Source organism: Anastrepha obliqua, chromosome 4 (genome assembly GCF_027943255.1).
Source record: "Anastrepha obliqua isolate idAnaObli1 chromosome 4, idAnaObli1_1.0, whole genome shotgun sequence".
Classification (NCBI taxonomy): Eukaryota; Metazoa; Arthropoda; class Insecta; order Diptera; family Tephritidae; genus Anastrepha; species Anastrepha obliqua.
In genome coordinates, this window is record NC_072895.1 from 100,635,583 (window position 1) to 100,765,329 (window position 129,747).

The 129,747-nt window shown below is 35.7% G+C and overlaps 5 protein-coding genes and 7 non-coding genes across 18 annotated transcripts; 5 read left to right on the forward strand and 7 right to left on the reverse strand.

The window, feature by feature from the left end:
- The first annotated feature begins 4,397 nt into the window (after nt 1-4,397).
- Nucleotides 4,398-7,085, forward strand: LOC129244827 (uncharacterized). The gene is made up of 2 exons (XM_054882703.1): nt 4,398-5,680; nt 5,752-7,085. Exons 1-2 carry the CDS (start codon nt 5,663-5,665, stop codon nt 7,000-7,002), a joined length of 1,269 nt encoding a protein of 422 aa, XP_054738678.1. The 5' UTR covers nt 4,398-5,662; the 3' UTR covers nt 7,003-7,085.
- Nucleotides 7,079-11,704, reverse strand: LOC129244828 (grpE protein homolog, mitochondrial). The gene is made up of 4 exons (XM_054882704.1): nt 11,445-11,704; nt 10,911-11,250; nt 10,416-10,571; nt 7,079-7,953 (listed from the first exon to the last, which is right to left on the reverse strand). Exons 1-4 carry the CDS (start codon nt 11,525-11,527, stop codon nt 7,846-7,848), a joined length of 687 nt encoding a protein of 228 aa, XP_054738679.1. The 5' UTR covers nt 11,528-11,704; the 3' UTR covers nt 7,079-7,845.
- Nucleotides 11,705-33,563: 21,859 nt separating this feature from the next.
- Nucleotides 33,564-114,970, forward strand: LOC129243748 (NAD kinase). Of its 7 annotated transcripts, none has more exons than XM_054881015.1 (7): nt 33,564-33,667; nt 34,089-34,421; nt 108,790-108,873; nt 112,544-112,777; nt 112,857-113,262; nt 113,346-113,603; nt 113,670-114,970. In XM_054881015.1, the coding sequence occupies exons 2-7, from the start codon at nt 34,219-34,221 to the stop codon at nt 113,961-113,963; spliced, it is 1,479 nt and encodes a 492-aa protein (XP_054736990.1). In that variant the 5' UTR covers nt 33,564-33,667; nt 34,089-34,218; the 3' UTR covers nt 113,964-114,970. The 7 variants fall into 7 exon arrangements, with proteins under 7 accessions (XP_054736990.1, XP_054736991.1, XP_054736987.1 ...); XM_054881012.1 differs by lacking the exons at nt 33,564-33,667; nt 34,089-34,421 and adding exons at nt 59,793-60,342; nt 79,534-80,352; XM_054881013.1 differs by lacking the exons at nt 33,564-33,667; nt 34,089-34,421 and adding exons at nt 59,793-59,965; nt 79,534-80,352.
- Trnay-gua (transfer RNA tyrosine (anticodon GUA)) lies at nt 42,024-42,127 on the reverse strand. Its single transcript has 2 exons — nt 42,091-42,127; nt 42,024-42,059 (listed from the first exon to the last, which is right to left on the reverse strand). It is a non-coding gene; the product is annotated as a tRNA-Tyr (tRNA).
- Nucleotides 85,661-85,732, reverse strand: Trnad-guc (transfer RNA aspartic acid (anticodon GUC)). Its single transcript has one exon. It is a non-coding gene; the product is annotated as a tRNA-Asp (tRNA).
- Trnad-guc (transfer RNA aspartic acid (anticodon GUC)) lies at nt 94,389-94,460 on the reverse strand. The gene has a single exon. It is a non-coding gene; the product is annotated as a tRNA-Asp (tRNA).
- On the reverse strand, nt 98,987-99,058 carry Trnad-guc (transfer RNA aspartic acid (anticodon GUC)). Its single transcript has one exon. It is a non-coding gene; the product is annotated as a tRNA-Asp (tRNA).
- Trnad-guc (transfer RNA aspartic acid (anticodon GUC)) lies at nt 102,353-102,424 on the reverse strand. The gene has a single exon. It is a non-coding gene; the product is annotated as a tRNA-Asp (tRNA).
- Nucleotides 103,482-103,554, forward strand: Trnak-cuu (transfer RNA lysine (anticodon CUU)). The gene has a single exon. It is a non-coding gene; the product is annotated as a tRNA-Lys (tRNA).
- Nucleotides 103,916-103,988, forward strand: Trnak-cuu (transfer RNA lysine (anticodon CUU)). Its single transcript has one exon. It is a non-coding gene; the product is annotated as a tRNA-Lys (tRNA).
- Nucleotides 114,971-117,672: 2,702 nt separating the features above from the next.
- Nucleotides 117,673-118,700, forward strand: LOC129244305 (putative nuclease HARBI1). Its single transcript, XM_054881921.1, has 3 exons — nt 117,673-117,871; nt 118,016-118,110; nt 118,164-118,700. Exons 1-3 carry the CDS (start codon nt 117,673-117,675, stop codon nt 118,698-118,700), a joined length of 831 nt encoding a protein of 276 aa, XP_054737896.1.
- Nucleotides 118,701-118,780: 80 nt separating this feature from the next.
- LOC129245534 (uncharacterized) lies at nt 118,781-119,617 on the reverse strand. Its single transcript, XM_054883740.1, has 2 exons — nt 119,485-119,617; nt 118,781-119,418 (listed from the first exon to the last, which is right to left on the reverse strand). The coding sequence occupies exons 1-2, from the start codon at nt 119,607-119,609 to the stop codon at nt 118,833-118,835; spliced, it is 711 nt and encodes a 236-aa protein (XP_054739715.1). The 5' UTR covers nt 119,610-119,617; the 3' UTR covers nt 118,781-118,832.
- Nucleotides 119,618-129,747: the final 10,130 nt, after the last annotated feature.

The following is a 129,747-nucleotide window of genomic DNA, read 5'->3' on the forward strand; positions in this document are numbered from 1 at the left end:
ATTACGTCATACTTTAACTGAAAAATTCGACTTTTTTGGTTTCAGATGATTCTACGACGAATGCCGATTGGCACCGCAGAGCACCTTTCGAAAAACATATCTCCAAAAAAAACTCTGTCATGGGCTTATTTGTCAATATTTTATTATTAATATTTTTTAAAAACTTATTGAAAAGATGTACAATAACATGCAACTGATTTTATTAAAGTATCTTAAGCCATATTTCTGTAAAAAATTCAAAAAAAAAGTGTTTTTTTTTTAGCGCTAAACCCTACCACCCCCTTAAGCGTTGTCAGGATCTCATCGACTCAATGCCATGAAGGTGCGAAGCAGTGTTAAGAAATCGAGGATATAGCACGAAGTATTAATGTCTTTAAATGCTTTTGAAGAGCTTTAAGACCATTTAGTGTTAAAAGTTTAGAGAAACTAAGTATTATACAAATCACTCCTATTTTTATGTGGAAGCAAATTTTTAATATATCTTTACCTGAATTAAATTTTAAGTTTATGTATACGTTTAATTGAAATGTTTTAACTACGAATAGATGTATGTATATAGTTCATGTGATTAATGTTACGCTAAAAGTTTTGAAATAAAACCATTTTATTCTAAAAAAAATGAACTTTGAACATTTTTCATGTCGGCACTCCTATTATTTTGTGGACAGAGTAAGTATCCTAAATAAAATCAAAAACACCAGGCTCAAGTTTCAGCCCACATTGACCCAACCCTCTGTTTCACAAAAGGATACACAGTTACCTTTCCTGAGAGGATCGAGTGGAAAACAAACCCAAAATGGATGAATGATGATTCACAAAAATGGTACACTGATGGATCAAAAACACCGTATGGTGTAGGAGCAGGAGTAGTGGGGCCCAGAATCCACAAATAATTCACTCTCACCAGGGACACCACCATCTTCCAAGCGGAATTATACGCAATAATGGAAGCAGCAAATATCATGCAACGCAGAAACCACAAGAGATTAAAGATTAGAATACTCTCGGACAGCCAATCGGTTCGAAAAGCTTTAGATAGCTATACCTACAACTCAAAAACTCTCTTAGAATGCCACAAGGCACTCAATAACCTGGCATCCAAAAACAATGTCTCATTAGTTTTGGTACCAGGGATATGACGGCACCGAAAAGGCAGACTTTCAAGCCAAAAAAGGGGCAGATGTAAATTTCATCGGACCTAGTCCCATGTTTGGATTTAACAAAAACAGCCTAAAAGAAAAAGTAAAATACTACGCCAAAACTCTAATAAATCAGCATTAGAACAACGTAGAGGGTCTTAGACACTCCAAAAAGTTCCTAAGTTTCAATGCTAAAAGAGCTTACATAGCCCTCTTCTTCTTCTTCTTAATTGGCGCTATAACCGCTTACGCGATTTTGCCCGAGTTTAACAAAGCGCGCCAGTCGTTTCTTTCTCGTGCTAACCGGCGCCAGTTGGACACACCAAGTGAAGCCAAGTCCTTCTCCACCTGATCTTTCCAACGCAGAGGAGGCCGCCCTCTTCCTCTGCTCCCACCAGCTGGTACCGCATCGAATACTTTCAAAGCCGGAGCGTTTGTATCCATTCGAACGACATGACCCAGCCAACGTAGCCGCTGGATCTTTATTCGCTGCGCTATGTCTATGTCGTCGTAAAGCTCATACAGCTTATCGTTCCATCGTTTGCGATATTCGCCGTTGCCAACGTGCAAAGGTCCAAAAATCTTACGCAGAATCTTTCTCCCGAACACTCCAAGCATCGCTTCATCGGATGTTGTCATCGTCCAAGCTTCTGCGCCATACGTTAGGACGGGCATGATGAGAGTCTTGTAGAGTGTTCGTTTTGTTCGTCACGTTAAACAAAAAGAGCCTTCGCACTCTCACAGGCGCCCTCACGGGTCACTTCACCTGCAACAAACACTTACATAAATTAGGCATAACTAACACCAGCACCTGCAGATTTTGCTGCGAAGATGAGGAGTCTATAGAACATCTCATCATCGAATGTCCGGGGCTGACGCATAGAAGGAAAACGTTTTTAAACAAGTTCATGCTTATAGATGAAGACCTTCAATCACTCCCTCAGAAGGAGCTGGTACAATTCATAAGCATACTTAACAGTCAATAGACAGCATAGGGTGCACAATAGATCAATATGGTCGCAGTGCTAAAGGCCCATACCTTAATCCTTACTACCGTTAACCATTAACCATCTATCGTTACAGCCCGGAAGTCGCTGTCAATCCTAGATATTTTCATAACCGCTTGATCAGAATTGCAGAGGACAGCGGGTAATGGGTTGGCGAGTACTCGCTGTCAAAATTTGAACCCATTTAATACCATGAAATTGCACAAAATTGCGGCGTGAACGGATTTCTAGCCGTCGGTTATTCTTGTGGCGGCAAAATAATTACATTCGTTTCTATTTTCTTTGACGGCTTGAAGACTCAGGGTTGCTTTTCTGATAACTTGATGTCAATTTATTAGTTTACAAGCAATGACAGACCAATAAGAAGAAAATAATAATAGGCGAATTGCACAAGAAATCCTGCAAATTATCAATAATTTAGAAAAAAGTTTGTTTTTTTGTAACAAATGAAAATATTTGTTCAGTGTGAAATGTCCCCTTGAAAACGAGCATAAACTTTAAATTGTTTGATCGATACTTTACGAGATATCGATCACTACAGCCATCTACCGCGAAAAATAATGGATTTATTTATCCCCAAATAAATATTTAAAAATAAATAATTTCCTTCAACTGACATTCAAGCATGCTAATTCCATCGCTTTCCGAACACTTCCCAGTAGCATATGCCGGATGTGCTGCTGCAGCGCCATCAACGTTTTGACATTCGAACTTCACTTTCCTGTTGCACGTTGTTGCTAAAGAGTTCATTATTTCATTGGCATTTGGTGCAGATAGTTTGGCTATAATTTGTGGTTTTTAACTTGAACATAATTGTGTAAAATTTTGCTGTCCAATGCACGCTCATTTGTCGACGTTTGCCAGGACATTTGGGTGCTATTTTCGGACAAAGATAAAAATTTCACATATTTACATGTAGGGTTGCTGGTCGTGCAATGGCGATGTAACCAAATGCAAATTGTTAAGACAATTTCAATGAAGAAGTACTTCGACTGATTTTGTACAAGAAATAATTTTACTGTCCAATGCACGCTCATTTGCCGACATTTATTTGGGTATTTGAGTGCTATTTGCGGACAAAGAGAAACATTTAACATATTTACCATTGGACAGCTGGCTGTTTAATTGCGCTTTCCAACTGAAAATTGTTAAAACAAATAAAATGTAGCAATGATTAGTGCTTTAATGCAACTAATTGGATATGCATTAGCGGCGCTAAAGTAGTCTGTTCTGGATTTATATCCGGAAAAAATGAATTTCAGAACAGCCGTATTCCTCGTACATGTACATACATATGTGGAAAGTTTATGCCGCTGCACCAACAACACCAAGCTGCAAATGGTAGTTACTGATAACCGCAATGTACCAACAGCAAATTTTCCACCACGTGATTGACCATAACCTTTTATGTAATGATTAGATTTAGACGAATTATAAAAATGTATTCGGCCCTTTTCATTCATTTAAAATATTAAGCTACATGCGCGCAGAAATAGCACATTGGTATGGCCAGAATATAATTTTTCCGAAAGTATTAAAATTGTAGCAAAAGCAGAATATGCAGTATACATATATATGTATGTATGTATGTATGTGCGTACATCTACATAAGTTCTTACCACATTTTTGTGAAACTAAAATTCTAATTTATACATGAAATAAAAATGTAAATTAAGTTAAATATTCAGCACACATATTCTCGCACTGAACTATCGCGTGCATACAAATGTAGAATCATTGTCGAGTAGGTACTTCAAGCTTATTGTACACTAGGGCGAGTCGATTTAAAAATCGCTCAGTGCTCTGTGAAAATCGTATTCTAGGGATCAAAATAAGAAACTTTCCCGAAGGAACCATACCTCTAAAACGAATTCTGATGTCCCCCAATTTGGGTCGAACGAAAAATCCCACTTTGACCCATTTAGAGTGCTCCAATCGAGTCCAAATGTATGACCGACCACCACTAACTTTGGACGGCATATCCACCCATGCCAGTGGCACACCCCCTGGAACTCCCCTGGGGGGTTCCTCATACAATCATTTCAAAATATCACCATTTTTGGCCTTTACATGAGAAAAGAAACTAAAAAGTTCGACCCAAATTGGGGGACATCAGAATTCGTTTTAGAGGTATGGTTCCTTTGGCAAAGTTTCTTATTTTGATCCCTAGAATATGATTTTCACAGAGCAATGGGCGATTTTTTTGCCTCCCCACAAAAGACACTAAAAGTTCGACCCAAATTGGGGGACATCAGAATTCGTTTTAGAGGTATGGTTCCTTTGGAAAAGTTTCTTATTTTGATCCCTAGAATATGTTTTTCACAGAGCAATGGGCGATTTTTTTGCCTCCCCACAAATCGATTGTACACCCACATTTGCTTATATATATTTTCTAACAAAAATCCACATATTCAGGCATACATACGTAGCTCACGTGCGAAAACATGCGTCTTGTGTGTTCATATGCACATATACCAATGCACGTGCATATGCATCTCTGATCCCTTGTCCTAACACAATCCAGGCACATTTTCTTATGATGTATCAAACATCGTTTGGCTCAAGTTGAAACAAAATAAGACCATTGCTTATCGACCATTTTTATCAGTTTTCATGACAGTCGCGTGTACACTACCAGAACATTGATTTAAATCCGGACTCACTACAATAACATCCCTCAAAGTAGTTGAAGAGTATTTTATGCTGTTATAACAACAACCATTCTTGACGCGATACATGTATGTACATATGTACATATGTATGTGAGCCCTACTGGCTCGCGACTGTATGTAGTATTGTTTCGCAAAATGTTAATATGAGAGGATCAAAGCAAGTTTCGAACTAAATAATGATGAAAGAAATTTAAAAAATACTCGGTTCTTTTACCTGATGAGATGATCAAATTAAATTTCGAACTAAATAATGAAGAAAGAAATTAAAAAAATGAAGCATATTTTACCATGAATTGTACACTTCCTTTTGACGCTCACTGTATGGACATATACATATACTCGCTTTGCAGTCATCAACACTTTTGTTAACACAATGAAATATGCCATTCAAAAGGGAGCTGTAAAATGCTCTTCGTAGAATATTGATTGTTCGTTAGAGTGGAATCATAAAACCAACCATTAACTGACCCACGCAGTGCAACGGTCGTAGGTAGATTTGCCATTAGACGAAGCATCTCACCCATATTTACAATGCGATCACGCACAAGGCAATCAGTTACAAGCAAATAAAAAAAAGGCAGGTAGATAAGATGTCAAACATTTTCAAATGCTTGCTACATATTTGTTTTGAGCACATACACCAGCTCAAAATTCGGTAGAATCCATGTTTTGTGCATTTGTGCAACGTGTTGCAAGTAGAATTTCTTCGTTTTGAAATGATTCAGTTTATTATGTTCGCTAGCAGCAAGCAGGCAAGCGGATTGGAGAGGGCATGCGACTGGGAAATTGTTAAAAAAAAAAATATATATATATTTTTAATGCTTGCTTAGTTTCAACAGAATCTATGAACATGGATTATAGAGTAAGTACATACATATTCACAGTTATAAAAATTAACATTTACATCTTCCTAATCCTAATTTTTATGCGCAGACCATTTGCTGGTTGATTATCATGAAGTTTGCCTTCGCACATCAGGATTTATCACCATCGGCGAAACGTCAACAAGCGCTTTATATCCATTCATTGCTATACTATCCAGCGCATCAGCACTTAAGGGCACAGAAAGCGGCATCGAGCAAGCCGAATAGCAGCATCACGGAATTGCCAACGAGTGTAACGTCTACAAATACCACGACCGCACCACCGATAAGCAGTTTCCACGTAGTTTCCAACAGCAAACATAACTCCAGCACGGCCTATGATTCCAACAAGCAAGCCAGCGAAAACATCACATCTAATTTAACGGTACATACGCTTGAAGTTTCTACGGACAACACAATTTACACACCTGTTGAGTTTCCACATGAGTTGCTAGAGATTGCGCGCTCAAAGCTCGGCCTCAAGACACTCGATGAAGTGCCTAGCATAAGTGAGTTGGCTGAATTTCTCGGGACTGTTAATACAGAGGAAACCCTCAAATATATACGCCGATTGACGAGCACAGAGGAAGGTGTCACGCTGATAAAAAAATACCTCGAGTCGGCAGACTTCACCAATCGCACCGAGGAAACACGTCGACGCCATCAACAACAGGAAACGAACGTAAAATCGGCGCTTGTAGAGTCCAAAAAAGCGAAAAGCAATCTGCTGCAGCGTGTGGCTGCATATTTTCACATTTACAACCTATGGCCCCAGAAAGATGGAGAAACTGATGAAGCTGACATACGCAAGCAGGTGCAACAACAGCTAACTAAGTATATTAAACCACAATTGGAGTATAGAAAACGTATGCAAGTGACAGCCGCTCATAAAGCAGGTAGTTACGCTGCAGCTACACCGCATCAAATACCGTTACTAGTGCGCAATCCGTTGCCCTATCACTATCCTATACCTTTGCGTCCCCTTCTGAGCGCGCGTCTGCCACAAAATAACAATGTCACAGACAATACACTGTCACAGTCAGCCGCCTTCTCACCAGTCCATTTGAACACGCCGAGATTCTATCTGCCGTCGCATATACAACTAGCGCGCGCTACCAATATACCACCACAACAATTGCAAACGCTGCTGCAAAGCAAACCCAAGCTTGCTGAATTGGCCGCCAAGGTGAGCCATTTGCCGCTGACCAACGATCGCTCGGCACTCATTGATGCACAGCTGCTGGCGGCGGTGAAACGTGCTGTGGAGCAGGATGATGACTTGCGCAAACTGCTACAGACAACCGCAGAAACACTTAAGTAGTAGGAGTAAGATGAGAGTTAATTTTTATATTTTAGTATTAATGAAAACTGCCTTGAAATAAATAAGAAAATAAAAATTTTAAATTTAGTAAGGAGTTTTATTTTCTACAAACATACATATATTTTTAATTTTATTTGTAATTAACATAGAATCCTAATACAATAGCAAGCATGTTTTACATACTTCGGTAACGCTGTGCATTTAGTCTTTAAGGAAAACAAGTTAAACTTTTAAAGCACTCACACAAACGCTCGCACTGCACACAATGAAAATCGCATTATTCTGCTACAAAGAAAGGCAAGAAGCATTTACATAGATTTATGGTATTTTATGCATATGCGTGCCTATCTACATTCCACCGGCTAACTCAACAATTTAAAAAATAAGTTTTTTGTTAATTTCGCTGCTCAGTCACTAAGGAGTCAATTCACAAATTAAGTTAAATTTCATTTCATTTTTCTTTTAGAAAATACACAAAATTCAGTTACGGAAAGAGAACATAGTAGACCAAGGAACGTAAATATTGCAATCGCGGAAATGTATAAATGCTATAGCCACGGCATTCTTGGTAACAGCTGGTTAAAATGTCACCTTTTGTTTGCTTTGCTATTTAACGTTTATACACCCTTTATAATTCGTTATGAAAATTCTTGTTTTAGCGCAAGAACAATTTTATAATCACACATACAAAAATAAACGGGGATAGATTTGTTCTTGCGCCACACAAGTTATACTAAAAAATGTTTTTGTTTTCTCCATATTAAGCTCAGGAACTGAGAAGATTACCGAAAATCTGCTTTCTTATATAGTATTTAAATTTGTAATGTCAGCATAGCAAATAACTCATGACTTCGAAACACCAACAAGCGCAGGCCGTATACAACGTTCATGCAATTTGTAACCCAATTTGGTGACCACAACGACGGTACTGGGTTCGACATCAGGTTCATCCTGCAAAACAGAATTTAAAACATTATTTTAACGCTACGCAATTATATGTATAATATCGAATTGAAATTAGGTATGTTCATGAAGCAAATAGTTTGTAACAATAATTACAAATTATAACGTTTCGGTGTGCATGTATCCAAAAAATTTGTAAAGTAGGGGAAAGTGAGAGAGTAAATGATATTTCATTTTGAGGGGAAGTTGCACGTTTTTACTGGAAACATTTTTGCCCTGATTGGCTTGAAATTTCGGCACGTAATTGCAGAAGCGTCAAACTTTCTAAATATGCAAAAATCATGAAAATCGGTTGTAAAACAACAAAACTGTCAAATCTCCTCGGATTTTGCTGTGATTGGCCCTAAACTTTGACATATAACCCTTCAGTAAAAATGCTATAACTTTGTACATTTGCAAAGTAAAAATAAACACAAATTAAAATTTCCAAATTGCAAATGCTAATGTTCTTCATCTGACAGCGATGAAGAAATGGAACAAATTATTGTCAACGAAATGAAATCATGTGATTTCGAAGCTCATTGATTTACATGTTATTTGCTTTATTATTTTTTTTTTTTATTTTTAATTTCTGTGATTTTTCCTGCCAACACATTTATCAGCTATTCGTAAAACTTGCAAATTGTTACTGGTTTTGCGTTCATTTACTTTTCTTTAATATACAGGGTCCGCCATATAACTTTACGGAATTAAAAATGCTATAAAAAAGAAGCTACTCAATATTTTTCCAAACTGTTTTTTTTATTTTGAAGTACAATCCTTCCGGTTAATGATGGAACACAACTTCATTCATATGGCTGCCTCGGCTAGCCATGCACCATCCCATACGATCGGTCCAATTTTTTAACACATTTTCGATTGTATGCAGCTGTATTTCAGCTATGTTGTTGTGAACGACGGTGAACTGATCTTCCTGGTGATTCACCAACACTCTCGGCCACAGCAGCAATATTTTCGGGTGTACGCACGGTTTTTGGTCGGTCACGCGTTGATTTGTTAATAAGCAACCCAGTTTCTCTTACTTTTTTTGCAAAGTAACGCACATACGCTTCATTCGGTGCTTTTCTTCTTCCCATTGCCGTACGTAATTCTGCAACATTACCATGATTTTCAAAGTAATGTCGCAATATTTTCCAGCGTTCTTTGAGCGTATACACAACCATTTTCGTTCAGCGGAAGAATAAAACAAGTTTTCTGTCAAATCAGATGACAGCTAAGTGTTACCATTCTTCAAATAATACCTAGTTCAAATCCGTAACGATAGATGGCGGACCCTTTATTTCTCTTTGCGAGAGAATTCTCAGAAATTAAGTTACTGGATAATTTTTACATGAGCAGACCTACTATATTAACATCCATGTACATTTTTTGTTCTAAAATTAAATATTGAATGTTTTTTGGAGGCATTACTTCCTTTTCTAAAGTCACTCCAGTCTCATTGAATTCAAATTAATAAATATATTATGTACTCGCGATGCTTTAAGTAGTTTATTAACGGGTTAGGGGTAGTCAGAATTTTCAAAAAATTTGATTTTTTTTTGCATTTTCTTAAAGTAAAATATGTTAAAAATATTGTGTGAAAATTTGATGTGAATCCGATAAATACTTTTCCAGTTATTCAACAATTAACAAAGGGCGCACCGGTCGGTTGGAGAGCAAGTAGCTGTAGCAGCACTGCTACAACAACAAAAACAACAACAACAGCGGAGCAAGTAGCTCGGTAGAATGCTACGTAGACAACAGCAAATCGATATATTGGAAGCTGCTATGACGGCTGAAGAAATATTATATGGCCCAGGAATAGATGACACAGCGTAAGTAATTAAATAATTCGTATAACTCTACTTAAATCGATAGCAAAACTTTAAATGCGTTTTTCTCAAAACTAGGTTTTTTGAACTGGTGATCACTGTAACTTAAAAACCGCTTGGTAGATTTTAATAAAATGTCTTGTACTTTTGAAAAACATAAAAAACTCGTGCCTGATCGAAGGCATTTTTTTCAAAAATTTGAAAACAAAAATTTCAATTTTTTTAACAATTAATTGTCGTTTTTTTTCTCGAAAATCCGAAAAATATTTCCTAAGGCCGGCGTTAATTTTGACAAAAAAATCGATCATGCACAAGATTATCTATTAATAAAACTAATTTCTTTTGTCCGATTGATTTTAGGGGGACTTGATTTTCCAAGGACTTGTGATGATCACCGCAAGGGACTTCTGGAGAAACGGGCTACACACAAATAGCGATAACTTTTACAATTATTAATTTTTTTTCTGAAATTTTGCTCAAGTTTAGTCGAAACATGATGTATTAATGCTATGTTTTTATTTTGTAAAAAAAGCAATTGACTAGCAAAAAAATTATTGAAAATCATAATTTTTTCGGGCCTCTGATTACCCCTAACCCCTTAAGCTACCTGCGAATCATTTCGAGAAAACACACACTCACCTTTTCAAATAAGGCCTCATGCATATTTGGATTAAATTTCTCGTTGATTGGATTGATTGGCTCCAGACCATGACGCTTGAAAACCTGCAGCAGTGAGGCTTTGGTCATCACCAGACCTTCGTACAGACTTTTCAAATGTGGATTACTACTGTTGATCTATAAAAGAAAGCGTAGTGAATATTTTATAAGAAAAATTACACGCATTATATAATTGTTAATATAATTTTATGTGCCAAAAGGCGATAGATATTGTTGAAATTAGAAAAGCAACAATAGTTCGAAGCCCAATAAGTTAGTTCTATTTCCCATATCATGTCATTTCCACATCAGACTTTATTTTTTCCAGAACTTAGTGTACATAAGTCACACAGGCACTAGTCCGCTTTATAAGTTAATGCGCTGCATGACTAACTATTTTGTTTAATTAATTGTTTTAAATTATTAGGCCATTATTATATAATATATTAACAATTTGTGTCTCAAATAAAAATGTACCTGATCTTTCGGCACTGCTTCGGTGGCATGTCCCAATGTGTCGGCCACCTCAAGCAGATCTTTGCAAAAGCTCTGTATGCCGAAAACTTTTGCATCAGCTATCTGTTTGGTGAGACGTGTGCGTAGATTTTCGCTGTCTGCCAATGAACGTTTGTACTTGTCTACTAATTCTTCATTTTTTTCCTTCAATTCATTCACCTCCTTTGAAAGCGCCTCAATTTCCTGTGTAAGCTTCTTTGTCGCCTCGGCGGCAGCATTTTCCAACTGCCCACTGGAGCCGTCTGAATCCGATTGTTGCGGTTTTTGTGCCGAGTTTTCCGAATAGTAGCGCAAGGCTGGACTGTTGAAAGAAAAGGCGTAATCAATTTTGAAATTCAAGTAGCATCAAAAGCTGTGCGCAAGAAACACAAATTATTGCTTAATTACGTCACAACATTCTTATCATGTTAACTTCGCACCGCTATTGCTGCTTCTAGCACAGCCACCTACCCAACAACAATGCTGTTGCTGGACCGGCGATAGTGTGCTGCTTACCTTGTCGCCAACACGTTTCGGTTCTTCCATGCAGTCACATAACGATTTGTGCGCGCCAGCAGCGAAATTGTTCTCGTTGACATTTTGTTACCCTTTTCTAAAAGTTCTATTGATATTCACTTGATTTATTCGCCTTTGCGTTTTTAAACACCACAAAATTTTTCCAATTTTCACAGAATATTTCTTGTGCAATCCGAACCTGGTATTAAACGGTAACCTTCGACTGCTACAGCTGTTACTGTCACATTTTCTGATTACTGTGTCTTGCGACACCTATTGACTGTGAGCGGTAATAATTCATAGCAGTGGCACTCAAACTGTTAAAGTTGTAATGAGAAAGGGGAAGCTACGATGATAAATAAAATATTTGAAAATATTAATATGATAAGACAGAATTAAATAACACTAAATTAAAACAAAATTATGATTACATTAAAAAGTAAAATTAAACAAACGAAAATATAATAAAATATCACCATCATCATCGTTTCCTTTATCTAGAACAGAATGAAGTGAAATAAAATGAAATGAAATAAAATTAAATTAATGAAACGAAATGCAATGAAATGAAATGAAATAAAATAAAATAAAATAAAATAAAATAAAATAAAATAAAATAAAATAAAATAAAATAAAATAAAATAAAATAAAGTAAAATAAATTAAAATAAAATGAAATGAAATAAAAGAAAAGGAAAGAAAAGAAAAGAAAAGAAAAGAAAAGAAAAGAAAAGAAAAGAAAAGAAAAGAAAAGAAAAGAAAAGAAAAGAAAAGAAAAGAAAAGAAAAGAAAAGTAAAGAAAAGAAAAGAAAAGAAAATAAAATGAAATGAAATGAAATAAAATAAAATAAAATAAAATAAATGTCCGCAAGGGCATCTCTCATTAGAGAGTTGACGGGAATGACAACCCCGCGGCCCCTAGTCACGACCCCGCACGGACATCCCTCACCGAGGGGTGCTGGAAGTAACGACTCCACGGCTCCGAAGTTTCAGCGAAGATGAAAACATACCGCTAAAATGCCTAACATGCCGGCTGCGTGAATGCATGTCTGAAGGACACAGTTAACCCAGAAGGAAATCTGTAAACCACCTGGCAGAAGGTTTAAAATGCAATTACCCGTTACGAAAAACGGAGAGCCGCTTTATAGAGGAATCTAATGATTGCAGCCGAGCGAGGATATTCGCTCAAGTGTCGGCAGAAGCCACGGCTGCCGGCGAGGGCTCTGCTCATCGACATCAGATAGCAGAGTCGCCAGTGGCACAACAACAACAACACGAAAACCCCAACACTGCGACAAGTGTTTCTCAAGTTAATCTTGGGACCACAAGAGCAGGCCGTGTTAGACAGCGTATTCAATGGACAACGGAAATGAATGAATATGTCCTGCGCTGCTACTGCATTTCCACAAATTGTGAAGAACCGGAGCACATGACGGCCTATCGTGAGAGAATGCTAGACCTGTTTCTAAGAAGATATAGGCATCTGAATGGGAAGCTAACCGAAAATAGCCTTGCTACAAGGAAAAAAATACCAGTCTAGCGGTTAGACGCGATAGAAGTGAAACCTTGCGTAAAACAAACTGAGAGAGAATGAGACGAAAGCAGCATTAGGGGCGGGATAATTATAGGTTCATTATAATATTGCTATAAAGTTCATATTTTATTTTCTTCATTTTATTATTATTCATCCTCAATGTTTTCAATTTCAACAAATGATACGAGTGGCTTATGATAGCTAAAATATGATACAAATGCTTTGGTTTCGATGTTGTCAACATATCTGTAAAATACCGCGACAATTGTTGTTTTTGATCATGTTGTCGTTACACATTTTTAAATTGAATGTTGTATTGGGAAAGTCAATTAAAGGAACCGCTGTGTCCAATGTAAAATTTACGTTAAAATCGCCACTTAAAATCATTGGAACTTTATCGTAATCTTTTCTAAGTATCCGCGATACTTCTGGTGTATACTTTATTAAATTTTCGTGAATGCATTCCGTGATGCTATTTATTGATTGATTCGGTGAAATATAAATTGCCACAATTAAAACTGTTTTTCCATTGCTCAATCTGGTTTCGCATGCACATATTTCTCCCACTTTAGAGAGCTGAACAGACAGTGATTCTAGTTGCTGTGCATTCAGATCTATCTGTGGAGTTACAATACGAGGACCGTCATTTTGATTGTGGTATATTGCAACACCGCCTGCAATTGCGGTAAATATTTAAAAATGAAAATATTTACGAATATAAAAATACGGACGCAATACAGCACACGCGGTTGCTATTGTGAGCGTCGTAACGCGTATATTACACAGACGTATTAACACACACAAACATTCGTAGGACGCTTGGTTTAAGCAAGTATTACAACAAGTATACATAATGCCTTCTCGCTCCCCGTGGCTCCGTAATACGCAGGCGTGCACACATACGTACTAGCATACATACAAACATACATACGTATGACGCTTGAACTAAACACCAAAGCAAGTAATAGGCAGTGTAGTATACATACTACAATACTCACTATACTAGCGTGGCTCAGCAGTACGCAGCCACACACATATACGTATATCAACATATAACGCTTCGCAGCCAAGAGTGTCGCTTTTTCGTTTCATTGAGTCTCAAATCACTCCCAACGATTCTAAAGAAGTTTTCACTTCAAAAAGCAATCTTCCAACACGAATATGTAAGAAAAGAAAAGCAAGAGGAAATTAAAAGTGCAATACGCAACGAGCTACGAGGAGTGGAAGGAAGCGAAGAGGAAATAACACCAGAGATAACCGAGGCACGCAACCCACAGCCTGAAAATTTAGCGGAATTTACCAACGTACAACCTGAAATTAACTTGATTTATGAAAGTACTGAAAGCGATAGTCCAGAAACTAATGAAGAACGGGAGGTGAAAGATATTTTCCATAATTATCTGGCGAATTATGAAGGTATGGATCCTTTGCTAAGACCAAGGATACCCCGATTAGGCGAATCGGAAAAATTAAACGAAGTGGTAAAAACACTTAACTCGAAAATTCTGCCAGCATATGTCGCCAATAGCACCAACTTGGAATATGTTAACACTCTCTTTTATGTTTCTGCTCTTACTACTATACGATTACTGGGGAAGCACCCAAAGGTACAGGCATTTAAAAATACAACAACGCAAAAAACGCCAGTAGTCCCCAAGTGGCAACGGAGACTCGAAACACGAGTTGTCGGTCTAAGAGAATCTATAGGGAGGCTTACTTAATTTAAAAATGGGGCGAATTCTAAAAGGTTGTTAAGGCATGTATCTAGAATCATCGCGCCGCTTAAACCTCAGACTGTAGGTCTTGACCAATTATCAGAGATAATTGATAGGAAAGTACAGCAACTCGCCGCTTACTCAAAACGATTAAGAAGATACCTCAAAAGTAATCAGAGACGGAAGGAAAACCAGCTCTTCCACAAAAATCAAAAAAGCTTTTATAGAAATCTGCAACAAAACAGCAATGCAGAATCTCAGACATTATATCCACAACAACAAGATTTAGAGCAGTTTTGGGAGAAAATATGGGCACAAGCAAAACACTTCAATGCTGATGCGAATTGGTTAGCCAAAGAAAAAGAAAAAGCGGATAACGTTGAACCAATGCCCTTCTACGACATAACAGCAGAAGAAATAAAGAATAATATATGTACTTCAGCTAACTGGAAATCCCCTGGCCTAGACCAGCTACATAACATCTGGCTTAAAAAGCTCTCAGTAATGCACGGAGCACTCGCAAGATGCTACAACGAGCTACTGAAAAATATAGCTGCTATCCCAGATTTTCTCACTGCCGGAGTAACTTATCTTCTTCCAAAGGACGCACCATCTGCTGATCCAGCAAAATACCGCCCAATTACTTGCTTGAGCACGACATACAAACTCTTGACGAAAATTATCGCTAACCGAATATATGAACACTGTGAAAGTAACAGCATTTTATGTGAAGAACAGAAAGGTTGCAGGAAGCGCACAATGGGCTGTAAAGATCAGCTTACTATAGACACTGTTATCACAGGAGTAGCTCTGAGAAGAAGGCGGAATTTAAGCGTCGCGTTTATTGACTACAAAAAAGCTTTTGATTCAATGCCGCATGATTACCTATTAGAGATATTAAGAATATACAAAATCGATGCTGCCACTGTTGCCCTCTTGGGCCGCATAATGAGCAAGTGGAATACAAAACTGGTTCTAAATGGAACTGTTTCGAAACAGATTCCAATCAAACGTGGTATATTCCAAGGGGATGCCTTAAGCCCCTTATGGTTCTGCATTGGTCTCAATCCACTTAGCAGGCTTCTCACACTTAAACAAAATGGCTTTGTACTGAAAACAGAAATAAGACAGCACACGTTCAACCATCTTCTATTTGTTGATGACTTGAAACTTTACGCAAACAAAAAGCATAAGCTATATGAGCTGATAGATGCCACTAAAGCTTTTAGCGATGACATGGGAATGGAATTTGGACCAGATAAGTGCAAAATAATACATTTGATTAGAGGTCAGCTTGATGAAACCGAAGAAAACTACGCAGTAGATCAAAATATTATTATAGACAACTTGCATAGCAGCGAATCTTATAAATATTTAGGATTCCTGCAACTTAAAGGAATCAACCACACGCTAGTAAAGCAAAACCTAATTTGAGGCACGACTGAAAGCTATATTAAAAACTAGTCTGAACAGTGGAAATAAATGCAAGGCAATCAATACCTGGGCCATACCCCTTTTGACATACTCGTTTGGAGTAATAAAATGGTCTCAGACAGACATCCTTCGGATTGAAACGCTGATACGCACCACTTTTACAAAGTACCAAAGCCATTACCCTCAAAGCGCTGTGGAAAGAATATCGCTTCCTCGAAACGTTGGTGGGAGAGGAATCATTAATATAGCGCGTCTACACTTTTCGCAAACTTTGAAGTTACGTACATATTTTCTAAGCAGCGAGTCCCATCTATTTAAAGCTATCGCTATGGCAGATAATGGCTTTACCCCGCTAAGTCTGATGGAGCAGGATTTCCCAGTACCTGAGGGGGTTAAATCCCCAGCAGAAATGATCGCAGCATGGAAGGCAAAACCAATACACGGTGCCCATCCCCATGATCTCGAAATGGAATGGATAGACGCACAATCATCCAATTTATGGTTGAAAAGAGGAAAGCTATTTTCTGAAACAGAAGGTTTCGCAATCGCTATCCAAGACCGAGTTATCCCAACAAGGAATTTCCGAAGGTCGATACATGGCGAGGCAATAGAAGATAGATGCCGAAGGTGCGGAATTTACGGTGAAACAATCGACCATATAACTGCTGGATGTAGTGTACTTGCCCCCCGTGAATATGTCATGAGACATAACAATATAGCAAAGATCCTCCACCAACAACTTGCGATAAAACACGGTCTCTTACAATAGCCGAGATGGATTAAGCTCAAATAAAATAAAATAAAAGAAAAGAAAAGAAAATAAAATAAAATAAAATAAAATAACAACTTCAATCCAAGCAAAATACCGTACTTCAGATACACCCCAGAACCTGTTCAAGAAGACTCCAACTACCTTCTATATTACGACCGAACAATTTTAACAAATGCCACAAGAGACCACAATAGACCAGATATTTTCCTTATTGATAAATCTCAAGCGACTGGTTATATAGTTGATATTGCTGTTCCTCTAAACAGAAACATGCAAAAAACATATGCAGAAAAAATATCCAAATATTCTGACTTAGGCATTGATGTCAAACGCCAGTGGAAGCTAAGGAAGGTGCACATATTACCAATTATCATCTCAGCCCACGGACTAGTGCATAAAAACTTAGCAGACAACGTGAAAACTCTCCAACTCCCAGAATATTTAATTTTCGACATGCAGAAAGCAGCTTTACTCAATTCTTGCCATACAGTCCGAAACTTTTTACAGTAAACGTTTTTCTTGTTAGTAAATTTGTAACTATTTTGTATAATATTTATATATATATTTAGTTGTAATATTTTGTACCTGTTATTGTATAAATTATTGGCTTGCAGCAAAGCTGTCGCCAATTAATGTAAAACACTCCTTCTTTGGGATGCAATAAAAAAAAAAATAAAATAAAATAAAATAAAATAAAATAAAATAAAATAAAATAAAATAAAATAGAATAAAATAAAATAAAATAAAATAAAATAAAATAAAATAAAATAAAATAAAATAAAATAAAATAAAATAAAATAAAATAAAATAAAATGAAATGAAATGACATGAAATAAAATAAAATAAAACAAAATATAATAAAATAAATTGAAATCAAATAGAATAAAAAAATAAATTAAATAAATTAAAATAAAATAAAATAAAATAAAACAAAGTAAAATAAAATTAAACAAGCCCAACAAGATAGAAAGAAAATAATAATAACTTAAATTAGTAGAAAATCATGCAAAATCAACATTGAATGATTAATTTTGCGCCATCCTGTATATATAATTGGCGCTTACACCCTTTTTGGGTGTTTGGCCGAGCTCCTCCTTCTATTAGTGCCGTGCGTCTTGAAGTTTTCCACCAATGGTGGCACCTCCAGACCGCCTCCGAACGGCAGATAGTTTTTTATTCGAAGTTTCTTCATGGCAGAAATACCCTCGGGCAGGTTTGCTATTGCCTGCCGAATTCTCTGCTGGCCAGGAGCGGCCACTATTAGAAAAGACCTTTTCTATTATTTAGCACCCGAGCACTACCGAATATAATACTATATAAAGAATCAATATTTCTTCTAAATATATTATGAATTCTTTTCGACTGTACTAAAAAATTGCAAAATGCATACGTAAAGTATGTACCATAAAATCTATAAAAAATTATAAAAAACATATCTTACGAGTATAAACCAATAGATGTTGATCACCTTGTTGTTGCTGTTCTCGCAATTGTTGCACACTGAAATGATTCATACGTACTCGTACATAGACCACACCAATAGTTTTTAGTCATTACAAACATTATTATGTACATAATATAAGCACAGTTAATCCTACTGAAATTTGTTGTTGTAGCTGCATAATACAGTCACCAATAATTTCTGGGTATGTTTTAGTGTGACAATCCATTAAAACGCCATTGTTATCGTTCAGGGGATGCGCAAGAGAAGATTTACAGAGCGTGAATTGTTTTAGCAAAGAGGAAACACATTTGTAAATGAATTGTAAATGAACACTGGTAAGTTACATTACTGAGCACACATACAGGTACTTACATATATATATGCAAGCATGCACATGCATATAAATACTTATTGTATCATTTTTACTGTGTAGATTCAAGTTTTTCGAAACAATTGCACTATTTAAATGGCATATTCAATAAAAATAATTCCTATATTAAAAACAAATAAACAAAAGCTTGTGTACAGCGACTTTGCTTAGCAAAGCGGAACTACTGCTCATTTGAATAAATTTAATAAGTATGCAAACACGACTAAGAATAATTATGCAGGCATACTTACATTAAATATTCATACATACATACATACGTACGTACACATGCTCCTTAGATGCTATGCTACATAAATATGCATTAAATACTTGAGTATAAATTTTACTTTCATTGCGAATATAATTGCTAAGCTGTGTACTATTCAACTTGCCGCAGGTCGTTGCCAGTTGCCTTGAATTCATATTGCACGAAATATACGAGTTAATCCACGCCCAATCTATGTATTATATACCTACTTACATACATACATGCATATGAATAGGTATATTGACACTTTCAAGTGAATGGTTTAAATTTGAGAAATATTTTTCTAAGACTTCAGTGTGTAATAACAACGTTTTCAAGTGTAAAGTACTTTTGAAACAGTCTGGCATTGTCCGCCAACCGATACGTGACGCCCACTTTAGACTTACCAGTGGTGAGCAATAGTAAACGTTTTGCATCAAACACAATTTCTATCTATTAATTGCGTATATACAGTTAGTCATAGCGAAAATTATGCAGTTCAATATTTTTGGCATTTTAATTTATCTATTTTTTGATATTCCTTTTATTAATTAATAGAGCTAGCAGACCCATCTATACTAATATTATAAAGAGGAAAACTTTGTTTGTTTGTTTGTTACGAATAGGCTCAAAAACTACTGGACCGATTTTAAAAATTCTTTCACCATTCGAAAGCTACATCATCCACGAGTAACATGGATCATATTTTATTTTGGAAATAGGGCTCGAGATATAGGTCAAAACGTGGACCCGGGTAACCTTCGGATGTGTATGTACAATATGGGTATCAAATGGAAGCTGTTGGTGAATGCTTTAGTCCAGAGTATCTTTCATGCCGCTCCGTGACTAGGGTCTCGAGATAGAGACCAAATCGTGGACCCTAGAATGTGTTTGTACAATATGGATATCAAATTGAAGCTGTTGGTGAATGCTTTAGTACAGAGTATTTTTCATGCCGCTCCGTGACTGGGGTCTCGAGATATAGGTCAAAACGTGGACCCGGGTAACCTTTGGTTGTGTATGTACAATATGGGTATCAAATGAAAGCTGTTGATAAGTGCTTTAATACGGGGTAATTTTCATACCTATTGATGACTAGGGCCTGGAAATATATGCCAAAACGTGGACCCGCCGTGTCTTTGAACCGAATTAAACCAAACTTACACACATTGTTAAGGAGGTATTGAAGATGGTTTCCGTATAGTATGGATACCTATTGGTAGATAGGGTCTCGCGATATAGGTCAAAACGTGGACCCGGGTAACCTTCGGATGTGTATGTACAATATGGGTATCAAATGGAAGCTGTTGGTGAATGCTTTAGTTCAGAGTATTTCCATCCGCGCCGTGACTAGGGTCTCGAGATAGAGACCAAAACGTGGACCCTAGAATGTGTTTGTACAATATGGATATCAAATGAAAGCTGTTGATAAGTGCTTTAATACGGGATAATTTTCATACCTATTGATGACTAGGGTCTCGAAATATATGCCAAAACGTGGACCCGCCGTGACTTTGCACCGAATTAAACCAAACTTACACACATTGTTAAGTAGGTATTGAAGATGGTTTCCGTATAGTATGGATACCTATTGGTAGATAGGGTCTCGAGATATAGGTCAAAACGTGGACCCGGGTAACCTTCGGATGTGTATGTACAATATGGGTATCAAATGAAAGCTGTTGATAAGTGCTTTAATACGGGGTAATTTTCATACCTATTGATGACTAGGGTCTGGAAATATATGCCAAAACGTGGACCCGCCGTGTCTTTGCACCGAATTAAACCAAACTTACACACATTGTTAAGGAGGTATTGAAGATGGTTTCCGTATAGTATGGATACCTATTGGTAGATAGGGTCTCGAGATATAGGTCAAAACGTGGACCCGGGTAACCTTCGGATGTGTATGTACAATATGGGTATCAAATGGAAGCTGTTGGTGAATGCTTTAGTTCAGAGTATTTCCATCCGCTCCGTGACTAGGGTCTCGAGATAGAGACCAAAACGTGGACCCTAGAATGTGGTTGTACAATATGGATATCAAATGAAAGCTGTTGATAAGTGCTTTAATACGGGGTAATTTTCATACCTATTGATGACTAGGGTCTCGAAATATATGCCAAAACGTGGACCCGCCGTGTCTTTGCACCGAATTAAACCAAACTTACGCACATTGTTAAGTAAGTATTGAAAATGGGTTTCGTAAAGTTTGGTTGTAATTCGGAGCACTGGCAACGGGTACAGCGTTCTTTTGAGCCAGCCATAATGTCGCTTACTTTTTTAACGCTTGGGGCGGAACTGAACTGTCAAATTGACAGTGTGAGTTACAATGTGTCAATATTTCTTTCTGATTTGGATGCCATAAGGAAAAAGCGTAAGTGCAACATGTAAAAATTGTTTGTGAGTTTTTTTGGAGTGGATTTTGGAACAGTGAATAATTTCTTACGAAATTTGAGAATTTAATGTGAAATCCGAATGAAATTATGTGTTCGTGGAAAAAACAATTTTTTTCGTTTTTTTTTTTTTTTGAAAAATATAAATGGATAATGGTTAAAAAAGCTCCAATGCTTAATAAAACATATAAATTGAAACGAAAAATTCATGGATGATCAGGAAAAAGACGGTTGTTTCTTAGTTATTCATTTGCGTTGATTTGAAATTTAAAAACAATCTTCTTTTTTCCTGATTTTCAATTTGTATTTTATATTTACACAAAAACAAATAGAAAAACAAAAAATATTGTTTATGCCAAAGCGATTGAATAAAGAATAAAGAAATAAATAATATGAAAACCATATATTTTCTGTTCTAAACCATATCTATTCTATTTTAGTGTGCCCAGCGAAGGGGGCGGGGTTTGCTAGTCTATACTAATATTATAAAGAGGAAAACTTTGTTTGTTTGTTTGTTACGAATAGGCTCAAAAACTACTGGACCGATTTTAAAAATTCTTTCACCATTCGAAAGCTACATCATCCACGAGTAACATGGATCATATTTTATTTTGGAAATAGGGCTCGAGATATAGGTCAAAACGTGGACCCGGGTAACCTTCGGATGTGTATGTACAATATGGGTATCAAATGGAAGCTGTTGGTGAATGCTTTAGTCCAGAGTATCTTTCATGCCGCTCCGTGACTAGGGTCTCGAGATAGAGACCAAATCGTGGACCCTAGAATGTGTTTGTACAATATGGACATCAAATTGAAGCTGTTGGTGAATGCTTTAGTACAGAGTATTTTTCATGCCGCTCCGTGACTGGGGTCTCGAGATATAGGTCAAAACGTGGACCCGGGTAACCTTTGGTTGTGTATGTACAATATGGGTATCAAATGAAAGCTGTTGATAAGTGCTTTAATACGGGGTAATTTTCATACCTATTGATGACTAGGGCCTGGAAATATATGCCAAAACGTGGACCCGCCGTGTCTTTGAACCGAATTAAACCAAACTTACACACATTGTTAAGGAGGTATTGAAGATGGTTTCCGTATAGTATGGATACCTATTGGTAGATAGGGTCTCGCGATATAGGTCAAAACGTGGACCCGGGTAACCTTCGGATGTGTATGTACAATATGGGTATCAAATGGAAGCTGTTGGTGAATGCTTTAGTTCAGAGTATTTCCATCCGCGCCGTGACTAGGGTCTCGAGATAGAGACCAAAACGTGGACCCTAGAATGTGTTTGTACAATATGGATATCAAATGAAAGCTGTTGATAAGTGCTTTAATACGGGATAATTTTCATACCTATTGATGACTAGGGTCTCGAAATATATGCCAAAACGTGGACCCGCCGTGACTTTGCACCGAATTAAACCAAACTTACACACATTGTTAAGTAGGTATTGAAGATGGTTTCCGTATAGTATGGATACCTATTGGTAGATAGGGTCTCGAGATATAGGTCAAAACGTGGACCCGGGTAACCTTCGGATGTGTATGTACAATATGGGTATCAAATGAAAGCTGTTGATAAGTGCTTTAATACGGGGTAATTTTCATACCTATTGATGACTAGGGTCTGGAAATATATGCCAAAACGTGGACCCGCCGTGTCTTTGCACCGAATTAAACCAAACTTACACACATTGTTAAGGAGGTATTGAAGATGGTTTCCGTATAGTATGGATACTTATTGGTAGATAGGGTCTCGAGATATAGGTCAAAACGTGGACCCGGGTAACCTTCGGATGTGTATGTACAATATGGGTATCAAATGGAAGCTGTTGGTGAATGCTTTAGTTCAGAGTATTTCCATCCGCTCCGTGACTAGGGTCTCGAGATAGAGACCAAAACGTGGACCCTAGAATGTGTTTGTACAATATGGATATCAAATGAAAGCTGTTGATAAGTGCTTTAATACGGGGTAATTTTCATACCTATTGATGACTAGGGTCTCGAAATATATGCCAAAACGTGGACCCGCCGTGTCTTTGCACCGAATTAAACCAAACTTACGCACATTGTTAAGTAAGTATTGAAAATGGGTTTCGTAAAGTTTGGTTGTAATTCGGAGCACTGGCAACGGGTACAGCGTTCTTTTGAGCCAGCCATAATGTCGCTTACTTTTTTAACGCTTGGGGCGGAACTGAACTGTCAAATTGACAGTGTGAGTTACAATGTGTCAATATTTCTTTCTGATTTGGATGCCATAAGGAAAAAGCGTAAGTGCAACATGTAAAAATTGTTTGTGAGTTTTTTTGGAGTGGATTTTGGAACAGTGAATAATTTCTTACGAAATTTGAGAATTTAATGTGAAATCCGAATGAAATTATGTGTTCGTGGAAAAAACAATTTTTTTCGTTTTTTTTTTTTTTTGAAAAATATAAATGGATAATGGTTAAAAAAGCTCCAATGCTTAATAAAACATATAAATTGAAACGAAAAATTCATGGATGATCAGGAAAAAGACGGTTGTTTCTTAGTTATTCATTTGCGTTGATTTGAAATTTAAAAACAATCTTCTTTTTTCCTGATTTTCAATTTGTATTTTATATTTACTCAAAAACAAATAGAAAAACAAAAAATATTGTTTATGCCAAAGCGATTGAATAAAGAATAAAGAAATAAATAATATGAAAACCATATATTTTCTGTTCTAAACCATATCTGTTCTATTTTAGTGTGCCCAGCGAAGGGGGCGGGGTTTGCTAGTATGAAATAAACGTAAACAGTAATAAACTCCAATTGGTATAAAAAAATATACATATATGTACATGCATACATACGAGTATATTGGAACACATATCTGCTCATAGAAATTAACAGTGAAAGCCATACACTCTTCCTAAATTTTAAATACTAAACCTTGAGTATGTACCGTTAGCACTTCATTCAATTTGACAGTTCGTGCGTTGTCATTTAGTTGTGTGAATTTCGTGAGGGGAAATAACTTCTAAGGAGCAAACCGCTATCGAAGAATATTTCTTTCTCGTTTCAACGACAGTTGGTTGGGACGAACCGTATATATATCCGGCCAAAGACTGTCACCCCAGTAGCATTCCCCGCACATGTATGTATGTATCTGGAATGTTTATCCTGCTACAACAACAACAATAATATTCATTTCTTTAATTCATAAAGCAGACTACAAAATATATCAAAAGCGAATCAAGAAAGGGGCTTAAGAGTCACTGAAGAGCTTTGGATTCTCTGAAAAGTAAAGGGTGACCCCAAGTGCACAAAAATTGGTTTCTGCAGCTGAATTGTAAAAATAGGAAAGAAAATAAATATACTCGTATGCCCCGCTCTCTGAAAAAATGGGTGGCCCGCCCGTAAAAAGCTTATCTGTAAAAAGAAAAAAATATACTGCATAGAAAAAAATTTGCTAAAGATTTTGACTTTTGGAAAGGTGCAAAAATGGCCAAAAACTCAATTAAAAATGGTGAAAAGATTTTTAGAGGTGTACTACCTAGCAGACCGTTATTCGGCTCTGAGCGAATTTGACAGATATGCCGACGTCATTAGTTTTGTGTTTCACTAAGCTAAAGCTAAATTTTGTGAAACACAAAACAAATGACGTATAATCCAAAGTTCCTATCACATTTTTTTCACCATACTTAACGAGCAAACCTGGTATTTATCATCCTCGTGCAGGTACCTCATGGTTTGGTGATACTTGACGTCAGGACTGGGAAATTTGCATTCCATGGAGAAAAACACAAATGTAAATAAATGGATGTATGCACATTTACTAAGTAGTTAACCTATTTCCTCTTCCAGCTTCCATTCCGATTTGAGTCCGTTTTGTGAAGAGCGTGCTTCTCCTATCACAAACGTGTTCTTGTATGTGTGCAAACCTCAGACCAACTGACTTGAAATACACCTTTTAGACTAAGCTTGGTTGAACCTGAGGAGCTTCTCAAACATTCTCGTGAATGCATGCTGGGCCGGGACTTAGAATTGATGATCTTTCCAATTGACAGTGCGATGTTGACAGCGAAGCCTTGAAGCTGACATGACAGCAAATAAATGTGCGAAATATGTACTTCAATAATTTATTTATTAAAAATCACGCATATTTGAAAAAATTATAATTAAATGTAAATAGAGAACATATCATACCTTGGCCGTTATCATTTTATTCCTATTATTGTAAGGTTTGTTTGAAGGTATTTGAATATGTGTGTACAGTGTTGTGAAAAATAATAGCCCCACTCACCGAAATTTTTCGGTTTAAATATATAAACGACACGCACAACTATTCGATGAAAAACATGAATAGCAGTTAACTGTCGTTTTTTTTAAAGGCTGTGAAAACGCGGAATTCATACGACGTTAAATGGAGAGTTCCGGACAGAGGTGGGCAAAACAGTTTATCTTTCCATTTGGAAGAGCGTTAAATAGACTCCTAAGCCTGGATGGAGCGGAGTTCCGAAATCTCTCTGAATAGTATACGGGAAATTCTTGCCTTCGCTATCATTTCACGAAATTAGAACTTTTAGAAAAAAGCTTCTCTCGTTTTAGTGAGCTGAGACTCATCAGCTGTGAATGTACGGCTTTCGTAAGGCGAAGAATGGCTAGGTGCTGCGACGCTAAGTCGACTGGTGGTGTGGAACAAAAACTTCAGAAAGTGTTGAATTCATTAGAAGCCTCATAGACTCGCAAGTAAGCATTAGATGTCGCAGTGCACTATGGTTCAATAATAATACCTGTTGTTTCCTTGAAAATAAGTTCATCTTACTTGGAGCTAAATTTTATTTTAAGTGGGAAAGAGTGAAATTTCTTTCCAGCTGTTGGCGGCGGTGTTCAACAATATTTTTGCAAATTGAGAGGTACTCGTAGGTTAAGTAAAGTTGTAGATACGCACGGGCTCATGGTCCAATGAGATGCCAGTTAGGCAATTTGCTCCGATTTCTTCTAAAACCAATGGGAATTGATCAAAAACTTTGGAAAATCTCTGGTTTCTATATTGCTGAGATATTGCAACTCATTGAAGAATTGTCTACCTAAACTGGCTAATATTCGTCTGGAAAGAACAAAAAAGTGCCGCAGAAAGTGCAAAATCCTCTTTTCTTCATCTTGACAGCTGCTGCAGAATTCTAGTTTCTGCACGTTTAGCCTCTGCGTGGGTCTACCTATTAGACAGTGCTACATTATCACAGAAATTAGTGTGCTAAGATATACATTATCTTAGCTCAACAGGTACTCTGTGCACTTAGCATGAAGAGTCAACTGCAATTGGCGGGAAATTATCCCTCAGGTAGGCCCCTCGCGCCACCTTTCGTGCTCCATTCACACAAATTTCTCAAAAATAGGTAGCTTACAGGTCATTAAGAAGTCTGGTGCCGAGTCTCGCTAGTTAAGTTGCCCTTCAATTTCCCTCAATGAAGCGATGATCTGGAATTCATGTAAAATTGGGGCGAAATTACACAGCCATCTTGTGAAGAGGTTTGTGATATTTCATGACTTCCAAGAGGTTTTCGTCTACTTTGTGAAAGATTTTATGACCGCCTGGCCGTCGGCGAAAATGTGGATATCATCTCCAGGTAACGCATTACACTGTGCCAATAGTCACTACAATAGTCGGGGAGTCATAATCTGTATGAGATTCTTCATTTCTGGTTCATACAAAATTTTCGCTTAAGCAAAGATGAGTATGGGCGGCCGCCGTAGCCGAATGGGTTGGTGCGTGACTACCATTCGGAATTCACAGAGAGAACGTCGGTTCGAATCTCGGTGAAACACCAAAATTAAGAAAAACATTTTTCTAAAAGCGGTCGCCCCTCGGCAGGCAATGGCAAACCTCCACGTGTATTTCTGCTATGAAAAGGCTCCTCATAAAAATATTTGCCGTTCGGAGTCGGCTTGAAACTGTAGGTCCCTCCATTTGTTGAACAACATCAAGGCGCACACCACAAATAGGAGGAGGAGCTCGGCCAAACACCCAAAAAGGGTGTACGCGCCAATTATATATATATATATGTATGTATATATAAAGATGGGTATACGTATTTATGTATGTATGTATCTACTGAAGAAGGCAGCCAGCACTTTTCCCGGTCATTGTCGATGTACTCAATACAATCTACTGGCTTCAGTGCTGCGATCCTTTTTGCATATTCTGCCATTTTTAATGATGATTTTCAAAACGTGAATTTCTCCTAAATGGTTAAAAATGGATATGACGGCAGATGAAATATCAGTGACCGGTGTAGTTTTGTGTATGAACATTATGCCTTTTTTCAGTTGTAATTCGCCTAGCGAAGTTCTAGTAATCTTACATACTTTTGGAGGACTGTAAGAGCTTTAGACTTGTTTAAATGGGTTCGATGTACGAATTTCAAATCCACGGCTGCGATTATCACAATTCAATGGTACCATTTTCTTGGTTTTTACGAAAAATATATTATAATTAATTCAGTAATGGGGATGACTATGTTTTAATCAGATGGAATATGTATGGCGACCAAGAAACACAGGCCCTGTTTCACAAAAAAAGTCAACTAAGTACTACGCTGGCTCAATCATGATTTGAGATAACTTCAAGGAGAAGATCCAATATTTTGTATAAAAAGAGGTTGTCTGTAAAGTGGGTTTACTGAGGATAGTTTAACGTGACAACGTCATAAGAAAATACTGATGTAATGGTTGCAATTTTCAAAACAAAATTTTAATTTTATTTGTTTGATAGATATTTTGTATGGATATAGAGAAGGAGGTAAATGGAATCGCAATGGAATAGGTCAAGTTACATTTACACAAACGTGAAAAATGACGAAACATTTATCAAATTCATGAAAGATATGTTCAATTTCAATTGTGTATCAGACGTTAATAAGTCAACAACACTAAGAGGGAACATCATGGATTTGCCTTTTTCAAGACACTTTACACTCGAAACACTCCCTTTCATTTCCTACTTTTTCTACCATCTACCTATTCTCAACAGAGAAATGGTTCATTACCATGCACACAGAAAGAAGGCATATGCAAATACAAATATGTGAATTTATATACATATGCGCATATACATACATATATATGCTCACTCAAGCAGGAGAGAACCAGATGTCGAACGTAGCCGAACGCGGGGACCGATTGTGCCTCTTTGTCGTTCGTTCCGCGCTCTCGCTTGCACTTCAAGCAAGGTAACGACGCATGAGCAAGATAACGACGAATGAGCAACATCATGACAGATTTTTTCGTGCGTGCAGCCGGCTAAATCGAATTATAAGATGTTATTACGTCAAAAATAAAATGTGCGCGGTTGACTACTTTCAATATATTGGAAACTATATTGTTTGTTTCCAAATGCAAAAAAGGATAAAGGAGTTTATGGAGGATAATTAAATGCTTAAGGGGGGACCCTCATTTATCGGGTCAAAAAAATCGATTTTTTGGAAATAATTTTAATCTATTCTACAACTATTTAAGAATATGCTTTCAAAATTTCAAGTCGATATCTGTATTTTTGAAGGAGTGACAAAATTTTTAACAGGACGCGACGGGTGGCCTGATCGCCTGTATCCAAAACTTTAAACGCGTTTTTCTCGAAACATCATTTTTCGATTTTGTGTACACAATTGAGAACGCTGTATTGAACCAATCAGGCTTTACAATAGCTCATTTTAAAGATAATTAAATTGTTTTCAATGTGACATTAAGTGTTTTTAAAAAAAAAAAGATTTTCATATTTTTTTGTAATTTTAAAGTCAATTTTTATGCATGAAAAATCACTTTTAACATAAAACTGGGTAAAAAATATCAATTTCGACATTTTTTTTTAAATCAAAATGTCACATCGAAGGTATTATCCTAAAGTTTTAAAAAAAATTTGGTTTTTTTATTTCAGAAAAAAATTCAGAGCGCTAGAATGTACACAGATAGAATGAGGTGCCATGGACGAGGTGTATATTTCCATACTTAAAATGTTTTTTTTCTTCTCCGAAAATTTTTGTAGACAGTCAAGACATTTATTAAAGTACTTTATGAATTACAAAACGTTTGAAGTTATTTTACCTGAGAAAAAAATTCCCAAAAATGATGCATTTTTCGACCGTCTAAATGAGGGTCCCCCCTTAACAAACTATAAAGGAAAGGACTGATATAAGAGTTGGAAAAAATCGATGTGGTACCAATCGCGCCATCCAGAGCTCTGGTAAAGTTTTTGTGCTAACTTGATTGTTTCGATTTCAATTGAAATTGTTTAATGTTTAAAAAAAAAATGTATAAAACAAATACAAAATTTGTGCCACAAGTTCAACTACTAATTTCTTCGCCTTATTTTTTCCTAATCAAATTTGAAATATATAATGGTACAGAGTTTCAATATTTCCTATGAAAATTATACACCAGTTTTACTCTTGGTCAAAATTAGATAAAATACGTGAAAATCATAATATAGGGTGTATTTTTTTTTTAGCTGCATGAGAACTATAGATATCGACAACTAGAATGACAAACTGTGTTGACATTTCTGTTCAATAAGGTTTGACAAGTCATCATGAACCGTTTAATGCCAGAACAACGATTCCAAATTGTGGAAATTTACTTTGAAACAAAAATAAATCTGTTCGCGAAGTTCATAGAGCGAAGTGTGCAGAAGGCATCGAAATGTCGATTCGTAGTCGTTGCAAGTTATTGGCCTTTGTTCTTTGGCTACGTGGAAAATTTTACGTAAGGATCTTGATCACGTGCCTATAAAATCCAGATCTTGCAAGAATTGAAGCCAAATGACCATCGCTTGCGTCGCATTTTTACTGATTGGGCTCATTTAGATTTATTATTCAGATTTATTGGAAAAGTAGACAAAAATTGGACTGATCAAATGGACCATGCAACTCGTAGCCGCGGGGTGGAAATATGTCATATTCAAAAAATAAATGCCATAGAATTATGTAGCAGATTATAATAAAAAAAACTCTTTCCAATAATATTTCTATTTTGTATTATCATTTTAAAGCTCTCAAGCTCTTAAAATGTTCGACACAAATAGGAGGAGGAGAAGTTGTACGCGCCTATTATTTTTTTATTTTTTTACTTTTATTATCATATTAAGTTCTCAAGCTCTTAAACAGCTCTTAACAGCTGATAAAAGAAAAAAAAATGAATGAAATAGTAGAAATTGTAAGTACATAAATTAAATGGAATGGAAATTTTATAAAAATATTATATAATATATACAGGGTCCGGCACTCGAAGTGTAACCAATTAAAAAGGCCATAAATTTAGTTCGGAAAAATACTTTTATTCAATTCAAAGTAAAAAATATGTGAAAATAATACAAAATTAAGAATCAATTTGCTTTTACTCGATATGACCACCTTTTACCTTGACTATGGCCTTAAGACGGTCCAGAAACGAATCGCAAGCTGCCTGAATGTAACTTGCAGGTATGTTGGCCCACTCGCGGGCAATAGCCATTTTTGGTGCCTCGAGAATAGTGAATCTTTTAGTTCGAACTTTGCTCTCCAAAATGGATCAAAATAATACATCAGATTCGTGTCTGGTGAATTTGGAAGCCATTGTGTGGACGTTATAAAGTTGGGAGCGTTGTTTTTTACCCATTCTTGGTTCACTCGAGCTTTGTGAGACAGTACCGAGTCCTGTTGAAACGTCTATGATCTGCCACTGAAGTGTTTGTCTGCCCACGGCTTCAAAGCAACCTCCAGAATACTTTCCCGATAATATTTCGCATTTACCTTGACGCCAGGCTCGATGAAAACGATTGGAGAGCGCTCATCTGAGGTTACAGTGGCCCAAACCATTACCTGTGGCGGGTGCTGCTTCCTGGTGGCCAAGCAAAGGCTCAAATTCTCGAATGAACGGTCGATGAAATAAACCCTATCGTTTTGGGAGTTTGCGAATTGCTCAATTTTCAAAAATGTCTCGTCAGAAAACACAAGGTTCGGAGATTGACCGCTTTCGGCCAAGCGAAGGAACTCTCTCAAGTCTGACTTGTTGCTGTTTTGGTGTGAAATCAAGCGGCTTTTGATTCTTGTAAGGCTTGACTTTGAGATCGTTTTTCAGTATGCGGCGGATGCTACGGTCAGATATTTTCAGTTCTTTCGCCATTTGATTGGAACTTCGTCGGGGATCTCGCTCAAATCGCTTCTTCACTTTTTGAACCATTTCACGTGACGTTGCAGTCTTTTGATGACCACCTCCATGACTTTTCGCGATATTACTAGTATCATTGAAACGAGTAATGGTGCGAAAAACAAAAACTTTATTTACTTTAAGGTGCTCGAGCTCACAAACAATAACTGGTTGTGATTTTCCATCCAAGCATAGTGCAAAAATGCTTTCGCGCGCGTAAACAATACTCTGGACTATCATTTAGCCAACTAACAGACAGCTGATGCCCGTGTGTCAGTTGCGCGAGTGGTTGAAGTTGGTTACACTTCGAGTGCCGGACCCTTATATAGGGTGGGCCAAATAAGAGCTACTAAGGTTAAACACAAATAACTTTTGCAATAATCATTTTGTTTGGTTAATTGTTTTTATACATGGAATATATATTTTATGGAAATTATGTATGAAATATTACATCAGACAAATGCCCACCATGTATATGGTAATTGGCGCGTACACCCTTTTTGAGTGTTTGGCCGAACTCCTCCTACTATTTTTGGTTTGCGTCTTGATGTTGTTCCACAAATGGAGGGACCTACAGTTTCAAGCCGACTCCGAACAGCAGATATTTTTTATGAGAAGCTTTTTCATGGCAGAAATACACTCGAAGTTTTGCAATTGACTGCCGAGGGGCGACCGCTATTAGAAAAAACTTTTTTTCTCCATTTTGTTCTTTCACCGAGATTCGAGCCTACATTCTCTCCGAATTCCGAATGGTAGTCACGCACCAACACCTTCGGCTACGGCGGCCAAAAATATTATATTACACTTCACTTATTTTTCCCAACACTGTATACATATGTATATGTATGCACATATTCCATCCATGCGTATTATAAGTAAGGCAAAACGAATTAATTGAGTACTGGCTTTATAAAATAAAATGTCGATTCTGACGAATTCGGCTAAGTAGTGTGGAGCAGAAGCAACCCAACTAGCAGCAACGTTTACCGGCAGCGTCGTCCACCACCTTCAACAAAACAACAAAACATTGTAAATGCCTAAAGTTGGATATATTTATATGTATGTATGTATGTATATATTATGCATTCGAGTACATACAAGGAGTTATGTATGATATGTGCGCTTGTGCATTGGAGCCACCTGGCGTTGCTGCTATTTTATACATATTTATATATGTATATGTATGTATATATTATATACATATATGCACTATTATTATATGCCTTACATGAGTTCGTACATAGGCAACTAACAGAACTCAGCAACAACGAACGCTCAGTCGATCGGAAGGAGGCTTGTTACTTCGCACAAATTCAAGATCAATGGTGGGTCACACACAAAACTCATTTAGGCAAAACTCAAATGGTAGGTGATAGCAGCGGCGACGGTGGAGATGACAGCGGCGCCACTAGAAATGCTGCTGGCATTGCTATGCTGCTACTATTGCTATTCTTGTTGTTACTATAGATGTTATTGTTGTTGTTATTGTACCGTATCTGTTGCTGGCGATCATTGTTATTGTGTACGTTGCTGATGTGAATATTGTTATTCATAGTGTTGTTGTTGTTGTTTGCAGTGTTGTTTCTGCAACTACTGCCGTGGCCATTGCTGTTGCCATTGCCGCCAATCGTTACGTCCAAAAAGCGTGAATAAGATCACTTCTCACGTAGAAAGAAAAAATACTTCGTAGCAAAGAAAAGAGGAAAAAAAACAAAAACAAGAAATAAATCGAGAAAATGTAAATATTGTTTGTACTGAATTCAGAATTTCCACAAACACAAACACAAGCAAATATATATGTATATTACATTATATATATGTATGTATGTGTGTATGTGTATATACAAAATTTATTTATTCAGCGAACTCAACACAGTATTGTTGGTGGCGCATTGATCACAGCATTGTTGTACCTGCTACTGCTACTGCTGCTGCTGCTGCTGCTGCTACTGCCGCTTTTGCTGTTGTTCTCGCTGTTGCCTACAAAATTCTACAATTTTGGTGTTAAACTGAACGGATTTATGCAGCGAACGCATCAGTACAAAATCGACTTTAACAACGTTCAGTTGCGAAATCTCGAGCGTGTAATTTTTCGCATCCACAATTCGTTATAGAGATTCGCAGAAAAGCGGTTCACTTTAAGCAAAAATTCGTTCATTGGTATAATACTTTAGTCTTGACAAACTTCCTCTTCGACTGTTTTGCGCTTGCAAAAAAGAAAAACAAAAACAAAAAAACCAAAATTCTCTATTGAAAGCAAAAGTATTAGAGAATTCGTAAAAACACTGAAAAAAAATTAAATATATGTATAAAAAACTCAAACGGCGAATTAAAACAGGGTCAATTGTATCTGCGCATGGCTGAGTACAAGTGCACTTAAACAGAGTGTTAGCGCATATGCAAAGAAGTTTCGACGTGAAGTTTGTAGACAGTGAAATAATTTCATAGAATAAAGCCCTAGTATTTTGGCAGCAAATTTAAATAATTTCAGCAAATTAAAAAAAAAATTTATAAAAAATTCATTTAATAAAATATTTTTGCCTTAATTTTTTAATTAAGAATTTTTTAAAATTTCCCAGAGCTAAGTGTGCAAATTGTTTCAAGTGCCCAATCGTACCCACTTAATTTTTCAATCAATAAATATTCAAACGCTCCCACTTAGGCTATTGAAAATCAATCAAAGCTAAATATCAACAAATAATTCAACGAAAATGAGGGAGGAGGATCTCATTATGGCGCGCGCCTTGGTGGCCGAGCAAGCAGCAGCGGCGGCCGCAGCCGCAGCCGAATCATCGGCCACATTAACTATGCTGGGTCCACCCACACTCAGTCAGCAGCCATCGCCTGGCGCATCACCAGCACCTTTGCGTCGCACACGTGTTGCCGATTTGATCGAGAAACGCAATCAATTCAGGTGAGTCGTTGAGTGGGCGGTGCGAGAGTACTGTTTGGAAGGATATTAGCGCAAGGCATTTAATGCACAGGGGTAGTTTATTGATATGTGCATGTGTCTATATATTCTATATATGTATACTTGTGGCAGATGATAATGTGACTCTGATAATTTGATTTACAGCACAATTATTTTTAACCCTTAACGGTGCGGATGCTTTTTTTGTATGATACGAAGTGGAAATTTGTACTAAGCTTACTATGCAACCTTAGTTCCGGTGTGAACAACAAGAGTGTTAAAAATAATAATAACATAAAAAGTGTTTTCCGCCGCATATGCGACTGCTTTAAAATGGTTAAAATGAAGGCGTATCTATTAAAGGGTTAGGGGCAGTCAGAGGCCCGAAAAAATGATGATTTTCATAAATTTTTTTTTTGCTAGTCAATTGATTTATTTTATAAAAATAAAAGCATAGTATTAATAAATACATCATATTTCTACTTGGCTTTAGTAAAATTTCAAACAAAAAAATTAATAATTGTAAAAATTATCGCTGTTTGTGTGGCGCCCGTTTCTCCAGAAGTCCCTTGCGGTGATCATCACAAGTCCTTGGAGATTCATCTAAACTCAATCGGAACAGAGAACTTAGTTTTATTAATAGATAATCTTGTGCCTGATCGAAGATTTTTTTCAAAATTAACAATGTGGTGGCCTCAGGAAATATTTTTCAGATTTTCGAGAAAAAACTGACAATTAATTGTTAAAAAAAATCGAAATTTTTGAAAAAAAAAATCCTTCGATCAGACACGAGTTTTTTATATTTTTCAAAAGCAGTATAAAATCTATTGAAATTTACCAAGCGGTTTTTAAGTTACAGTGTTCACCAGTTCAAAAAACCTAGTTTTGAGAAAAACGCATTTAATGATTTGCCATTGATTTAAGTAGAGTTATACGAATTATTTAATTACTTACACTGTATCATCTATTCCTGGGCCATATAATAGTTCTTCTGCCGTCGTAGCAGCTTCTTAACAGCAGCAGCTCAACAACAACGCTCCGGAGCCGCCGAGCGCCCTTTGTTAATTGTTGAATAACTCGAAAAGTATTTGTCGGATTCACTTCAAATTTTCATACAATATTTTTAAGATATTATGCTTTAAAAAAGCAAAATGCAAAAACAAATTCAATTTTTTGAAAATTCTGACTACCCCTAAACCCTTATGACGACATTTGTCCGTCAAGGGTTAATACCAAGGCGTATCTATTAAAGATGATTTTTTTTTTCTTTCGCCGTGTCCATGTGGCTGTCAGCTCAGATCGAAACAAGGCGAATTTTTGTTTTTTGTATTTTGCCAATACTTTGCTTTGACAATCAAATATACAAAACATTGTTGTTGGTCTAGTGCCACCACCATCACTGAATACGCATTGGTTAATAAAGGGTTTTCCAATAACAGGTGTTAATTTGAATAGCCCGCTATTTCGGGAGATGTCATTATTTGATATTGGAAAAGTAGAAACTACGCCATTAATAAAAATGGAACGATTCACGTTTAAAAAACGCATTGAAATTATTAAAATTCACTATAAAAATGGTGAAAATTTGGCAGAGACGGTTCGTAAAGCTCGAACATGTTTGGGTCATCGTGAAGCACCTTGTCGGACCGCAATACAGAAAATGGTGAAAAAATTCGAGCTGTTGGGACAAGTTAGTGATGTGATGAATAAAACTCGTGCACGTCGCTCAAGAACAGCCGAAAAAATTGCTGTTGTAGCCGAAAGTGTTGAAGAAAGGTTTGTCCACTCCTCGTTGTTCTTTGGAATTAGGCATTCCACAAACGTCATTACACCGTATTTTACATAAAGATTTGGGACTTAAGGTCTATAAAGCCGGCCGATCATCAACAACGTCGTGTCTTTGCTTATGGGGTCGCATGAAAATGAATTCCATCGAAAAATCATCTTGAGTGATGCGTCCCATATCCACCTCGATGGCTTCGTCAACAAGCAAAATTGTCGGATCTGGGGCTCAGAAAATCCAAGAGTTATTGTTGAAAAGCCTCTCTTTCCTCAACGTGCGACTGTTTGGTGCGGTTTATGATCCTTACACTCGGACTCATTGGACCTTACTTTTTCGAAAATGAAGCTGGAGTAACAGTTACGGTGAATGGATTGACTATCGAGAGTTGATTAACGATTTTTTATGGCCGGAATTGGATGGTATTGATATGGACAACGTATTTTCAACAAGACGGCGCTACGTGACACACAAGCAATGAAACCATTGATCTTTTACGGGAATAACACCTCTTATTGGAAAACCCTTTATTATGTCTTTAAAACGATTTTTCATATTATGTAGCTTCTGTTCTACCACACATTTTTTTATAACATGCTCTTTAGAGAATTTTTCTTCCATAAAATATGGAAGTAAATAAATTTTTTGTACAAGGTGGCGCTGTTTTCCCCCTCACTTATCATAAGGTGACGCAAAATTAGTCGTCCAATTTTGTTTTTGAATAACTTTTTTACTAAAAAATAAAAATGATTTTGGCTAATGGAAATCTTTATTTGAACCGTCCATTGTTTGTCTCTTTATATATTGTAGCTGTCAAATTTGCAAGTGTCAAATATGATTGACGTACAACGCCATTTGCTCAAATTGTACATCTTACGATAGGGTGATTAATTTTGCGCCACCTTGTAGATGGCAAGGCATCGACTGATGTCTTTAATTAACAACTGTGTAAACTGTAATAAAAAAAACTGTTGCTAGTTTTATTTTTTTTTGTATTCGAAAGTGTACGTTCAGTTTGATTCTGGCAAACTTATAACTTGATTCAAGTAACCACCTCGGCTGGCCCGGCAGTAGCTGATCGCGTTATTACAATTTCAAAAAATCTTGTTAATCCTTTCTGGTTCTTTTCCACAAATGACTTTAGAGTATATCTCCGCTATACGCATAATATTGGCCTTTTGTCCTCCGTAGGGTCAGACTTTTCAGGCCAGACTTTGAACATGAATTTAACATATTTCTATTATAGCTAAAGACTCGAGCTTCCTAAAATTTAATTTTCTATCGACTTATGTACTATATATAAAAAAGGTTACTCGATCAGGACGAAAAAAGGCCAGACTCGGGTGCCTAACCGAACGTTTTAAAACAGGTGTTCAACGAAGAGTTAACGGTAAGTTACACAAAAAAAAAAGAGCAAACGAGTCTAATATCCACTCTGAGGCAAGCAATTGACATCTCCAACCGTCACGATTTTCGCACTTATGACACAAAAGATCGATTGGTTGTTAGCTTAGGCAACGTGGAGGGTCATCCTGCTGAAGCCAAATATCACCCAAATTCATTTCGTCAATTTCAACAGCCCAGTCGCCCACGCGTGCTATTTTTGATTTGGTTGTGGTGAACTCCAATGAAGGAAGGATATCACTATTATCCCTTTGGGGATGGAGCCGTTCGACAGGCGAGCGTCGCTGAGGACGAAATGTTTTGGAGTGCGCAGTAAAGAAAATAAATACGTTGAACGTTATAAAAAAACTAAGGCTTTATTTAACACAAGAAAAAATTTTCATAAAATCAAAAAATTGTTATAAACAAACAAATTGAAAAAAAAGCAACAAAAAAAGTTTGGAGGTATTAATGTAAACGTTTTATGTTCCGGCACTGTGTGGTTTCTTTAAAATTGACGAAATAATGCCGTCATCTTCCGCCTTACTAGATTTAAAGTAGTAGATATATAAAATAGAACTGTCACTATCTAACGTATTATCTCTAGATCGCTTAGCCTTCGTGCGTAGGATAAAATATAAAATATATAAAAAGCCTGCTGGTTCCTCTGGCAGTGACACTGACAAACTGAATCGAAGAACTGAAATTCGTTCTGACTCTACCGTCGTCTCACATCGTAAGTTTACATTATAAGGAAGATAAGACTTCATCGCTAATGGCCCCCAATGTCTTTGAATGAAAACGTGACTTTTATTATACCTATGCGTATCTTGTCGCTCAGAACGACAGACGATGCGAGCCTTGCAGCTACAAACTAATTTGGGCGGCTATATGCCGACACGCGTCTGAAACGACAAAACGGCTTGGGTGGCTATATGCCGACACTCCTCCTCCTCAAAGGGTTAACGACTTACTTCCAACAGATTTTAGATCTTTTAAAACGTTAATAAATTTTAAAATGAGTTTATTTCTAATTTATCGCTTTAATTGAATTCTTCCGAAAACCTTTTGAAATCTTTGTCACACTGTAAATAGCTGTAGCTTAAGTTTGCGAGCAGCGATTTCCCGAATTTCATTAATAATTTCTTAACTCAAAGCATTACATTCACAAAAATAAACATTAAATATCCAATAATATATTCGCACTGCTTGCACCCTGCCAGCTTTGCCATCTGGAACCACTCCTTCCATTCCATTATTGCGCGCATATGTATGGAAATATTTTAACTCTGCACTCTTTTCCATTGTTTGCTTCCCGAACGAAATTATTCACGTGCCTCAGCCAAGAAAATTTTGCATAAACAAATCTATTTCCACACATCTTAGTGCTATATTTAAAAATTTTGTAATATGCAAAAAGATGTTTATTTGTATGTAATGTACACTTCATTCACGACATCCGGTATATTTTTGGAGAATCTTAAAATCTTCAACAAAAAAAAAATTTACCAAAATAACATAATTTATTGAAAATCTGACGCCAATTGAGAATAGAGGCCATGTGGTTTTCTACGAAATATTTCTCAGTCAGAGAAAGTTACCCGTTTTACTGCTATCTACTTTCATGGCTGTCATGTCAAAGCCAGCGTAGTCGTAAGTTCTTAGTGAAACACCTTTATCGGCAGGGATCTTATGTAACTTCTCGTTTTATAAACTCCACAAGCCACCATTTTTCTCACGATGTAACAGCCGACTCTTTGTCTTGTACTCCAGCATCATCAAGCCCGCTCATTTTGTTTCTTCATTTCATTTTTAAAACTAAAGTGAGGGCCAAAATCTCGAGTTCGTGGTATTTTTTTTCTTGTTTTTTTTTTTTGGTGGTGAGGTTGGGTTAAAAATGCCTTCGCACTTACAGCGACCGTCGTCTACTCGTGTGGTGTAGCCACTAAAGTGATTTCTCCCCTCCTTCTGGGGAGACACCCTTCCCGGAACTGCTTTCTATATTACTTCGGGAGGGCCCAGAACGGCATTCATAAAGCACCAATTCTATTCACCCACGTCTGGGTCCGCCATATTTGTAGCCAGCTTTCATGCTATAGGCTCGTCTTCTTGTGTCTCTATCTGTGCGGCTTCGATTTGTTGCACTTTGTCGAGGTCAATCTGTTTTTTTCGTAGTAACGTTCTCGATGTATTTCCTTACCGCGTTCCAGCTGTCCTCGCTTTCGAGAATTTTGCTGATTATATTGCTTGGCGCGATGTGGCCAATCTGCTCCCTCGGAGCATTTCTTTCCGCGAGCCATCTGTTACAACTAAAAAACGTGAGTTCACCGTTATCGCTCAGCGCTTCGCAGTATATGCACTTGGAAACGGTTACTTTGTCCATGCGGTATAAGTATTTCCGGAAGTATCTGTGGCTTGAGAGGAACTGAGTTAAGAAGTAGTTCACTTCCGCGAACGCATATGTCAATTGATGGAATAAGAGTCGCCGTACATCTGCCACTCGGTTCAGTGTCCCATCGGCTTAGCCACCGCAGCATGGTTTGGCATCTCCGTTCTGGGAAGCTAGTGATGACGTGTTTCTTCTTGGAGTCCCGCGCATCCATTCGTTGCCGGACCATGAGATCGACGGGTATCTGTCTGCTGATCACGAAAATTGCTGCGTCCTTGACAGTGCAGTAGGCTGAGGCAACTCTGAGTGGTATACTCTCTATGGTACTTGTGAAAATCAATGCGTCACGTCGAACTATCTTCTCCTTCTGCGATCTATCGTCGCTCTACGTGAAATCTCATTTAGTTTCAACAACTTTCAGATAGTCTTCCCATTAAAGAGCGAGCAGGTAACGGCGGGAATTTTTGTTTCAGCTTAATTTCTTCATATGTAAGATTAACTTTCTTATGATTATTTAGGGCAGTGATAAGTTTCAGTCATCTAGCGAGTATATGTCCAGCGCCGCTCATGTTTTATGATATCTAAATCTGGAACTCATATAAAGAGATATCACCAATTCTGTTTTATCTTGGGTTCTCCAAGGTGCGAGTGTTTCTATGACCCCGGAATGACATTTAAACTTGTCCGCATAGCAAACATTTCTCATAGGGTCTTGATAACTTGATTCTCTGCTCGTATCTATTGTATAAAATCATATGAAGCGAAGGCTGTAGTGGAAGCCCATGTGACTAAGTGAATAAAAAAAAACGACAACAAACCGACTAAAAAAAGGCGTATACTGAAACGACCCGGATTTATATCCGTATGTAAGTATGGGGAGTGTTTACACTGCTACAACAGCAACAACGCGTATTAGTGTCGAGCATGACAGCGTCCACTCCATTGAAAAGTACAACATTCGTCTGCCAATTAAAATCGTTTGGGGAATGTCATTATGTTATGTTAGATACTCAATTTAGGCTTTACTCATGAAGCAAGTCTAAACTTTAAGGGGTATATACACTTACAAGGCCGAAAAAAGCGAATTTTCTAGAATTTTTTCTGAGAAAACTTTTGAATTTATTGAAAAATTTGTACACATATTATTATTAAAAATTTGTACACATATTATGTTATCTTTTAACTGTATTTTAAGACTTAGTATTAGTAAAAATATTTATTTGGATAGGAGCTACAGCTGATCTCTGGCAGCTTCTCTCAAAAAAGACGTTTTGCGGTGATACTATATCTTTGAACTGGATCCTCTGAAATTAAAAAACCAAATAGATTTCGTTAAAAAAATTGATTTTTGACCAAAATTTCGGCCTTAAATTGTCTATAAAAAAAGAAAAAAATATTTGTTGGTGAGAAAAAATCTTCGATTAATTACTAAAAAATATATTTCAGAAGCTCGTGTTAAAATTTGAGACTAATCGACTTAGCCGTTTTCGATTAATGTTGGTCATCGACTTGGAAAACACCATTTTGAGAAAAACGCGTTTAAAGTTTGCCGTGTACTTTCAAGCACTCTGAAAGGCCTTTTCGAATTTGCGTGTAACTTCGAAAACACTCACCGGAATGATATTAAACTTTCTGTGTGTATTCTTAAATATATGTACATTAAGAAAATAAAATAAAAAAATGTTTCTTTTTTTTTAAATTCTAACTGCATATAACCCCTTAAAAGCGGTAGTTAATATCAAAGCAGATATTTCATATTCTAAGGCCTAGTGGGTGTAAACTATGCGTACAACCAGATTTTTTCGTAAAAACACTTTCACATAAAAACCGCAAGAAGTGCTAAAAAAATGTTCCTCTACCAATCCCTACCTAACTGACACCATATACGCTTAGCTCGGTATCATCTAATAGAGAAGACGACTACAGTAATTGCCTTAGCGATCTTTGCGCAAGCACTCAATTTCGATAGGCATACTAGTTGTTGCTACATAATTACGAGAAATTAGATCATGGAGTTGTATAAATAAAAATGTACAAAAAAATGCCACCTAGATCCTTCGAGCCGGATTTGAACCAGCGACCTATGGATTTCTGCTTCGTATTGCACGAATTTATTACCTCTACAGTCCACCGCTCTACCAACTGAGCTATCGAAGGTGTGTATAATTTATTGAACAATCCCTCATTTCAATACCAACACATTACCGTTCCCAATTCTCAACAGTGCTACCATACAAATTTTCGCTAATTATAGCCACAGTGTTGTCTACATTTTCCACTTGAATTGGGCATAATTTTGAACTGCTGTGCTTTAATGATTTAGAACTACAAAATTGTTGGCATGTACGAATATAATTCTCGTAAATTGCGTGAAACATCGGATGAATTGCAATTTTGCAATTTAGTGTAGAGCAAAAAAAATTGTATTCTACATTTTTACTTCTGATTCACTAACATTTGTAGTCAACTAATACCCGTTAGATGTCACTATACGGCAACTTTTCTGTACTTTTTCGAACAGCTGACTGAGCTGACAGTTATTCCTACATTTTGCTTTACCGACTGCTTCGCAAGCTGATCTAATTGTCACTATTGTGTTGTAGTTGTTTGCTTTTATTTTATATTCGTGTTGTGTGACAAACGGCGTTTAATAAAAGAAACTTTCAACTGTTCGACGATTTCCTCCATTGTGTGCGAAAATTAATTTATTTAGGAAATAATGTTGTGCAAGATAAAGTGAAGACAAATCAAAGTTTCAATCAAATAGGCAGTACATTGCGAAAGCAACTTAGAGCCTACCCAATAGGAGTTCCGCCTCCGTAATCTGCACCTGTACAGGCAAAGAAAAAAGAGAAAACACAATTTGGGAGACTCGCTAAAATCAAAGGCGTACATATGAAGAAAATTGCATGACTAAAGGTGGCCACAAAGCTATGAAGAGTGCATAAAGTCTCTAATAGTAATCCGGTGTTTCGTTCGATATTATTCGACCCTATTTCTCATGCAGAAGTGCTAGGATAGACCTTTCGTTATCAATAAAAGCCACCAACCAACCCCACTCCAGTAGTCGTACTGCTACTGCTACGTAGTACAATATTTCAAGCATTTCCGTCTTTGCCAAACATCAATTTGCATTGTGTTTAAAGCGTAAAGAAATCAAAATAAGACACTTGAATCAAACAGCAAAAGACAAAAAACAAAAAAAAAAAAAAACATTTTTTATAACAAATAAAAACAGACACTAAAATAATAAAAAAAAGAGAAACAAAATGTCGAAGACAACAGCTCCTAGTGTGAATGGCCTGCATAGTAGTTCAGCCGCCTTAGAATGCATACCGTCCGCCACGAATGCCGCCGCTGCGGCCTTCAAAGAGCATCAACAACAGCAACAGTTTCTGGGTAGCAATGCCGGTGATGGCAGCAATGCCTCGTCCGCACCCAACGTCGAGGCGATGCGTGAATGGTGGTAAGTTAATGTGTTGAATGTTCAATTAACCATGTGAAGGGGCGGAAAAGGAATTTTATGTTTGGGATTTTGCGCTATTGTCTATAGTTTAAGTACCTGTGACTCGTTGCTATTGTTATCTCATTTGTTTACATTTAGTGAACTGTTGAAAACACTTTGTGTTAAATAGCAAAGTCATCGTGGATTTTATTATAACCAATACCAACAAGAATAGGTGTCAATTGATCATGAATATTTGTTGATCAATTGAAATTAGAAAAATGTTGCTAATGCAATGGTCATATACATATGTATGTATGTATGTATATTTTATGAATCCGTTTGTTTTTGTTTCTGTACAAATATTCCAAAATGCATTAAATCTGACTGATCTTAAAATCTTAAGTTGCATGCAAGGAGTCAATAGTAAAATTAATGACGCATGCTAAAACCAATTTATTTTTTTATTACCTACTGGCCTGGAACAGGAAGTCTTCTTTATGCAGGTTACTCTGACCTTAACTATTTTAAAATATGTGAAGCTCTTGGCAGTTGATAAGATTCAGCTATTTCGCTTTTATAAATTTTTAAGGGGTTAGGGATAGTCAGAGGCTCCAAAAAAATGATGATTTTCAATAATTTTTTTTTGCTAGTCAGTTGCTTTATTTTACAAAAATAAAAACATAATATTAATACATCATGTTTCGTCTTGACTTAGCAAAAAAAAAAATCAATAATGTAAAAGTTATCGCTGTTTGTGTGGAGCCCGTTTCTCCAGAAGTCCCTTGCGGTGATCATCACAAGTCCTTGGACATTCATCTAAATTCATTCGGACAAGAGTTTTATTAATAGAAAATCTTGTGCCTGATCGACCTTTTTTCCAAAATTAGCAATGTGGCGGCCTCAGGAAATATTTTTTATATTTTCGAGAAAAAAAAACCGGCAATTAATTAAAAAAAATCGAAATTTTTGAAAAAAAAAATCCTAGTTTTTTATATTTTTCAAAAGCAGTATACATTTTATTGAAATCTACTAAGCGGTATTTAAGTTATAGTGATTACCAGTTCAAAAAACATTGTTTTGGGAAAAACGCATTTAAAGTTTTTACTACTACTCCGGAGCGCCCGAGCGCCCTTTGTTAATTGTTGTAGTTGACGAAAAGTATTTGACGGATTCACTTCAAATTTTCACGCAAAAAACTTCAAATTTTTCAAAATTCTGACTACCCCTAACCCCATAATGAACAAAAAATTAAATAAAAATAAAAATTAAAAATTATTTATTATTTTGTCTGTTGTTTTTTTTCATTACTAGTATCTATTTTTTTAAATAATATCGTTTGAACACACAAAATTATTATAAAAATTAGAACAAAAAAATTGCAGCTCGTTTTCTTCAATTTTGCATAGTCATTTGCCTCTTAACTCATTCGTTGAGTTAGAAAGCGATACACATGAATGCTTGAATGAGTAATGATAGTACAAAATTGCAAGTAAGTAATGATAAGCAAAATTACAAATTAGTAGTGATACGTAAAATTAATCAGCCATTTTATTTTAATAACATTTTAAATAAAAGAAAAATTATTTTGAGTGAAGGAAAACTTGCTTGCATATATGCCTGCTGCATCTGTCTAGTTTACAAGTGTCAAATATGATTGTCGTACGCTGCCATTTGCGAAAATTGTAAGTCTTCCGAGAGTGTAATTAATTTTGCGCCACCTTGTACATACACACAACTTCTTTTTCTTCTTAACATCACAGTCCTTGGTGAACCATTGCTTCAGTCACAACCTTTCGCCACTTGTCTCTATCTAAGACTACTTCCTTCCACCGCCATACGTTCAGCTTTGCAAGGTCATCTTCAACGTCTTCGAGTCATCTCTTTCTGGGGCGTCCTCTTCTTCGGCCTCGAACAGGGCACAATTCAACTGCCTTTCGTGTTGTTCTCTCCTTGGGCATTCTAAACATGTGTTCAAGATATCTTATCCTCTGAGATTTTATAAATCTTAACACAGTTTCGTTTTCTGCTAAAAGTTCCAGCTCATGATTATTTCTTATTCGATAAGTACAGTCCTGCAGTCTTATTGGTCCATACATTTTTCGCAAAATGTTTCTTTCGAAGACCATTAATTGATTAATGTCAGTAACTCTTAGCGTCCATAGTTCGCAACCATAGGTAAGCACAGGGCGGTTCAAAGTTTTCTATATCTTTAACTTTTTTTCGCGATTTAATAATTCAGTCTTAGGCAGTTTCACATTAGAGTAATACGACTTATTTTCTGCTAAAACTCGGCCACTTATTGCCAGTAACATATCCTTATTGGCTGATATTTTGATACCAAAAACAGGTAAATTCTTGCACACTCTCGAATGCATAGTCTCCGATGAGGAGAAGCGAACGATTGGAGAGCGCCCATCTACGGTTGGAGCGGCCCCATCCATTACCTGTGGCGGGTGCTCCCTCATGGTGGCCAATCGATGACTCAAATTCTCGTATGAACGGTCGATCAAATAAACCCTAACGTTTTCGGAAGTTTACGAATTGAAAAATTTTCTCGTAAGAAAACACAATGTTCGGAAATTGACCGCTTTCGGCTAAGCGAAGTAACTCCTTTGCTCTCTCAAGGCTGACTTGCTGCTGCTTTGATGTGAGATCAAACACCTTTTTTGATCTTGTAAGGCTTGACTTTGAGATCATTTTTCAGTATGCGCTGAATGCTACGGTCAGATATTTTCAGTTCATTCGCCATTTTATTGGCACTTCGTCGGGGATCTCGCCCAAGTCGCTTCTTCATTTTTTGAACCATTTCACGTGACGTTGCAGTCTTTTAATGTCCACCTCCATGACGTTCGCGATGCTACCGGTATCATTGTAACGAGATGGTGCGATAAACAAAAACTTTATTTACTTTAAGGTGCTCAAGCTCAAGAAGTATCGCTGGTTGTGATTTTCCAGCCAAATATAATGTAATCACACAATCACGTTTGAAATCCATTACAGATTTTATTTTTTCGCATTTACTCTCGGCAAAATGCTTCTGTGCGCTCGTAAACAATACTCTGGCCTGTCATTTTGCCAACCAACAGACAGCTAATGCCTGTGCATCAGCTGCGCGAGCAGTCTGAAGTTGGTTACACTTTGAATGCCGGACCCTGTAGAAAGCTCATACACATAAGTACAAACAGCTACGGTCAACTAATTCACAACGACATGCAAGTAGTTCATTCTGTTAGCGCATGTTAAGTTTTACAAATAAATCATATTTCACATAAATACCAAAATTTTCGTATCAATGGCCGCTAATTCGGAAAATTTGTTAAAAATAGTGCGAGAATCAGTCGGTCTTGTAATTAGCCGCGCGCATATAATTTACCAATTTAATGGTGTACACAAATTACTATAACGAGCATTTTCGCACAAATTTTCTATTTTATACCGTTTCGTAACCTGATATACCAAAGCGTTAGAAAACATCACTAGGCTTGTCATAAAATGTTGCTACTCGCACAAGGGTTGGATGCAAGCGGATACAGAAGAGATGGGTAGCGTCGTGCAGTCCCCCGACACAAGTCGGAGCCTAGTCCAGCGACGTTTTCAACCTGTTACACTATGAAGTCTTTAGTTGTTGTTGTAGTTCAATCAGTGCCCTTCGTTTAGCAGTACTACCTCCTCCATGTCAAATGTTTAGAATGAATATCATTAGTATGAGCATGACCATTTTTTCAATTATTTTATTTTAAGTTTAGTCCAACAACATATTTTCATGTAATCCCCATGCAAAGCTGAAAGCACACGACAGAATAATCGCTTCGACCACCCTATTGTTTACCGTAACCTTATCTAATACAGAACATGTGCTGAACAGACTCAAATTAAATGATACAACTGCCGTGCGTTGTCTTTCAACTGATAACGTTCGAATAACAATCACAAAAATAAACATTCTGAACAAGAGTCTCTACGTTTCATCTCATATTAATTTACATAGTTGTCATTCTTGTTATCAGAAGTTATTAATTAAAACCTATAATACACTTGTGTTGACAATAATAGCAGCGCGGCATATCGTAGAGTTTGGATATTTGTTTATTTATTTATTTTTTTTTAATATTAATAATTAATAACATAATCAATATTAGTGAAGATATGATGTGCTTATTATTTTGACCATGAGTGTATCTACATACTACGTTGATCAAATAGTTCCCGGAACAATCGCCAGGTGACGCTCTAAATCAACTGATTTGAGTTCTGTTTTTTTCTTTTTTTTTTTTGTTAGGTTGCCACATCTGTGATTAATATTCCCACCAAAATTGTATGGCTATACTTGGCCATTCCTTAGCATTTCTGAAAGTTGCGCCGTCTTGCGTAAATTTACCCCTGCATCTGTTTTCGATTTGTTACAGTTTTAAAAATGAATTTGAATTTGCAACATCGAATTGTTATTGAATTTTGCGTTAAAAACGGATTCAATGATGGAAAACCTTAGAAATGTTGAGTAACTGTTTTAGCACTGATACTCTAAAGAAAACAGCCGTTTATGAGTGGCATGCACACTTCAGAAGAGATCGTGAGCCCATCGAAAATGACGAAACTAGTGGCTGGCCGTCGAAATCGAAAACTGATGAAAACATCAATAAAGTGAAAGAAAAGTTGATCGATTATCGCAAATTAACCATCAGTGTGCAGACAGAGGACTTGAACATTGCTTATGCATCCGTTCAGGACATTGTAGTTAATCATTTGGCTTTGCGCCATGCTGCTGCAAAGCAAGTCCCTAAGGAACTGAATTCCATGCACGCCTAAGGCATGGTTTTCAAGGCTCAATGCGATCCAACGTTCATCAAACGCATCATTACTGGAGACGTGGAAGCGTGGATTTATTTATAAGGACGACACGCAATCCAGGCATTAAGCGAGTGAGTGGGGAGCTCTAATGGAGTGGAGAGCGTTATGAGACGATGATATGAAGCAATTCGCACAGAAAGGATTTATGGGGAAAGAACTCGTGGATTTTGTACCATGATAACGTACCGTCGCACAGTGCCACACATCCGTGGATTTTTGACTAAAAACGAAACGAATACTATCCAAAAACTAGCTAATTCACCACCCCTGAGATTATTTTCTGCTTGATCGATTGAAAAAACCAGTACCGTGTTCCTCGCGTTTTAACAGCCGAAAAAAAGTAAAGGAAAAATCGAAGACGCCTCTGATGGCTATAGATGCTTTCCATTTAAATTCAACCGGCCTATTCGGGTCATGTTCTTCGATTTCGATGTAACTTAAATATGTTGCTCTCTGGTCAAAATAATGAGACACGTATTTTTTTGTTCGCCCGAAAAAATTTTTTTTCAAGAGTTATCGGCAATTTTGTTTTTCGCCTCAAACTCGATTTTTTTTAATTATATAAGAAAATTTTTTTTTTAAATGCCCATAACTTAGTCAAAAATGAACCGATTTTAATAATTTTGGGTTCAAAATGATCGTAATTACATACACAAGCGACTTCATGTAGAAACAATTGCAAAAAAGTAGTTGAAATTTTTTTATTTAGCAAAAAAGAAAAAAAATTGAAATTTTTTCGAAATTCAATATTTCAAAAAGTGTATTTTTTTTTTTTTATAACTTTTTCCAAATCAAAAGGACATCTCAAACTTTAATTGAGCTGCATGCCTAGTAGCTAAAATGAGTTGTTTTTGAGTAATGAATTTTTGAGTAAACACCCTGTTTCGCACTTTTTGTTTTTTGCAAAAGAAAAAATTTTCAACTACTTTTTGCAACTATTTCTCCATGAAATCGCTTATGTAAGTAATTACGATTATTTTGAACCCAGAATCATTCAAATCGGCTTATTTTTGACTAAGCTATGAGCAATTAAAAAAAAATTTCTTATATAGATTCTTTCCATTTCAATTCAAAAGGGCTTTTCGGGACATGTTCTTCGATTTCGATGTAACTCAAATATGTTGCTCTCTGGTCAAAATAATGAGACACGTATTTTTTTTTTCGCCCAAAAAAAATTTTTTTCTAGCTTTATCGGCAATTTTGTTTTTCGGCTCAAAATCGATTTTTTTTAATAATATAAGATTTTTTTTTTTTTAAATGCTCATAACTTAGTCAAAAATGAACTGATTTTAATAATTTTGGGTTCAAAATGATCGTCATTACTTACACGAGCGATTTCATATAGAAATAGTTGCAAAAAAGTAGTTGAAAATTTTTTATTTTGCGAAAAACAAAAAGTGCGAAACAGGGTGTTTACTCAAAAATTCATTACTCAAAAACAACTCATTTTAGCTACTAGGCATGCAGCTCAATTAAAGTTTGAGATGTCCTTTTGATTTGGAAAAAGTTATAAAAAAAAAAAAATACACTTTTTGAAATATTGAATTTCGAAAAAATTTCAATTTTTTTTCTTTTTTGCTAAATAAAAAAATTTCAACTACTTTTTTGCAATTGTTTCTACATGAAGTCGCTTGTGTATGTAATTACGATCATTTTGAACCCAAAATTATTAAAATCGGTTCATTTTTGACTAAGTTATGGGCATTTAAAAAAAAAATTTTCTTATATAATTAAAAAAAATCGAGTTTGAGGCGAAAAACAAAATTGCCGATAACTCTTGAAAAAAAATTTTTTCGGGCGAACAAAAAAATACGTGTCTCATTATTTTGACCAGAGAGCAACATATTTAAGTTACATCGAAATCGAAGAACATGACCCGAATAGCCCGGTTGAATTTAAATGGAAAGCATCTATAGCGAAAATAGAGTTCTAAAAATGTATCAAAACCTGGTTGAAATGTTGGCAGTAAAGTGGGTTGTGGTTGATGGGAAGTACTTGGAAGGCGATAATATCACTTGCGAGGAATAGACTTGTATTTTGAATTTTCTGCTTCGAATCTGATGGCTTGTGTTTTCTCTTCCACTGCTCTTACAGGCTCCGCGGAAAGCCTCTTTCTTGTAGAAATAAATAGAGTTCTAGAAATGTATCAAAAGCTGGTTGAAATGCTGGCAGTAAATGGGTTGCGGTTGATGGGAAGTACTTGGAAGGCGATAATATCACTTTCGAGGAATAGACTTGTATTTTGAATTTTCTGATATACAGATTACAGATATTGAAGTGGAAAGCTGACCTGGGAACGCTTAAACTTTATTTCAATAAATAACAATTTCGTTTTTGCAGTATGCCCAATGACCGACACTTCGTTCCCACGACAGTCGGTTCTACGTTACCGGAACGTCCCGGATTTATATTCGGCCAAACACTGTCACTTCAGCAGCATTCCCCATATATACTTGTATTTATGGGGAATGTTTATGCTGCTACAACAACAACAACAACCGACACTTCGACCTAAAAGATCATTTGAGTTCTATTTCAATAAATAAGTTGAAGCAATGGTTTAACCAGGTTTCATTTAAAATGTATTAACAATTCGGGCTCTTTAACGAAACAGTTAATATTTTTTCGGGGAATAAAAAAATCCAAAAATAAAAAATAAAAAAAATACCGGCAATGCGAATGATGGCTTTGGTTGTGCGGAAGCGAGAAATGTGGTATTCGAAAGGAAGGATTCACGCTAAAAAGCTGGAGGTCGTTGCTGTTAGCTCCATCATTTTATAGCCACACACGCAAGGCGATTCTTTTACAGGTGTTATCAGTTGACCAACTAATTTGTTTTCTTTCTTTCGCCATGATGACAGCACAAAATGAAATGACGAAAAACCGTTCCATTCGCACTATCGTCATATGTTTCTATTGGGTTGGGGAATAAGTTCATAGTGGTTTTATATTTTCCTTTATTTTACAATGATTTGTTTGCTGTTTGGCAAAGGGTAAGTAAGTATTCATTCTTTCTGTCGAAAGAAAGTCGCCTTCAAATTTATTCTCAGCCTCTCGCCAGCTATCGAGCAACACGTGGTCATAAATAGCGCTTTTTGTACTGTATCGTAACGGGAGATGAGAAATGAAGCGAAGAAAGGAGTGGGTGGCTCCAGGAGATACGCCAAAGTCGAGAGTCGAGCCGAATCTTCATCCAAAGAAGATCATGATATGTGTTTTTATTGAGACTGGGAGGGCATGGTGCACTGGGAAATACACGAAAAGAGCGCCACGCTCAGCAAGGAGCTCTACATTGCGTGAATGAGGCCATATGACTAAAAAAAACCTGACCGATATGGTCTAACTATACTTCTTCAGGACAACACCGGGACCCATGCTACACAAGCCGTCAAAGCCGCACTCCAAGAGCTCAAATGGGAGAGGTGGGGTACGGTACAGTAGACAAGGCTAGTTTACTGGGGCGGCAGTCCTTGGTCGGGAAAAACCCGATAACGTAGAATCAGCTGCCATGGGAGCCTGAGCCGCCTCCCAGCCACGTCAGGAGGTACCTCCTCAATTACGCGTAAGATATTCAGGACCAAACAGACCGACAAATACTGGATCGGACAGTGTACAGATAGACAATTAACGACATTCATTGGGAAACTCTTACCACCTTCTTAAGCTCCCGACCCCCGAATGAGGTCATCGGAGTCCAACCACTACCCATTGCAGCCGAAAAGCTCCAACTTCCCCGAGAGTCCCGCGTAACTTTGCACAATTACGTTCTGGATAATGTAGTAGGTTAAACTCCTACCTATCCAGAATTGACCCCGACATACTAAACATACATATGTCCGGCATGTGAAGGCACCCCGCATGACACTAACCACTTTTTCACAGGCAAAGTTACTGCTACAAAAACAACAAGCGCGAATGGGAGGTTCTTCAGCATTCTTTGGACCTTGTACCGACAGATTACCACCTTTTCCGCTCCCTGTTAAAACATATGAAGGGCGTTACCTTCAATAACAAAGAGGTCCTTAAAAACTGGCTCAACAACTTCTTTGACACCAGACCAGGCAGTTTTTGGCGAAACGGCATTAACAAATGAGTTGAAAGGTGGGAAGAGTTTGTAAACAGCAGCGGCGAATATATAATTGATTAATTTATTGATATAATTATTGTTTTTTTTTTTTTGTTTAAATGAAAGTCTTATTCCGCAACCCAATAGCTTGAAATGCATGTCGGTTGTTTAACGCAGTTGGTCCTTTTCTTTCATCTTGACATTCCAAAGTACAAAACGTTGTTGTTGGTCTAGTGCCATCACCTTTAATTAATACTCAATGCTCTCGCGCGCCATAAAAGGTTTTCCGCATTCACTTATTTTTCGGAAGACAGTGCACGCGTGAAAACTAGCACTTCTTGTGTGGTGTCGGTGCTAGCGGCGGCCAACGGTCAATACATCATATATGTACATATGGATCAATAATAAGCGAGTGAAATAATATTTGCAGTAACAACAGCGATTGTAGCGAATTTGAATACAACAAAAACAATAATAAAGCAATAGCAACACATGACCAAGGAATATTAAAAGTCAAAGCTGCTTATCAGTAACAGAATGTGTATACATATATATATGTATATAGATATATATATATATGTGTGTGTATGTATGTTCCTATTTGAAAACGAAAAAATCAAACAATGTAATGAAATTAAATGTGAATTAAAGAGCGCAAAAAGTCAATAAGTATGCAGCAATTTATTTTCTTATTTCACAACAACAGCGCTTGTCGGTGCAAAACTCGCCATCGCTTCAGCGCTGAAAAACGTGATCGCGCGGTATTGCCTTTGTGAACAAAAATCGTATATAGCTACGATTACTTACATATGTACATACGTATGTACATGGGTGTGTGCATATTGAAAAGTAAAAAATCTATAATTTTGCAATCAAAAAATATTTACATAAGTACATGGCATGCATATGCTTGTCGTCAGTGTGTGTGCATATGTGAAAGTTGACTGCAAAAACAAAGCACTAATCTGCTAGGGAGAGCTATAAACTAAAAAACAAAAAAAAAAAATAAGTAAAATAAAAATGGAAATCATCAAAGTTGAGTGTAATACAAATGATAGTTAAAACAAAAGCAGATTGTAAATAATTCTCGTCTTGATTGTGCATGCAACACTGCACTTTGAATTCCGCAAGTAATTGTCATAGTCAGGCGGTCATTGTCGAGCGCTCGTTCGCTGCAGCGCTAGTCCTACGCTATCCCCGCATCTTTGTGTTGAGTAATCGAACAGCGCTGCTGCTTACTAGCGCTTGTGCTTACTGTTAAGCTTTTTAATTATCGCTTATAGATATGCAAGTGCGACATGCGCTTCACGTTTTCATTGCGCGCCTTTGCTGTCAGCCAACCATCCAACATTCTAAGACGATTGCACATGGAATGTTAAACCGTTCAGAATCTTTCCTACTATTGTGCATGCGCCAAACCTAATCATTGGCAATTTATTTGCTACCCGTTTTTTCACCTTAATGGGTTATATACAGTTAGAAATTTAAAAAAATCGATTTTTTTTTTCTTAATGTACATAGTACATATATTTAAGAATACACACCGAAAATTTAATATCGTTCCAGTGAATATTTTCGAAGTTATACGCAAATTTGAAAAGGCGTTTCAGAGTGCTTAAAAGTACAAGGCAAACTTTAAACGCGTTTTTCTCAAAATGGTGTTTTCAAAGTCGGTGACCAACATTACTCGAAAACGGCTAAACCGATTAGTCTCAAATTTTAACACGAGCTTCTTAAATATATTTTATATATTTATTTTTTTGGAATTAATCGAAGATTTTTTCCCAGCGATAAACTTTTTTTATAAACAATTTAAGGCTGAAATTTTGGTGAAAAATCGATTTTTTTTTTTTGAGAAACCGCCATTTTGTCAAAAAAAATTATTTTGCTTATTCCTTCGATTAATCACTAGATTTAACATCAATTTAACGAAATCTGTTTGGTTTTCTAATTTCAGAGGATCCTGTTCAGAGATATAGTGGTCACCAAATAAATATTTTTACTAATACTAAGTCTTAAAATACAGTTAAAAGATAACATAATATGTGCACAAATTTTTAGATCAATAAATTTAAAAATTTTCTCAGCAAAAATTCTCGAAAATTCGCTTTTACGGACTTCTAACTGTATATAATCCCTTAATCAAATTATCTAATGCCAGTTAGTGGTAAATGCAGTGATCGTGGCTGCTGTCGGCGCATTTTGCTTGTATTGATGCGAAGGCATCACGTCTCGATGGAATTGCAAGCTGCTCGCGCTAAAAGCAGTGGATCATTATAGACAAGTTGAAGCGCAATTTAGTACCGTTGCTCTTCTTACCCCTCCCCTTTTTGTGGTGCGCATTTGAATGTTACTCGTATAACGTTACTGTCAACAGGCATCGCCAAGCTAACCCCGCATTAGGTGTTGGCATATATTCTACTTGGTGAGACCAACACTTCAATTAAATTGTGCAGTTTAAAGTGTACAGCCTGAACAGCTGTCGCCCCACATCCACCCACCCACCCACTCGGCTACCAATTTGGAGCGTTCGTCGCATATCGTGCATCAGCCAGCACGCACACACACACACAGCAGCGCCCAACAGCCGTTTTCCGTACATTTGTGATTGACAGCTCAGCAGCCTCCGCGCACCATAGGCGACACATCACTTCGTCTTACTACTTGGAAATTCGCCCTCGCCGCTTCGCATCAGCTTTCAATTCCATCACTAACTGAGTGGCCGCTGGCTGCCTATTTGTATGCTTGGCATTCGTAAGTGCAACCACTTACTATTTTTATTATTTTCTTTTCACAAGCAATAAGCATACATTTCTATTTTTAATATTTTTATTTTCACAACAACCACTTAACTGCTTAACACTTAAATGTGTTTAGTAAAAAATACATACTATTAATAAAAAATTACAAAAACAAAAAAAAAACATACCATTTATGATGAAAGCGCAACTTTTGTTGCATAAGTGCCGCGCGATTAGCATCAATATTGGCTTAATTAGTGGCTTGTGGCCGTCGGGCGATTGGCGGCTGGTCCGCCTGAGGCCTGGTTGCTCATCTTCTGCGCATGCGTGCCCTGTACGCGTGAGTTCTTACGCAAAATCATGCGCTCGTGCACATGTCGTACTCTTTTTATTGCTATCGTTGCAGCGCAATTACGTTAAGTGGTTAACAACATCGCTACAGTTGTTTGTATTGGTGTTTATTAAGTTTATGCAAATTTCGCAATCTTACGAATGTTTATGTAACCTTTTTTTATTTAAAAACGACAACAGCATTCACACAGACTGAGTTTAGAAATTATTTTATTTATTTAATTCTTAAATCTTCACTTGATTTCTCAGGCTTGAAATTTCTTATTTCATTTCATACAAATTTGATATTTGTTCTCTAATCGAATAAGTTTCTTTAAGGGGTTACATACGTCCAGCAGCACCAAAAATGTGCTAAAAGAAAAACTTTTCTTAGAAGGGATAATAGAAATAACAATAAAAAAATTATATAGATTGTTTTTTAGTGCTTAAACTTTATAAAAAATTTATTTTAATATTTTTTCTTTACAAAAATTAGTATATAATAATCACGTGACCCAGAGTACAATGAAAAAAAAATTGCTCCACGGTCTGCAGCATTTCTCCTTAAAATGTTGATGGATCTGTAAAAAGTAAAAAAATTCTTATAAAATAAAGTTGTAGTTATAGCGACAGACTATATCCGGATTTTTGAATTTCGAAAAATTTTGCAATTTGCGGCATTTAAAAAAAGAATGCGTTTTAGGTCATAAATGTGATACTTTAATTCTGTTTATAAATTTTTTTAATAAAAATATCAAAAATAAACTCTATAGAGAAAACACTTTCGAATATTTTAGGAAAAAACCGCATCAAAAAATATTAAAAACTGTACGAGTTATCATGCAGACCGTGCCGGAAAAAGTAGTTTCGAGTTTAAAGTTTGAAGTACAGGAGCGCGCGGACCGCTCTCTACCTAGTCATTGGGCTGTAGAAGCTATAATATTGGGAGTTTCCGCATGAAAATTTCACAGTATATTCTCAAGATACTATACTTTCGACATACTACGTATGTATGTAACCCCATAATGGAAAGAAAGATTAATTCGTTGGATGAAAAATGCATGTTTTTAGAAAGGCATATTTTTTTGGCGATATAGAGAGTGTAAGTTCATTTATTCCTATATAAAAACTAAACATAAACAAAAAATATTTGCCCAAGTGTTGATTCAAAAATATTGAAAAATGAGCGAGTGACAGTGAATCTCTGGAGGCGCCTTGAAAAAAAGTTGTTTTGCGGTGTACATCATAACTCGCAACAGAATCATCTAAAATTAAAGAAAAATCAAAATGCATTTGTTAAATAGATGTTTCTCGAGGTCTAGCTGGCAGGATTGTTTTTTTTTTTTAATTTTGAAACTTTTTTTTGCACTTGAAAAAAAAAAAACGATTTTCTTTGAGAAAATCGGCTAATTTGTCATTGAGAGATAAATAATTATAAAAAACAATGCTGAACAAAATCGGCTGATTTGTTATTGAAAAACAAAACAATTATTAAAAAAAGGGTTAAAAAACAATAAATAAAAACAGTAAAAAAATAAAAAGAAAAATAATAAAAAAAAATAAAAAAATGCAAAAAATATTTAAAAAAATAAAAAAATGGGGGAAAAAATATTAAAAAAAAAATATATAAAATATGGCCCAGAAATACCTCATGAATTACGTGTGTGCTGAGTGAAATTTCAATTTCGATTAGTCCAGGAAAAGTTTCAAAGTTTCAGAAAAACGCTACAAACCCCTAGCCTAGAGCAACGGACGCTCAAATACCCATAACTTCATCAAATTTGCTGCGATATTAAGTTATGGCATACATGAATTTCCAAAGAACGAGTTTCAGCAAAACGCTTTAAAGTATAGTAAAATACACATAACTTCGTTTTACTGCGAATTAATTGAAATTTTGGCACAACACTCTTAAGATATTATGCATTCAATTACATATCATCGACATCTCGAAATTCTGACAACCACCAGCGGGTCTTTTCTTGCCCTCATATACTGATGACTGTACGCTAATGGCATCCGGCAATAACACTGATGATTTGTGTTCCAAAGTAAGTGGTTCCCTCGCTGAGCATTTTCATTTCCGCACTGCCAGGAGCCTGAAACTGTAGCCCACGAAGGCAATGCCTACCTTATTCACAATAGGTCGATAATGCACCAAAACTGTGTTACCTTCGATGAGCTATTCTTCTTAACTCCTGTCTCGCTTTAATCATGAAAAAGTACAGAGTTTGGAAAAAAGTTCCCAAATCGCAAGCCAATTCACTTGATACAAAGAGCAAGAAACGCTGTAAGCAACATACAAAGCGATTGGTCACCAGACACAAATAAAAACAGTGCTAAAGCCACGTATCTATCAGAACTCCACGCTTATGACAGCCACTGGAAGTGTTCGGTTCTCGCTCGAATCCCACCGAGCGGGGTATAAAAGCCACGTTAACCCCTTGCCGTGCTTTAACGAGTCTGACTCGTGATGAACATTTTGGTCCAAACATGAATATGACGAGCCAGACTCGTGAATAGATCGTCGGTCCAAACGTAAATATCACGAGCTGAGGTCGTGTACATATAGTCGGATCAAACATAAACATCTCAAGCCTGGGTCGTTATTGAATGTTAGTTTCTATCTGTACACCACCAGAGTTAGTCACGAGTCTCATAATTCCTGTTACAAAGTAGTTTATATTACTTCGATCTGTTTACCACGCGTTGACGCGTAACACTTGGGCCTGAGTTGCGTCGAGTTAAATGGCACGGCAAGGGTTAAAAAGCAAAATGTCTAATGTGCTCCGTAATCAATTTATGTTCGGTTGCTATCGCAGGGATCACCCCACTAAACTGCTGCTGAAAGCTGATTTGAGTGTAATCTTAAGGTCCATTTCATTACATAAATTTATCCATGGATTTGAAGTGGGATGCTTGATTTCCCATTGCTTGCTAGAAGTCTGTGAACCCATGCAGTTCGTTATCTAGTTCGTAGATCAGAGCTTTTGTTATTTAAAGCTATGCTCGCAGGAAAAATTTGCAGTTTGCGCTAAGCTCTAACGCCTGATCAAATTGATTTGCTCGACATTGACTGCATTGAGTCTATTGTATGAAAAATATGAGCCTCCTATCAAAAAGTGATAGAGCTTTATCAGTTTAACTTAAGATATAACAAATTTAACATTTTCAAGATATTTGAGCTTGTTGATGAAAAGCTGTGTAAAAAGTTGAAGAGCGAACTGACCTGCACGAAAGCTTCCTCTCGTACACCCAACTCTATAACTGTCGTAGCTCTGCGATAGAAAAAAGCGTACGTTACTTAAAAAGCGAAGTGCTTCGAACAATAGACTCCCAAGCAGCATTAATTGTAAATCAAAATGATGAATTCTTGTTTTTCCTGGTATGCTTATGTGCCATGTGCTTGAATACCTAGGCGAAGAGATGTATCAAATGTATGTTGCTGTTGTTGTAGCAGCATAAACATTCCCCGGCATACCGGCTTATCTTACTCCTTGGTGTACTTGAACATCATTTCTGCAGAAAGCTGATGATGAACCACGCTTTCGAACTCCCACTATGCATCGTTTATGTTCACAAACCCTCAACTGTCTCATCTGCCGCAAGAAGTCTTTAATACACTAATAGATTTAGGATCGGAGTTTTATAAGTGCCTTAAACAGTTTCCACCCCTGTTGTAACGAAGCGTAACGCTGGTTGCAGAAGGCTCATACGACGGCATTAACTACAAAAATTAGCAGAATTTTTCGGTTCAGAACTTTTACATTGAATGAAAAAAAACTTGGGTAATATAGCCGAAAACTCGACTGAGTGAACAGGTGCATATGAATTAGCAGATTTTCACGGTTCCAAAGGGAGCTTCTTCTATCTCAATCCCAACCGCTTCAATTTCTGTTTCAGTTACAGCAAAGGCGAACTCGCAGACGCTAAGCATTGGCCCACATTCAATTGTTGTCATAAGTAGGCAAACAAAACTAAAAGCGAATATGAACTCGCACTCGCCTGCTGTTTGCTACCCACTCGCACCGTTTTGTTGTCATCGACACACGTGAGTGCTAAAACGCACACACAAGCAAACTTATTGACATTTATAGACATTATAAGCTTAAAGAGCCGCCAAAACGCCAACGATACTGGCTGCTGCTGCTCTAAGTGGAGCTTAAATGCCGTGTTTCGTATCTGTGCCAGCCTGATCGATGGCTAGATGACAGAGGAGGCTTCGCGGTGTGCTGATTGAGGCGCGTAGCGGCATTATAATCGAACTGGGCAGATTAGCAGCTCTGTAGTTGCAAACAGCTATGACAAAAGCGGCAGCAGTACGAGTAGTAGCGGTAGGTGCACAAAACCGCTCACCACCTGATACAAAACTTTTATTTTCAAGCCATTTCTTATTCAGTCGGTATTCGGACACTCAGCACAACAGTCGTCGCAGGCGTTGTTAGCGTCGTATAGAAAAGTCAGTGGACACCAGCAGAGTCGTCAACGGCAATCGACAATCGACAAACTGAAATCGCGACTCTACTACTAAGCCAATAGTCGCTACAATCGACGGTGAATCGGTCAGTGAGGTGTTGTTGTTTGCTTGTTTTTTTGTTTTTTGTTTTGTATTTAGCCATTGTGCTTGTTGTTACGTTCGCTACGCTGCAGCTCATCAGCCGCATATTCGCGTACGCCGCTCCACGTCGACTCCATTTCGTGGACGTTTGCGATTTTGTTTGGTTTTTATTTCGTCGCCGTCGTTGTCGTGCACTGGTCGAGTTCAGTTTAGCTTTTCCTCAGCACATTCGAACGCCTTTTATGTGCTTTTCGAGCAGTTTAGCGGTTCACTTGTCGTCAGTCGCATTATTGGCCGGACGCGTCGCCTGGCAGTGCTAATCGTTCGTGCGTTCGTTTATTTGCTTGTTCGATCCAATTAAAAAGACGCTGAACAAAATTGGTGCGTTGGTTGTTAGTTTGTAACGAAATTTGTATTTCAGTTTCTTTTGGAATCGGTGAAATTTTTTTTCCTTTTTATATTTTTTTGTTATACCTCAGCCGTTGAGTGGATACATCCATAAGCGCACAAATGCTACTGCCATAGTTGCAAAGCCCATACGTAATCCACGCAAAAACACTCCAAATCGGTGGGACCACCACAGATGTTATCAAATAATTACAAAAACAAAACAAAAAGTGCTATTTGGTTGATAAAGCAGAAACAAAAAAGCAAAAAAAAAAACCAACAAACGTTGAATTGATCGTGTCGCCGCAGCGATAACCAACTTGCGCTGTGTGTGCAAAATCATTTTGGTGTAAATGAACGCAGTTTACTATGTAATTGTTTACTTTTTCAGCTGATTCTTACCAATGTAGGAACATTAAATGCAAATTTCATTAAATTCACCAGTTTATAGCTGGTGGATTATTGCTGAACGGTTGCTGTGTCGTTTGTGTTGTTGCCTCAACATCTTATGTGGGTTGTTTTTTGTTATACTTTTTCCACTTCTTCTTTGTCGCTCTTAATCGTTTTGTAATTAACGCAATGGACGTGCAAGTTTTTCTCTTTTGTTTTTGTTTTCATTTATGTTTTTGGCTTTTCGTTTATTTACATCTTTGTGAGTTTAGTGTTGCACAAAATTAACAGCAGCATTTTTTCAATGCTTGAGACTGATTTTTGTTTTTAACAAACCTTGTGACACATTCAGGCTTAGTTACAAGGTGTGTATGTTTTAGGTTCCAACCGTGCCCGGCACGGCAGAATAACGAAACTGCATAAAAGTAACTTAATTTAGCAAAAATTGTTTTTGTTAAAAAAGTGAGAAGGGTCTTAAAATCGTATAGAATCGTCAAAAGAAGGAAGAAAACTGACACTTATTTGAATCTTTAACGAATGCTCGATTTTTTTTATATGGAGGAAAACATACAACAACATCAGCAGGAAAAATGTCAAAAATCAACGTAAGTTTTAAGCCACTTGAAACTTGCGCTTTATTGTACCAAAATTCAATGATTTTTTTTCACTGATTTTTGATGAAAATGTGTTGAAATTTGCAGAAAATTTGAAACTTGGAGTTTTATATTTTTTGTAATATAGGTAAATACACTATATTTTCATAAAAAATTACTAAAATTAAATAAGAGATAAATAAATTGTCAAAATTTTTCAGTAAGTCCTAGTGCTAGAATTATTTTACGCACACTGCCTATATGTAGTTCAGTGGGAATTGGGTTAGGTAGCCTAGATTTTTGTAGGTTTTTCCATGCGGAATTCTCAGAGATAACGTAGGTTCGAATCTCGGTGAAACACCAAAATTAAGAAAAACATTTTTCTAATAGCGGTCGCCCCCCGGCAGGCAATGGCAAACCTCCGAGTGTTTTTCTGCTATGAAAAAGCTCCTCATAAAAATATCTGCCGTTCGGAGTCGGCTTGAAACTGTAGGTCCCTCCATTTGTGGAACAACATCAACAAGCAGCTCGGCCAAACACCCAAAAAGGGTGTACGCGCCAATTATGTATGTAAATAAATAAAAATTGGGTAATTTTGTTTAAAATGTAAGACTTTTTTTAATATAATTTTTGTTTTTTTAATTTTTAGTTTGTGTTTTTGGTTTTTTAATTTTTTTTCGTAATTTGTTTTGTTTTTAATTTTTAATTTTTAATTTGTTTTCTTATTTTTTAATTTGTTTTTGTTTTTTTTCTTTTTGAATCTTAATGTCTTTTTTGATTTAATTTTTTTTAATTTTTAATGTGTAATATTTTTCGTAATTTTAAATTTAGAAAATAGTTTAAAATTTGTTTTGTATTGTTAAATTGGATTTTCTTTTTGGTTTTTGATTTTTTAAAATTTGTTTAAAATATGTTTGATAAATATGCACAGTCCTTCATTAAATCTATGTAAATTAAAATTTAATTTATGTAATTATAATTTATGTCAAGTTATATAATTTTTTTTTGATTTTTTAAAATATTTAAAAATACTTTTAAACTTTTTAGGTTTGTTTAAAAAATATTTAGCAGTTTCTTAAGGGGAATTTTCAACCACGCGATTCACTAGAAAAAAATAGTGATCGCGTATGTTTGGCAAAGCTGATTGATACTTATTTTTTTTAATTTTTTTATTTTTTTTTTTGATTTTTTTATATTTTTATTGATTTTTTTATATTTTTTTATATTTTTTTTTTATTTTTTTTTCACTTTTTTTTTAATTTTTTCACTTTTTTTCATGCAGCCACACAAATTTTCCTTTGCAAAATTTAAAATTCTCATATGAATTTTGAAATATTTTTAAATGTTGGAAAAGAATACAAAATTTTGTTTTTATTTTATTTTTTCTTCTAAAAGTCGTTGGTTTCGCTTGAATCATTTCTCTTCAACTCGTATTATATTTTAACCAGGTTTGAAATATTCGGGTTTTCGTTTTTTGGCCAGGATAATAATAAATAAAATAAAAATATTAATTTTGAACATTTGCCAATCACTTTAACTTTTACACTTTCACTACTAAATAAACTAAACTAAAAATCTTCGAGTTCTTTTAAATGTTTTAAGGAATTAAAAAAAAAATATTTGAGAATATTTGACTAGCAAAAAATTTGTGACACCAAATTTTTGTAATCACTTTGAAATTTTTAAAAACAGTTTTAAGAATTTTCCAAAAAAAAAAAAAAAAAAAAATCAGGTGTTTGTTGAAACTATTTATTTCAGAGTATTTTACCAGCTAAAAATTTGTGATACCAAATTTTTGTAATCACTTTGACTTTTTATACCCCTTTTGCGTTGTATGCTTCAAATCGCTTTCTCTTTTTTTCTACAATATATTTTCCCACCTCCGCTTGTTAGTATAGTTTATTATTAGCCAACAAGCGCCAAAAATACGAGCCGGCGTACTTTTTTTCACCATCCATAAATATTGTTAAGCACTCATACTTCACAGTTTGTTAGATACATTTTTGTTGACATAATTTAACAGCCGCAATATTATGGTGGATCAACACGAAAACTGACTGTACTTACCCGCTATGCGCTCTAATGGTCATTGGCAGCTGTGTTCGATAAACTATTTATTATTAATAAATACAAATTATCGATCTTCCAATACAGAGCAACGTACTTAGCACAGCTGTTTTGGCTCTCAGACTCACTCACACAAATGTTTGTTGGCAAAGTTTTTGCTTCTTTCATTACTTGGCTAACTGCTGTTATTCTAATCAAAATGCAGTTAATTCTTCTCCTATCGAGTGCAAATTTGCTTTTTGTTAATGTTTCGATTCCATTGAGTTCCAACACCTAAAGCTCCACTGGTATTGGCGCTGTTGCTAATTTCGTTAGTGGAGTGGTTGTTGACGTGCGAGTACTTTTATTAACATATGTCTCTCTTTGTATGTTGCTTTTTTTTCAATTCACCAGTGATCGAATCGAGTGTTTTGCGTGTTAACCTACTCCCAATTTGATTGGGCTTGCATGACTGCTTTTTTTGGTGTTTTTAACCTTTTCTTGTTTGTGTATAATTTTTTTCTTTTTGCAAATGAACTGCTATTAATTGGCCACTTAACTGAAGCTCGTCAATGAATGTGTCCATACCTACATGCATGTATGTACGTAGGTATAGATATGGTCTACTTGTACAATAAGACGCCGTTTTTTGTTTGATTTCGTTTAATTTTAACTAGATCTGTGGGCTTTTTCTTACATTTTCTTTCAGATACCCAGTATTCTGCGCACACCGTCGTTTGACAATAATCTCCTTACAGTTTTAATTGTGGTGTCTGTTTTTTCTTACGGTGGCTACAACCATTAAACTCTTCCGCTTTTGGGCTAACATGTTTTCCGTTAACAACTCACTGCTAATATCTTGGCCGACCTGCCTTGTTTTATCTCTAGATTATATATTTAGCTAGTCAAATTCTCTGCGCTTACCGTCATTACACAATTCGTTAGTTTTATTGGCACTATTTCGTTTCATCGTCGGTTTATTTGGCCTTTGTCGCAATTTTTTTGTTGTTTTTTTCTAGTGAGTGGTGAATTAGCTTTGTATAAAAACATTTATTGGTTGGCATTCGCATGCCGAGTGTGAATGTCATTTTTTACGACGTTTATCGCCTTCCTAACATCAGCCTTTTGTTTACGAAATTATAATAATTCAGAAGGTATTATTTAAGCATTTACCAGCAAATTTAATATATTAACAAACTTGGTTGATATTACTGCATGACCATTCACTATTTCCTAATACTGAATATGCACATAAATTATACTTTAGCCATTGCAATTGCTGGTTAATTAAAGGTGAATGTTTTCTAGAGCAGTTTTCAAGTCATCGAATATTCAAAAAAACAGTTTTTCCTTTTCAATTTGCTTACAGGTTTTAAGATAAGCTAAACTATTGAAGTTTAAAATTTAATGTTTAAAATAGTTAGCCACTGGGAATGCCAATGTTAGTGGAAAATTTTAATCCCGTGATTCCGAAATATTTTTTTAAGTTAGTCCCCGAATCTCGGGATTCGGCTTAGGACATAATTTTATAAGAGGAAAAAGTGCTTCAACAACGTTTACAAAAAAAATTGTCCTAAAATCAACGCGATTTTTAAGCGACTTCAAATTTACACTTTATTACACTAGAATTGAAAGGGCTATAAAACTGCATACCCAGAAGTTTTTAAAAATTCTGATTAAAGGAACAAATACCTGTAAACGGCCATATTTTTCCTGATTTTCATTAAAATTATTTAAAATGAAGAAGTCAATATATTTTTTTTTAAATTGGCATACAGTTTATTTATACATTAAAATAATATACATTGTTTTTTTTTTTATTTTAATAATTTAAAATGGCGGATGTACACTCAATTCTTCCAGGAAGGTCGAGCGAGGCTTCTCAATCGGCGGGCATTGTAGCATCGGTGGTGTCAGTGACCTGTATACAAAAAACCAAAAATTTTTTTGTTTATTAATGTCATAGTTTCTTTATGAATTTAAAACAAATGAAAAAAAATCGCGGAATAAATAATAATAAAAAATGAATTTTGGGGCGTATTTTCCTACTATTTTTGCTTCGAAAAAATTATTTTTTAAAAAAATTTTCGAAAACTTTAAATTCACATAGGAAGTAATATCATGCATTTGTGCAAAATTTTAGGGAGATCGGTCAATAACTTTTCGAGTATATAGTAATATAGTTTTAAGAAAAACGCGTCTAAAGTCGGCAACGTAACTATACCCCTCACAGCGCTCGAGCGCAAAGAATAGCGTCGTCACGGTTGACGATTTATTATATAAGAAATACTTAAATTTACGTTCTAAAAATTTTTTGACATATTCTTAAAGGATTATATTAACAAAAAAATTTTTTTTTTCGAAATTTTACAGGTATCTGTCCAGTTAAGAAGTCAAAAATTTTAATAAACATTTTTTGAATTTTTTTAAATTTTTGCAAATTTTATACAAAGTTTGGAAATTGGATTTATAAGGCTTTTCTTACACACTGAACTATATTTTTATAAAAAATTAACAAAAAAATGTAGCATGTAAAAAGATAAAGTAGCATTACAGTATATCATGAGCAAAGATTCAGAGCTCAGATGCGCAGAAGATGCTTCCATTAGATATAGAACGATTTTACAAAAATATCTATGTATACTCGTATAAAACTCGATAATTTCCTATCTTGATAAAGGGCACTGTGTCGTTCGACTCGATAACGTACCATGTGGTCTTATTCTTTTGTTGCTTACACTGGTGTCTCCCAAAGAAGTGTCCTAGGTCCGTTACTATTAGTTCTCTTCATTAACGATATTTCCTCCTCTTTTTTCAAGTGTACGCCTGCTTTTCTATACGGCGATGATTTAAAAATTTACTAAATATCCAAATTTATCCATTCTCCAACCGAAGTGGAATAACTTTTTTAGTTGGTGTTTGCGTAATCGTTTCTTACTCAACATTACTAAATGTCATCATAATTCTGATGGGAAAGTTTTTAATATTCTCACACCTTAATACATCTCAAACTTGCCGCTTATGGCGCTAATTACTGAATTAAGAGACATGGGTGTCTATTTTGACTCCGAGCTCAACTAAATTATATTGTAGTTTTGGGATTTATTCGACCAAATAGTTCTACGTTTTCAGTTACCTTTACTCTGAAACTGTGGTACTCGTCCTTAGTGTTGGTGGTTTTGCTACTTTAAGCAGTGTTCTGTAAGCTCCTACAAAAAGAACAAACACAATGCAGTGTGATTAGGCAAGAGAGTACGGAGTTTGATTTTGCATTTTTCACGCCTTTAAAATTGTCTGAGTAAATATCATAATTTGTTGTTTTTTCTTGTGGTGAGCTTGTTTTTGGAGGGCAAATGAGTTCATGTTTCAAGCTTTGTGCACCTCTCTTATAATCTCTACTCTGTATGTATATGTGTCTGTGAATATGCAGTGGCGTGTATAAAAACACCTGTTAGGAGGGGTAGACTTTATACTATTGCATTTATGAGAGCGTTTTCGCAGATGTATATGGGCATAGATGCAGTTGTAGATTACTGTAAACAATTTGTATTCTTAAATCATATTAAATACAAATGAAAAATTAAAAAAAACCACTTGCGTAAAAAATTTTCATTGTCTTACTAAAACCTTATAAATAAAAGTTTACAAATATGTGTAAATTAAAAAAAATTTCATAAAAGTATTAAATTACGTAATCAGTATATTTTAAATTGAGGCAGTATTTTGGAGGACAGTTATATGGCGTACTGAATAATAAAAAGCAAAATTCAAGTGGCATGAAAATCGTTTTGATTTTTAAGAATTTTTTGCTGACGATGTTGGGTATTTTCTTCTTTATAAAGAAATTTCGAACATTCATTATTGGAGATGCGTCAATACAATAAGAGCCTCTTCATAGGACTTAGATTTAAGAGCTTACTGTTAGGCCTAAATTTACTCATAAGCGATGATGTAAATAAGTCCATTATTTATAAACACTTTTTATATGGCCAATTTTTACATGATTTAATTCCTTTTTATGGTTGCACTTTCTGGTTATTTCTTTTACTACAACAACGAATGTTAGAAAAAATGGTGAAAATGTCAAACTCCAAAAAAGAAATATAAATGAAGCAAGTGAAACGACTTGATGGTACAGAGGGGTTTTTTTTAGCTGCATGAGGACTATCGATATCGTTTGACAGCTGAGAATGGTAAATTGTGTTGACATTTCTGTTCAGTAAGGTTTGGCAAGTCTTCATGAATCCTTAAACGCCAGAATAATGCCTGCAAATTCTGGAAATTTATTTTGAAAAACAAAAAAAAAAGAAAAAATCTGTTCATGAAGTTCCCGAAGAATGGCGAACACTTTTCGGTTCCAAAAATTAATAAGCTAAACATCGACAACATTTGATGCCAACAAGACGGCGCAACTTGCCATGCAGCGCACTTAACAATCGATTTATTTTAATTTTCAAGCCTCCATTGATTTTATTCAAGCCAAGTAGTCAAAAATTGAACTGACGCAGGGCCATCTAACTCTTAGCAGCGGCGGACATACGCCGAATATCATATTAACCCCTTAAGTGGAAATGACGAGTGTCGCCCGCAAACATTTTCTCTGCCAAATTCGACATTGACGGGCTATGCCCGCCGCATATTTAAATGTTTCAAAAGCAGTAATACTAAATTTAATAAACTTAAAAACAACCGTTATAATATTTTAGTTTTATTTTCTGATAGCACCCGCACAGAGTTGCATTAAAATTAAATAGTCTGAGCACGCATGTTTCTTCGAAATTAAATCGTAAGGCAAAGGGTTAAAAAAATAAGTGCCGTGAAGTTATGTATCTACCAGATTCTGTTTTGTATTTTCATTTTAAATGTTCAAGCTCTTAAAAAACACCCGCTGCTCACTTATTTCGCTTATATCTAAGAAAACTGACTTGAAATCAGGCGTTAAACCGCTTAAAATCAGATATACTGACCCTATTTAACGTCTCCAAAACTTGCCTAAATTATTTAGTTATTAAAAAAATACGTAATTGTCAGGTCTGTACCCGTTTTTCGCTATCCCAAATCGCATGGACAAGCAATATATGACCCCTCGCTGCGCCCCCTCTTGCTGCGCCTATGTGCATACCTACTTCTTAATTAGCACTCAAAATTTGTCATCAATCAATCGTTCAGCACCTGAACTGCCACCATAAATTGGTGCGTTGCGGTATATTTATTTGTGACCAAAGTTCGGTGCTTGACCGTAGCAATTTTTGTTATTGTTTACTATGTATTTCTTTGTTATCCGGTAGACGCATGTATTTGTTGTGTCTTTTAAATTCTTCACGCTTTGAATGTGCTTTTTTATCTACTTTTGTTCGCTTGCATTTATCTGAGTTTTTGGCCTATTCTTTTCTACAATTCGCGTGCATTGAGTTCGTTTGATAAAAAGAACGAGGTAGGCTTTGTGGATAGGTGCTGAATTTAGAGGTGATTGGCCTGATATCAGATCATGAATAGAAAAAGTCATATCTGCAATGCACTTCCGAGGTGCAAGAAATGCTTAAAGACTACAAAAAAATATATTTAAAAAAAATGCCACCATTTATATTTCACCAACTAATTAGAGCATAAAACACCTAAATTATTGCAAATGACGTATAAGTGCCAATGACCCAAACGAGCAGCCAATGCCAGCTAAGTGTCAAACAGCAAATTGGCTAGCGGTCACCAGCGTTATGATTTCAATTATATCTGTATATACTCGTATGTGTGCACATTGTGTATGTATGTCTGTAGTAGTGGCACATTGTTGTGAGTCTTGTTGGCATTTGTGGTTGATTTGTGGTTTAGGGGCTACCGGAAGGGGTCATGTGCATGATTTAATTTGCAGTAGATATCCACACACACACACGAAATTGATGCCATTACGAAATACACGCTTTGGTGCAAATTGATTTATACTTGACATCGATTTTCGAAAAGCGGTTAAATGGCGGTAAATATGAAATAAAGTTTCTAAATACTTGAGCGCTCAGCTTGTGCTGCTGCTCTAGAGCAATCAATGCGAATGCCTGCCGACATGCACATACATACATACATAAATACGAATAAATACCTTTTGTATGCAATTAAGTTTGCATTAACGGTAAAGAGAAACGCTTCGAAATGATTCTCAATACCATTTACTTGTACCGGTGAGATAAAAATTAAATGATTATAGAAAAATTGCCAATTTCCGTTACAGATTCAAGTCCAGTCATTTTGTAAATCAACTAACCGTCAACGCTTGCCGCTTTAATAGAATTTAACTACACATTTCCTACGAAATTACTAGTAAACAATTAAATAAAAATTACTGTTAGTGTAGTTAACAGTTTAATATTTTAATATGAATTTGCACTTTCCTGTTACTGTTTGTTTGTTTACCCTATTGTCAGTTTAGTTCGTTGCCGGAACTTATAATAAAACTCTAATTGCCACTAAAGCAATATAAATATCATATTTAAATGTGCACACTCTACATATATATTATATATGTACATATAAATACGGTCCTCTAAAAAATGCAGAACGTCAATAACTCGTACAATGACACCGTAATTATGACACCAAAATAGAATAAAAAAAAAGTTAGTAAGGAAAAACACAAAAATTTCGATAGACAAATATGCAGAAAGCGTAGACTAGTTAGCTGCTTGTCTTTATCTACTACGAATTTATTTGTATTATAAATAAATATCGGTTAAACCGGTTAATTTGCACGGCGCCTAAGTCTAATGAAGTACACTGTGCGAATTTTAATGCGCTTTAGCACTGACGAAGTAGGCTGTCGCAGCTGAGTGGGTTTGTGCGTGACTACCCTTCGGAGCGAAGTCTTTTATGGATATGAAACACGAAATGATACAAAAAGTAGCTACGATTTTGGCCGTGGATTGAGAGTGCACTAACGGCTTGAAATATTGAGTGATGGAAAAACTTATTTCTCTTAAGGATCGCATCCGGATCCGTTCGCAGGCCATGACAAAACTTCGAGTGAATATCTGCTGCTCATAGAAACCAAAGCCTTTTTAAAGTGGATAATGATAATATATATATGTATATACAAGATGAAGTCCAAAATCAACAAGACTGAACTGAAATAGAAACGACAGGAGTTTTGTTCTGATAACATCGAGTTTATTTGAAATATTATATATTGTATTATATCAAAATAGTCCCCTCTGGCCTAGATCACTGTTTTGCGCGTTCAAAAACTTTTCGAAAGAGTATTTCAGCTCATTGATCGGAATGCCCTTCAGGATGACGGTACAAGCCTTTTGGATGGCCTCTATGGACGCAAAACGTTTTCCTTTCATGGTCAAAGGCAATTTTCCGAATATGTAGAAGTCACAGGGAGCCATATCAGGCGAATATGGTGAGTGATTGATGGTTAAAATGCGATTTCGAGTCAAAAAATCAGTCACATTAGTGGATCGATGACATGGTGCATTATCATGCACTAAGCGCCAGCTTCCTCCTTCGCGGTGTTCAGGGCGAGTACGACAAATGCGATGAAACAAACACTTCAAAACGCCAAGATAGAAAATTGCATTGACAGTTTGGCCCGTTAGCACGAACTCCTTGTGGAAAATTCCCTTGGAATCGTAAAAACAAAAGAGCATCGACTTAATTTTTGACTTTTCCAAATGCTAATTTTTAGGAGTGGCTCGTCTGGGGCCTGCCATTCGGCACTTTGACGCTTAGTTTAAGGTTCATGTTGGAAAAACCACGATTCATCATCAGTTACAATGTTGTAAAGGAAGTTCTCGTCTTTTCTCGCCTCTTTAATGAGGTCTTGCGAATGTTGAATTCTAAGCAATTTTTGGTCCTCAGTTAACTTGTGCGAAATGAAACGTGCAGAGACCTTTCGTAAGCCCAAATGATCAGTTAAATGCGATGAATCGATGTTTTGGAGATACTCAACTCCGATTCCATGAATTTCAATGAGCCATTTTTGATAAATTTACGAGCAATTTCGATGGAGTTTTCGGTGATTACTGATTTTGGGCGGCGCGTATGTTCATTGTCATTTATAGTATGTCCTTTCAAGCATCTCTGTTACAACAACGTGTAAACCACTCATGAACTCTAACACGAGATAGACAACATAGACTTTTTTCATCAATTAAAATGTTTCCGTAAACGTTTTACCGATTTTAAAACAAAATTTGATATTAGTTTTTTGTTCGAAACTCGTTTTTGTACCGATGACACAAACATAGTAACACTTTAGACGCAATAACTTCGCTTCCACTAACCGGATGTCACCAAACTTTCACTAGACGCCAGCTAGGGATGTAGCTTCCAACGCACTAACTCATTAAAAAAATGGCGCCATCAAAAACATTTTTATGACGCCAGACTTGTTTATTTTGGACTTCGCCCTATAAATTGCACTGACTGGGTTTGGTATTGCTGCTACAACAACAACTCAGCAAAGTTTCTTTGCAGTCTATTCTTCAGACTCCCATTCTGGGTGTAGATAGCACGCTCTATGTGTTGCCTCCGGAATTAATATTTCATTCAGCATTCAATGAAAAACTCAAAAACAAAAAAAAAAAACAACATGAAATGGCTACTTCCAGCACTGCTATAAGCAATTTAAAACAAAAAAAAAAAACAAACACATAAGCAAATCACGAGCTTGGCTTCACTCTTAAGCAATTAAAAAGAGTTCATTTCAATTAGTTTTTAATTAAAATTATATATCAATTTGTGCCTCTTTAATAAAATTGTGAATCGCTTAATAATTTTTCATACAAATTTCACCAAAGCTTCTAAATCTCCTAACTGCAACCAACTTATTTCTGCTGTTATATTCCCTGCAAGATCACGCACAATGTTTTATAAATCGCAGAATTTTTTCATAAACCAATCCAATAGCACATTCTATGCTGAAGGCCAATCATCCATGCTCATGCGTCTTATAGAATGGGATGCGCAATTTAATGGCCTCTGGTGGCGGACAAGCATTGTTTGACAAGAACTTTATATGTGTGCGTGTCGGCTGATTGACGCTAATATCTAAAATTTTTGATTTTCATCATTCAAAAGCCGACAACAAGTATGTGTGACACGACGACACCCGACTGCACTAACACACACAAAGCTCAGTCAAGCATGCTGGATCGTCTCCCGAGGCCATAAGAGCCAACTCGTTTTCTCATGGTTGTCGAAATGGAATTTAACACTCAGTTCATAGTACTGTTTGTTGGGTAGTGTGATTCACCGTTGCGCTTTCATTTCGCTCTCCGTCATACATATTTACATGCATACTCTTTCACCTTAACCTTTAAATAATTAAATGATGTTTTAAATTTTTTCGTCAACTTGTCGCTATATCGCATTTGTCATGACCATTAAATACCATTTATATTTTCTATTAACACTGCAGGTATTAAAAAGTTTATTAACATTCGCATACTTGAATGCGCTTCCTTGGCTAAATGACAACAAAGCTGTTCAATAAAGCTTATCGATATAATCGCGCATATTTTTGTGTATACAATTCATTAGTAATATTTATGTATGTGTGCGCTTGCATAAATGTTTGTGACCCCTCCCCATTGGTAGGTGTTACCTCACATTACCCTTTTGGGCTTTTTCGGCCACGTGCCACTCTGCTCTGCTCTGGCCTTTAATGGCTTTTAAGTGTGAGATTTTTTTTCGATTTTTATTACTTGAAGCGCATTCAATTTGACAATCAAACGTTTTTCCCCACATTTTGATGAATCTTATTTTCCACATTTAAGCTGCGTTATTGTTTGTTTTGGGTTTTTTTTGGCTTTGTTTTCTTTTGACTTGAAACAGATCAAGGTTAGGTTATTACACACACATTCACAGTTGTTTACATGCGTCTCATTCATGTAAATATATATTCTCTTTACACTACTTTGTTGTTCGGCAAAATCCATAAGCTATTAAATGCTACCCGGACCAAGCCAAGCTTAATGGGATTATACAACAACATCTTTGGTAGTTTGAACGGCAGCCACAGCAACAGAGCCATCGTCTTCATCATCATCATCAGCCATCACATTAGCGGCAGCATTGAGACGAAAATTTTTCCGTCTTACAAAAATTTATAAATATTTGAGAATGTGTGTATATACTTATATATATATGACATTTATTGGTATGTGTATTGCAGTACTTGTTGCTTTTAGCCCGACTCACTGACCTGTTTCTTGCTTCTGTCCCTACATTTCTGCGCATAAGGGCATTTTTGAACACATACATACTTACATACATATGCAAAACCAAGTATATGTACTATATGTAGGTATGTATATTAGGATGACCCAAAAATAACATTTTTTTCTTGATGCTGCCCTCTAAATTTGTGTTATGACCAAAATAGCCATTTTTTGTTCTCCGTTTTTTTTAACATTTGTGATGAGAATTTAATTAATACCAAATTTATATAAAAGTTTAATGCAAAGAACTCAATGTTAAGGGGTTAGGGGTAGTCAGAGGCCTGAAAAAACGATGATTTTCAATAATTATTTTCTGCTAGTCAATTTATTTATTTTTCAAAAATAAAAACATAGCATTAATACATCATTTTCAACTTGACTTTAGCAAAATTTCAGCAAAAAAAATCAATAATTGTAAAAGTTATCGCTGTTTGTGTGGAGCCCGTTTCTCCAGAAGTCCCTTGCGGTAATCATCACAAGTCCTTTGAGATTCATCTAAAATCAATTGGACAAGAGAAATTAGTTTTATTAATAGAGAATCTTGTGCTTGATCGAAGCTTTATTTTTTTTTCAAAATTAAGAATATGGCCTCAGGAAATATCATATTTTTCAGATTTTCGAAAAAAAACCAACAATTAATTGTTTAATGAAAATCGAAATTTTTGATCTTCGATCAGGCGCGAGTTTTTTATATTTTTCAGAAGCAGTATAAATTTTAAAACATAGTTTTGAGAAAAACGGAGCGCCCGAGCACCCTTTGTTAATTGTTGAATAACTCGAAAAGTATTGTCGGATTCACTTCAAATGTTCACACAATATTTTTAAGATATTATACTTTAAGAAAATGCAAAAAAAACTCAAATTTTTTGAAAATTCTGACTCCCCTAACCCCTTAAAGCGTTGACTGCTAGGGTAAATATTGAATAAGAAAATAGGTGTTTTAATTTTTTTTGGTCATAGAAAAAATTTATGGGTGGAATGAAGATTTTTTTTATTTATTTGTTGGCCATCCTTATGCACTATAGGCATACCTATAAGTATATCAATCCTTGACTTCCTCGTTTCTGCTTCTGGCAGCTGCTGGCATCTGCGACACATTTGTTTTGCCGATTCATGCTGTTGCTGCCGCTGCTACTGCTGTTGTTACAATTGCCGCCTTATTGTAGTCTTGTAGTCTTTGGAATGTGGCACATGCTCGCCGTTTGCATGCAACATCATTCGCATATCCAGTTTTTGCTCATCGCTTTTACTTTCATTTTTGTGCAGAGTGTCTTGTGCCTAGTGCTTTGAAAACTACTTTTGTTGTTGCATTGTGTTTCATTGTATGTGCCTGCATGAATATATTTTTATATCTTCATTTATTTTATTTTTTATTTGTTTTTTTCTTATTTTTGGTATTTTATAACAATGAGCCTGAGTCATGTGGGAAAAATTCACTGCCACACTTGAGTTTAGGTATTCAGTGAATTTAATTGCATACCAGCCAGTCATGTAATTTGTGCTTTAAAAATGCCACGAATCGCTTAAGTTAGATGAGTGATGAGTTTCATTATGAATCTCAAGATTTTAGTAACCGCAAGCTTGGGTTTTTGAGAAGAAAGGGGCGGGTCTAAATGTCACTCTTTTGCACATTTTAAGGGCAAAGTGGTATGGAAAACTTTTTAATCCTTATAAAAAAATAAACAACGTAGTTTTAACGCTCTAATTTCACTTTTCAAAAAAAGCTCCTCATAAAAATATCTGCCGTTCGGAGTCGGCTTGAAACTGTGGAACCACATCAAGGCGCACACCATAAATAGAAGGAGGAGCTCGGCCAAGCACCTAACAGAAGTGTACGCACCAATTATTTATTTATTTTATTTTATTTCACTATAGATGGGTCATTTGGTATTTTTTTTATCGGAAATTGCAAAATTCCTTTTAATAGAGACTTCTTACGTTTTAAAGCGCAAAATATTTGTCATAAATATATACTATAAGTGTCCAAGCTACCAATGCTTAAAACGGAAAATGTATACCGTAACTTAGGTATATCGAAATTCTACCAAAACATTTTTTATAGCCACTAACAAAACTAACCCTTAAACACATTTATCATTTCGGGATTGAACTTATTTAGATATTCAACGGCACCCCACAATAAATCGCAGCTTGTCGAGGCCTGCTAACATCACCAAAATGACTGATTTCCCGATTATCCAATTTAGTGCGCAAAATATCGATTATTAAACATTTTGTGTGGGACGTAGTGCCATTTTGCTGAAATCCGGGCCCGCCCATGTGCGAATTTTGAATATGCACCTACAAACGATACAGAAAAATAAGCTATCGAGTCTTGTAATGTTTCTCTGTTTCTCTGTAATGTTGTTGTTAATTTCATTTCAAAGAAATATGGGGACAATAATCTCGCCGCTCCATAAGTCATAACCCAAAGGATGTTAGATTACAAGGTTTGGCCTTCAGCTATGGTGAAAAACGGAATTGAGGGATTAACTTCGGTTGACACGACACCGGAGCTCGGCATGGTGAAAAGATTTTTAGAAGTGTACTACCTAGCAGACCGTTATTCGGCTCTGTGAGAATTTGACAGATATGCCGACGTCATTCGTTTTGTGTTCCACTAAGCTAAAGCTAAATTTTTGAAACACAAAACGAAAGACGTAGAATCCAAAGTTTCCCTAAAATTTATTTTTCACCATACCTAACGAGCAAACCTCGCATCTAGCATCCTTGGGGGCTCGGCATTTAAAACCTTCCACACATATGTAGGTACATATTCACACCTTGACCAATCAGTCGTTGTTCAGACGGCAACGAAGCAACATGAGCGTGTATCACAAACACAATCTCACTTTATTTCGTAAACAAACCACTGGGTGGTTATGGTTTCGTCAGCCAATCAACTGATTCTTTCAAATTGCTTCTTAAGGTAGTCGCTAAATTAAAAATGTGACTTAAATGGACTGGATTAAATTTTGAAACTGGCATATATATGAAAACCCATATATCCAAGCGCACTCATAGCTATACAGCCTGCGAAAAATGATAGCGGATTCATATTTTTATTAGTTTTTACTATTCCGTTTTTTTATATTCTTCTTTTTTTGTTTTTGAATATACATTTTTTTTGTTTTTGAATATTAATTTTGGTTTTATTGTTTTTTGAGCATTCATTTTTTTTTCTTGACAAAAGCATAGCTCACTGTGCAACAAAAACCATATAAATCCAAGTTTCAAACTTTATACAAGAATTTAAAAAAATCCACAAGCTTTTCATTTCAAGTCCACAGTTTTCAATTAAAATTTCTAGAGATTTTTGGTATGCAGTTTTATAGCTTATTAAATTTTAAGTTAATAAATTTAAAGCTTGAAGTGGCTAAAAATACGGTTGTTATAAATATTTCCTTTGATAATGTTGTGCATTGCCTTCATGTAAAAGTTGCTTTGTCAAAAATCGCAATTACGTATTTAGATGGTATCAGGTATTCCTCTGGCAATACTGACATCACTACATCCCAAAACTAAATTTGAAAAATTACCAAAAAATTTTCTTAACTACTCAAATCAAGTTCTGAAATTATCGAGCAATTACGTCTTACCCAACGCGTAATTAACCTCTCATTTCTTGTGTGAAATTACAAATTACAAGTAAAAGGGCTCCTTTACATAATTAAGCATTAAATAAGTATTTGTGAGTTAGACTTAAGGTAGCAATTATTGCAATTGAAAATCCAGCACTTATCTACAGTGTGTCACAGGAAAGCGTAGACACTGATAGTCAAAAACGAATATTTTTATTTAGAAATTTCTCGCATACTTACATTGTTTTATGAGTACTAAAACCTTCACACAAATACCTTAAAATTACATTCAACCGCCACCAGCATCGTCTTTGGCATGGTAATTTCGATGCTGTGTGATTTCTAGAAGCCTTTCGGCGTATGATCCAGAAAAAGGTCACTAAAAGAGTTTGTTGAGTGTGTTGCTGCATATCTCTCAGCACTCTTTTACAAAGCTCCAAGTTCGTCGCTTTTGGGGCCAAACACTTTGTATAGGTTTGGCAAAGGGTGTTTATTGATGTCCAATCAAAGGGCTGCACGCATTTCAACATGGTTTTCCCCCACCAATGACTTTTGCCAAGCTCTCAACTTCTACGCACGTAAATGCTTAGGGATCCATTTGTTTCATACTCTCAGGCGTGCTTTGGACAAGTTTGTGCCATTCCCTTGAGTGTCGGCATTACGAGACGAGAAATATCTGAACTCATATCCAACATTCCAAAATTTTTGGAATTATTTCATACTGCTACAACAACAAAACAGGCAACAAACAGTGAGACTTTTGAATTCTCTTGTGATGTTCGCGTAATGTTCACACCCTTTGTAATTGTGACTGACTAATGCTTATTAAGTGCTTCCAAGAAGCGATGAACTTTGTTGTGGAAAAAAGATGAATAGGCAGATCTGTATGTTTCTGCAGCGACAGCAAAGCTGCGCCCATGTCCTTAGACAGCCCCCAAACCACATCTGGGGTAGTCGAGACCTGTAAATGTAGGCTGAACTAAGTCGGTAGACATAATATCCTGATGCTAACATGGGTCCCAGGACACGTGGGTATCGCGGGTAACGATATCTCTGACTCTTTAGCCAAGGAAGTCGGCCTCAGAGCCCGTTCTGCCACTCCCTTCTGTAGCTATCAAAGCCACGGTTAGCAAACGGGTTACTTCAAACGACAAGCGAGCTTGGCAGGCTGAGAGAGGCTGCAGATGCACAACATTACTGTCATTTTTAACCGACTGTCGCAGATCCTCTTCTCACTAAGCAGAGGAGACTGTAGGCAGCTGGTTGGACTGATGACGGGCCACTTTCTATGGGCGAAGCCCATGGAAAAGGTGGACATCTCAGACAGTGTACTCTGCCCAGCATGTGGAGAGGAGAATGAGACGACGGACCACTTTCCGTGCGTATGGCCGGCCTTTGCTGGAATCAGGTTTGAGGTTTTTGTCACTGATGTGTTAAGAAGCAACCACATTGGCTCCTTAGCACCACAAGATCTACTCAGATTTCTTCGGAGGTCGGGAAGATTTAAAGAAAATTAAAAAGGAAAGCTGAGTGCAGTACAATGGACTTAATTGTGTCTGAGTGCTGTTGTCCCGACCGAAGAAAAAGAAACAAGTGCTTCCAAATAAATGGAAGTTTTGGTAGCTCTTTTCCAGTGCTTATTTATACCAGTTGCTTTATCCATTCACCACTTGCTAACGCTTGGCGAATCGAAGAGGCCTATTATTATCGGAGTTAATGCTGGTTTCTAAATAATTGAAGTCTCTTACAACTTCAAAATCAGGACTGAGGATCAGTATATCTATTTTTCGGACCATTTGCCAAGAGACTCACAATTTCAGAATTGGCTGTGCACTTTTTTGAAACCGATTTAACCATTCTTTTTTCCCCTGCTTTGTTATTTGCATGTATTTAGTATCAGCCCTTGTTTGGGGACATCTTCTGTTTCTTGTAGTTGCAACTAACAAAACGGCTTTCGCACTCAGCTATGCTATGAGCTTGCTGAACCTGATTAATTCTTCTTTGCCAATATGATCATTTCGTGTTTTTTTTCATATATTAAGTACAATACCTTCTAATATCGACTACGATCTTATGTGGCCGACTGTACCATTCAAGCCTCAACTGTTTTTGCTAGCTTCCGCATGAAATTTTTCTACGCGTCAGTCAGTCAATCGATCAATTGCAATTGTGTAACCTATAAACAACCTGGCAGTGGTCCCACGAGTCGCAATTAACGTCCGGCAATAAACGGCGTATCAATCCATCTAGTCGAGCGCTTATCGAACATTGTAAATGTGTATGTGTGTGCTATAAATGCATGTACTAAAATATTAGTACAATTATAATCTAGTAAATTTTATATGCGCATATTACTCGTAGAATGATGCACACAACAACAAATATACATACAAATAACTGCTTTTAAATAAAATTACTTAAGTGGAACATTAAAGTGCCAACAACAACAACAAGTGAAACTTAGTGAATAGTAAACTGTACTAATTACAAACAATTAGGAAAGTAAATAAATTAAATCACTAAAAAGCAAACAATAAGAAAATAACAGAAGTCACAGTACAATAACAACAAATAAATAGAAACTTATTATCGAATCACAATGACCTGTCTGTCGGACATTGATCTGGCCACTTTACACAAAAGTCGCCTCGAAGAACGACTCAACTACAAGCTCGCCTGGGGTGGCGCTACAACAAATCGCCAGCCGGCCTATCAACATCATCTGCATCCAACACATCATCAAGCGCGCTACAATTCGCAGAAGTCATACCACGCCGCTACACATTCACGTAAGACTGAACAGAAGCAACCAAATCAACAAGAGCAGCAACAACGACCACAACAGCAACACCAACACCTACAACAGCAGCAGCAGCACCAACAACAACCGCCTATCGATGGTTTCAGCGAGATGACACGCTTTTGCCTGCAGCGCAATGCGACACATAGAAAATGTGTTGCCGATGATTTGTTGAATGGTAATGGTGTTGAACTGAATGACAAATTGCGTCAATTAAATCTGAATTTTGGTGAATATGAGACCGCCCATAAAAAAGTGCAACACAAGAGCCGCAAATTGTGCACGGAAAGTGGCAGCTCGCCGGGTGGGTTGATTGATGATGATCCTAATGGCAATTACTTTTCGGCGACCACACGGCGTCGGCGATCGGGTACATGGCCGTAAGTGTTATTTGTGTATTTTGTGCAAAATGAATTATTTTATAAATTGTGTGATTTTTATAACAGAATTTTTTTTTATAAATTAAGCTCAAATTCATTTTAAATTTTTTTTAAAATCGTTTTTTACAGGTTGGTTGTATGCAATTTGACTTGTGTTCGAAAACAAAATTATTTCTCACTGAAATTATATTTAATTCATTTTTCGTGATATAAACAATTATTTTTTACACATAAATTTATAAAGTCACAAAAACAGATATAAAACGATGGAGACTTTAGGAGCACAACTTCTTCTTTTGCTTGGCTTTCGCCGTTTCGGGTGGACTATCCTGTGCAATATCTCCAGGTCTTACGGTTCTTAATTGTCTCTCCACGCACGCTTCTGTATGGCATGTCGTTTTTTGTAAAGGGTGGTTAAGTTTCAAGGGCCGATATTGACTCAGAATAAAATACAATTTTTTAGGAAATTATTATCATTTCTCTTTATTATGATATTATTGGTATGGCTCAATTACGTGTGGAACAAAATGTCGACCAAATGACCGCCGCGGCCTCGGCGGCACACCTCCATCCGATGGTCCAAATTTTCGATGACGCTGAGGCATAATTGAGGTTCTATGCCGTTAATGTGCCGAATTATCTCATCCTTTAGCTCTTGAATTGTTGCTGGCTTATCGACGTATACGTTTTCTTTCAAATAACTTCAAAGAAAGAAGTCCAACGGTGTCAAATCACATGATCTTGGCGCCCAATTGGCATCGCCGCGACGTGAGATTATTCGGCCATTAAATTTTTCGCGCAAAAGAGCCATTGTTTCGTTAGCTGTGTGACAAGTGACACCGTCCTGTTGAAAAAACATATCGTCCATATCCCTATCTTCCAATTCGGGCCATAAAAAGTTCGTTACCATCTCACGATAGCGAACACTATTCACAGTAACTGCCCGACCGGCCTCATTTTCGAAAAAATACGGCCCAATGATGCCTCCGACCCATAAACCGCACCAAACAGTCACTCTTTGTGGGTGCATTGGTTTTTCGACAATCACTCTTGGATTATCATTCGCCCAAATTTGGCAATTCTGCTTATTGACGAATCCACTGAGGTGAAAATGTGCCTCATCACTGAAGATGAAGTGGGCGATATGCATTTTGATTTGAACGCCCGTTTTCATAATAAGCCTGAATAACTTTAACACGTTGCTCGATTTTGTATCTTTCCATGGTTCAAATTGAGTTAGTCTGAAATTGAAAAATGTCAAATAAAATGCAGAAAAAAACTTGACGTTTAGGTGTGGTTTACATTCAACATCGGCCCTTAAAATTTAACCACCCTTTAGTATGTTTGCACCTTTTTGGTGGCCCTCTTTTTAACACTTCCATCTGCAACACTCGCCTCACTGTGTGGTCCTCGTGTCTTCTCAAAGCATGGCCGTACCAGCGAAGGCGAGTTTCTTGAAGTTATGCGCTAATTGGAGCGACTTTGCTGCTACCCAGAATAAAGTTGTTCTGTATTTCGTCCGACAGTGGAGCGCCGCTTGCCCACTTCAGCATCCGCATTTTTGCCACAAACTCCGAATAATTCAGATATCAGCCAAAAAGTTACACTCAAGTATGGGAACCGAAATCGCTCATGCATATCTTAACTCGAAAAAAAAAACGAAAAATCCTAGAAAAACGGCTTTAAAGTTTTGAATTTCGTTTGCCTTTCTAAGTAAAAGGCAAGAGAGAAAAACGAGATACTGTTAGCCCTTAAAACTTAACGTTTGAAACGAAAAAGTATGAAAAATATATCACACAAGTCTGACGCACTACTTTTAATAATAATAAACCTTAAAAAGAAAGCAAAGCGAATCCAATATGACAAGCGAAAGTAGAGAAGCATGGAAAGAGAGCAACAGTATTCGGCGAATCTATGACGGAGGTTACCCGTTTAGGAGTAATAGGTGATTTTGATCGTGAATTTTTTATAAATTAATCGTGAATTTTTACACAGCATAAAAGAAGAGCTGGTAGTAGTTTTTTGGGTTATGACGTTCTTCCCAAGTGTGATACTCGTAGAATGCAAGGATTGGCCATCCGAAGCAAAATTGTGAGAGTAACATTGGCTGTAACGTCATGGTGGATTTTACAGAGATAGAGAAGCGAATGAAATGAAAACAAAATGTGTAAAATGAGGTTAGTTGAATGCAATCAGTTTTCTAATCAGTTTTTCAATCAGTAGTTGTACCAACGGCAACAAAGTAACTGAAGTTGCAGCAGCGTCTGCGTTGATTTTTTCCTATATCACCAACGCAATCTAGGTTTTGTCGTAAACAAACTCCTGTCATATTCCCTGCCACCTCAGCAAATCAGCTGATTCCTTCGAATTCGCTGAGAGCCGGTCAACGGTCTGATATTGGCCATACCTTCTATATTCTCTCCACGATCGTGGTGAATTTTTTACACAGCATAAAATAAGAGGTGGTGGTAATTTTTCACTTTTATTTTATGTATTTATTTATTTTTTTAGTTATGATGCTCTTCCAGCAAACTAACGATATTATCACCTCGAGCACATTTGCGTCGATCGATTCTTAATACCTAATACATTCCATAATTATTCAATACACATGCGCCGGAACTTGGTAATATCGTTGGCAAGTTCGATATTATTCCTGGACTTTTTGAAGGCAGTTTCATTGCTGAAATTGTTTCAGGCACATCAATTCTTGCCAAACTTTTTACCTAGAATTTGTCACAACGTGGACTAAGAATACATGATCAGAGATACATAATTTCGGTAGTATTTATTAAAAATTTTCAAAAGTTGCTCATTCGTGAACTTCACTGCTTTAAACATGTTAACCTAAAATAACTTTTACTTTGCAAAGTGATTCAGAATAAGTGACGGGTAAAAATTATGTGCAAGGTGGCGCAGAACTAATCATCCGATTTTGATTTTGAATAACTTGTTTACTACATAAAACAAAAATATTTTGTGTAATGAAAATTTTTATTTTAACCTTTACGTGCTCCATTTCTTGTCTGATTGTAAACTGCAGCTGTCTTGTTCACAAGTGTCAAATATTATGAGCCTATGACGCCAATGTCCAAAAATTATAAATCTTCGTATAGGGTGATTGCACATAATTGTTATGCTTTGTTTGAAAAGCTTTACAATTTGTTAAAAATTAAGCCTCACAAGTTTGAATGTTTCAAATGAAAACGAAATGACAGTTTTTTTCCACCTAACTGTGAGCTGCCTTAATGTTAAAAAGTAGAAATTAATGAAATATGTATGTAAAATATTTTTTGTTCCAATTTTATGCTCATTTGTAGTGATAAATTTATTAAATCTTATATTTCTTTTTGTTTGTGAAATTGTCTGTATAATGCATGAAAACTAAAAAAAACTTAAGGGAGAACACCACTGTGGGGGGTCAAAAAATAGTCGATTTTTGGGAATTTTTTTTGTAAGTAGGAATGATTTATTAAATTTATATTAAACTATGTTGATGTAAATTTTTATTAAAAAATATTGAAAATTGACAAATTTATGCAAATAAACGTAACGAGTTAAAAAACAAAATGACGTCATCTGGTGGCAGCGATACAGCAATGAATAATCATCTGCAATCAAAAAAACCAAAAGTTTTATTAATCTACACAATAGTGGCTATCGTTGTACGTATCCGTTTTTTGGTTTTTTTTTTTTCGACAAAATGGTGGTGATTTGAATTTAGAAGTGTGTTTTTCCCATTAAAATATATTAGTTATTTTAAAAATTTTGAAAATCGGCTTCTTACAACAATAGCCAATGCGATAGCAAAAATTTTGAAAAAAAGAAAATTTAAATCGGTTCAATAGTCTTCGAGAAATCGTTGCCACCGTATCAAAAAAAGTCGTTTCGAGAAAAACGCGTTTGAAATAAAGCATCGTATCGTAAGCGCTACGGGGCCGAACCGACGGGCGCTCGCTTAAGTGCACATAGAATCGGGAATAAAACGAATTTCGCTTTAAAATTCTTACCACATTTTCTTGAGTAGTTATACTAACAACTTATGCAGAAAAAAATGATTTTTTTGAATTTTCACAGTGGCGTTCCCCCTTAAAGAGCTATAACTCATATTCCTACTATATACTCATAACACTATATAATTCCTTTTTATATTCTAATATTTTTGTTTCTTAATTTTTTAATTTTAAATTTTTTTTAATTTCAAATTTTTTTTTTAATTTTTAATTTTTTTTTATTTTTTATTTTTTATTTTTTTATATTTTTTAAGTATAATCGCACTTGGTTGTCCATTTAAGCCATCAATTTTCCTCCAACAGCAGCTACATCATTTTAATTGACTTTTTCTGTTTTATCATTAATTTGACAACCATTTGTTTTATTCGTTAAATTAAATTGCAGCACAATTTTATTATCTTTGATCGGTTCAATCAAAGTTTCTTGCGAAATAACCAATGTTTAACAATTTCACCACCATTTGCAAAAACGCTATCTTCAAATTATTTGGTTAGATGACTTGCTTTGGTGCCCTGGCCTATTCATGTATGATACGTTATATGTATCTGTGCACATACGTACGTTAACAACTTTTTTAAAATTGCTATGAGTTTAAATATCGCCACTATCAAGTACATACTCGCCTCTATCGGAGTGCCTGTTGATGAACGTGCCGATAAGCTCACCAAAAATTAACTGAATAACACAAATGCCAATATACTCGTACATATATGCACATATTTATAAACAATTTTAGGCAGTTGTAAACATTTTTTATCTCTAACGAATCTAATCATTACTTTTTAAATGGTTTTTGATTATATTTCCCCGGCTTTTTCACACTGCGAATAGCTCATTGAAAATTTTTTAAAACAATATTTCTAAACAGCTGTTGTGGTCATCAAAGATTATTAAAATTTGTAAATTTACTTGTCACCATATTTAAAAAAAACCAAACAAAAAAAAAAAACAGTATGACGTTGAATTGCATGAGGCAATACACGTGACAGCCATACGAAATTTTAACAATTTTATTTGATGATTATTTAACGATGTGGTGAATGATATCTGAAAAATTTGGACGTTAATGAAATAACAAAACAACAAAAACAAAAAAAAAATTAAATAACCATGTCTCCTAAACTAAAGGAGATCGTGCAAAGTACTAGTCATTTGCACATTTTTAAAGTACATACATACATACATATATTATTACTATGCATATTTGCTAATATGTACTTGGAACTGACAATGAAAAAAAAATATATTTATGGTTCATTAAAAAAAGAAATTAGCAGTTTCGAGAAATCTCTTTCTCCCCGACGGGGAATTGAACCCCGGTCTCCCGCGTGACAGGCGGGGATACTGACCACTATACTATCGAGGATCTTATATTTTACCGTCAAAAAAAAGCACATAAGAGAGCGTTGAGATATATGCATATTTTCAAACATTTACTCGCTAGCTCTTGCTCTTTTAAAATATGAAATTCATACTCTCTCTTTGCCTGCGCGCTCAGCTGCCCATTACGCTCATTCGAAGATACATAAATATTTTAGTTATTCTCTTCATTTTTTATTATACATGCGCTTTGCTCTCGTTCCACTCAATTTTGATTCATTTAACTTGTCAATTATGCGCTGCCTGTTTGCTAGCTGAGTTACATACATACATATGTGTACAGGTATATGTTTGACTGTTGCTCTGCTTGGTGTGTTCGGGTTGTCTGTCTTTACGCCACCTTGTTTTGTTTTACTTCTGCTATTGCCTCTGTGCATAATTTATTCTTAACCTCCAGCATTAACTGTTTCATTTAAATTTTTTCGGTGTTTTTTTTCCGCACAGTGAACACAGCGAAAAATGCTGTCCAAAAATCTTCTAGTTTTTGCTGTTTTTTGTGAATACACTTAAGTAGGAGACAACAATCAAGCAAACATATTTATAGATTTAAAAGCTTTAAGTAGAAAGAACAACAAAAATATTTTATAGAAAAAATCGTACCAGTCGGCGGTAAGCGCCATACATACATACGTATAAACTGATATTCATTATATTTTTGATTAATAAAAAATTGTTTACCAGCACAATATTCATCATTAGTTTAGTGTGATATTCTTCGAAATTCTTTGAATAAAATGATATAGCCATCAAAATATTGGCTTACATGACTTATTCAGACGTCATAATTTTTTTTTTGTTTTGTGCTATTGAATGTGGCTACGAAGGGAATTCAAAAAGTGTGCGCCTATAAACGTAAAACAACCATAAATACTTAGCTTTAGTCAACTCGGTTCATTAACCCTTGGAATATCGCCCAAGAAACAAGTTAACCAGGGGGAAGAAAACATAAACTATGGAAAAAATGTATCTCCAAGCCGTTTCTTATTAAACATAGAAAAAACTTACATGGGTAAATTATTAAGGAGGTGCTTTCTATTTACGGGGATTCTTGTAAGAAAAACGCAATAATTTATAATTCGTATAGTCTATTCACTGTTTAAAAAATACGGAAGCTGGCGACATCTACAAAACTATATCCTGTTGCCGGTGAATTTGACATAACCGGCTGATTTTCTCTGGTAATAATTTATTCAACAACGAATTTGGGTGATTAATTTTTTGTATGTCGAAAATGAAAAATAATGTCTCCCCTTTTTGACCTTTGCTTGGTTTTCAAATATACTTTCAAAACCTTTTGACTGCATTTGGAAATCTGATGTAAATCGGGTAAGGAGGCCATGTTCATAACTGGTTCCAAAGAAAACTGGTCGTGATGAAATTATTATTATTTTTTCATTCTTCAATGCTTATTTAAAACACATCGATTACTTTTGATACAAGTACCTGCCACTAATTTCATCTACTGTCAACAGCTTGTAATATACATCTACTGAATTTACAACATAACCTTCGAACTATATTCGCACATTTGGATACATATTGAATTTTTCTTTGATGCATTTTTCATCAGCGAGTGGAATACGTTGCTTGATAGAAGTAAAATTCCTCAAGCCACACGCTGTGTTTCTTCTCATAATATCTTTGTTAACACAAATACCTTGTTTTGAAATGATAAATCGTATTGCATAGAAAAAATTAATTATATTCTCACTTTCTTCTGGGTTGAACAGCAAATCATTATCATACAATAGATCCATACAATACCCGACTGACAACTAAAGATTTGGCAAATGACGCTAACGTAGATATTAAAAGTTTGTGTACGTCAAACTCGCAAAAAAAACACATACAATTCTTATGATGAAAAACATATAAAAAATAATGGCAATAACAGCTGTGACAAGTTTAAGCCGGATCTTGTTTATCGTTCATAACGCGTTGTGTTTTATGAATTTGAGCGCAATTCAAATTGAAAGCAATAATAAAAAGCTAACACTTGACAAAAATAATAGAGAAGCAGTTAGGAATCATCGCCTGAAATTGGTTAAAAACCTACTACTTGTTGCTAGACAGTGATACTAATCACTACGCTATCGAGGAACTTAAGAAAACTTATACTCGTAATGATGATACCTTAATGATGATGGCTTAGTGGATAGTGAAATAATTGATATGAGAAATAATTGATATGAGCTTCTATACTCCAGCCATATTCCATGCGCATTGATAGATGGCAATTCTAACCAATATGCCACCCAGCATATTTATAAGTTTGATAGGGAGGTTTGTTCAGCTAAGAACTTGTTTTCAAATCTAATTAAGTAATTATCTGTACCTTGAGTGGCTTTAACAGTATGTCGAGCAGGCATTTTGAGTTGGTCTTCACCCGACAGTACTGCACGTTTTTAGTTCGCAGGAGTTGCATATAACGCTCCAGTACATATTTACTTATAAAATTATGAAATGTATATTTTCAAATGTACGAGGGCTGCCGTTTATATTTTGCGCCTAATAATGAAAACATAATAAAATAACCCTAATCCCATGTCGACCCATCGACGTCCGGTGCTTATTTCTACTATGTATATAACACCAACAGAAAATTAGAAAAAATTCATAAGGTATCTTCTAAGCTTTAACTAAAAGAGAACCAAAGAGACTTAAAAAAAAAATGTACCATATTTTAAGAATATTTTATCATAAACAAATGGTATGAAACATGCATCTTGCAGTAGTTTCATAAAAAAGTCATGATTTCTCAACGAATTGGCCGGACACGAACGACCCATCGACATGGAATTAGGCATAATAATGAAATGTTGACCTCAAATTTTTGATGTTCGAGAATAAAAAAAAAATCATTGGGTGCCAAATCAGGGATGCTAAGCAGATTACCCTTTAATTCGATCATTCATGCAATATTGAATGTATGCTAGTGCCACTAATGCTTAGGCATACGTATCTCTATTTCCTGATATGTCACATGACGATCTTGCGTCGGCACAATAACCGTTTTAGGGCACCCTTCACGAAATTCATCCTGCAAGGATCGACGTTCGGTCACGTTGGAACTCGTTGTATCCGCGTTTCACAGTGGTTAAGTTTGGTGCTTCAATGACAAAAGTCGAAGTAAGTTGACCAAGGCACTCCGGTCTCGATAATCCATGTCGAAAATCGTATTAAATCATCGCATGCAAATTTTTACGAGTGAATTCCATCTTTTGGGCATGATGAATTTTTCAACTCACTGAAAAAAGAGCAAATAAAGTTCGTAAGTGAAAATGTTATATGGAAGTTTATGCCAAAAACTAGGGATTAGGCAGCCTATCAAGCTGCAAGACCAGAGCAGTATTTTCCAGTTTTTGCTGTGGGTAAAGCCGCGGAGCTAGCCTACACAAAAACAAAAAAGAACTCAATAATTAATAAATACCTGGAGAGTCAAGCAGCAATAAAAGCAATAGGCTCATATTGTATCAAGTCCAAAAATGTTCAACGGAGCAGGGAGGTCATAGAAAGCCTAGCCGCAAACAGAAGGCTGCACATCTATTGCGTACCTAATCACAAAGGCATTATGGGAAACGAAGTAGTAGATGAGATAGCAAAAAGTGCTGTTAGACTACCATTTGAACAAGAGAACGACATACAAAAACCGCTAAATACAGTATACAACGAAATAGACAACTACATGAAAAAGCGAATGGAAACTAGGGGGACTAATCTGACCACATGCAAAACAGCAAAAGTGCAAAGTGCAAAAAACTGACTCATTTTGAGCTTACGGTCTAACGAAAGGACTGCAGAGCTATTATAGGGATTGCTAACACGGACAAATGCAGGAAATGCAGAGAGGATGTTGAGGAAACTTTAGATCACCTCCTGTGCGTTTGTCCGGCATTATTAAAAACGCGTTTAAAATGCCTGGGAGCCCCACTGTTTGAGAGTTTGGAGGACGTCTCAAAAGCGAATTCCCAGGCTCTGCTTAGATTTGCCAAAAGCGCTAACATTCTACATGATGTCTACTTTCAGTATTCATAGAGGTCAGCCTCCATCTGGTATCGCTAGGGACCAAAAGGTCTATGCGTGGCTTAATGCCAACCAGGCTAACCTTACATAACCTTATGCCAAAAAAGTGCCACACTTTTCAATACAAATATCAAATAACACCTCATCACAAGTAGTGTTGCAAGGGCACAAAATATAGAAGGCAACCTTCGTAACAAACTATCAAATTCCCATATGCAAATGATTGTAATTTTTCATTTGGATATAAAACTGACTGATGACTGTCAGAAACAGAAACTTTGCGGAGAATGATTATACACTTTGGGATACTAATCATTCTACTATCGAGAAATCCAAGTCAATTAACCAGTTGGGCTTACATGAAGTGCCAATGCAAAGAAAAATCTTAAATGTCCGTGCAACTGCAATGAGCCAGACAGCATGACTTGCAAAAACACGGTAATTTTATGAGGAAAACACAGTGGGGAATGTTGTAAATAAAGGGTTTTCCAATAAACGGTGTTTTTTTGGTATTCAAAGAAAAATGCAATTTTTTAATTTAATGATCGGATGTTTATTCCATTATAAAGAGGAAGGTATGCCGTTAATAGTGGAAAATAACATCAGGCAAATGACCACCACGACCACGCTTGCAGGACAATATCGTTTTCATGAAATTTTCCATAACCGAATTGCAAAGTGGCTGCTCCATGTTCTCGATAGCCACACGAATTCCATCTTTGAGGTCTTGAATCGACCCTGGGCTGTTAGCGTAGACCTTCTCTTTCACGTGTCCCCAAAGAAAAAAGTCACGCGGTGTTAAATCACAAGATCTCGGTGGCCAATTGTGATCACCTCTTCGAGAGATAACACGGTCGGGAAACTTTTCCCGTAAAATATCAATGATTTCTTTGCTTGTGTGGCACATAGCGCCGTCTTGTTGAAAATAAACGTTGTCCAGATCAATACCATCCAATTCCGGCCATAAGAAATCGTTAATCATCTCTCGATAGCGATAAACAAGACCCTGTATTAGCCACTATACTACCGACGAATTTAAGCTATGCAGCTGTTTATTGTGCAAGAACTTTCGACTTTGCAAACAATCGATTGCGCCTATATTCCATGCCAAATTGTAAAAAAAAAATTCTAGAATCTAAATTTCATATAAATGAGCACACTTTTAGTGCATGCACGTTTTTATAGTAAAATTATTGATACATTAGCTCGAGCTCGAGCTCGCAGCGAGTTGAAAAGAACAACGTACATACGTATTTCGAAAGCGCTTACAAAAAGTAAAAGTCAGCAAATGCCTACATACTTGTATGTATGTATATGTACGTAGTTGTTAATTAAGATTGATTTATATATGTATGTATGTATTATTTGAAATGTTAATTGTTGTTCATGAGCTGCACGCTTGTATACGAGTATTTACATTGTTATTGTCGTAGTTGCACCTTTAACACCGGGAGTGTTCATTAGAACGACTTATTTGCAGACAACAGAGTACTGAGTAATCAAATCAGTACTCCGCTATGTACTTAAATTGCTAGATAAAATAAATATGTACATATACACCTACATACATATATACGGTTATACTTTGCCTAATCATAATAATGCGTGTGTGTGTGTGTGTGTGTGCGAGTGTTTATATGTGAGCTTTCTCGGGCATTTTTATTAGTCTCTGTTTTCATTGGGGCCTGAGGCTTGTAGTAATCTACAATTAAATATTTTAGTTAGTGCCGTGATACGATCGAGACGGGAAGTTGTGTATTTTTAAACACCATACGAAAAAATAAAACAAAGTAAGCAATTCTGTGCTATTGACAAGTGTGTGAGGCCATTTGATGGAAACGAGTGAAAGTGTCCTCGAAAATTATCGTGACATCAAAGGCTTGTTGGTCTGATTGTGCTGCTTAAAGGATTAGTGAAAGTGAAATGAGTACGTGTTATTTAAATATTTATAAAATATTAATCTTAAATAGTGTATAAAAGGTGTTTGTTTAAGAGCTTGCGAGCTTAAAATGATAATACACAACAGAAATATTTTTGGAATGAATTTTTTTTTGTTTTATAATCTGGTAGATAATTTCATGGAGTTAAGTTTTTGAATATGTCGGATGTCCACCGCGGCTACGAGTTACCTGGTTCATTCGATCAGCCCAGTTTTTTTACTACTTTTTCCAATAAATCCAAAAAGGGGACTGAATTGGCCTCAGAGGCCTCCTACCCGGGCATCGGCATCCCCCTGACAGTTGTTAAATGGGAACTGCACAAATTATTTCTCAGGAAAGCCCAGAAAAGATGTAGTTCAATTTCTTCATGTGCTATTTCGAAAACCCTTTGGCCCCAGTATAATATACGGAGGACTCAGAAATTCCTTTGTACTTCTCGCCATTCAATTTCCAAACTCGTAGCTGGTCACTAGACGATCAGTACACACGCGAAAAGCTAGAGTTACCATTTAACCCCCATTGCAGAAGCTGTGGGGACCTTTTGTTTTTTTCCGGGCTTAGCAGCTAGACGATTAAGATCACTGGGCGCTTCTTTCTTCGACAGCCTGGGGCAGTGCGCCTACCTAAATCCAATCAAGCTCCTCCATTATATCAACAGCTCTGGCTGGCTGTAGATATCTTCCGACACTTCAACCATTTCACCTAGCCTTGTTCTGGCGTTAAATGATTAATGATCACTTGCCAGGCCGTACTGAACAGAAATGTTCACATAGTTTGCAATTCTCAGTTGTCAAACCATAGGTATCAATATCGATAATTCTTATGCAGCTAAAAGAACACCCATTATAAATGTAGAGTATTGTATGCGCTAATTTGTTTTTGTATAGTACAATTATACAGTACTACAGATTATGTTTCTTGAATAAAAGTAAAAAAAAAACACACATACACAAATACAGGTGGCGCGAAATTAATCATTTAATTTTATTTTTGCATATCTTTTTTACTAAATAAAAGAAATTACTATGAGTGATTGAAATGTTTATTTTGACCTTTACGCGCTTCATTGTTGTTGTAGAAACATAAACATTTAAATTAATGCTGCTGGAGTGACAGTCCATGGCCGGATATAACATAAATCTGTTTGAATACTGCAGCTGTCTAGTTCACAAGTGTCAAATATGATTGAAATTATAAATCTTCCGATAGGATGATTAATATTGCGCCACATTGAACCTGAATATACATATCTAACTACTATTTTATTGAGTCTCGCTAGTACCCTTGGAACCGTTTTTACCACAAGCTTTTTGCCAAAATATTTAAGGGTGAAATGCGAATGTGAAGGTGCAATGCGTTTATGCGATAACTTAGTAAAAACAAAAAAACAAAACATAATAAAAATCAAAAGTTATCAAAATTGTGCTTAAAATCACACTTGATTTGCGTACAAAAATTAAATATGACGAGTATCTCATGTTTTTTTTTGTCATATTTCAAGCAAGTGATTTTTGAAAAGTGAATTTTGTGTGTATGTATACAATAAAAAAATAAATAAAAGAAAAATAATTATCTGTGCATTAGAAAACATTTTAGTTTTGGAGCGAATAAATGGAAAAGCCAATATAATTATCTTTTTTTTTTTGAGTTCACCAGTTACACATCGCAAATGTTAACTTAAAGCTGGTTAAAAAGTAGCCATTCATTGGTTTTTGTTCAAGGGGAATCTATTAACCCTTTGAGGACGAGTGTTGGCATATAGCCACCCAAGCCGTTTTACCGAAAGATATTAGGGGCCATTAGCGATGACGTCTTATCTTCCTTATAATGTAAAGTTACGATGTGGGACGACGGTAGAGTCAGAACGAATTTCAGTTCTTCGATTCAGTTTCTCGGGGTCACTGCGAGAGGAACCAGCAGGCTTTTTTAATATTTTATATTTAATTCTACGCACGAGGCTAAGCGATCTAGAGATGAAGCGTTAGATAGTGACAGTTTTGACGAATATTATCTGATAAGACAGAAGATGACGGTATTACTTCGTCCATTTGAACGATACCACACAATGCCGGAATATAAAACGTATACATAAGTACAACCAAATTTCTTTTTGTTGTTTTTTTTCAATTTTTTTACTTATAATTATTATTTTTTTTGATTTTATGGAAAAACAATTTCTTGTATTAAATAAAACCTTAGTTTTTATAACGTTCAACGTATTTATTTTCTTTACTGCGCACTCCAATACCTCTCGTCCTCGCCGACGCTCGCCCGTCGAGTGGCTCCGTCCCCAAAGAGTTAAAGGTGGTATCGGTAAATCAGCTGATTTGTTTTTTTCTCTCTTTCGACGTGTCCAGCCAGATGTCAGCGTAAAATGAAATGATGAGAATCCGTTCCATTCGCTCTATCGTTATTTGTTTTAAGCCTTAACTTCATGTGGGCTGTGCAACATAGTTTGTCCTTTTCTTTTCTACTTTCTTTTGTTATGATATTACAATGTGTAAAACGTTGTTTTTGGTCTATTTGCCACTACATTTATTGAATGCGTCTTGATTGCATTCGTATGAAGTGAATTATACATAAAAAATAACCATAAAAAATAACTCGAATAGAAAATTTTCAAATAATATGAAACAAAAAGCTTCGAAATAAAATAAAATTAGTATTTACACACCAACTCTCCCCGACGGGGAATTGAACCCCGGTCTCCCGCGTGACAGGCGGGGATACTGACCACTATACTATCGAGGAATGTAAATTTAGTACATCTTAAAATATACCAATCGAAAATTTGTCGAAAGATTAAATATTGAAATTACACCCTATTTATATATAGTGTGAACGATATGAAGTGTTACCAACTTAACTCTGCTTGTATCTGTAAAACAGCTCATGACATCAACGTCAAAATTGTTCTAATGACATTTGCGTCTCAGTTTTGTAGATTTTTTTTTCTTTGATGGAATTCAAACGTAATAGTGTGATTGCGCTATATTTGGTTGGAAAATCACAACCAGCCATTGTTCGTGAGCTCAGTCACCTCAAACTGAATAAAATGTTTGTGTATCGCACTATAAAACATTACAATGATACTGGTAGCATTGCAAAACGCTATGGAGGTGGACCAAAAAAAACCGCAACAACGCCAGAAATGGTTCGGAAAGTGAAGGCTCAACTTGAACGAAATCCACTTTGAAGTGGAAGAAAAATGGCCAAGGAACTGAAAATATCGCAAGACAGCATTCGACGCATATTGAAAAATGAGCTCAAGGTCAAGGCTTACAAGTTCCAAAAAGCACACGATCTTTCACCCGAGCAAAAAAAAGTTCGGTGCGAAAGAGCAAAAGAGTTGTTGCGATTGCACGAACGTGGCGAATTTCTGATGAAAAAAATTTCCCAATTGAGCAGTTCATAAACACTCAAAACGATCGTGTTTACTTGACCGAACGCTCATACGAGAATTTGAGCCTACGTATGGCCACTCGAAGCTTACGTATGGCCACCATCGCAAGTAAGGTTTGGGCCGCAGTGACCGCTTATGGACGCTCTCCAATCGGTTTTATCGAGCCTGGTGCCAAGGTGAATGCGACTTATAATCGGGAAAATGTTTTAGAAGCTGCTTTAGAGCCGTGGACACGCAAACATTTCGGTCGTAGACCATGGACGTTCGAACAGGACTCGACACCGTCTCATAAAGCTCGTGTGAACCAAGAATGGTTAAAAAATCATGTTTCACACTTCATTTCGTCCACACAATGGCTTTCGAATTCGGCGATGGACTATTCCATCTGGTCCATTTTGGAGAGCAAGGTGAAGATTAAAAAATATGCCAGTATGGATGCGCTGAAAAAAGCGTTTATACGAGAATGGGCCAAAATACCTCAAGATCACATTCGTGCAGCATGCAACTCATTTTTTGACCGTTTGAAGGCTATAGTCAAGGCAAAGGTGGTCATATCGAACTAAAGTGAATATATTATATGTTAAAATTGTAATCATTTTTGAACAATCATGTCTTTGAAATCAATAAAAACTAATTTCACACAAAAAAGTTATGGTGTTTTGAATAGGTAACACTTCATATCGTACCACCCTGTAGAAAGCCGCATTTTAATTAAAAAAAAATCCTGTGTTCTTAAGGATATTTATTTTTTGTGTGAAGTGGATAATTTATTATATTTAGCCGCCTAGTTCGCAAGTGTCAAATATGATTAACGTACGACGTCATTTGCAAAAATTATAAATTTTCCAATAGGGTGATTAATTTTGTGCCACCTTGTACCTAAATTCTTTCTTATCAATACCCTTTTGAAACATTCAATATAAATATGCATACAAGTATAATTGACGCTTGCATACTTGGCTGGGTGTTTGGCCGAACTCCTCCTCCGCCTCCTCCGATTTGTAGTGTGCGTCAGGATTTTGTTCCACAAACATTTTCAAAACATGTTCGTATGTTATTATAAATACAGTGTGAAGTCTCTTTGTGTACACATTTTGTCGACACAAGGCCTGTCTACCTTGTCCTCCTCCCATATTACAAATACAACTCTTCCCCCTTTGTCCACCCACTAATTTTGTCATCTCTTCAAAACAAAAAAAATGTCTCGCACGTCCGCATTATTTCGATTACGACATAAAATAAGCCATCAGAAATGCGCCTTTATAAATCATTCATGGCATACAAACGATTCATATGTATAAATTTGTATTTAAAAAGAAATTAATTTTATAAATAAACTTGGGCGCTTAATTACCCGACTTATTTGGAAAAAATCATATCGTCCCGCTACTGACAAAGGAAAGTCAACTTATTGTCAATTGAATTTTTCGTCAAATACATTGTTTTAAAAATTATTTACTTTGCGGTCTTTGTAATTTGTCTGAATCAGACGTGACTAATGTAAAAACCACAAAAAAAGCTAACGAGCAGTATAAAGATTCACCCAAGTGATTTATGTGCACACACGTGTTGGTACATATTTGAGCGCATAGCTGCACATGCTTGCTGGTATGTATGTATGTGTGTATGCTCGTATTCATATTAATGAAGCGCGACTACTCGCTTGTACTTGACATCTTGGCTAAAGCACTTAGCGTTAAACCAGCTGCAGCAACAGTCAACGCTCCGTCACTGACAACGAAACTGAAACCGAAACCGAAACGGATACGGATATGCCATTGTCACTGTCGCAACCAACAACATTGTCACTGCTGTGACAGCCAATCATAAAGCGCTTGTATAGTAGTGAACCTCATAAATCTTACTGTTATGAGCTTTGACTGCATCATGGGGAAAATTTGCCAACATTGAGTATAGGTACACTTATGAATGTATGACTTGCCTACCACCCGCTGCTCCAAATGCGGAACCAATACAACTTCAATGTTCCACTTCAAAGTTGGCAGTTGAGTGTGTGCTGTTGATGCCTCGCGGCGACTTGTGCCACCTGTGCTCAAGCAGCTGACTTCAAGTATCTGTTTTTTTGCAAATAATTTCTGCTCATATTTGTTTACATTGGCTTATAATTAAGACAAAACGCCGTTGGCATTTACAAATCGCTCCATAACAGCGTGTTTTTATTTGGCAAACAACATAAATAAGTATAATCGTATGATAAATATGGCATTAAGCAATTACTTAATAAATTTGGGATGCAAAAAAAAAATAATAATAAATTTTTGTATTGCCATTTTTGCTTCGCTTAGTAGCAGACAAATAAATATTTTGTTAGGGGTAAAGCATTGCTTAGCATCTTAATCTGTTATGAGTAGAAAACATCTGCTGGTAAAGTAGACACAAAAATGATCAGCATCTGTAATAAGTTCTACATTTTTTTGAACAAATGAGAAAAATGCTGAAATCCTATGTAGCCAAATTAATCTTAGGCTCTGCCTAGGAGTAGTAAGAAGTGTTGAAGTCAATACTGTTACATTTCTTACACTTTTCAACAGCATAGTTATCCAACCATTTACTTTCCTTGATCAATTCTTCAAATTCCTTCAAACCAAAGTGGCGTTTGAAAATTTCAGAGGATATATCGTACATAGGAGCGAGATGCGCGCTTTGTTAAATTCTGCAGTTATCGCGCCAATCAAGAAGAAAAAAATGGGGACATAAATATAAATTATTTTACAATTTCAACGATTTTTTCGATGAAAGAATTTTAGTAAATCAATACTTTCAAATTAACATTGCATGGCGATTATAAAAATATGTTTTCATTTAACTTCAGAACGCCATCGGTTACGGTTTTGTGCTATGACCCTCAATTCGAGGTCTTCCAACTGCCCACCCTACTTGTTGGATCAGGTTCCACCGTAACGCTTGTTTGGCTACGTTGTTGTATGACCAATCCATTTCTTTCTTCGCACTTCATAGGCAATTTCGACCTGAATGCCAATCCTAAGCAACTCGGTGTTGCTTATTTTTCTTGGCCAGCAGACTCGTAGTATGTATCGGAGGCAGCGGTTAATGAAAGTTTGGAGACGTTTGTAACTTACCAAGTGGTGCACCCATAGAGCAGATTTAACGCACGCATTGAATATCCTTAGTTTGGTACGGACGCTTATGTTGTTGTGTTGCAATAGAGGCGCGAGAATGCCGAATGCAGACAACGCTTTGAAATTGAAAACTTAATACATATAAAAAAACCAAAATGAATGTTGAATTGGTTTATTTTCCTGTATTAAGGGATGCTAACCACTAACCGTTATTCTATTGAAAGCAGATTGATTTTAGCCGCTAGGATATAACTTAAACGACTTTTTAAATATTCGACGGCATATTTTTTACTAAAGTTCTTTTTAAATAATCAAACTCGAAGAAGTCCCAAGCAGATTAGGAAATAAACGTTTTGATTCATGGGCAGAATTGTAAGTAAATCAATCCCCAAAGTGTGCCTTGATATTAAAATTTAAGCAGTCCGGTTGTCTAGAGCTCGAAAATTTAGGGTATTTTCAGGATCTTTTTTTTTAAATAAATAAATGAAAAACGATATTTAAATTTTTTAGACTTTTTATTCAACTTCTTTTACATACAAAAATGAAATTTTGAATGAATAATTTAAAAAATGGCGCTGAAGTTGACCCTCTCAAAAAATTTGACCTGGACGGTGTTGTCCATTTTGGCTCTTCTATTTATCTGAAACACAAAAACCAAAAAAATTATTAATCAGTAGTTATGTCCTATACTAGAATAAAAAACAAACAAAAAATTTGACAAAATGGCGAGGTTTTGTATTTGTAAAAAAAAAAAGTGTTGCTCAAAACTTTAACTCCCCGACGGGGAATTGAACCCCGGTCTCCCGCGTGACAGGCGGGGATACTAACAACTATACTATCGAGGACGTTATCTATTTATCTGTCAAAAACAAATTTGATTGCTCTTACAGAATTATTTAAGTTCATTATTAATCCAATGTATTTATATGAAGTGTGACAGGCCTCGCAGGCTAACCCCACTATACCTACTATCGAGAAAGTAACATTGGCGCTTGACAAAATCAACTTTTGCATGTCTTATAGACTAAGTATTAAATTTGTATTTTTGTGTTTTTTTGGTTTTTTGTTTTTATGTTTTGAGTTGATTTTCTAACAAATTTTAGAAGAAGGTTACACGTAGCTCACTTAATATTATTTTTATGTTCATAATTATTTTTGAATATTTTTTTTACCTAAAGCTGTGAACGCTAATATGTATTTAAACCAATTGTTGAAGCTTTTAAAAATACATATGTATTTGGCTTTTATTATTATTTAAATATTTCAGTAAATTTCATTGAGCCAAATTTATAAAAAAATTATTTGATAAAATTGGCATAAATCAATAATAAATATAAACAAAATAAAAAAATATCTACAAGGTGGCGCAAAATTAATCATTAATTTTGTCTTGAACAATTTTCGCTTTAATTAAAAAAATGGTATTTGAAAATATTTGAGTAAAATTTTGTGTAAAAAAAATAGTTTGTAAAATTGGCATAATCTGGCAAATATCTACGAGGTGGCGCAAATTTAATCATCCAATTTTATTTTGAAAATTTTTTGCATTAAATAAAAGAAAATATTAGCGTAAAATTTTGTGTAAAAAAAATATATTTTGTAAAATTGACATAAATTAAAAATTTGCTTAAATAAATATCTACAAAGTGGTGCAAAATTAATCATCCAATTTCGTTTTGAACAATTTTTGCATTAATTAAAAAAATGGTATTTCAAAATATTTGAGTAGAATTTTGTGTAAAAAAAAATATTTTGTAAAGTTGGCATAATCTACAATTGGCAAATATCTACAAGCTGGCGCAAAATTAATCATCCAATTCCATTTTGAACAATTTTTGCATTAAATAAAAAAAATGGTGTTTGAAAATATTTGCAAAAAATTTTGTGCAAAAAAAATATTTTGTAAAATTTGGCATAAATTAAAAATTTTCTTAAATAAATATCTATATTACAATGTGGCGCAAAATTAATCATCCAATTTCGTTTTGAATAACTTTTTTAATTAATAAATTAAATAAAAATAAATATTTAGTAAATAAATTTTGTATTAAAAAAATATATATTTGCGCTACCTAGTACTTAGTAAGCGATCACTCTTAGGCACATATTATAATAATATTAGATTAAATAAAAGATGATGCTTATTTTTTCTTTATTTATTTCGACAATTTAATTATCATGGTCAGGATTTTCCGATGTTAATCAAATAAGCGCCGTTTCGTTCGATAAAATTTGTAGACCTTGATTCAAGAAGTTCGTGTTCTAACGGTTTCAAAGCGCTACTGCTAATGGCTGGTGCTTTTTTGCGGCATTATTTCGACAACGTAACACAATTTGGGAATAATTTTTCGATATTTTACAAAGCTCATTGAACTTGAATCTGTTACCATTTCGAAGCGCGAATATATAATACCGTATTACTGTCAATATTTCACCAAACTCATTGCGGTGTTCACCAGTCACTGGGTGATCGGAACTCATGCGGAGAAGCTTGGACTTTCGTACAACCTCTATTGTAGAAGCTGTGGTGATCCTGAGGGAAAGAGACTATTGAGTACTTTGGGGATGGCTTGAGGAAATTCTCCAGCCAATATCCCTTTTCTCTCCTCCACTACATCAACAGCACTGGATGGCTGTAGATGGTTTTCTTTCCCCTAAATTTTTCGCAGGTAGTGGTCCACGTTATGGTATCAAAACGGCACGTAAGTGATGCTGAAGTGTACCTGTGGTATTCTTACCATCTCACCTACCTACATACCTCAATATTTCGATTATTCGCTTGCCAAGTGTTAGTGCCAAAATAATATATCATTTAAAAAATAACCTCAAAGTGGCTCAGCCCATTTTATTCAAAACTATACTATAAAATTCAACTTTACCGGGTAACTTTAAATTTTACCTTTTTTATTTACATTTCCATTTTGTACACCCATTTTTGTCATCATTGCTTTTGCTGGTGTATCCATACAAGTGCATAAATTGCATATAACACTTCGAATTGTCAGCCAGTTAACCGGCGACCACTCTCATGCAGCCGCTGCATGCATAACTAACTAAGTAATTGAAACGAAAGGATTTTAATGCAACGCGTAACGTTCTTTGTTCGTCAGCACATACACAATCTTTGCAAGTGCAACTAGCCAGAAACCTCCACCTGCCTGACAACAGCGCCTGAACTAATCCTAGCGCCCAGACACTGAAGTGGCTAGCACCTTTGTGTTTGCTGGCCTGCCTCGCCTACAATTCCACTGTCAGCTTGAATTAATTATTCGGATTTATATTTTTGTATGTTTATTGTATCCAATGTGAATTGTAAATATTTATTCTTTGCATACACTTTATATTTTCCGCGCCTTCAGATCGTTGACTAGTGTCGCCTTTAGAGCCTGTTCAAAGTGCGTATTTGCGTTTTGCATCGCTAATGTGTCAATTCATACGGTAAAGTTGACGTATAAAATACAAAAACAATAAATACTTCAATGTGAGGCATAACTAACAAATGAATAGTTAATAAAACTAAAGAGCAAATGAAAGCGCAGCGACTCAACCAAACCGCCGTCAATGTAATGCCATCAAATATCTTGGCTGCGCTTGCGCATGTGCTGGTGAGCTGGTGACGTAAAACAAGTTATTGATTGGATTGAATTTGTCATTAGTAAACACTAAAGTATTTTGTTTTTCTTACATATAGTCTTAATTCAAGCCTTATATTTTTTTAACAAAATTTTTTGTTTACAATAAAAACTTTTGACGTTTGTGCTTTTCGATAATGGATTTTCCCAAGCTAACAATTTGCCGTTTATTTGTTTTGTTTTTGTAACGGAAGAATGTCGGCTCTCAGAGTATGCATAGGAATTTAGATTGACCTTCTCCTCAATACGAAGTTAACACATTTAATTTCGTTTATATGTATAGCTGACCAGTGACATTTTTGCATATAAAATATGCGGTTGGGGTAAAACTCGGTTAGTAGATTAGTAAATCGAAGTAAATGGTAATTTTAAATGCCTTAGTTAAAATTATAAGAAATAATTTAAAAAATATGTTGTTTATTTGAATTGTGTTTTTGAAGTGAACATTTAAATTGTTGCACAAGTAACCAAAAAATACTAAATAATAATAAAAATAATATTCTCTTTCTCCCCGACGGGGAATTGAACCCCGGTCTCCCGCGTGACAGGCGGGGATACTGACCACTATACTATCGAGGATGTTGAAATATTATGAAATCAAATTATTACAAATGCCCTTCACGTGTTTAAATAATCCCCTCATTTAATTTGAAATCTCAGTGCCTTTCAACGAGGATATAAATATAATTAGAGTATTCACAAAACTACGTAACCGTAATATTTGTCTGTCTGTAAAAAAGTTCTTGCGAAAATATTTTGTTCAGATAAGTAAGCAGAAATGTCATTGTTTTGATGATGCTTAACAAATTCACGTCGCTATCTATTAACAGTATCTCATTAGATCAAAATGTATCTTTATTATTACTTAGTACTTCGAAGTTTATTTTTTTTTTTTTTTGCTTTTTTTGAGTTTTGCTAATTTAAATTTATTTTTAAATTTTGTATTTTATTTTTAATTTTTTGAATTTTTGAGTTCACCTTCTCAAAGGAAACGAGTGGTTTGCATAAGTATACTATTTCTATTTACATTTTATTTTTTCCTTTGCCACAAGAAGAATTATTGAAGCGGAGTGAATTCAAGTTGCCAAATAATTTCCCTGCAAAAAAAAAAAAATTAAAATAATGCGAGTGGTTTTTCGTTTAAGTGCAAATATTTTTAATTCAGAGTAAATCCATGGTGAATACATCTACGATTGACAGGTAATGAAAGAATACTCAAGTTGTTATTTACGTCACGTTCCGCCCGCGCTTCTTCCAATGGAACCAGAGTAATACATTTTTAAAAATGAGGCTTCAAGCCAAAAGCCAAGAAATTTTAGAAGTTTTGATCCCTCTACATTTGTTCTAATACGAATCTTTTTTTCGTTATCAAGAACTTGTAAAAAAAAAAAATAAAGTAAAAGCACAAATGTGTTTTTAATTTTTTATCCGCTGCTTTGTACTGTTTGTAAAAGAATGTCTCAATTGCACAACTAAGTTTGGAATAAAATTTCCTCGAGAGCTTGTGTTCCTCCATTTATAGATTTAAAGCAACATCAACGCAACATTTAAGCATCGAACGAATCGTGAATCGCCTTATTGACTTATTCTTGACTTGACAGAGTCCTATTGCTAAATAAATATTTATTTTATAACTGCCCGGCTAGCTCAGTCGGTAGAGCATGAGACTCTTAATCTCAGGGTCGTGGGTTCGAGCCCCACGTTGGGCGCGAAATGAATTTTTTACGATAGCTACTACAGATCGTCAAGTGATATATCACTGTACATTTAACCTCCAATACTAATACATAAATGTTAAGCTGGTAAAATTAATATGCACTGAAAAAAATTGTCTTTGCAAAGTTTATGTGAGGAAAATATTATATACCCTTACCGTCTACTTATAAACTGTTCGTAAATATCATTATGCTCTTAGTGTTTTACAAAAAGCGTGAATGAAAACAGTATTTTTACAGGTCTAACATTTTTTTGGTTATGTGGAAAATTTAAAATTTTTCTTCTATTACTTTTTGTTCTTTCAAAAATGATACTCCTGATTTAGAATGCTGATACACTGAAATGATAACAATTGCCCGGCTAGCTCAGTCGGTAGAGCATGAGACTCTTAATCTCAGGGTCGTGGGTTCGAGCCCCACGTTGGGCGCAATTCAGTTTTTTACTATGCTAGAGGTTTCATACTGAGAATTTACTTGACGATTTCAAAAAAGAACTGCTTGCAGTTAAAAACTCAATGAGCAACATTATGTAATAATTATTCCACTTACATATATTCCACTGATGCTATTCTTTACGTTGTTGGTAGTACTACACTGAGGTGTTAAGTGGAATTTGAGCGTTTTCGCTCACTCAGAGTAGCGGCATCTAATATTTTTGATAATAATACTTCGGAGAGATTCGTGCTGAGAGCAAAACAAACTTCGCAATTTCAGCTCGTTAAGTTCCTTGTATCCATAACTTCAATGGAACTATCAATGGCGATCACTGGTGGCAAGGAACGACTTTCGATCACTTCAAGCGAAATCATACGCGGTTTAAAAATAGGCCGAAACTCACAGAAAAAGCGTTTAAAGTGTGTGTAAATCCGAATAATCAAGATTTTTGATTATATTGGATGCAAGTCTCTTGCCAAAGTTCACAAGGTGACTCTCATGGAATATGGAAATATTATAATTTAATTTGACACTCACCAATCATACATTTTTAGTGTGTTTCTCAAAAGTGTTGCACCAATTTAAAATACCTGTTTTACTTGGTTTAAAAATTTAATCATCTAGAGTGCTCAGTTTTGTTAAATATTCTAAAATATTCTCCAAAAACTTCTAGGTTATGCTGGAGTGTCAGTCCTTAAACGCATATTAATCTATATTCTTTGTGTAAGGTAGGCCCGACTCTCGTGGAAAGGATTGAGTTCGTATGAATGCGTTTTATGTGCTTTGATATTTTTATAATATATAAAGAAAATAGCAGCCATTTTTTGTATTAAAAAATAATTTTTAAATGTATTCTTCTTCTTCTTAATTGGCGCGATAACCGCTTACGCAAGTTTAACAAAGCGCGCCAGTCGCTTCTTTCTCGTGCTAACCGGCGCCAAGTGAAGCCAAATCCTTCTCCACCTGATCTTTACAAAGCCCTCCTTTGCGTTCCTCTTCCTCTGCTAACACCAACTGGTATCGCATCAAATACTTTCAGAGCCGGAGCGTTTGTATCCATTCGGACGATATGACCCAGCCAGCGTAGCCGCTGGATCTTTATTCGCTGCGCTATGTCTGTGTCGTCATAAAGCTCATACAGCTCATTGTTCCATCGCCTGCGATATTCGCCGTTGTCAACATGCAGCGTTCATATATTCACACTTAATAAATAAATAATAAATAAATTTAATAAAAGAAATTAACATCGCAAAAATTCTTTAAACTCTCCAATACTGCCACAGTAAGTGGCTTCACATACGCCATATTTTCTATTAAAATTGTTCTCACTCGCTTTTAATTACTTTCACTTTTTAGGTAGCTGCAATGGTGGCAATTATTTAACATCAATTACAAGACTTTAAAAGCCAAAAAGCAGCATCTGTAAGATTTAGCCAAGTCAAGTGGTTACAGCTGGTTGCTTCCCACAGCAACTTACACAATTCTACTGCTCTCAAAATTTATGTAGTGCCTGAACATCATCGACTTTACTCCGCCACCACTCTCAGCTTCTCGCATCGTCGCATCCGCTTCAGCACCTCAATATTTATTTGTTTATTGCTTCCATTCAAAATGTTTCTTTGCTTATTCTTATTTGTTTTTGCTTTTACTTACTGTTACCTTACTCTGCTCTCAAAGTGTGCACATTTTATTTACTTGATTTGTTTTTTTTTCTTGGGTTTTTTTGTTGTTCACACTACCTCGTTGTTTATGATTGTATAGCCGCGTACTACATACATATACTCATCGCATTTTACGAGAGTTATGCTTCCTTCCATCGAACGAACTGTGAATGTTACTCTGCTGTCTGGTTGGCTGCTGCTGCTCGTTTGAGAAATGCCGAAAAAAAAACTTAATACCAATTGTTGGTAGCACGTTGTTTTCAGTATTTTCCAAACCTTCGTACAGGCAACAGCGACGAATCCACGACCGAAACGGGCTAATAAAGCAACAACCAAAGCCAATCAAAAGGCAATCAAAAAGGCAAACGCTTAACGCCGCATCGCACAGTAGCAACAGTCGACTGAACAAGCAACAAGCCCACTACGATTATACTTGGCTAACAATAAAAATATTATAAAATAAAAATACAAACAGCAAACAAAAACCAAAAAACAAGTTCAGCCATCGCAAGCAATTGTGTGAATCTATTGCACACATATGCACATACATACATATTTGTAGATGTATACTATATGCACAAAATTGAAACTAAACATTTTAAACTAATCAAGTTATTATAATCTTTTTATGCTGTGCATCCAAACTTCATTCTTGCGTTTTATAAAGTGTTTCATTAAGTGTTAAAACTATAAAAAAATATCACATAAACATTTTTGAAAATGTTGCCAATACATCGACGTCATCAAGAATTATTGCTGGACGCATTACCTCTCGAACGCGCCGGCATTGATTTGGAAGAATTTAATAATAACATTAAAGACTACAACAACGGCTTTCATGCATACAATGGCGAAACTGTGCTGGAACAGCTATCGCTGCAAGACAAAATCACAGCGGATTGCAGAACATTAAGGTTAAATATTCGAGCTGAAAAATTCATATAGTCAAAATTAGTATAAATATTTACACTTCAAAGTGAAGAAAAACTGAAAGTAAAGCAAGTCTAAATATTTGCAAGAAATGCTCGATATGGCCCGTCCATAAAAGTAGTATTTCCACAAAAAGTAGTAAAAAATATTAAAAAGATTTCGGTGCCAGGCGCCAGCCTGATTTAACAATTTTAAGGTGATCAAGTAAAAAATCTGGTTTGGTTTCTTACGTATTGATGTCTATACATACAGACAGATCGGTACATATGTACGTTCATACGAAACATTCGATATGTCGATTGTCTTGACACTTTTGGCGGCAGTCAGGAATTTTTATAATTATTAAGAGAAACAAAAAAATATGTTCGCATTCGGAAGGGGACGGAAAACTGAATTCCTTCCCCTTCAATTATTACATAAAATTTAATTACAGTGTGCTAGCATACCACAACTGCCGCTATGGCACGCAGGGGACTGCAAGCGACGAATAGATGAAGCAAATGACATAAATATTGATACATTGGCAGCACCGGAAAAGAGCTGCCAAAAATGACATTTGTTTGAAAGCACTTAATGAGTATCAGTTAGGAAATCGCGTTCACACAAGGCAACATTTGTTGCTTCAATTCGTTAGTTGGGATGCTCGTGCTCTCTCAACGACCTTTGTGCTCTCGTTTTTCTCAATGTTGTTGTTGTTGAAAACGAGGTGTGTGAAACCGGCGGGCACGTGAAAAGAGAATTCGCAAAATTCAAGCAATAAAAGTTTTCGCGGCCTGATGAAAATTGCCAAATATCAGAAAAAAGAGTTAGTAGCATTGAAAAGAGTGAGTTATAACAGTTTTATAAGGTATACTTATACTTGTTTGTGGCGCATATTGCTCGTTAACTATGTAGTTGCCTGCATGTGCACATTTTTCGTCAAGCGAGCAAAGAGGTAGCGTATCGAATACAGCTAATCTATGTGATTTGAAAGATTTTAAATGTTGTATGAAATTGGCGCATTATTAGTTTTAGCGTCGTTTTCTTATCTTAATTAATTATGTGGAAAGTTAGCTTGGTTAGTGGCCGCGTAATGCAAATACTTTCAAAATGCATAAGTCACTTCTTTCGGATCCTTCTGAAAACTAGGATCTATTCAGTTTTTTTTTATAGTTTCTGCCGCTGGATTTATTGATTTTAAAGTTTGTATGAATGATGATCTTTCGCTTAACTCAATTCTTTACTCATCAGTTGTGCTTAGGATCATTAGAACTCTCGGTCGTAGTAAAGGCATAGTAGGAGATTAATGCAGTCAGCGAAGAATCTTATGGGTGGCAGGATGGACAATAGTTTTACGAAACAGGGTCTGGATACGCTATATGTACAGCGATTGGATTAATTTTTTTTTATTTATAAGTACGCTTTGAAAATACCATTGAATTTGCATTTTTTCGGTATAAAATGGCATACAATCTTTACCGATCGATATTATTTCATTTCCCCTTTTAATTTCCCTAAACATCTTAAAAATTATGCGCAATGCTTAATTTACAAATAAAAATTTTCATTTATAGAGAACCTGAAAACACTGCAAATTAAAAAAAAAAAACTTTATTTATAGGGACACTGAAAACACTCCAAAATTAAAAAAAAATGATAGTCTCTTGTTTTTATTTTAGGTATGATGGTTTGGACATTTTTTAACATAAATTATTATTATTTTTCATTTCCTTGATAATTAATAAATAACAATTGATATTTGTAAACTTAACCATCGCTCCTATTGGGGCATAGGGCGGTAAGATTAAATAATTCATATAGTTATAATATTAAATCGAAATTGCATATGACTAGGATTACAAATATTATATTATTCCCATTTTCAGCCGTCTGGCTTGAGTTTTCACGCCTTTATCTCAGAAAAACTATAAAATTTGGGGTATTTTCTCTTTACTGCTGTCCACCTTCGGTGAGCGCTCAAACAAAACTGAGTCAAATAATCACAAAACTGAGTCAAACAATAACACAACTGTTTCAATTTTTTGTTTAGTATAAAATATTATTTTCTAATGTCATCTTTGGTAATCCGACTGCGCTTATACAGCGCGAGATACAGATTACTGAGACCATCTATTGGAGAAATATTATATTTATTTTTACTATACCTTTCTGAAACGTATTTGAATTATTAAAACAAGCTTTTTTTAATTTTTATTTCTTTTAGGCGCACCAGAAGTTTGAATGCTCCATCGCCGTTTCAACAATTTGGACCATGTGGACGAATAATGAAAAATCAAGCAATGGTTATGTAAGTATTTATATTTATTTATTTAGTGTATGAAATTATGCTATCTAAATAAATACACAACACCCCCTCCTTGCTTCCTATTAGTTTCTTTTTCCTCCTTACTTCCTTTATAATGGTATCACAAAGGACGAATTTGATTTTCGTTCAAGTGTGCTCTCTCTGGGTAATCATTTCAACCCAGCCTAAACTAGTCTATGAAATTACAATCTTACAGACTTCAAATAACAAAGTAACTTAAAACTAATTACATGCAATAATTTCAAAACTATAATAAGTAAAATGCGGAATTTCAAAGATTGAATAAAGCAGCTTTTTAAACAGTAAAGTCAAGGGATGTAGTATAAACCTAATAGCATTGAGATTACGGCTATATCGCGCGATAGGAGCACTATATGAATAGTTAGTTTTTTCGTGATATCCATGGAATGACTGTAAATTATGAAGGGAAGGTTGAGAACATTAATTCTTATGCTTTTTACCAAAAACGGACAATTAATTGCACTATTCATGATTTTATAAGTAAAAGAAAGGCTTACGATAGACCTACGATTCACAAGAGATTTAAGGTTTACATATGAGCAAACAAGACAAATTTCAGAAACGAAGAGCGGATTAAAGCAAATTTTTTGAAGTCGTTCAATCGTCTTGGTATCCATATGAAAACACCATATTTGAAATGTGAGGCTTACACTCTTTATTAGGTGTTTTAGCGTACACCTCCTATTTGTGTTGTGTTTGCCTTAATGTTTTCCCACAAATGGGCCCTCCACGGCAGACGTGGAGCTTTTTCTTGACAGAAATACACTCGGCGGTTCTGCCATTGCCTACCGAGGGGCGAACGCTATTAGAAAAAGCTTTTTCTACCATTTTGTGTTTATAGCCTGGGGTGGCTTAATAAATGATTTAGAATAGATAGTTTTGAGGTTTGCACTTCGACCTCGTGGTTGTTGTTTTTGTTGCAGCAATATACTTAACCCTGTCAGTGTAGTGTAGATCACCGGTCGCCTTCGTCTAGCTCATCTAACGGTAGGCCCAGGAAACTTGCTGGCGGTGTTAAATGAGTCGGTTTGATCCTCATTGTCTTTCGTGCTCTTAATAAATAGTTTCAAAAAATCTGAAAGGTATGCGAATCAAATAATATAAAAAGAAGTAAAATTGAATAACTGAAATTTGAATAGGTCGAGCCAAGGAGCACCAAAAGATTTTGTGGCTCCTAAAACACTCAGGCTAAAAAGCCCATTGTATTTAGAGCTCTAGAAAGAGGGTAGATAGTCAAGGAGGAAAGGAGAAAAGTATCAGAGAAAAAGATAGGAAAGAATAGAGGCAGGGACAAAGGTTGTTACTCCTGTGAGAATTTTCCAGATTCTTTGTCAAATCTCAGTTTTAGAGAACGAATATTACTCATTCTCACGACATCGGAACCCAAAACTCGTAGCCTTGCTCTAGAAAAGGTAGGGCACACACAGGCAGGAAAGTGCTCAGTGCTATACGCCTCCTCCAAGCAAGTCAGGTACATCGGGTCCTTAATGATTCCAATGGTGGTCATATGCTGGCCCCATGGACTTTGTCCTGTCGTAACACCGACCATCAACTGAACGTCTTTTCTTCCAAGTTTTAGTAGAAAGTTCGATAGTTTTCTATTCGCACTTTTCACAAAACACTTTGCAGTTCTGCAGCATTCTAGACCGGACCATTGGTCTTTATGTAAATCGCATACATAATCGCTGATCCAATTCATTATTCCTGATTCCTGCGAAACTGATTCAGATTATTAGCCCTTGTGGGCGAACCGCTGATCCACGGTTGGCCAATCCATCGGCAATTTCGTTTCCTTAAACACCGGAGTGTCCTGGAATCCATATAAGTACGAGCCTTTTCCGTCTTGCGACAGAATTAGGCCTCTTCTTACATTCTTGAACAATCTTTGAGGTTTACCTCGCGTTCTCCAGGGCCTGCAATGCAGCCTGACTGTCACTGAAAACTGCAATCTGTTTCCTTACATAAAAAGAGGTAATGCGCCTTAATATAAAAACCGAGTACGAGTAGGGCTTCGATGTTACATAATTGATATACTTAGAGAATATATTATTGAAAATTATTTCAAGGCTTTTAATCGCACTAACTCTCTTTAGGGATCAATTTGATGAACTATAAATTAAAGGCAAAATGTGAAAAATCTTTCAAAAGGTCATATGAAAGCATTTCCATTTTCCAAAATCAAAAGAAGTCGTGTACTCAGGCACCACAAATCAAGACTCTATAATCTATTACCTTATAAATGAGAAATGAGATAAATCGAATCAGAAAGAACTATTAGAATACAATATTGCCGAGATAAATGAAATCAAAAAGAAGTAAACCAAGAGCAGAAAAAATAACAGAAACATTAAAGTAAGTTTACACTTAAGTACATCAAGAGAAGTAGAAAGAAAAAAGTGCTGAGAATTGGTAAATCAAAAGAAAGCGAATGAAACATCCGAATACGTTACCTATTTGGTGCTAAAAGTTGCTTCGTTTGGTCCAGACTCATCGGCTGTGACCAAATTAATTCTGCGAGATATTTACTCGAGTATAAGATTAATGAAATCACATGACATAGCACGTGATATAGAACATCTGAATCCTCGCTTCTTATCAAATAGTTCGTGCAGGTCCTTACCAAACTTGAAACCAGATGTTCAATGATATAAGTTTTGTAGGTGAACCAAATTTAGACCGCGAAACACACTCGTATGGGTTATATAGTCGTATGGGCTATGGGTTGATTTGTCTTTCTAGTATATTTTTCAAAAATTGGTGTATAGTAAATATTCTGCGGATGATAGATTTACCAGTTCTTTAGTTACAGAGGCCCAATCAGTTAAATGTCAATAAATATTCGATCAGAATTAATTCAACATATAGCCTCTTTATGTTTTTGGAAGGGTGTCTACCCGACTTCCGAAGACATCTGAGTAGATCTAGTGGTGCCAAGGAGCCAAGGTGGTCGCTCCTTAACACATCAGTGCCAAAGACCTCAAGCCTGTTTCGAGCGAAGGCGGGGCAGATGCACATGAAGTGCTCCGGCGTCTCATCCTCCTCTTCACAGGGTGGGCTGAGTACGCTGTCTGAGATGCCTATCTTTTCCATGTGCTCTGCAAAATGTTGCTCTGATTTTTATTTCTGACATTTTTTCTATTTCGAATAGACCCGCTAGTTGTGCAGGTTTGCTAAGTTTCATAAATAACTACAGCACGCGACAAGCGCTCACAACTCAACATTTTGACCAGTTTCGACTATTTTTATTTTTTGAGTATTCATATTTTTTATTTTTTATCAAAGTATAGCTCTCTTTGCACTCTTATAGTTTATTAAATTTTAGTATAATAAAGTGTAAGTTTCAAGTTGCTAAAAAATCGCGCTGATTTTTAATAATTTTTTTCCCTGACGGTGTTATGCATTTTCTCCACATAACTAACACACCAAATTTTTTTTCTATTATGGGAGTTGTTATGGAACAAAGGTTGTAGTGGTACTCGCATTTTTATTTCAAGAAATAATAAGCAAATTGTAAATATATGATTTATTACATTACTAAGTTTTTAAATATACCTTTAACACCAACACTGACAATAATTCTCCCTCTCTCTCTCTCTCTCTCTCTCTCTCTCTCTCTCTCTCTCTCTCTCAGGCAAATTCAGGATCCCGCCAGTCAACGTTTGACTTGGTACAAACCGCCGCTCACCGTGCTCGTCATAAAGAAAGTGCGTGACTCGACAGTGTTGGCGCCCTTCGTACAACTGGTTGAATGGTTGGTACAGGAGAAGCACATGGTCGTCTGGGTCGAGTCGGCGGTGCTCGATGACCCGCTACTATTAGAGGATAAGAAATTTCAAAATATCAAAGAGAAATTGGTGACATTCAAGTACGTATTTTGCTACTTATCTTCTTCCTCTATTTACTAATTTGAAATTATCTCTTTTTTCACCCCTCCTCACTATCAGAGATGGGCGTGATGACCTGACCGATCGTATTGACTTCATAGTCTGTTTAGGCGGTGATGGCACTCTCTTGTATGCCTCATTGCTATTCCAGCAATCGGTGCCGCCAGTTATGGCATTCCATTTGGGTTCGCTCGGTTTTCTAACACCATTCCAATTTGATAACTTCCAAGAGCAAGTGACAAATGTGCTGGAAGGTCATGCTGCGCTCACGTTGCGCAGTCGCTTGCGTTGCGTCATCTACCGAAAGAGTGATCGCCGCAAGGAATCTGAGAGTTTGCAACAAAATCAAATAAAAAATCCATATAATCATCAGACAGAGAAATACTGTACGGCCATTGAAGATGGTCAAGTGTCGGGCAATGGTGGCACGAGCAAAACTACGAGTCGTGCATCTACGAATATTTTGGTAAGTATATAGAAATTGGAAATGAAAAAATATATATTTTTTACTGTATTTCTAATAATCGCATATTTGTTGTTGCTTTGCAGGTGCTCAACGAAGTTGTAATCGATCGCGGCCCTTCACCGTACCTGAGCAATATCGATCTCTTCTTGGACGGCAAATATATTACGTCGGTGCAGGGTGATGGTTTGATCGTTTCCACGCCCACTGGCAGCACAGCGTATGCCGTGGCTGCTGGCGCCTCGATGATACATCCCTCCGTGCCGGCAATAATGGTAACACCCATTTGCCCGCATTCGTTGAGTTTCCGACCGATTGTGGTGCCAGCCGGTGTGGAGCTGAAGGTACCCGGTTTTTGTAAAGCTTTACATTAACAGAAGTGTTTAGTAATGCATTTGTTTCTTCTCCAGATCTCGATTTCGCCGGACAGCCGCAACACGTCGTGGGTATCTTTTGATGGGCGCAATCGTCAGGAGCTGCTGCACGGCGACTGTCTTCGTGTGACCACCTCGATTTACCCCGTACCCAGTATATGCGCACAAGATCAGATTTCCGACTGGTTCGATTCGCTGGCGGAGTGTCTGCACTGGAATGTGCGCAAGAAGCAGAAATGTCTGGATGAGTTGTGTGATCTGACCGCCTCCGGTTCAGAGGACACACTCGATGATTTGGATCGTGTCCAAGACTCAATATTGGACAGTTAGATGCATGCTAGTGTGCAGTAATTGGATGGTGTTCAATGTCTCCGAGGAGGAACGAAGTGTTAGGGAGTGTATGGGAAATAATTAAATTTGAAACGCGCAGCTCTGAGGTAGCGTGATACTGTGTTGGCGCATGTTTATGAAAGAAATGGTTAAGATTTGGCGAAAGCTAGTGGAAAGCGCGCAAATTTTGTTTAATTGTGCTTTAGTTTTAGCATCATTATATGTTAGTTAATAAAAAAATGGAGCGAAATTGTAGAAAAGTGTAATAAATAATGGATTACTCAATAGATTTGTTGCCAATTAGTTTAGTTGAATTTTTTATATGAATATCAAAGAAAATTGCAATGAATAAAGTGAAAGTGATGTGATATGCAGCGAATGCATCGTTTAAAGTATTTAATATGGGCGTGCACCTGCTGTGTTTTGTTCGAAGCTAAAAATGCGCTATTTGAAATTCAAAATTTGTTTCCACTCGCACGCGAACGTTACACTGAGCATCGTTATTTAAAAAAAAAAAAATATTGGCATTGAAATGACTTTCATAAGTATGTAATAATACCATTTGTGATTAATTCAATAATTGACGCAATATTCACTTGTTGACTGATCGCTGGATATGTATCACCATATATCTTTATATACATATGCACATTGGCAGCTGGTGAACCAAGACTAGCTAATTTTTTTCTATATACATCCATTTGTTCTAAGCACTTCCAATGGAACACTGTAAGCTCAAATTGTTTTGTGTTAATAATAGATTAGTCCAGTATAAATAAATTACAATAATTATTAGCAATATGCAACAAATGTTGTCACTTTACATATTTAATATTGAATTTGCACTTTTATGGCAATTGCACATGTCTAAAATCATTTAATTATACGTAGCTTTAATGGAATGAGTAAATTAGAAATTTGGCTCTAAGTATGAAGAATTATGAAGAATTTTATGTATTAGAGATTTATGCAAAAAAGCACCAAAAATAAATATTTGATATTACAAATTTCATGCTTTGAAAACAGGGATGGCAAATAATCAATTTTTTGTTTTCAAGTTGATGCTAAGTATCAACTTCCAAGACTTTACGAGTGTAAGCTATTAATTTGTTTTATGGCTAAAAATTATTAAATAATATTTTTAAATATTTTATTGTTATTATAATAATTACTTTTAATTATTTCTCTTATTTAAGAAATATATATAATATTTTTTTTTGCACAGGAATAAAAGGTATGCCCAATTGTCATGGTTATCGGAAACTTTAAAGATGGACTATCCGATGTTTAATTTTTTAAAAATGTTGATCTTCCAGCAAACGCTAGACAGCTAGATTTCTTCTGTTTTAATTATATTTTTTTCGTTTTATTGCTTGTTTTTGGGCTATTTATTAGTTTTTGTTTGGTTTTTGTTGTTTGTTTTTTGGCTATTTATTAGTTTTTGTTTTGAATTTTTTTTTTTAAATTTGTTTGTTTGGTTTTTTTGTTTGCTTTTTTTTTGCTTTTTTTGTATTTTTTTATATTTTTTTTGTTTTGTATTTTTTTCTATATTTTTTTTTTTTTGGTTTTTTTATTGTATGTTTCATCTTTTGCTTTTGTTTTGCTATTTTTTGTTCTTTGTTGTTTTAGTTTTTGTTTGGTTTTTTTTTGTTTGTTTTATTTTTGGCGTTTGTTTTGTATTTGTGGCCTTTGTTTTCTTTTGTTCTGTTTGTTTTCGGGTGGTCCTATAATGAAAGGGTGGAACAATTCGTTTCTAGCAGCGGTCGCATCTCTTTAGGCAATGACGATTTTCGGCGTAGACGGTTGTGTGAAAAAAATCCGAAGTATAAAACCCTCCATTTGTCCAACAATATCAAAGCACACACCACACATTGGAGCAGACAACAATTCTAACAAAAGGGATATTTGCGCTGATTACATACATTCATAGGTGGCACAAAATTAATCATCCGATTTTGTGATTTCTATTTATCTGCTTCTTGTAGGAAAAGCAAAACGGTGTTACGGTGCATAATAGTAATATTCGTAAAAAGTAAAATTTTTTCATGATAATTAAAATTTATTAATTTAAAAATTCGAAAATCTTTCGAAATACTTTATATTTTATAAACAATTGACATTTCGCAAATTTTAAGTTAATTTTAATTTTCATTGAAAAAATTAAATCAAAATTATTTTTCTTGGGCTCAAAAGAATTTAAAATTCCAAAATACCAGAAAATATATAATATTATATTAGAAAAACATTATTAAAAAATATTATTAAACAAAAAATTATAAGAAAAAAAATTAAAAATGAGTATTCTTGAGCAGAACAATCACAAATTCTTGAGTGAAAAAATCGAAAACCATTTATATATTTTTTTTACATTTTTTATTTTTTACAATTTATGTTTTAGTTAACGTTGCTGTTCAGAACTAAGCGAAATACAAAAAAACTTAGGAAATTAATTTTTATTTTAGTTTTTATTAGAAATGTTATTGCAGGTTAAGCGAAGTGAAGACGCAAAGTGTGAATAAAATCCAAGCAATTTCTTCGGTATATTACAAAAGTCTGTAGTAATCAGGTGTTAATCAAGAATGATAGAGGAAATGATTGCGCCTTCCGAATTCGTCGTGTCGCGAAAATTAAAGTAACCGTTTTTTAATGGCGCCACCTAAGATACTCAATTCGTAATAAACAAACCAAAGGAGGGAATTACTTGTTTGCTAAAGAAGAAGAGTATGCAAAAGCAATGGAAACAACCAAACACAAAAAATTATACGAACACACACAAACTTTCTAGCATAAAAACGCAAAAAACTGCATTTGGAGGCTTTATATTCATTTGTGCTTTAGCAATTTAACACGCGGCACTTCGTTTGCATTAGTTTGTTTAGTTTAAATCTCACAAATCATAATATTACCAAGGCCGAAAGCCGTTAATTTGCGAACATTATGCTTTCTGACGATACAATTTTTTAAATTGAGCAATTCGTAAACTCCCAAAACGATAGGGTTTATTTGACCGACCGTTCATACGAGAATTTGAGTCATCGAAGGGGTAATTTTTTGGACCGCTGTAACCGCAGATGGGCGTTCTCCAATCGTTTTCATCGAGCCTAGCGAACCTGGGGTCAAAGTAAATGTGAAATATTATCGCGTAAGTATTCTGGAGGTTGCTTTGAAGTCTTGAGCAGACAAACATTTCGGTGGCACACCATGAACGTTTCAACAGCTCACAAAGCTCGAGTGAACAACGAATAGCTAAAAAACAACGTTCTAAACTTCACAACGTCCACACAATGGCTGCCAAATTCACCAGACGCGAATCCGATGGATTATTCTATTGGGGCCATTTTGGAGAGCAAGGACCGAACTAAAAGAGGGCCTATTCGTAAATGCATCACTGCGCTGCATCATATGATTATTCTGCACTGCCACTGCTAATCAGCTGTTGATGATGCTTTAATTTGCTTATTCTTGTGTTTGCATTTATGAACGAAATAGAATAATGGAAAAGCTAATAATTAATTTAATTTTTGATCTGGACGATAAAACAAGTGATGCAAAATTGTGCAATCGACTAAAGAGAAATATAATTAAAAAAAAAAGAAGAAATTTATTGCTAAAAATTTTTCTGGATAAGAAGAGGCGAATTCCTAAAGTGCTGGATTACTTTAAAGTTATACAAAAGTATCCTGAAGACATATTTTTTGATCATTTTCGAATGAGACGTGAAACATTTCAAGTAAATATTGTATTAACATGTTTAGAAGTGTTTAATAAAACTCAGCCGTTCTGGTGTACATTTAGAAAAGGACGTTTATCTTTCAACTTGGAGCAATGTTTGTATATTACGTTGTGGAAGTTAAGCAATTGTGGGGTAACCTTTCGACATTTAAGCGATCGTTTTAATGTAGCAAAAGGTACCGTTCACAAAATTTTCCACAAAACTGTAAGAGCTATTTGTTGTTTAAAAAAGGAAATAATATGGCCTTCAGTATTGGAGCAACACACCATAATGGAAAATTTCCAAAATAGCAGAGAAAATCCATTCCCTTTCGTTATAGGTTGTGTCGACGGTACACATGTCAAAATCCCAAAACCAAAAGAAGATCCTATAAGCTACTATAATAGGAAAGGATTTTATTCTATTAATGTGCAAGTGAGTTTGGCATTTAAATAAAATAAAAAAAGACATAAAATTAAATATTTTAGGCCATATGCGACAACAAATTTCGTTTCCTGGATGTTTTTATTGGGTACCCTGGTAGTTGTCATGACGCCAATGTATGGAATAATAGTCCAATTTATAATTCGGTTGTCGGTGGTCAAATACAACTTGCTCAGAACGCAATAATACTTGGAGACTCAGCGTATCCACTTTCTACGTTTTTGTTGACTCCATACAGAGATAACGGTCACCTTACGCGTGAACAAAAGAAATTTAACTTTTGCCTTAGCTCGACTCGTGTTATGATTGAGCAAGCGTTTGGGATCTTAAAAAATAAATTTAGAATATTATATAGCATGGACACAGCGAGCCATAAAAAAATTTCTAAAATTGTGTTCGCTTGTACTATTCTCCATAATTTTATTATTAATAACGGAAACCCATCAGAATACATATCATCAAATAATAATGTAATAGAAAACGACGATTTTTCTAGCACTACAATAAATGAACTACCAACGGGCGAAGATGAAGACGGAGTTACTTTAAGAAATAACTTAACAACATTATTTTCAAGTTAATTTCAATTTATTTTATACTTTTTAAAAAGCTTTTGCATAAATAATAAAAAATATAAAATTCCATAAAACATTTGTACACAGCAACTAATTACTAATTTAAAAACATTCTTTGATATAATAGGTACATTTATTTTATTTATTCACCATTGCTTTTTCTAGCACCTCCTTTAATTCCATCATGGCATTTATACGTCTTTCTTCTATGAGTAGTTTTCTCTCTTCTATTGCAAGATTTTCCTCATGGCGTTTTTGCTCCTTTCCAGATTCATCTTCTAGATATTGCAGAATGTCAGTGTTTGTCCTTCGTCTTTTAATTCTACATATGGGAGAGTCATCACCAGAACTTTGCATATCGTCAGAAGGTGTACAAGCATTTCCTACATTTTCATCTATTGAAGACACCAGATTTTCTACGGGAGGGTTAATCGAATGTCGCCCACCATAAATTTCATCAAAATCATCAAAAAATGTCCAAGACGTAGCGTCTCTTCCAGACTCTTTGTTTCTTGCTTTAATTCTTTTATAAGTTGTGCGCAAATTTAGGAATTTTCTGGTGATTTGTTCTTTTGTCAGGTTGAAACTCGGGTACTTCTCCTTTATTTTTGTTAAAACCTGACCCCATAGCACTGACTTATTTTTTCTTCCGGCCACAAAATCAGTTTCCATATCCAAACGGGTTGAAATCAACAGCTTGCACATTTTCCCGTCTAAATCGAATCTAAAAAACATTAAATGCAATAAAAATAAGTAAAACAATAAAAGAAAATACAAACGAAATACTTACACATCTGTTGCATCAGCCATTTTTATGATTTGTATTTTGCGGCTATTTGCGCACAATATACTGCATAGTTGCATTTTCGACCACTTATGAGTTGCAGTGTTGCCAATTTTTGCATTTATGAACATGATGCGTATCAGATGCAACGCAGTGATGAATTTACGAACAGGCCCAGATTCACCAGTCTCGAGGCGCTGAAAAAAGCCATTGTCCGCGAGGGGGCAAAAATACCTGCAAGTCACATTCGGGCAGCTTGCGATCGTTTCTGGACCGTCTCAAGGTCATAGTCAAGGCAAAAGGTGGTCATATCGAGCAAAAGGAAATTGATGCTTAATTTTGTATTATTTTCACACATTTCTTACTTTGATTTGAATAAAAGTAATTTTCCAAACTAAATTTATGACCTTTTGACGTGATAACGTCTTATAATTCGATTTAACAGGCTGCACGCACGAAAAAATGTGTCGTTACCTTGCTTATTAGTGTTACCTTGCTCATTGCCGTTTCCTTGCTCATGTCTCGTTACCTTGCTCATTGCCGTTACCTTGAATGAACTGCAAGCGAAAGCGCGGAATGAACGACAAAGCAAACAAAGCAAACGAACGGCAACGTTCGACATCTTGCTCTCTCCTACTTAAGTGAGCGTATATGTGTATGTATATGCGCATATGTACATATATGTATAAATTCACGTATTTGTATTTGCATATGCCTTCTTATTGATTTTTATTAATTTGATTTACTTGAAGAATTTAAAATAAAACCAAGTTTGTTAATAATACCTGTTGTTTTAATGTTATTACTATTTTTTGACGTGATAACGTCTTATAATTCTATGTAGCCGGCTCTTATGTTATGTTATGTTATGTTATGTTATGTTATGTTATGTTATGTTAAAGTATATTATGTTATGTTATGATATGTTATGTTATGTTATGTTGTTATGTTATGTTTTGTTATGTTATGTTATGTTATGTTAAAGTATATTATGTTACGTTAATGTTAACTCATTCTCTATATCCATACAAAATATCTATCAAACAAATAAAATTAAAATTTTCTTTTGAAAAATGCAACCATTCAATCAGTATTTTCTTATGACTTTATCACGTTAAACTATCGTCAGTAAACCGATTTTACAGACAACCTCTTTTTTAGTTTTTTAATTGGCCTTTACACTTCGAGTGACGGACCCTGTAGCATCTTTCGATATGATGATTAATTTTGCGCTATCTTTAATGCTTTGTATGACACTCAAAAAGATAATTCTTTGAAATTTGAACATTTATCATTTTGTTTATATTTTATAAACATTTTAGCTTTTGGCTAATGAATCTAACCCAAATTCCAAAACAAGAAGAAAAATTTTCCCGGCAAATTTTAATCACTTTCATCATAAAAAATGTAATATACAGTGATAGTTAATAGCTGGCATGCGCAGGAAAAGGCGAAATATGTACAAAGTTCAGCTGCTGTTCAGCCTTAATGGTAGGTTTTCAATAAATGCAATTATTTACTAATTATATGTTACAATAATATCCAAATAGCTGGAAAAGCATATGGTAAGTATTTGGAATTCTGCTATTGTCGAAAAGAAATAAGCACTGGTCCCATACCAGTAAATATATTGAATATGTTGAAAATGTATTACTTTTTATATATATGTAAGAGAATTTATATGCATATATATGTATGTATATAACAGCACGTGTGTCCATTGCAACACATTCAGTAAGTATTGATTAAGTTAATTGTTGCTGTTGTAGCAGAAGCAAAAACATTCCCCCTAAATGTTGGGGAAATGCTGTTGGAGTGCCACTATTTGGCTGCATATAAATTCGGGTCGTTCCGGTAACATAGAATAGACTGCCGTGGCAACGATTAATTACATAAGTTCACCCTGCCCATTTAAAAGAAAAATAGACTCCAAACAAAAATTAGAATATTTTTTTAAAACTATATTTAACTTGCTCTCATGTACAGGTAAAAGTTATTAGTTGTCTATTCACAAAATTTCATGTTGACAACTGTAAAATTCAGCGAGTTATGGACGTTTGACGAATTACGGGTGCTTTTTCTGGACTTCAAAAATTTAATATTTTTCTGCACTTAATCGTTAAAGAATTTATCTGAGTTATAATGCTGATAAATATATAAGCATTTAGCTTTCGAATACCGCAAGTTTTATAAAAATATTCATAGTACCTAAAAAGCTATAAGCCTCTGAAAAAAATCGTACCGTGCAGACAGAATATATATTTTGGCATTTAACTTAAATACACATTATTATGTTTATGTGTGTTTGTTTGTGTGAAAAAAGAGTGCGCACGCAGTTGAATCAGAGAATGCCCGTTAATTATTGCTGGTGCAGTGATGTTGCCAGCAGATGCTGTTAACAGTACGGGCACATGTTACTAACATCATTTATGTTGGTAGGCATTTTTTGTGTTTTGATGAATGCAAACCTACCAACAGAGACTGTTAATGAAATGAGAAGGCGCAAATGTTCCTGTTACCAGAGAATGTCCTTTAACATTCTCTGCTGTTACGAATGTTTAATTCAGAAGTATTGAGTTTTGAAAGGTTGAGTGTTTTCGAGATGTAATAATTGCAGCAGTGTTACTTTTTATGAGATGCAATCAAATGCAAAAGCAACAGTGTCAACCCCAAATGTTCCAGCAGTAAAAAGTTAACAATCTGCTGCTCATCACTAGCTAATCGAGCGCAATATGAAATTTTTCATTGCGAATTTAAAATGGAAGAGGAAAAGTCAATTTATATTTTATATGTTTATTTATTTACTATGTACCCATATATGCCTATATTTATTTTATATATTTAATTAATAAATATGGTACTACTTTCAAGTTTAGTATTGCTTTTAGCTGTTTTAAAATTAAGTCTAAGTGAAATAAAACTATGGGTCCATATATGTATTAAAACGACACGTTCGGCGCGCTAGTTTAACAGCTGGGTATCGGCAAATGGTAATTAAAAAGGTAACAGGGTCGCAATATTTCTATAATTATTATATTTTAAATTAATTATTGAGTGCGACGAACCCACCCGTTCTTTGCTAAGGAGCTTTAGAAAATTTTCACCTTCTCATCTCATTCAAATTCTCTGCTATCTATATGTGTACACATGTACCATATGAAAAGTATTAAAAAAAATCTTTCATTTAAAATTGTTTTTATAAAAATATACAGGCTTTTTATAAAAATATACAGGGAAAGAGTGTCTAATATTCTGCTAATTTTATTTTAAAATTTTCACTCATTTTTATTCTAAAATACAAAATCAAAAAAATTAACAGCGTTCATTCAGAAGGCATTTTGAGTAAGAATTGTTGCATAAAACTGTAATACGTTTTGCGTTTTCTTGCAGGTTTATTAAATAAACTTTTATTACAAGCTAATAAATAAAATAAAAAAAACGCGAAACTTTCCTTTTAACTGCTTTAAAATGTACAAAGTGTCATTTGATTTGAATTTCGAAGGCGTATTTGCTATTTTTGCAGTAGACGATTTTACAAATTTTAAATGTTTGGTCAATAATTTTATCTAACTGTAAAATGTTTTAAAAATTATATGCAGCGTTGTATTATATGTTAATTGTATTGTCAAAGTATTACACGTCGTATAAGCAACAAAAACTTAATTAGACACTATGTCTTCTTATATATTGGCAGCCTAAATGTATGCAATATATAATACTATCAAATAAGAGAACGCGCATAGAGTGCTCCGGATGCAATAAAACTCATACATATATGCAGCCTCGCAGCCATGTTGATGATCAAATTGAAGAGAGATGCCAACAATTCATTCAGCGTCCACTCGCTATTTCAGCCATCCGGCGAGCAATTAATTAACGCGTCTGACATCTAAAGAAAGATTAACCCAATAAGTATACAAATATATAGTAGTTTTTATACGAACATTTGCTATGTACATACATGCATATGTGCATGTGTAGTATATAATACGAGTATACGCACATAAATAATTTATACTCACTTAAAATAAAATGTATTCTTAGATGAAAAAATGTGATAAGACACTGGTTGGTTAATACTTGGTTTCCGCAGTGGTCTTTTACAAGGATAACTTCAGTTTATTGGTTACAGTAGCTGACAGTTAACAACTGAAAGCACTCAGCACACTTGCTTTAATTCGCCTGCAGTCGTTAGATATCCAGTTGTGGTTGTGTGGCGATGCGGTTGTTGGATAGCGCACATAAAAGCAGCAGGAAATAAAAATTTTATTATTGTACTTGCATATATTTATTTATACAGTGAGTCAAAAAAGTTTTGCCACAGCCAGTATTTTTCGCAATGGTTTTATTTGGTTTGGTTTATTGGTTCATTTATTCTTCGTTCATTTTGTATAAAAAAAAGTTCATACTACAACACAAGCAACATATTTAAAAATTTCAAACTTCATACAACCTTAAAAAAATTGCTTAAAATTTCAAACTTGGATTTTTGGATTTTTTTCTGGTATGCGGTTTTTTTTAATTTTTTGTTTAAAAAAAATTAATTAAAATTTCGAACTTAGATTTAAAATTTTTTTTTTTGGTATGCGGTTTTTTTAATTTTTCGTTAAAAAAAATTAATTAAAATTTCGAACTTAGATCTCTGATTTTTTTTCCTGATCCTTTGAGGAGCATAGGTCTTTAAGCATAGGCCTCTTCAACGCACGCTGTTAGATGCTACAGGATAAACTTTTCCAGGTGTTCTTTGACCGGTCGCGGCTTCTGCTTTCCTGAGGATGCCAATCTAGAGCCGTTCTTGCGACGCTGTGGCGCGGTTTTCTCCGAGCGTGGCCTATCCACTTCCATATTCTGCGTGTTAGCTAGCGTAAAATAGGCTTCGAGTTCATTTGTCTTCAGAGTTCTATAGTTTTATAGCTCATTTTATTATGGTATTTATTCTTCCATATAAGGTTTGAACCCTTAAAGGGAAGACAATACAAATATTATTATAAGCCAAGGAGGATATTTAGCAATTTGCACCTTTTAATTTTTTGCATTTGGACTAAATGCGCTATGAAACTACAGACTAGCAGCCGTTTTTTTTTTTAATTCAGCGTAAAAAGTACGGAATTCTGATGGAAATTTCTTGAATTTACTTGAGTTTTGGACAAAGTGTGAAACTTCGGGGTTTTAAGGTTTTTATTATACTAAATATAGTTTTTTCATATGAAATTAATGAAAAAATTTTGAATGAAAAATAATGTGAATATTGCAAAGAAACTCAACGTGCCAAATCTTTTGTGACTGAGTGTATATTATTGAGAGAACTCAGCTGAGTTGGTAGATCTAAAATAAAATCCAATAAAAAATTAGTTAAATTATATTACTATTATATGACCCAGAAATAGAGGACACAGTATAAATAATTAACGGGGGAGCCTGCTTTAGAGGCTTGAAAAAATCGATTTTTTTTTTGCATAAATGTCTTCCCAAACTATCCAAGAATGTGTCCTCAAATTTCCAGAAGCAAATTCAAAATATTTTCGGAGTTACAGAAGAAATTGTGAGCAAGCGTCGAGCAGGTATACGAGCGGCCGGATCGCTCGCAGTGCGATTTCTCGGTTTTTTATTTTTACGATTTTTCCTAATTGGCTGGAAATATAGGGGAAAAGTTAAACGTCCTATCGAAACGAGATAACATTTATTGTATTCGGAATTAAATTCTCTTCTAGTTGAACCTAAAAAACCTTAAGAAAGTTATGATTAACCCACTTTTTAAACAATCTAAAGTGAATTTGTTTTTCCAAAATAAGGAGTTTTTTTTTAATTAGCGAAATATTGTTGAATTTCTCACTTTTTGTTTAATTTTTTGGTTTAACTAGAAGCTGTACTATACTAAAATAAATTGTTTTTTGGGTTTTTGGTTTCAGATGAAAGTTGCGACCTGCATCTTTCCCGCCGCACGACACTTGCACACTCGAGGCGCCTCGGCAAAATGCTTTTACCAGGCATAATATGGCATAGATTTTAATGGGAATTTGAGAAGACTGTTGAAATATATAATAATAAAATCTGAAAGTTTCGTTTCAATCGAATATTTCTTTTCTTCCCAAAAAAATCCACGAAAAAAACAATTTTTTGAAGCCTCTAAAGCAGGCTCCCTTCTTAAATAATTCGCATAACTCTACTTAAATCGATGGCAAAACATTAAATGCATTTCTCTCAAAACTATGCTTTTGAACTGGTGATAACTGTAACGGAAAACCAGCTTGGTAGATTTCAATAAAATTTATACTGCTTTTGAGAAACATTAAAAATTCGTGCCTGATCAAAGGATTTCTTTTTTTCCAAAAATTTCGATTTTCTTTAAGCAATTAGATGTAGGTTTTTTCTCGAAAATCTGAGAAATATTTCCAGAGGACGCAATATTGTTAATTTTAAAAAAAGCTTCGATCAGACACAACATTATCTATTAGTAAAACTAATTTATCTTTTCCGATTGATTTTAGATGAATCTCCAAGGACTTGTGATGATCACCGCAAGGGACTTCTGGAAAAACGGGCTCCACACAAACAGCGATAATTTTCACAATTATTCATTTTTTTTTTTGAAATTTTACTAAAGTCAAGTCAAGAAACAGGATGTATTAATGCTATGTTTTTGTCTTTGTAAAATAAAGCAATTTACCAGTAAAAAAAAAGTTATTGAAAATTATCATTTTTTCGGACCTCTGACTATAGAAGAAATACCAGTGTTCAAATACAATCTCATTGAGTGAAATCTAGCCATCAAGTTCGCCAGCGGCGCAGGCATCAGCATAATTTTTTCCACCTTTTTCCTCCGGATTTAGTTTAATCATATCATCGATACGCAGGGCAGTTGTTAAAATTTCATGATATTCTATTCATTAGCTCGTGAGTTATTGTGCTTCTCTCTTAGAGTTACGCTACTTTTGTTATTTTCAAAACAATAAATCCAAAAGTGGATCAAATTTCCTGTTTTAATTTTACACTGCTTATTAACAGGAAAAAATGGCATTCAAGCGAAACAATGGATTGAAAAATGTTATGGCGACTCCGTTCCATCAGAAAGAATAATAAAACGACGGTTTGCCGGCTTCAAACGTGATCGTAGAGACATCGCTGATGCACAACGCAGTGGACGTCCAAATGAGACGGTAGCATCAGAAAACATCAAAAAAATACACAAAATCGTTTTGAATAATCGAAAAGTGAAGTTGCGTGAGTTAGTTGACATCGTAAAGATATCAAAAAAACCGTTTAGGCTTTATATTGCATGAGCATTTCACAATGAGAAAGCTCTGTTCAAAGTAGGTGCCGCGCTTGCTCACAAGGCACCGTGTCACAAGTCAATCAAAACATTAGCAAAACTACAAACTTTTTTTCTTTTTTAATTTCCAATTTTATTGCAATCTGTTTTAAATTTAACACGTTGAGTGCCACCATACAACAAAAAAAAATGGGGTTCGTCCGGCCACGATTTTTTTTTTACATAATACAATAGAATATTTGAAATTTTGAATAGGCCATATGATGCCACATTGGTCTCATACCCATAGGCCAAGCAGCATAAACAATGCAATGGCTCTAGTATGGCGTGAATACACAACTACTAATAGCCTCTATGAAGCAGCTGCATCAGCACAAACCGAAATCTCACACATTATACCGCGAGACCAAGTGTCACCACGAGGCCTGAAAGTCTCTTCGCACTGTGAGACCAACCTGGACTCACATGGCACTCAACGTGTTAAACAATAAGCAATTCATATAACTTAAGCTAATGGGGCGATCTTGAAGAACGCGAGATAGGCGAAGTCCAAGTTCACCTACAGAATTTGCTCCCCGCATGCTCTAGAACTAGCATACTGAAGCATGAAGTACGAGTCGTGACATGTTATTATTATTATTTATTTATTATTTTTTTGTTTGTTTTTGTTTATATGATTTGCAGAGGAGTGTCCCGTTTGAGGCGCGGTATGTAGGTGTTTGGCTGAATTATGTTCCTGGTAAGTGCGTTGAGGTGGCTCGACAAACAACTGCTGTATTTGTTACTGAATCATTTTATCTGTTCCCATATTGATGGTATCATCGTTTTGTTGCGTAGCAACTCGTTGCTGGAGTAAATCGAGTGAAATCCAGTGATTAATCACAGTGTATTTGCCTGAAACCTCTCTATGATGTCAATGTTCGTTTTCGTCGCCGCTCCCCATAGTTGTATGCCGTAAATCCAAATGGGTTTAATTACGGCTTTGTGACATTTGCAGATGACACCGCTATTTTGTCAGTTGGAAATATACAGACACTGAGTCAATGGCAAATCTTCAAAAACATTTAAACATAATCTATGAGTGGACAGTAATTTGGCGCATAAAATTAAATGAAACAAAATCCGTTAATATTGACTTCACGTACAATAGAATGACATATCTTTCACTATATATGAATGGAGTGCAAATCCCGTACCATAACACGGCTAAATACCTGGTTGTGACTCTTGACACCAAATTCAGATTGAGTGCTCACGTGAAAAAGAAAAGAGAAGAGTTTGATATTAAATTCAGAAGCATGCATTGACTTATGAGTAATCGATCTGCTTTATCCAGTCATAATAAAATACTTCTCTACAATGAAAAGCTTAAACCAATTCAGCTATGGGGTTGCTCAAGCTATGGGGTTGCTCAAGCACCAGCTACATACTTCAAATCCTATTCCATTTCAAAGAAGGTAATCTTACAGGACATGTAAGAATTCTGGGTTCAATCCTGAACTCTCCGTGCCTGACAGTCCACGACAAGATGGAAAGAAACTAGAATTTTCCAAGAAGTTCGAAGTGGTCATTAGTGACCACTCAGGGTGGAGAAACAATGAAATATCCTTAAAATAGGGCGCACTGGTGTGGTTTACTGATTGGAATTGTCGGACAACATTTAAAATGCAATTCCAATGGGAAAACCCACTTCCATTTTCCTGGCGGAGGTTCACACCTTAGAGCTGTGTGCCAGGGAATGTCTATGGAGAGGCACGCGCGGTGCCAATATTAACAGAGAAAATGTTAGCCGTGACAGTTAAGCAGCTCTAAATTGCTGCATAGCTTTTCATTCCAATCAAGGTTGGTATGGGAATGTTTTAAAATCCTCAACACCCTAGCATCAAGAAACTCTGCTACCTTGATTTGACCATGAAGGGCACGAAGGGAATGAAATTGCGGACACTTTAGCGAAAAAGTGGGCAAACGCTCTTTTCATAGATCCTGAACCTTTTTGCGGGGTAAATAACTACTTCAAAAGTGCCTTTCTGCGTGAGCAGGAACAACGAGGCCTAATCCACTACCGGAGAGCCCAATCGGGCATGCGACAGTCGAAAAGACTCATAGATCCAGAACGGATAAAGGCAGAAGCAGACATAAAACTAAGCAGAAAGGACATAAAACTTTGCACTGAACTATTAACAGGACACTGTAAACTTAATTATCACAAGAAAAAGATAGGTGCGATAGAAAATGATTCCTGTAGACTCTGCAAGGAGGCACAAGAGACAGCAGAACACGTTCTATGCGACAGCCAAGCAGTGGCACGACGCAGACCAAATTATCTACGAAATGTGGCTTTAGATCCAAACCTTCTGGTAGAAATTAAGCCTACAGCAGTTTTAGGATTTACTAACAGTCTAAAACTGTTTAAGTAGGCCACATGGCTGCACAATAGATCTCTTCAGGTTGCAGTGCACAAACAGTCAATCAATAATAATAATACCTTCAAATCCAAAGGCTCCAAAATAAAGTTTTGTGATGCGCTACTAACGTGTCCTGGTATGTACGCTTCAGTGACCTTGAACGCGATCTCGGCATAGATCCGATTGTCGTCATGATTCGGAAAAATGCTGTATCTCACACGAACAGGTTATCTCATCATGCCAATAGTGAAGCCTCAATTCCCACCGACCAACGCAAATGGTTTGAAATGTTGAAAAGCCGGGAAAAAGGGGCAAAAAGCCGCACCATCTCATGCAGTAATCAACTCTTCTGCAACAAGGATGATAAATACCAGGTTTGCTCGTTAAGTATGGTGAAAAAAAATTTGTTGAGGGGAACTTTGGATTCTACGTCATTCGTGTTGGGTTTCACAAAATTTAGCTTTAGCTTAGTGAAACACGAAACGAATGACGTCGGCATATCTGTCAAATTCGCTCAGAGCCGGATAACTGTCTGACAGGTAGTTCACCTCTAAAAATGTTTTCACCATGCCTTTGTAAATCTTGTGCAAAGCG

What these genes read in the sequence shown, in the direction of transcription:
- LOC129244828 (XM_054882704.1), bottom strand. Translation starts at nt 11,527, where the DNA reads ATGTCAACGAGAACAATTTCGCTGCTGGCGCGCACAAATCGTTATGTG. An exon ending in CGAAACGTGTTGGCGACAAG is followed by an intron (nt 11,251 to 11,444) that starts GTAAGCAGCACA and finishes TTCTTTCAACAG; the next exon opens with TCCAGCCTTGCGCTACTATT. An exon ending in AAGCAGTGCCGAAAGATCAG is followed by an intron (nt 10,572 to 10,910) that starts GTACATTTTTAT and finishes TTTCTTTTATAG; the next exon opens with ATCAACAGTAGTAATCCACA.
- LOC129243748 (XM_054881012.1), top strand. Translation starts at nt 79,772, where the DNA reads ATGACCTGTCTGTCGGACATTGATCTGGCCACTTTACACAAAAGTCGC. An exon ending in CGGCGATCGGGTACATGGCC is followed by an intron (nt 80,353 to 108,789) that starts GTAAGTGTTATT and finishes TATTTCTTTTAG; the next exon opens with GCGCACCAGAAGTTTGAATG. An exon ending in CAGCCGGTGTGGAGCTGAAG is followed by an intron (nt 113,604 to 113,669) that starts GTACCCGGTTTT and finishes TTTCTTCTCCAG; the next exon opens with ATCTCGATTTCGCCGGACAG.
- LOC129244305 (XM_054881921.1), top strand. Translation starts at nt 117,673, where the DNA reads ATGAGACGTGAAACATTTCAAGTAAATATTGTATTAACATGTTTAGAA. An exon ending in TCGTTTTAATGTAGCAAAAG is followed by an intron (nt 117,872 to 118,015) that starts GTACCGTTCACA and finishes CTTTCGTTATAG; the next exon opens with GTTGTGTCGACGGTACACAT. An exon ending in TTTATTCTATTAATGTGCAA is followed by an intron (nt 118,111 to 118,163) that starts GTGAGTTTGGCA and finishes TAAATATTTTAG; the next exon opens with GCCATATGCGACAACAAATT.
- LOC129245534 (XM_054883740.1), bottom strand. Translation starts at nt 119,609, where the DNA reads ATGTTCATAAATGCAAAAATTGGCAACACTGCAACTCATAAGTGGTCG. An exon ending in ATGGCTGATGCAACAGATGT is followed by an intron (nt 119,419 to 119,484) that starts GTAAGTATTTCG and finishes AATGTTTTTTAG; the next exon opens with ATTCGATTTAGACGGGAAAA.